Source organism: Equus asinus, chromosome 5, assembly GCF_041296235.1.
Source record: "Equus asinus isolate D_3611 breed Donkey chromosome 5, EquAss-T2T_v2, whole genome shotgun sequence".
Taxonomy (NCBI): Eukaryota; Metazoa; Chordata; class Mammalia; order Perissodactyla; family Equidae; genus Equus; species Equus asinus.
In genome coordinates this window covers 97,288,977-97,432,730 of record NC_091794.1, presented here as the reverse complement: position 1 = coordinate 97,432,730, position 143,754 = coordinate 97,288,977, and the positions used below count along the sequence as shown (strand labels likewise).

Below are 143,754 nucleotides of genomic sequence, written 5' to 3'. Positions count from 1 at the left end.
TCAGTTCAGCTGAGACCATACAGCCAAGCTGAGCGTGGAAGGCCGGGTGGGCAGCAGCTTCCGTGAGAGCGGGGGGACCGAGGTGTCTTAGCTTTCATCAGGAGCGCTGTGCTCTGTCCGGCCAGGGGGGCAGGAGACAAGCCGCTCAAACCACTTCCCTGGCTGGGCCGCAGCCACCGGGCCCCTGTCCTGACAGTCCTCTGGCTGGAGGGAAGTGGAACTTCTCCATGGGGTTGGGGTGGGCGGCCCATCCCAAGGCACCAAATTAAGAGTGATAAAAGGCCCAAGTCTGGAAAAAAAAAACCTAGAGCACGCCTGGCTCTGCCGGCTGATCAGCATCCAGCGGTCCAGGGGCGGGCTGGCTGTCTTGGGATTCATCACACGTGGGCCTGTCACGGAAACGCAGATCCCAGCAGAGAAGGCCCATAGCTCCCTCTCCACTCCAGTTATCAGTCATTCTCAACTCTTCCTCTCACCCCTCCCCGGCGTGTGAGCCCTCAGCAACCCCGTCCGCTCTACCTTCCAAACATACCTGGGACCTGACCACTTCTCATCATCTGTGCCACTACCTCCCTGGTCCAAGCCACTGTCATCTCTCACCTCCATTGTCCCACAGCCCCTCCCCGGGCTCCCCACTGGCACTCTTGCCTCCCTGTGGTCCGTTGTCCATGTCGCAGCCAGGCAGATCCTCGAAAATGGAATCAGATCTCTTTCCTGCCCTGCTTAAACACTCCAATGGAACCCTCCCCCAGTCCTCACCGTGGCCTACAGGCCCTACGCGATTTGGCCACCGCCTGTCACTCTAACCTCACCTCCTGGGGCTCTCCCCCTCACTCATTTCACACCAGCCTCTTTGCTGCTCCTCACATGTGCCTAACACACTTCTGCCTCAGGGCCTTTGCACTTGCTCTTCCCTCAGATATTCCCACTCTCTCAATTCAGAACACTTTAAAATATCTCCTCGTCAGAGACTATCCCACCTGAAATAGCACTCCTCACCCTGCCACCCTCTGCCCCTGTCCCTGCCGTATTTTTCTTTCCTGCACTAATTGCTTCCTGTATTTTGTATAATCTGTTTATGTGCCTGTGTCCCCTCTAGAATATACGTTCTACAAGGATGGAGGCTCTGTCTTGTTTCATCTCTGTGTCCCCAGTACAGTGCCTGGTGCGCAGCCGGGGCTCAGCAAATATTTGTGGAAGGAACGAATATTCTGTTTTGCACAGCTCTGCTTGTACACATAGCAACGCTTCCCTCCTAACGATGTTTGTGTTGAGGGGAGGTATCGTGAACCCCAAAGGCGATTCCCAAAGCGGGGTCTAACTGTCTGGAACAGTGGCGGCTTTGTCGGCATGAGTCGGGGATGGTGAGTAACAGCGTCCTCGCTTCGACTCTGCCCTCCACTCCCGCGACGGGCTTCAGTCACAGACCGTGGTTTACCAGGCTTTCCCCAAATAAGGGGTGTGACATCTTGGACAGGTGATGTCATGGACTGCATGCTTGTGTCCCCCCCAAATTCATGTGTTGAAACCCCAGCCCCCAGGGAGATGGGATCGGGAGGTGCGACCCTTGGGAGGTAGTTAGGTTTAGATGAAGTCACGAGGGTGGAGCCCCACGAGCGGATTCGTGCCTTTATAGGAAGAGAAGAGGTTAGACCTCTCTGCCAGGTGAGGATACAAGAAGGCAGCCGTCCGCAAAAGGAAGAGGCCCCACCCAACAGCCACTCTGTCGGCACCTTGATCTTGGGCTTCCAGCCTCCCCTATGGTGAGAAATAAACGTCTGTGGTTTGAGACACCCCGTCTACGGCAGCGCAAATCGACTAAGACGCTGAGGTGCTGCTGGGCAGCCCTGAGCCCGGAAAGCACCCTGGCCGTGGAAACCTGCATCTTTTCTCTGACGTGCCTCACAGCTGGGAGAGACGGCAAACGCGCAGACGACAGGAGGCCCAGAGCAGCGGGGCTCCCCAGACGTAATTCACAAAACGACATTCAAGCTAGGCCAATGATGTCCCTCATTGAAGTTCCTGAAAACCAAGCATTGCGATTTATCCTAAGAAAATAATACGGAATGTGGTAGAGATTTATGTCTGAAACGGTTTATCATGACCTTATTCATATTAGTGAAAAACCAGAAACGACTCCATTTCCAACAAGACGGGGTGGGAAGGTCAAGTCTCGCAGATCCGCTTGACAGTCCGCCAGGCAGCTGGGCCCCCAGCCTCGAGTGATGGACACTTTGGGCTGGGTAATTTGTTGTGGCGCCTGCCCTGTGCATCGTAGCGTGTTTAGCAGCCCGTAGCAACGTCCCCGACTCCCACCAGCTGTGACAACCGAATGCCCCCAGGGGGCAAAATCACCCTTGGTTGGGAACCACTGCCGTACATTCAAGAAAAATACTATTTCTTAACACCATGGGAAATGCACTTGCTATTATGCTGGGTGAAAAAGAAAAAGACGCAAAATGTGTTTTTACCTATAATTATACATAAAATAGAGAAAAGTTTGGAAGGAAACATACCAAGACGTTAACAATAATCTCTGGTTGGTGGAATAATGAAAGATCTTCTTTTACTGCTTTATTTTTGCTTTTAAACATTCATTCATTCATGCATTCATTCATTCAATTGATAGCCCTACCACAAGCGAGGCCTCGTTTCAGGCCCCAGGGACAGGCTGTGCACAGGACAGACCCAGGCTTTATACAGAGCTCTGCATTCACAGGGGTAAGTTCCATGGGGGGACAGACACTGGACCCAGAACCGGTCAAGAACAATCTCAGTGGGGCCAGCCCGGTGGTGCAGCAGTTAAGTCTGCACATTCCACTTCTCAGCGGTCTGGGGTTCACTGGTTCAGATCCCAGGTGCAGACATTGCACCACTTGGCAAGCCATGCTGTGGTAGGCATCCCACATATAAAGGAGAGGAAGACGGGCACGGATGTTAGCTCAGGGCCAGTCTTCCTCAGCAAAAAAAAAAAACATAGGAGGATTGACAGCAGATGTTAGCTCAGGGCTAATCTTCCTCAAAAAAAAAAAAACTAAAAAACAAAAAACAATCTCAGTGATGGGAGCTACAAGGAGCATGAAGCAAGGAGGAGGAGAGAGGACCTGCCTGGCACTGAGGACCCACTCAGTGAGTTCTTCTTGAATGAGCGAAGAAGGCTCAGAGGATTTTAAGTTAGAGCAGCTATCTGACTCCCATTTAAAAATAATTATTACCAACAAAAATTATTTTTGAAAAGATAATACATGTTTGTTCTTATAAAAATTCAAACAGCATCAAGGAAAAAAATATAAGGGAGCATCTGAAAATCACGTGGCAGGCAGCCACAGGGAGAACAGCCGCTCCACACACTTGAGCGAACGTCCATCCTTGTCTCTCACTCTCGCTCTCTATTCCTGTCTGTCTCTGCCTCTCTTTATAAATACATAAAACATTTTATGCCAGTGGCTTCAAACCATTCATGCTGATTTGTAAGCGGCTCTTTTCCTGCCTTTGTAATTTTACGCTCATTGTAAACTTTCCACAGTGGGCATATATTACTTTTATAATCCGGAACATGAAAAAAAGCAAAAGACCACAAAAAATAAAGTGAAACCCACAAATACAGGATGAGGGATCGCTGGCTGAGCAATGAGGCTGTGGAGAAAGGCTCTGGGGTTTAGCTGACCGCAAACTCAGCGTGAGCTGACGGCACAATGGGGTTTCCAATTTCAGGTCGGTTCACGTTATCAGACAATTCTCCAGCTCTCAGGATGGGAAGCGAAGGGCAAGAGGAGCAGGCTTCTTTGGGCTCAGCTCAAGGGAACCCAGTTCTGCTCAATTCCCTGCAGTATAGCTTTAAAATCACCACTACTACGTGGGAAACCAGCATGGTAATAACAGCTGATGTTTAATGAGCACCTACTCTGTTCCAGGCACTGTTCTAAGAACTTTACATATATTAACTCGTTTAATCCTTCCAACAACCCCATGACATGGGTACCATTATTATTCTCATTTTACATATGAAGAAACCAAAGCCCAGAGAGTTTGCGTAACTTGCCTGAGGTCACACAGCTTAGTCAAGCATCACGAGAAATAGCAAGAGGAGCAAGCTATGAGTCTGCCTTCAAGGAGCTGACAGTCAAAAAGGCAAATAGAACAAGTTCACATTAATTCATTCAACATTCATTGTGCGAGGGGTCCCATGGATACATTCTCTGAGCCCAACCGAGGCAGATGTTCATTATTCAGTCATCTAACAAATTTTTATTGAGCACCAACTATGTACCAGGCACGGGGCTAGGCACTGAGGAAACAGTGGTGAACAAGACAGAGTCCCCACAGTTCAGCTTACAATCGAGCGGGAGAAAGAGACACTAAACAAGCAAATGAGTACACGATCTAATTTAAGGCGGAAGTCAGTCCTCTGAAGGAGAGTAAAGCAGGCAGGGGCCGGAGGAGACGGTGTGCGGTCTGAGCAGGAGAGCCAACGTTGGTCACCTACAGGAGCCTGTCAGGGAAGGCCTCTCAGACAAGCCAGCTTTGGAAAAGCGATCTGAACAAAGGCAGGGAGAAGTCTTGGGAAGATGTGGGCAGTGCACTCCGGGAGTGAAGAATGGCAGGTGCAAACGCCCTGAGGCACAAACAATTTAGAAAGGCCAAGAGCACCAAGGAGGCTGAGGTGTCTGCTCAGAGTGAGTCTAGATCAGAAGGAGGGAGGCAGGGTGGTGGGAGACACGGCTGAGAGGCAGGCAGGGGTCAACCACACAGTAGGGACTTGTCAGCAAAGCGGGACTGTCTGACATCGTGGCTGGGAAGCATTTGAGAGCTTTAAGCAGGGGAGTGGCAAAATCTGATGTCTGCTTTTGAAAGCTCACTGGACCAGAGGCAGCAGGGAGAGGGGAAGCAAGGAGACAGAACGAGGCTAGCCCAGCAACAGGGCCACAAGCTGCTGGGGCAAGACCAGCGTGGCTGTGGGGTGCCCATGGGAGTTAAGATTCTTTATTAAACCAGCCCTCAGCAGACCTGTGGGTGGACTGGAGGCAGGATGTGAGGAAAAGAGAGGAGGCGGGTGCCTCCCGGGGTTTGGGCCGGAGCAACCTGTGGTGCCTTTTACCTGGAAGCAGAAGACGGAAGGAAGAGCAGGTTTCAGGAACTCAGTCTGGTTTGAGACGCGGCGGCACTTCTCCCAGCGGGAAGCTGGGGTAAGAGTCTGAAGCTCCAGGGAGAGAGGTCTGGCCTGGAGATGGACACTGGGAAACGTCAGCGTGGAGAGAGACCGAATCTACAACCCCGGCCCGGAGTTGACTAGGGAGTGGGCGAGAAGAGCCGTGGGGGCCTCCCACGTTTATTGAGTTGGAAGAGGAGACAAATTCCAGAAAGGAGCCTGAGAAGCTGTGGCCAGGGAAGAAGAAGGAAAATCAAAAAAGAGCAGCGGCCTGGAAGCCAGTGCTGAAGGCAGGAGGGAGAAAGCTTTGGCAAAGGCTGCTGGGAGGGTGAGGAGGACGAGGCCGGAGATGGCCCCTCGAACAGCTGGGGGCCGCTGTACGTGAGGCATCTTCTCTTCCCAATTCCCAGCTCCCCCAGCAGATCCACCAGCAGCCCAGGGACCTCACCTCTGCTCACAAGGTGTCCGGCACAGGGTCCTGAGTAAACATCAGCAGACGTCCTGGCACAGCCTTCGCAGACTCCACCAGGCAGAGACCACCCCGCCAGGACGAGCTGACACACACACGCAGCAGTTCCCCAGAAGCCCGGCCCTGCCACGTCTTCCCCCCTGCAGCCCGCCCAACCCGGATGCCCCAGGCGACAGCACTAGACGTGGAGTGAGAGCACCCCTGCAAAGACGGCTGTGGCGACTAAAGACCCAGAGAGGGATCCTTGTCCGCTCAATGCACCCAGTGACGTAGGCTCTCATCACACTCATCAGAAACGAACTTTTTCCTCCAGCTGCCTCCCCCAGACCCAACTGGCCAGCCCCTCGGCCCCTGCCACACCTCACTCAGCCCGGCTCTTTGCTCAGGAGTCTCCATGGCCTTGCAATTCCCAGTTCCTCCCAGTCTGCTCAGCCTCCCTCCCTCTCTCCTTGTCACATTCTCTCCCGCCCTCTGCTGAGGACAAAGCAGAGAGAGAACAAGAGAAGTCAGAGGAGTTGACGATGAAGAAGATGAGGAGGAGGACGGACACTGATACCCCTCGCTGAGCGCTTCTCCCCACCCCACATGGTGAGTCTGCTCATCCCTTCTTCCCTAAGCCATCGAGGGCGGTGCTCTCCAAGCGGTAGTGGCCGTCCCTGACGTCAGCAGGATAATGACAACGCCTACTATTTATTAAGCACTTACTGTATGCCCGGTTTGGGATAAGCACCTTCTACTCACTCTCCCCTTTCAGCCTAACATCAGTGGTAGGAGATAAATTCTATTATTCCATCCATTTTGCAGCTGAGAAAAGGTTGAGTCAAGTGAGGGAATAAACGTGGGTCAGAATTCAAAACTGGACCAGGCAAAAAAAAAAAAAAAGAGGCAGAGAGACCCCAGAAACGCCTGCTAACCATTGTGGCGCCCTGAGTTCCCAGAGAAATAGCTGCAGGTGTCGGGGTGCGCTGTGCGCTGGGCGGGGGACGCAGGGAAAACACAGCCCCGCCCCCCTGCGAGTCCCGCCCTGCGGAGAGGTCCGGGGGTCCGGGGGCCCCGCGGCTGGTGGCACTCGGGGTGCCGCTGCGGAGTCAGCAGGGGCGTTGCAGATTTGAGTGTCTCCCAGTGGGACTGTGGTGGCCTTTTCCTTTTTTGTGGCATGAGGTGGAAATTTGAAATAAAGCAAGGGAGGAAAGAGACAAAAACAAGAAAGAAAGAAAGAAAAACCAAGGAAACAATAAAATGTTACCATCTTGCAGGCGCCAGGCCCAGCGGTGAAACCGCTAATGAGCCCGACGTTCCGCTGAGCCCGGCGCCTAATTCAAACCAGACAGACAACAGCCCCGCAACGCCCGCTCCCAGCGCCGAGAATGGCCCTCGAAGCTAGGCCGGGGCGGGGGGTCCCCCCACCCTGCTGCCCACCCATCCAGCAGCCCCGCTGGGTCCAGCCGGGGAGGAGGGGAGGGGCGTGGGCGCCGGAAGCGGCGGGAACACTCAGGCCTGGTCCATGGAGATGTCCCGCCGCTTCCTCTCCGGGAAGTGATGCGGGGCGTCACCTGAGGCCAGCGTACCCACAGCCCCACCCGCTCCCCATTTCAATCAGCGTTTCAAGTTGGGGGATATAGACCCTGCTAAACTTCTAGGGAGCTTCCCCCCTATTTTGCTTACTTTTGAGCATTTGAAGGATTTTTATTTTAGTTCATCTTTTCTTTTTTCTGTGTGTGTGTGAGGAAGATTGGCCCTGAGCTAACATCTGTGCAAATCTTCCTCTATTTTATGTGGGATGCCACCTCAGCATGACTTGATGGGCGGTGCTAGGTCCACACCGGGGATCCAAACCTGCGAACCCTGGGGACGCCAAAGTGAAGCGTGTAAATTTAACCATTACGCCACCCGGCCGGCCCCCAGCTCATCTTCTCCAAAAGCACTTGCTCATTTGAATAATCAACTATAATGGTATTTTGATCACTATACTGTGAGTTTACTCCTTTCCAAGTATTCTGACTTCCTTTTAGGTATCTTAGAAGCAGGCTAGTGTAGGGATGCTGGAGTTAGGAGACCTGGGCTTCAATCCCAGCTCCACCAGTTCTAGCTGTGTGATTTTGGGCAAAGAATTAACCTCTCTGTTCCTCAGTCGCCATCTTTAAAATGGAGATAATGATAGTCTCCACCTCCTAAGGCTGTTTTCAGAATTAAATGAGATGATACATGTAAAATACTCGGCAGTGTGTGAGCACTCGATGAACTGAGCTGTTTTGTCTACTGTGACGCATTTTATTTGTTTACTCAAGTATTAATTGAGCATTTCCTGGAGTCAGGTGCTGGCCTGGGAACTAGGGAGACAATGACAAATGCGACAGACAAGTCCCTGCCTTTGTGGTGCTCCGGGTCCAGCAAGGAAAGCAGATCAGCAAAGAGGTGATTACAGCAGAGCGAGCTGGGGGCGAGGGGCAGGCATCCATGGGAGAACATAACAAAGGCACCCAGCCGGTCATAAGCAATCAGAGAAGGTTTCCTGGAGGAGGTGACATCCCAGTTAAGGCTTGAAGGACAAGTAAGCGTTAGGCAGTATAGAGGGACTGGGTACCCCAGGTAGAGGGAACAGAGTTTGCAAAGGCTCAGAGGCATAAAATGCCAGGATGTTCTCGGAGAACTGCCAACAGGGCTGGAAAGTTGGGTGTGAGGGGGACAAAGCAGCTGATGAGGCTGTGGAGGGAGGTGGGGCCCGGCCACCAGGGGCCTCCTCAGCCTCCAGTGCTGGGCTAAGGAGCCTGCACGCTGTTCTGAGGTTGGTCTGAGTTTTATTTCTGAGCTTCTACTTCCTCATTTACAAGACGGGGTGTCTCAGAGAGCCGCTGGATGAGATGACACAAGGCGAGTACTGTGCCTGCCCAGGGTCTGCCGCGTCGCAGAAGCCACATGCACGCTGGCTCTGAGGACTCTTACTGTTCTGGTCCAGCAGAGTCATCGGGAGACTAAATCAGGTCATGCAGGCCCCGTTCAGCGCACAGAAGAGCGTGGGTATTAGGAATTTGAGCTCCGGAGCCGGACTGCTTGGAGTCACACCCAAGAGTGGGCAAGTCACCTCCTGGTGCCGAGCCTCACTTTCCCTGTCTGTAACGTGGGGGCGGTAACCCCATGATGTCGTGAGGCTGAAGGTTGCACGTAAAGGCCGAACAGCTCTCAGCAGGTGGTAAGTGCTCCATAAAATGAACATGTGGCAATTGTCAGTGCTCGTTCAAGACAGCCGGTATCCTTACAAACTCCACCTTCACGTCCGATTTCAACTCAATTACACGCAAGACTGTTGGATGAACCGTTGGTCAGCTGCCAGCTTTTTTCTTCAAGATGGGGGAATAAATCAAATTCAAATTTCACTGCTTTTTCAAATTGGGTGAGAACCCCAAGCCCCTTCAAGCTATTGTGGATTCGTAGGTGAAGGGAGAGACCTCTGCTGAATGCTGGGGCCGCCACGGTTCACCCAACATGGTCCTTATTATTAATAACGACCACCTGCCTGCCGTACACTTAACAAAGGCTTTCACATCCACCACCCTTGGAGCGGGGCTGCATCCCCACTTGGCACTAAGCGGGTGGAGACTTGGGGAGAACCCTTGGCAACCAGCACTCGAACCCCAAGCCTGTGCCTGAGTCGGGCCGTGTCCTCTCGTTGGGCCAGTTTCCTGAGCTGACGCCAGCGTCTTGTGTAGGAGTTGGCAGGGTCTCATCTTCCTCACCAGCCCACCCCTCCCTCCTGAGTCCTCTCTTCACGGGGAAGTTCCTCGTCCTCTGGGCTTCGAGGAGCAGCACCCTCCCCTCTAAGTTGTCCCCACAGCCTCCTTTGCTGTGGACCGGGCATTGATCCTGCCCGTCTTCCTGCAGGAAGCGCAGGGACCTGCAGATCGTGGAGCTGAGAACAAAACCTCGGCCACTCCGCAGCTTCGGAGGCCCCCGTGCCTGCCAGAATAACGGTAAGTGTTCCCCCCAGGGTGTGAGGTGGGAGCTGTGGCCCACAGCGGAGTGCAGGGGGCAAAGGAGAGCCCTGGACTCGGGGTTGCCTCCTGACCCACCGTGAGAGGCCCCTGCTCCGCTCTGAGCATCAGCTTCCCCATGTGGGAAATGGGGGCATGCCCCACCTTCCTCACAGGATAGGGTGAGATTTGCGACTTATTATAACGTCAAGGAACAACGTGCTGAAGGTCACCCAGCCTCTAAGCCCCTGGAGGTGTGCTTAAAACAGACAATAAGGGTATCTGCTTTGTGGGGACGAAATCATAAGAATTTCTTCAGCACAGAGGGCTAAAATTCCTCACCCTTCCTAAGCTGCCATGGATCCGACGCTCCAGTCCCATTGCGTTCTTTCGGTTGTAAGTGACAGACAATGAGAATTGAAAGGAAGAGAGACAGACAGAGACAGACAAACAGAGGAAAGAAGAACGCTGTGGAGAAAATGACAAGACAAAAGGGAGATGGAGGAACAGAGATGAGCCTAAGACAACTAGAGGGACAGGAAAAATAAAGCATGCAAGAGTGAAAGACGCCAGGAGAGAAAGCAAGGACGTGAGAAGCTAAAGCTGGACAAGGCGAGGCAGAAGACTGGGGAAGCCCACCCGGACCGGACCTTGGGGGCTCCGAGACACGGTCCTCAGTGACGGGGGGAGTCAGAGGGCGAGTGGCCAGGGGCCGGGCTGCATGACTCCTTCAACCACGTGGCTCTGGGTTTGGGTTGCGGAGAGAGCCTGTGCTCTGCAGACCCCACCAGAGACAAGACCATCTGCTTGGTTCCTGATGCCAGAACCTCCTGCCTACCACGGGAGTCCAGTCCAGAAATCCAGCATCTGTCTACCACTCCGATATTGACCTTCGTGCATAGATTGGTGACTTCTAGAAGGTCACAAGCAGGTGGAACCTCAGAGTCCAGGTTGTTCAACCCTCCCTCTCTCACTGTCCACTAGGAAGCTCTTTCAAGGCCCAGAGGGAGGAGACCTGCCCAGGTCACAAAGGGAGATAGTGGCTGTCCAGGGAGCACAGCCCGAGCCTCCTAGCTCTGGAGGAGGAGGGCAGAGAACAGATGGAGGTGGAGGGTGAGCAGAGGCCGCAGAGGGGAGGCTAGGGGGAGGAGGGAGGCAGGGGGGAAGGATGGCATATGAGGAGGGAGTGTGGATCTGGGGAGGGGGAGGCTGGGACTGGAAGGATGGAGGCTGGGGGAGGAGGGACACTCTTCCCTCTGCACAAGGCAACGTTCATATTCACAGATGTGTCCCCAGCACAGAGAAGGAGGCCTGGCACACAGGAGATATTTAGTAAATGTTTGGGTCAGACCCTGAGGCAAAGGAAAGCCATCTGGTGACCCCTCTGCCCTTGACCAGAGCACAGCACTGGGCAGCCTTGGGGCGGGGCTGAGGCTGGCACCAGGGCTGGGAGCAGGACTCATGCTGGGGTGGGGGCGTTTTTGGGCTGGGCGGCGGCTGTGATGGGTCTGGGGTCCGATGAGCTTGAGTCAAGCTTGGGGCAGAGCTGATGTCTGGTGGAAGTGTAGACGGGGCTGGGGCCAGGGCTGCTGTGGCTGGTGTTTAGAGCTGGGCCGGTGCCGAGGCCTGGCCGGGATGAGGGCTGAAGGCACTTTGAGGTGGGCGCTGATGTCCAGCCTGACTTGAAGCCAGTTTGCGAATGGGCTTGGGATCTGGGCTACAGCTGGTTCTGGGACTCTTGGAGGAGCGGGGTGTAGAGGCCGCCTTCCTTCCGTCGCCCTGGCCCCAGGCCTCTCTCCACCGTGCCCGCCCAATGGGTCCTTCCCGGAGTCCCACCCACAGCCCACTGGAGCCCAAGCAAAGCCGCCTGCGACGCAGAGACAGGGAGCTGCCCCGGGGTGACGGTCTGGGCCCCAGCTCCAGCTGGGACAGAGCCCCCTCGCAGCTCTGCTGGGTGGGCCAAAAGGCATGGGCCCTGCCACTTACTGCTGTTTCACAAAGAAAATATACCAAGTGAGACTTTTTTTAGAGGCAACAGTCAATATTTACCAGTGTTGTGGCTTCCTCGGCCCTTGATTTATAGGGGACCTGGGCTGGGGGGCAGGATTCCTCCCGGGGGGCCCCCCAGCCCCTGAGCTCGTGCATTAGTGGGTTGACTCTGGTTTCTGCCCCTCAGGGCTTGGCAGGGAGGTGCTGATGGAGCCAAGAGCTGGGAAGAGGGGACATCCACACAGAGACTCAGCTCGCGCCCCTGCGTAAGAGGACAGGATTGTGATCAGCTCTGGGACCTGTAAATCAGGTACCTCATCTCCCTGAGCCTCAGTTTCCATTTCTCTAAAATAGGGACCGTCTCCCCCTCATAGAGCTGTTGAGAGCATATGCCCAGCTCAGTGTCTGGCTTATGGGAAAGATTTCCGGTCCCTTCTTTCTTGTTGAGGTTGAGCGATTGGGCTGTGGACTCCGACAGACCTGGGTTTAAATCTTGGCTTTGCCACTCATTCTCTCGGGGGCCCTGAGCAAGTCACTTTACCTTTCGGAGCCTCAGTTTCCTCATCTGTAAAATGGGCAAAATAAGAGTATTGCTCTCATGGGGAGACATCGGTCAGAGTGAACGGTTGCAAGCAGCAGAACCTGACCCCGTCTCTCCTGAGCGCAAAAGGGCATTTACTGGGAGGATATTGGGAGCCCGCAGAATCGACAAGAAGCTGCAAGACCAGATCTAGAAAGTGGGCAGAAAAAAGTGGGGGCAGGGCAGAGGGAACAGAGCAAGCAGGAGCAGCCCAGGGGCAGGCTGCTGCAGCCCCAGTGATGGCCAAGACTCCAGCGGTCCCTGAGCAGCCACATCACCTGCTCAGTGTTCACGGCCCTATATGCCAGTCCCCTGCCCATTTCTTTGGCTTCCATAGTTCGGGCAGTGTGACCTCCCACCAGTCTGTGTTCACTGAGGACTCCCCAGAAATTCTCAGGGTGCTCATGAGAAGGGGTTTGGAGCCAACAACAAAGGTCCAGGACAGGAGTCTTTGAGAAGGAAATCAGACAACACGCATCGATCCCTTGTGCCTGGCACCAAGTCATGCTGTGGAGTGGCATCTATTAGCTATTGTGGCAGCCTCTTCTAGCACAGTCCCTGCCTGCAGAGACCCCTGACCTAAAGGTGGCAAATATGACATTGCTGGGGGATTGGCTCATGAAGCACCTTCTACTTGTCAGGCAGCCTGATGCATAGGAAAGAGCACTTGACCAGGAGTCTAACTCTGCTTCTCGGCCACCCTCTGCCCCTAATTAGCAATGCAGTCTTGACAAGTCCTTCACCCTCTCTGAGCTCCCCATGTCTCACCTGAAAACAGCATCAAGGCTACCTGCCCTGGCTATGTCAGCAGAAGTTGGGAAGAACACATGCAATAACACGTGGGAATATCGTTTTAAAACTTTTAATGTTTTCTAAGAAATTTACACATACCATGAAATTCACCCTAGTAAAGTATACAATCCAATGATTTTTATTATATTCACAAGGCTGTACAATCATCACTGCCATCTAACTCCAGAACCTTTCATCATCCCAAAAGAAACGCTGTGCTCATTAGCAGTCGCCCCTTCTTCTCCTCAGCCCCGGGCAACTACTAACATACTTTCTGTCTCTACGAATTTGCCTTTTCTGGATGTTTCATACAAATGCAATCATGTGATACGTGGTCTTTTTGTGCCTGGCTTCTTTCACTTACCACAGTGTTTTCAAGTGTCCTCCATGTTGTAGCAGGTGTCAATATTTCATTTCTTTTTTGTGGCTGAATAATATTCCATTGAATGGACATAACACATTTTGTTTCCCCTTCCACACAGGATTATTTTTAGTTCACACACATGCAGGGCTGGGGCCTCGAGTGTGCTCAGAGGGAGGAAGACCAGAGCAGAGCCAAGAGGAGGGGCCATGTCTGGATGGGGAGGTGTGTGCAGCCTGAGCAGATCAGTCTGTGGCCATTCCCACCCTGGAAGTGCCCGAAAGTATTCCAGAAATTCCCTGGATTTCGAGCCTGGAGAATTATTGCTGCCTAGACTCTGGGCTTTCCATCACCTCTGCCTCAAACCCCAGGTTGGTGTGGGCACTAATGGGGACTTCCTGGGGCAGAAAGGTAGTGGACACAGTCCTGGACCAGGCACAGGGTAGGAGCTCGACAAATACGTGGATGGATAAATGGATGGATAGAGATATATAGATGGTGGGATGAAGGGATGCAGAGGGAGGTGAATGGATGGAAAGATGGACGTATGGACAGGTGGACGGATGGAAGGTTGGACTAATGAATGGGTTGGTGGCTGAAGCCGGCTCTACATTCTTGCCAAGAACTACTTTATGCAGGGGAGAGAGATAAACTTTTTACCTAAAGAGAAATCCTAGCCCAAGGCATCCTTGAAGGAAAGGACCGATCATTTATGCACTAACTCCTATTTAGGAGTAGGAAGGATTGAATCTCAAATCTTTGGAATTCCAAATCAAAATGATCTAGCCATGCTTGGCTCATAGTAGGTGTTTAATATGGTGAGTGAGTGGGTGAATGAACGAATGGCTTAACTTATTAATGAGCAAACTTATTTCCCACGATTTTATGAATTAGGAAAGTGACTCTCACTTATAAATGAGGAAAGTGACACCTAAGGTCACCCAGGAGACCAGGGGCAGAGTGTGGTGTGGAGTCTAGGCCAAATGGAAGTCCAACATTCTTCTCCCCTCACCACGCTCCTTCCTGGTTCCTGACTCGGTGGGGCATCTTCCGTAAACCGGACAGGTCATTTCCAAGCCTTGCATTTTGTGTTCTCCTACCTGCGACAAGGAGGTCACCAAACTGAGCATGTGTCTGTTTGATGTCTCTCTGAGAGCGGAGGGGAGTGTGTGCACACATACTCAAGAACAGAAAGGCAAATATGTCAGGTCAGCAGCTTCCACCTTCCCGCTGTCCAGCTGTAGCATGTCAGGTGTACGGGGCCCTCAAGATAAGCTGGTTTTGACACACTGCAGATGCCTTCCTTCCTCCTAGGAGGTTGCGACGGCCCCATGTGAAAGGGACAATGACATTCAACATCTGGGTAGCAGCTTATATGAGCTAATGACTCTGCCTGGCACATGGTAAGTGTTCAACGAACGGTGGCTGCTTTCACAAATAGTAACAATCTCCGTGGCCCAGGTATTCTTATCCGGCTTTGTACTTTCCAGCACCGTCGGTCTGGAAATCAGGAGGTCTGGTTCTAATCCCAGCTCTGCCACGCACTCTCTGGGCGACTGTGGATGTCTGACCTTCCTGGGCCTCAGTCTTCTCATCTGCAGAATGAAGATAGTCATACCCTCCTTGCAGGGCTGCTGTAGACTAGGCAAGTGGCAACAAACCACCACAGCCGAATCTGGCCCACCACTTGTGTTTGTAAATAAAGCTTTATTGGAACACAACCATGCTCGTTCATGTGTGTATTGGCTGTGGCTTCTTTCATGCTGCAATAGCAGAGTTGAATAGTTGCGACAGAGACTAAGACCTGCAAAGTCTAAGATGTTTACTATCTATCCATTTACAGAACAAGTTGGCCAACTCCTGCAGTTGAGCAATTATTCCCAGGTCTCAGCGGCAAAGACCCCCACTTCCCTGGGAGCTTGTTAAAAGTACCATTCCCAGGCCCACCCCAAGGTTCTGATTCAGTAGGTCTGGGATGAAGCCTGGCTATCTCCTTTTTGACATGTGTCCTTGATGATTCTGATAAAGGGAGGTCCCTGGCACAATTTTGAAACACAGTAGGGTAGACAGACCTGGGATCAAATCTCTGCTCCCCTACTTCCTATCTGTGTGACTGCAGGCAAGTTACTTAACCTTTCTGTGCCTCAGTGTGCTCGTCTACAAAATGGGAACAACAATGCCTGTCCATTAGGGCTCCTGGGAAGATTAAATGAGAATCTCCATAAAGTGCTCCGTCGGGCGTGGGTACTCAGCAATTGAAAGTTTTCTCTCCCTCCTGTATCCTGGGCAGCTTGCATCTCCCCTGTCCTCTCAGCGCCCTCCTAGCTGCCCCACCCCCAGCCCACTGCGGCTTCTCGGGGGCCCGTGCCCCGTCTTTGCTGACACGTCCTGCTTCCCGATCATTTGGTAGGAGGCAGCCCCAGGTGCTGGTCTGGTAGAGCCTGGAGTCCTCGGCCCATTTCTGACACTGAAACCACCACCAGCTCTGTGTTTACACATTTACTCTCATAATATTTTCATCCATGGCCATTATTCGCGCAGGGGCTGACGTCAGATGAAGACAATCAACTCGCCACTCGAGTTTTCAGAGAGCAAGGCCAGCCCCTCCTGTTCCCTCCACTGTCCCATCCCCGCTCTCCTCGTCCGAGTTTTCTAAACTAACCCCGCTCCAGGTGGCCAAGTGACATAGCAAAATGTGTTGGCGTGAGACCAGGAGAGCAGGCGGATTCTGGTCCCGTTCTGTCACTGCCCTTGGGCAGGTCTGGTCCTCTCGCTGGCCTCTGTCACCTCGTCTCTGCCCCGAGAGGTCTGGGTCATCCCATCTCAGCTCCTCCCAGCACCACGATTCCACGACTCTGGGACTCCAAGAACCCCCCAGGTTGGAAGATTCCAGAGTTCACCCGGCTGTCCCCTCCATCCTTCTCAAGCTGAGGGAAGGATAGGGAGAGGGAGAATGGAAATCGTGAAAACTAAGCCACAGTTCTGTTTATCTACAACCATGGAAATAGCTCAATCTTTTTCTCAAATGAGATGTTAAAATCACTGTTTTAGACCCTCTAGCCTTCAAAACACTTACGAAATCATGAGATAATCAAGATAGGAAATAAAAGTGGAGAGAAACTACAAGCCCTTCCATTGGACCGTCTCATGGAGGCGTGTTCCTCCACCACAGCAAGTACCTGCACCCCAAACATCTTGGGGAGCCTGTGGGTGGACCCTAAGTCGAGCGTCTTCCACCCACCTGTCACTCACTCATCCTGACAGCTCGTCACATTGCAGGTGAAGCCATCTGCCTCCCAGGGAGGAGGACGAATCACACACAAGTCCAAGGGAAGAGGAAATTGTAAACTCGACCCAGGGCCCCCTTGAAACGCGCTTCCACATCAAGGACATGTTGGTCCGTGGGAGGAGATCCCACGTCTCTGAAGGACTAAATAAAGGACGTTCGTCTGAAACCTCAGCCGGAGAGACGAGGAAGAGGCGCCAAAACCCTCCCGCCTTGGCGCAAGGCAGTGTGGGGCCGTCTCGTGGTCGAGGGCATCTGTGGAGCCAGACAGACCCAGGTGAATTCCACTAAGGCCGCTCCGTAGCTGGATGACCCTGGGCAAGCCGTGTAACCTCTCTGGGCCTGGGCTTTGCCAACTGTGAAATGGAGATGACAGTGGCTCGTACCTCATCGGGCCGCTGGGAGAATCTGGTGGAGGTGGACTGGGGAAAGTGCCCGAGCCCGTTCCAAACTCATGGTAGGCCCTCAGCCGGGGCCATTCTCCTCCCTTGACAAGTGTCCTTGAATGACCTTCCAAGGGTAATAACAATAGATACTTGCTCTGGCCTGGAGAGCATCGTGTTCTTGGAAGCACTCACACGTGCTCCCTATTTATAGCATGTCTTGCAACAGGCCCATGAGGCAGACATCACTGTCCCCATTTCACAGCTGCTGAAACTGAAGCTTAAAGAGGCAAAGCAAGTTGCTTAAAGAGGCAAAGCAAGTTGCTCAAAGCTCGCCCTGAGTCAGCAGCAGACGGAGGCCCAGGCTTCAGCTCCTGGGCAACGTTTTGCACATGCTGTCGCAGGCTCAGATCCTACTGGCCCCACATGGCCTGAGTGGGCCCGGCGGTATCCACAGGCCTCCCAGCGACTGGCCCCAGGCCTCCCAAACTCTCTCCAGCCTCAAGTGGACACGCTGGGCCATTGGAAGGAAGCTCAGCCCGAACTGTGAGCACACAGCGCCCTCCAGTGTCTTCTGCTCAGCAGCGAAGGAGCAGAGCCGGGGGGAGCCAGTCTCAAAGGGCTGCAGCAGGTCAGGAGCGCGGGCCCGCTCCCACCCTCACCAGTCCGGCTGAGTGCCAGGGTCACCGGCTCCTTGACACTCCAATATTCCCTCTGTCCGGGCTGTTAGAATTACATCATTTTAACCCGGGAAGAAACTTAAACGCCACCTAAATGAACACTGCCTTTGCACAGAGGCAATTATTGAACCCAGAGTGGAGAAAGCACACCAAGGTCACATGGGGAGTCGGGGCAGAGTGGAGACCAGAGCCCGGATCACCCACCTCCCCATCCGGACCCAGCAGGAAGTTGAGAGGTTGGATGCACCAACCCTGCCCCCGCCCCATCTCCATTTTCCCCCGCTGCCCCCGGGGCTGCCAGACACACAGGGTAGAGTGGGACAGGTTGAAGAGGAAGAGTGTCAGTGATGGGCACTCAAACTCTTGATGGCTGTGTGACCTTATGCAGGGTACTTAACTTCTCTGTGCCCCAATTTCCTCCCCTGCGAAATGAGGAAAATAATAGTGACAAATAAAAATGGCAAGCAATAGGATATATTGGAGTATATGAGGAAGCCATTTGGTATAAACCTAATTCGGCCTGACTTTGTTTTTCCAAAAGGGCCTGACTGTGGCCATTGAGCATGCATTGTATATCTGTTTAGCCATTTTGAGATAAAGGTGCAACTTCCCTCCCCCTCCCAACGTTGGCATCTCCTTAAAGATTAAGCATCTTTCTTTAGGCTGGGAACTGATTGTGGCGCTCACCTGTGACCACCCAGCTCGAGGCAACAGACCTGCCACCCCGCGGCGTTCGCTGAGACAGCAGACCTATCTGCTGTTTCCATCAATCGCTGTGCTGACAGAGCAGCCTCGTGACCATTGTAAAAGGGACGTTTCAATCACATGTGAAACATCCTCTTTGAGGGGCTATAACCACCCTGTGTACCCCCACTTCTTTGGAGTGCTCTGTTCCTTTGTGGAAAGACTCTCCCGGGTTATAATCCTCAGATTTAAGCTCAGAATAAACTCACCCAAATTTTCATTTATAGATCGGTTATGGATTATTTTCATCGACAATAGTATCTATGTCATAGGGTTGCTTTGAGGACTAAATAAGGGGCAAAGCAGGAAAGGCTAGTAGCACAAAGCCCAGTAGGCAGAAACCAGCCGCAAGCCCTGCCACAATGTTTATTACGTGTTTGGTGTCTCTGATTCACGGGCTCACTTCTGAGGGGCTACGAGCTCTCCCCAACACAGCTCCTCCCCTCTCTCATTCCATTTCTTCTCACCAAACTAATCCTGGACCCCCTGCCCCTCCCTTGAGATGCTGCAAGAGGAGCTGGCCGGGTCGGGGACTGGAGAGCGGGCACCAGGGACACTGCCCCCTCGCGGGTCCTCAGGATGCTCTGGCCCAAAGTGAGCTTGGCCACAGCTGCGTCTTGGAGAAGGGCTAAAACCCCAGAGGGCTTCTCTGGGGCCAAGAGGAGAACAGGTTGAGGGGCATGGTCAATACCCTCCTGGGCTTCTGGAATGATCCTCAGGTCCAGCTCTAACAATTGGACACCACCAGGCTCGAGTTTCATGATGGGAGCCTTGAAAATCCCTCCTCGCTTTTCCCTTCCCACCAGGCTTGGAGCCAGGCAGATGTGGGTTCAAATCCTGGCCGCTCCACTCACGAGCTGTGTGATCTTGGGAAGAGATTTGACATCTCTGAACCTCAGTTTCCTCGTCTGTACGGTGAGGATGATGACAGGATTGTATGGAGCTGTTGGATTCAGAATGAAGCGCACGGTGCAGGATGTGGAATGTGGCACTTTGATTTGCTTATTAAACAGCAACCCAAAAATTCACCATCTTTTCCCCCAAATTCTGCTCTTTCTCTTGGATTCCCTGTGCTGGTAGGTGGCAGCGTTCACCCAGCCATCCAGTGAGGAGTGGCCACATTCTTCCACCTTGTGTGGACTCCGCCAGCGAGGAGGTCATCCCGTCACATCTTCCTTGCGCGGCGAGTTCTCTCCGCCCTCCTGTTCCAGGACTGGGTTACCGCAAATTTCCCCTCGTGGATTTCCTCCTTGTGCCCCATGCTGCCACCACAGTGGGTACATGAGCTCCTCTCCCTTCGCACACCTCGCTCTGAAACCCACACACTCCACTACGGTCCGGAGTCCAAACGGCCCAGCAGAGCCGGGACTCAGAGGCCCTCCGTGATCTGAGCCCCTTCTCCACCCCCACCCCAGTAGCATCGACTCCCACCCACTCCCTCGCTCCAACCCTCCCAAAGCACTCAGGAACCCTGAAGGGGCCTTGCTACTTTGTGCCTCCAAGTGTCTGCCCACTGCCCCGATCCCCTGGGGCATCTCTCTCTTAAGCCTCTGCAAACCCTGCTCCTGCTCCCCCTCCCCAGCCTCCCGTCCTGGAGTTGAGCACTCCGTCCTCTGGGCCTCCAGGGTGGCCCTTCCACATGCACTTGGCGTGCTGACCTGACCAGCCGATCCCAGAAGACAGGAGACAGTGCTGGTTGAGACAAGGCCTCTGGCCCCTGTCACTCGGCTTGGGCTTCAGTCCTGGGTCCTTGCAGGGATTTACTGAGAGGACGTGTGTAAGCCCCACATAGTCTGCGGCACAGCAGGTGCTCAATAAATGGAAGCGAGTCTTTTTATTACTCCTTGCTCACAAGACTGCAAATTCCTGGAGGGCAAGACTCGTGCCTTATTTCTCTTTGCATCCCCAGCAACCAGCACGGCATCTGGCCCATAGTCGAAGTGTAATAGATGCCTTTTAGTGGATGTGGCTGAAAGAGGAGGAAGAAATATGTAAGAGCGGCCATTTATCTGGCAATTAGGTGGTGACAGAAACATGCAGAGCACTTTACAAAGTGACGACATTGAATCCTCATCCAACCGTGGAGATAGAGCCTATTTCTATTCCTATTTCAGGGCAGAGAAAACTGGCTCAGGGAGTGAGGACACCTGCCAGAGTCCCATAGTGACGATGTTGGTGACAGAGCTGATATTCAAAGTCACTTCCCCCTGGCTACAAATCCCACACAATTTCCATTTCTCTGCACTGCTTCCTAAAAGGGGGCAGTCAGAATGACAGCCAGCAGCTGAAGGAAACAATAACCAGCGTTTATTTAGAGTCTGCTAGAGTTGTCAATTATTAGCTCATTTCATCCTCACAGGAAGGGAGGCTGCTGGCTGTCATCCCCGTTAGACGGAGGGAGAGACTGAGGCACGGGGAGTTTGGGTACCTGCCGGCAGACGCAGGGCTCTTTACTGCCGCATGAGCCATTCCGCCTCCCAGATGCTGGTGGTTCCTAACACAGCACGAAAGGGTGAACCTGAGGGGAGCATCCTGGGTCCGAAAGTGGGAGGCAAGCAGGCATAGATGTGTCCAGGCGTTCAGAGCTGGGGGGTAAGGGGGCCAGGGACATGTTGCTGTTATTACTGTTGTTGATAACATACTCTATTTATAGACGCTATGGAACAATATACTAGAAAATTACTTACACTGCATGGCAACTTACCATTTTCTGAGCTCTTTTGCATGAACAACGCGTTTTTCCTTGCCAAAGTCCTTCAAGATAAGCAAGGCAGGGATTATTATCACAACCTCACGGAGCAAAGAGCTTCCGAGAAGTTATAGGAACCCCTGCCAAGGTCATGTAGCTGGTAAGTGGTTTCCCTGGGCCCCAGCCTAAGTTTTTCTGACTCCTGATCCGTGCTGATGCTCACGCACCTGCAGCCTCTCTGAGACCCTCTACGGTGCGGTAAAGGGGTTTAGCAGGTTGATGCATTGCAGGAGAGAGAGAGACAGCAGAGATGGACTGGAAAAGAGAAAGCAGGACGATTAGGGACCTGAGTAGAGGGCTGTGCTGGGGCGGTGAACAGCACTACAATCCAGGCCCCTTGGAACCCCTCCTCGCATCCCAGCCTCTGCTCAGAGCCACACACCAGGCTGGCAACCCAGATGCTGGCACAAGATGGCGCCCTCGGATAGGGAACCAACCGGAGCGAGCCTGGCCTGGCTGCGGCCTGACTGTGGGGACTGCTGACCAGGCGGCCTGTGGTTTGCACGCTCCCTCTGGGGAGGAGGGTGTCTCCGCACAGGCTCGTCTTTCACAAAGGCGCCCTCAAGACTCCTGAAATCCCAGGTCAGTCCACTGCAGTCCACAGACAGTCCAGCCACATGGTTACTCAGGGGTTTGCCGTTATTACCAGTCAGGTGGATCCAAACAGGAGTGAATGCAGATTTCAACCACAGTCCGGGCCTCCTAGCTGCGTCCCCAGGAAATGCAGAGTGGTGGGTGTCTGCAGAGACCTCTCTAAAGTTTATTGAGCCCTTCCGATGGGACAGACACTACGCCGAATGCTTCCCCATCACATAAGGCTATCAAGTAAAACACAGGACACCCAGGCAAAGTTGAATTCCAGATAAACAAGGAATAAACTGTTAGCATAAGTATGTCCCAAATAGTACAGGAGACATACTTATACTAAAAAAAAAAGGATTCTTTGCTTACCTGGGATTCAAATTAACTGAGCACTCTGGATTTCTATTTACTAAATCTGGCAACCCTATCTGTATTATTTCACCCTTACAGCCACGGAGGAGGAAGACTCTGGAACCACCTCCACTTTAACGGGCATGGTGACCGAGGTTCCATGAGGCGAAGGGACTTGCCCACGTTGCGCAGCAGGTGAGCGGTGGGGCCGCAGCTCCAGTCCAGGTCTGCCCAGCTCCCGAGTCTGCCCCCTCAGTCCCCTCTCTAGTCAGCACAAAGGGCAGAGAAAGAAGGCTGAATTCCTCTCTTCTCTTGGGGAAGTGACCAGTTAAAAATGGGTTCTCGGGCTGGACCTGTGGCGTAGTGGTTAAGTTCAGTGCACTCCACTTCAGCGGCCCAGGTTCACAGGTTAGGATCCCAGGCACAGACATACACCACTCATCAGCCACGCTGTGGCAGTGACCCACATATAAAGTGGAGGAAGATTGGCACAGATGTTAGCTCAGGGCTAATCTTCCTCAGCAAAAAAAGAAAAAAGAAAGGCTCTGAGGGCACCAAATTCAGATATTCTCAATATGAGAATAATTGAGGTTCTATTGTAAAATAGGAATGGGTCTTCTAAATTATCCGGCTGAGAGGCAGTTCAGCTTTGGGGAGAAGAAGTGGGCTCCAGAGACAGATTGTTGGATAAAAGCCCCAGCTCCATCTGTTACTCGTTGTGAGACTTTGGGCAAGTTATTTAACCTTTCTGTGCCTCAGTTTCCCCATTAACAATATGAGGGAAATACTACCCATCTCGTAGGGTCATTGTAAGGATTAAATGAGGTAATACATGGACGGCACTTAGTGCCTGGCACTTGTAGGAACCCAAAACTGTACATATTAGCTGTGTGTATGTAGTCCAACCACTTTACTTCACGAAGGAGAACACTGAAGCCCAGAGAGGGTGCTGCCTCGCTCAGGGCCACACAGCAGATGAGCGGCTGAGCAGTCTCAACCCCAGGTCTCTGAGAGGAAGTTTGTGAGACAGCCTCAAAAGAAGAAGAGAGAAATCAGCATCCCAGGGCAGGTGAAAGCCTGGTCCTGAGCCTCCGTCCTGACTCCTTCCCTGCCAGCTGGTACAAAGGAAGCCTGCTGCTTCTGGCGTCTTTTATGGAATTTAAATCTTCCGGGTCTTCTTTAGCAATATAGCTAGAGCGTCGTAAATTTATTTCATTCCCTCCACAGGCAGTTGCTGGGGGCCTGCCACATGCCAGACACTGTGTGAGGCACCCAGGATGGGAAAGCAAGGTGATACCAAGAGACACCAGAGAGATGAGCAGCGGGAGCGGGGCGCCCGGGGCCTGTGGGAGCCAGAGGAGGGACACCTGGTGAGCAGGTGGGAGTGAGAGAGAAGCAAGTGATAGTCGATCTGAGCCCTTCAGGAAAAGATGGTTTGCCAAGTAACAAGGGAGAGGAATGGCCTTCTAGGCTGAAGGAACAGCCTAGAGGCCAGGAAAAAAACACGCCATCCACCGCAGGGCCCAAGACAAGGAGCTGGGTATTATATCCGGATGAACCAAATGCTCCCCAAAACCCGCTGAGCTGTGTGGATAGCAAGTCCCCTCTGGCGGGACGGCTGCCTCCGTGGGGAAGACGCAGTCAAGCCAAAGAAGTTCTCCTGTCATAAAGAAACCACTGCTCACCCCAACCGCCAAGGACCAGAGTCGACGGCACTTAAGGAGAGACTCTGTCTTGGAGGCTGGCTTGGGTTTGACCTTTGTGCTGCTGTTCCTATGAATTCACCCACCAGCAGGTAGCTGAACCTGGAACGGAGGCCAGGTGTCCTGTCGCATCCTGAGAGTTCCCAGAAGGAAAGCCGGAGCGCCGGGGAAGGCAGATCCTGGCAGATGTCCACCTGTTTCATCTTGACGCGCTCAAGGCAGAAGAAGAATTCTAATTGCTGCCAGGCCGGAGAGGCGAGGCGCCGCGCACTTTGAAGTCGGTGTGGCGGCAGCCCCAGGGTTGGCGAGTTTCTTTCAGCTGGCTTTGTGCTCACTTGGATCTTCCTCTGAAGGTCATTATCACCAAGGTCACTGGCAGCACTGCATCTCTGGGAGACCAGGAGTATTTGCTGGTTGTCGGATGATATTTCTTCCGGGGTCCTAGGGGAGCCTTGATTGTGCAAATGCCAGGAAGTCTGAAATGCCAGCATTGCCGGACTCACTGACATCATCTACGCCCGGCAGCCCCCTCCACCACGGGTGCTCTCCCCTCTTTTGCTGGGAGCCATCTCCCCCACCTCCACGCCCTGGGAGAAGATGGAAGTGGATCTGAAGGGGGCGTGAGTCTCTAGTCAGTGTCCTCTGGAGTCACCGGGCAACCCCAACTTCACACTCATAGGCCTGAGGCATCACCTCTGGCTGCAAGCAGCTTACAGCCACAAGCTCGAGATGGCACCACCACCAGCCAGTCGTCCAAGTCAAAACTATGGAGACCATCTTTGACTCCTGCCTGTCCTCAGGCCCCCTGGTCATCAAGTCCTGGAGCTATTCCCCTCCCAAACCTCTCTGTCCATCTCCACCAGCCCTCACTGGCACCCTGGTCAAAGCCACCATCATGTCAAGGCTGGGCAGCCTATTAGCCACCCAGCAGCCTGCCCAACAGCTTACAGTCTTATCCTGCTGGGATCTGTGTGCAATTCTACAACCGGAGTGATTGTTCTAGAATTAGAATACCATCTCCCTGCTTAAAACCCGTCCGGTCAGCCAGTCAGTCAGTTGTTCACTTTTTCAATAAATAACGTTTGGCCTACCATGCACCAAACATTTACTGTATCATTAGGAAAACATCAAGACAGACAAAGCCCCTGTGCTCACGGCAGTCACCGTCTAGTGCACATGCATCAAGAAATATCCAACTGCATGCGTGATAAATGTCAGGGAGTGCTAAGTGCCTGGAAGAAAAATAAAGCAGAGAAGGAGATAGAGGGTGACGGAGAGATGGCCACTCTTTGTAGGGTGTCCAGGGAAGGCCTCTCTGAGGGATGTTTAGGTAGAGAGCTGAATGAAATTGGGCCCAGCCACACAAAGATGTGGAATCTTGGAGAACAAGTGCAAACACTTGCTCTGCTGTACATCAAGACTTGGTATAAAGCTCCAGAAACGAGGAGTGAAGTGCAGGCACAAGATAGACAAAGAGGAAGACAGGAGAGAACAGAGAGCCCAGAAACAGACCCCCACCTAGACAGAGATGAGCTGGATACTAAGGGGTGGACAATGGCCTTTCTAATAAATGGTTTTGGGAAAATTGAATATCTATATAGAAAAAATTTATCTCCTACCATCCCCCCCCCCACGCACACAATCCAAGTGGACTGTAGATATTAACGTGAGAGGCAAAACAATAAAACTTCTAGAAGATAGTATAGGAAAATATTCTCATGTCTTAATGGTAGGAAAAGACTTCGAATTGCACCCCCTCTGTTTACCAGCTGTGTGAACTTGGGGACATTTCATACCTTCTCTGAGCCTTGGATTCCTCCTCTGTAAAATGGGGGCAATATTACCCAACTCTGGTTGTTGTGAAGTTTAAACAATATCAAATACCAGGATGGCCCAGTGGCGTAGTGGTTAAGTTAGCACGCTCTGCTTCAGCGGCCCAGTGTTCGTGGGTTCGCATCCCAGGCACAGACCTAACACTGCTCATCAGGCCATGCTGTGTTGGCGTCTCACGTAAAATGGAGGAAGATTGGAACAGATGTTAGCTCAGGGCCAATCTTCCTCACACACACACACAAATCAAATATGGTGTTTAGCACAAAGCTCGATGCAGAGCTGGATAACATTGCCCACCTTGGTCCCTGTTACTCTTGCTCCAGCTTTCATACCTACACCACCCCCCCCCCACACACACACACAAAAGGCTCCCCTGGGGCAGGGAAGCCAGGCAGCAGGATTTCATCATTAGAACCATCCAACCTCCATACTCCCTCTTGTATGAAAAGTGCACACACACACACACGCACACCCCCCAGAGACCTGATTCAGATCAGAGATGATCTGCAGCTTCCCAGGTGACCCCAAGGGGAGGTTCCCAGACCAGATTTTGAAAAGCACTGTTCTAGAGCCTGGAGAAGGCATGAACACTCAGGCAGAGCTCAAGCTGGACAGACCAGGAGAAATCAGAGCTCTCTAAGATGTGTCCTGGGCAAAGTCTGGTTAGAAAGTGCAACAACTGGAGTGCAAAATCTCATGGATAATGAAAAACAGTGTCCCATAGGAAACAGTATAATGCTTTCTGAGTGTATAAAACTTAGCCAAAGAGAGTAGATTGGTCATCCTTACAAAAAGCTAGGAGATGTCTAGAGAAGCATTTCTTAGCTATCTGAACTTCAGCAACTGACCTAACCACTCCGTTGTTCGTCTGTTCTCTCAGTTGTAAAATGGAGATTCGACCATTAGCACCTACTCAGCAGGTGGTTGGATGAAATGATTTAACACATATAAAGTGCTCCAGCGTGGCTCCTGGTGCATGTCAGCTAGGACTGGTATCACCATATCCTCATCATCTTCACTTTTTAGTGGACCACAGACCTCTTTGAGACTGATGAAAGATGTGCTCATGCACGGACACGATTCAAGACACAATTTTGGAGGTTCACAGGTTCCCTTAAGCCCACCCATGACTCTCCGCAGTGGTGAGAGAGGAGCACGTGGGCAGAGCTCTGAGCCCCCAAGTCCAGATTCAACTAGAGGAGCTCCGTGTTTGTCCGGTCTGCGTATTTACATACTGTATTTCTACATGTGACTTCATTTGAAGAAAGGGCTATTTTTTTTTAAATACGAAAAATGCTCATCTTTCTCCTCTCATTTTGCAGATGAGGAAACTGAAGGTCGCAGAGGGGAAGACACACAGCCCAAGGTCACACTGTAAATTAGAGGCAGAGCAGGGACCAGAATCCAGATCTCCCACCTCCTGAGTCAGTGACCCCACCCTCGGAGAGAACTGTGAAAGGGAAGCTGGCAGAGGCCTCCACGGGTGAGAACGGTCCCACTGGAGCGGTCACCGTTCAGTGGATGACAGCCTGGCTGTGGGAGACAGGCCTGGGCATGAATCCTGAGTGCGCCACTTATTCACCTTGAGTAAGTTTCTTAATCTCTCCGACTGTCAATGTCCTTGTCTCTAAAGTGGTGTAAAAATACTAAGGTGTCTCACAAGGCCTTTCTCAGGAAGGGGCAGTGCTGAGTGTGGAATGGAAAAGACGATTATATGTAAACATGTTTGGCATCACGTTCAAATATGTCTTAAAGCCCTTGCGACCGTATATATCTGCGTTTCTTCTGGATAAAAGACTTGAGTGATAGACAGTTGCTAAACGAATCTGTGAAGTTGAAGACAAAGGTGTGCGTGATGCGAAACAAACATCAAGCGCCCCTGGGGAGCAGGTGGGGGGAGTGAGGGGTCTTTGCAGGGGCTCTGCACCTGTTTCACCTAGTTGTGCCCTGCATGCCGCTTTCTGGAAGCCTCTATGTGGCTTTGACAAATCATAGGCTGAATTTTATGAGATCATTCCGTTGTTCTATTTATTGCCCATAAACTGCATGCTTATACGAAAGAAATTTCAAGACCCTCTAATGTCAACTTCATGTGATGGTTGTGAGGTTTGGAAAAGATAATGGATATAATGAGATTCACTCAGTGCTTGGTGTGGAGTAAACTTTCAATAAGTGGATGACAGTTTTAGAAACATGAGGTCATTGTCGTTGTTGAAAGCAGAAACAAAATTTCTGAGGCATGGCCTGCCTTATTTTCCCCAGGATCCCTGAGCACCAAGCACGGTGCCTGGCACACAGTAGGAGCCCAGTAAATATTGAATAAATAACTATATAGACAGGGTGAAAAGAGTACCAGCAAGAGGGAGAAATGCTTATAGAGTTAATTCTAAGAGATATGCTAAACTGAACAGGAGTATAATGGAGAGGTTTTTACAAAACCCCTCAGAAAATGCCTCATTCATGCAGTCGATGCATATTTAGTGAGTGCCCACTCTGTTCCAGCACTTTTTCTGATGTGGGAATAGAGCCATGAACAAAGGAGAGAAAATCTCTGTTCTCAAGGAGCTCACATTCTAGTGTGGGGAGACAGACAATAAACGAATAAACTCATAATATGATATAATAGCAAGTGCCGAGAAGAAAAATATGGCAGAATCAAGGAGCTAGGGAGCAATGGAGATGCTGTTATAAATAGTGAAGCCCTCTCCAGACAGATGACATTTGAGCAGACACACGAGTGAAGCCATGTGGCTATCTGAGGGAAGAGATTTCCACACTTGGAAGCGGCTAAAAGAGAACAAACGCATTTCATCCAGTACCTAGGCCTTGTGTTCAATCGACTGAAACAAAATAAAGACTGTTTGTGGCGCATTGCCTGAAAGTTGAAGGAAATATACTCCACATGAAAGGCAAACCTTTAGTTAATCTGTTTTTGTTGTTATTGAAATCTGAAGCACCTCCTTTGTCGCAGATGGCTCAAAACCTGCAGGGAAAGAGTGGCTGTAGAAACACAATTCCAAATGAAAAACAAAAAACCCAGCCACGATAATGGCCTCACAAGAAATAACTGGAAATTGTGCGCGCACTGCTTGATGCGATTAAACAGTTGGAGGCAAATGATGCCAGCCCCAAAGAGGAAGATATTCATATGAATCATTACACAGATCCCACGTCGTAGCACCTCAGACTCAGCGATTTTCTGTTTGGGGAATAGTCATCCATCCGTTCGAGAAACATTATGGAGTACCCGATTATTTGTAAAACTGGGTGTCTTGTGGGTGGAAAGATGAATCAAGCCCAGATCTACACTTAAGGAGTTTCAATCTTGCCTCAGGCTGTCACATATTTATAATTTACTTTTATTCATTATTATTTTATTTTTTCCTTGTATTCTGTTCATCTTCTATCTCCTGGCCATTCCCCTTTCCCCATAGGCATTGCCCTCAAGTTCTCTTTCCATTTTACTTATACTTATAGATGCATTTACATTTTAAATGCATATACATGCATTTATGTAAACAACATATGGTATCGTTACATGTGTGTATTTAATATCCATAAATGATACATTGCTGTATGTCTCATTCTGCTTCTCTGAGATCTGTTCACGCTGATTAATGTAGATCTAGTCCTCTATTGACTGTTGCATTATATTCCATCACTTACAGATTTTGTACTTTTTTAATAATTCCTTGTTGAAGGATATTTAAGTTATTTCCAACTCTGTTATTATAAACAATGCTGCAATAAACATCCTTGAACATATCTCTTTGTGTGCTTAGGAAGAATTTCTCTGGGGTTTATACACAAGACGGGATTTGCAGTATAAGTGATATGCATTTTGTCCATGTCACTAAATACCTCCAAACTGCTCTCCAAAATAACTGCACCAATTTTCACTTCCCGAGGCAGTGCGTAAGAGTCGCATTTTCCCTACATCTTTGGCAATTTGATATTATCCCATATTTTATCTTTGGATGTTACGTTATATCCTTTTTTCGTTTTATTTTGCATTTCTCTGATTATTAATAAGGTTAAACATCTCTCTATCTGTTTGTTACCAATCAAGGGTCCACTGCCCAATGCACATAGAAGCCAATACTCTGGCACCAGCTTTTGAGAAAAGAAAGAGCTTTATTGCATGACCAACTAGCAAGGAAACAGGAGGCAAAGTTCAAACCTGTCTCTGAGCTGAAGCAGGGACAGACGCTTAAGGAGTTGGGAGTGGGAGTGGTTATGCAAAACAGTGGCTTGGTGGAATCTGATTGGACGGTAGGAGTGTAAGGGTCTTATAAGCCCCGTGTGCTACAAACGAAGGGACCCTTTGCTTCTTCTTAGGTTCCCTGTGCCACTTTCTCATCATATGGAGTTCTGTATTTAGGGAACTTTTGGTTCCTAGGCGGCTCAGGGTCATCTGAGGACAAGGTTTCCATCTTCTGCACGTGCTTCAGCTACATGACCTGCAGTTTTTGCTCATTGCCTCTGCAAGATAACTTTGACACTTTGTTATTGATAAATAGGGCCAGTACAAATTGGTCTATGATGGTTACATATTTATTAGCCATTCTGATTTCTGGTTTTCCTCTTCTGTGAATTGCTTGCCCATAACTTTCTTTACCCACATTTTTGTATTGAATTCTCCCTCTCTCTCTCTCTCTTTTTTTTTTTTTTGCTGATTTCCAGTACATTTCAGATATTAATATCAGTCATATATATTGAAAATATATCCTCCCAGTCTGTTAATTGCTGGTTACATCTGTCTAGGGTGTTTTTTTGTTGTTTCACTACTAACTATCCTCCTCCAACTACTCTCTTTCTCTTTCTTAAGACAAACAAACAAACTCTGGTTTTTAACTGGACATAAGGCTTCCTGGCATAGAGACTACATTTCCCAGCATACCTTGCAGCTGTGGCCATATGATTAAGTTCTGGCCAGTACGACATGAAAGAAAGTATGGGAAATTTACAGGAAATATTCTTAAAGAGAAAGAGCTCCCTTCTTTCCTCTTTTCTCCTCATTGGTCGGAGTATTGGATCATGAGTTGGGAGCTACGTGTTAAGGATGAGGAAACCACAAGGGAAGGACTGAGTCCCTGATGCCAGTCCTGGACAGCTTACTTCTAGACTGCTCACCTCTCTCAGAGCTAAACCTAAATTGAACTGATATAAGCAAAAGTCTTTCATTTTGAAGTAGTCAAATCCATCTGTTTTCCTCTCTAAGAAATTCTTACTGATCCTGAAGTCACAACCATATTTGCCTACATTTTTCTTCTAAAGGTTTTATAGCTGTGCTTTTTCACTTTAGGTCTTTACTCCACCTGGAGGCATTCTGACTTGTTTTGTTTTGTTAGAGTGTATGATATGAAGCTACTTTCACTTTCTCCACATTATGAGCCAATTCTCCCACCACCATTTATTACATAGTTCATTCTGTCCTCACTGAGCTGTGGCGCCACAACCCAACGGCAAGTCAGCAAGTTGAGTAATCGCAACAGAAATTGTATGGCCTGCAAAGCTGAAAATATTTACTGTCTGGCCCTTTACAAAAAGAAAGGTTTGCTGGTCTCTGTTCTATATCTTGCTTTTTTAATTTAGCAATATGTACTGGAGTTCTTTCCCTATACGGATGTTAGAGCCCCCTCATTCTTTTTTTAAGCTGCATAATATTCCATTGAATGGACACATCACAAAATACTTAAGCTAGTCCTTTGGTTTAAATTCCATTTTTTTCCTATTTCGAGAATTATTTCAGTGAATAACCTTGTATATGAATCATTTTGTACACATGCAGGTATATTTATAAAATAAATACCCAGAAGTGAAATTATTGGGTCAAAGGGAAAAAGCATTTTTAAATTGTGATAGATATTGTTATTCTACATAGGAATTGTACTAATTTATATTCCAACAAGCGATGTATGAGAGTACCTGTTTGCCATCACATTGTCAAATTTCCAGAATTTTTCCCAATTGATAGGTAAAAAGAGATATTCCAGGATAGTTTTAATTTGCACTGTTCATGTTATGAATGGATTTAGCATCTTTTTGTGTGCCATATTCACATCTTTGTGTGTGTGTATATGAACTGCCTCTTCATGTCTTTGCCCATTTTTTAATATTTTCGAAAGATCTTTTGGTCTTGCTCTTATGAATTTTGAGAAGCTCATGATGTATTAGGGAAATTAATCCTCGTCTGTAATATGAGTTGCAAATATATTTTCTCAGGTCGTCATTTGTATTTAGACTCTTTATGGTTTTTTCAAATGTGGTTAAATTGATCCATCTTTTCTTTTTTGGTTTTGGATTTTGAGTCAGTTAGAAAGGCCTTCACCACCTCAAGGCTATAAAGAAATTTGCCTGTTTTTTCTAGCACTTTAAGATCTACAGATTTTAAGCTTTAAATTTTTTAAAACTATTTTTAGTTTATCCTAGCATAAGATGTGAGGGATAGATTTAGAGGTATAGATAAAAAGGAGTTAAAAAAATACTTTTTCAAATAATTACCCAGTTATCCTCAAATCATTAATTATAAAGCCCACTCTCACACCTTTAGCATATACTAAATTTCTGTATGTATTTGCTCTACTCATGGGCTTTCTGTTTTGTTCCATTGGTTTGTTTATTTATGAGCTAATTACCCACTATTTCAATTGTTGAGGCTTTAGAATATAGTTTAATATCTGGTAGGGAGGGTTCTCCATTTTCTTTGTTGTTTATTTTTCCATCTAAACTTTGTAATCAGCTTCCTAGTTACAGAAAAAACCTCTTGGTGTGTTTCCTGAGAACTAACATTTTTATGATATTTAGTTTTCTTGATATTTAAGAAATGGTATGTCTTTCCACTCAAGTTTTCTGTTGCATCCTTCACCAATATTTTAAGTTTATACATTGGCATTTTATTTTTTGTTGCTATTGTAAATACAGCCCTTTCTTCTATTATCTTTTTTTTTTTTTTTTAAAGATTTTATTTTTTCCTTTTTCTCCCCAAAGCCCCCCGGTACATAGTTGTGTATTCTTCGTTGTGGGTTCTTCCAGCTGTGGCACGTGGGACGCTGCCTCAGCGTGGTCTGACGAGCAGTGCCATGTCCGCGCCCAGGATTCGAACTAACGAAACACTGGGCCGCCTGCAGCGGAGCGCGCAAACTTAACCACTCGGCCACGGGGCCAGCCCCACTTCTATTATCTTTTTTAACTGGTTTCTGCATAAAGTTTATACACACTAGGTTAGTCAGGGCTCCCCAGAGAAACAAAACCAATAGGATATATATAGATATGTAAGAGATTTATTATGAGAATTGGCTCTTGCAATTACAGAGGCTGAGATATGCCATGATATGCCATCTGTAAGCTGTGGAACAAGGAAAGCCAGCGGTATAATTTAGTCCAAGTCTGCAGGCCTGAAAACTGGGGGAGCTGATGGTGGAGCTCAGTCCAAGGCAGAGGGCTTTCTCTTCTAACTGGGTTCTGTATATTTATTTAATTCCTCCCTCCCCACCTTACTTTACCACCTCTTCTCCACACCCCCCATCTTTCTTTCTCTTCTCTCTCATTCTTTCTCTCAATAATAGGTTATTCAGTTGATTCTTTAGGGTTTTCCAGGTATATAGTCCTATTATCTCTCTTTTATCTGATTTTGTTGAGTGAGGTCCAATTTAATGTCAAAAAAACAACCCTTGGGTTGTTCCTAACTTTTAGAAGGAATGCACTGGAGTTTCCCCATTAAGCAGATGCACTGCGTTTATAGTTTTCCTCTTAAAAGAAAAAAATCAATAAATTGTATTTCATCAAAATTTAAAACCTCTGCCCTTTGAAAGACACCATCAAAAAAATGAAAAGGCAAGCCACAGACTGAAACATTCATAATACATATATCTGATAAAGGACTTGTATCCAAAATATATAAAGAATTTTTATAACTCAATGAGAAGAGAACAAACCCACCCAAAAACAATGGTCAAATATTTGGACTCTCCCCCCTCCCCCAAAGTATTAGTGGTCTATAAGCTTGGGAAAGGAAACGCAATTGAAAACCAAAATAAGATACCACTTTATATCCATTAAAATGACTACATTTAAAATAACCAACAATACCAAATGTCGATGAGGACGTGGAGTAGCTAGAACTCTCATACACTGATGTGGGGAGTGTAAATGGCACAAGCACTTTGGAGAACTGTTTGGTAGTTTCTTATAAAGGTAAATAAATAGCTACCATATGATCCAGCCATTCCATTCCTAGGACTTTACCCAAGAGAGATGAAAACACATGTCCACACAAAGACTTGCAAACAAATGTTCATAGCAGCATTATCCATAATACCCTAAGGCTGGAAACACCCAAATCAACAGGTGAATGAACACACAAATTGTAGTATATCCAAACCAATGGGCCAAGCAATAAAAAGGAATAAAGGACTGATAAATGCAACAACATGGATAAAACTCAACTACAATATACCAAGTGAAAGAAGCCAGGCACCAAATACTACATATTACATGATTTCGATACATGAAGTTCTGTAACAGACAAAAGTCATCTGTACTGACAGAAAGTAGATCAGTGGTCGCTGGAGGACCAGGAGAGGGAGGAGAGGAGCGGAAATGGGAAGAGCACATGGGGACCTTTCAGGTGATGAAGATGTTCTAGGACCTCTGCTTTCTAGTCCGGCATGTAACAAGCTTGGAAGTCACCACTCCGTCCTAACAACAAGTGAAAAGCTGAAAAATCAACAAGTCTTAGATCCATCAGAGAAGTGAGGTCACAGGGCAAACTGCTGCCCCCAAAATTGGAGAGACAGACAGGTGCGTACAGAGAATCACAACTTGCCTGAGGAGAAACCCACAGACAGAAATCTCCGTGGGAACCAGCGCCTGGATAGGGAAACCTGAGCTGTAATTGATGAATTGCTGGAGGCTCAGTGTGGACAAGTCTGAGAGTTAAAAACTCCAGAGGGACCCAATCGTGGTTGGGGGAATTTTGTGACTTTTGCCTCCTGGAGCTTTACCAGGTTTTCACACTGAATATAAGAGAAAAATCTCCTGGGGCTTCTGGCAGGGGAGGGAGAAAGGAACCATTCTGAAATACACCAGAGCATTCTATTCTTCCGAATAAAGTCTGCCCTCATAGGAACCATAGAACCAGAGTTTAACCTGCTGGGCTTTATCAGAGCCTAACCCTGGGGGAAGGGAAATACCCAACTCCAGCCGGCTCTGGCCATCCTGTCCCTAAGGGGGTTGGGTGATGAAAAGCACTGGTGATGTTCACAGTCCAGAGCCACAACCTCACTAAAAGCTGAGACCTCATCATAGGACCATAAAACACTTCCCCTCCCCTACACCTTTCCCTGCCACCACTAAAGCCCTATTCTCAGCAGTTCCTTTACCTAGCACCTCACGTCCGCCTTTCAACAAAAATTACAAGGCATACTAAAAGGCAAGAAACACAGTTCAAAAAGACAAGCAAGCATCAGAAACAAACTTAGCTACGGCAGAGATGTTGGAATTATTAGACTGAGGATTTGAAACAACTAGGACTAATATGCTAAAGGCTCTATGGGATAAAGTAGGCAGCATACAAGAACAGATGGGCAATGTAAACAGAGAGATGGAAATTATAAGAAAGAACCAAAAGAAATGCTAGAGATCAAAAAACACTGTATCAGAAGTGAAGAATGCCTTTGATGGGTGTATTAGGAGACTGGACATGGCTGAGGAAAGAATTTCTAAGCCAGAGGATATCTCAATAGGAACTTCCAAAACTGAAAAGCAAAGAGAAAAAAGATTGAAAAAAATAAAAAACAGAACAGAATATCTAAGAACTGTGGGACAACTACAAAAGGAGTAACATATGCATAATGGAAATAGCAGAAGAAGAAGAAAGAGAGTAGCAAAAGCAATATTTGAAGCTATAATGACAGAATTTCCCCTAAAAATAATAGACACCAAACCACAGATCTAGGAAGCTCAAAGGACAGGAGGCAGGATAAATTCCAAAAATACTATACCTAGGCATATCATATTCAAACTTCAGAAAGGCAAAGATAAAGAAAAAATCTTGGGGCCGGCCCCGTGGCCGAGTGGTTAAGTTCATGCCCTCTGCTGCAGTGGCCCAGGGTTCGGATCCTGTGCGCGGACATGGCACCACTTGTCAGGCCACGTTGAGGCAGCGTCCCATATGCCACAACTAGAAGGACCTGCAACTAAGATATACAACTATGTACCAGGGGGGATTTGGGGAGAAAAAGCAGGAAAAAAAAAAAAAGATTGGCCACAGTTGTTAGCTCAGGTGCCAATCTTTAAAAAAAAAAAAGAAAAGAAAAAATCTTGAAAGAAGTAAAAGGAAAAAAACACCTGACTTGCAGAGAAACAAAGATAAGAATTACATCTGACTTCTCCTCAGAAACCATGCAAGCAAGAAGAAAGTGGAGTGAAATATTTAAAGTGTTGACAGAAAAATCCACAAGCTAGAATTGTGTACCCTGCAAAATTATCCTTTGGGAGTGAAGGACAAATAAAAACTTTCTCAGACAAGCAAAAATTTAAGGATTGGTTGCCAGTAGACCTGCTTTGCAAGAAATGTTAAAAATTCTTTAGAGAGGAGGAAAATTATGTAGGTCAGAAAATCAGATGTACATAACTAAAGGAAGAGCATCAGAGAAGAAATTAGTGAAGGTAAAATAAAAACTTTTCTTTTTCTTATTTGTAATTGATCTAACAGATAACAGTTTGTTTAAAATAATAATAGCAACAATGTATTTGACTATGTATGCATATATATATGCACTTATATATGCTTATGTATAAATGAAATGAAGAAGAGCAATGATACAAGCAATAGGAGAAAAGAATTAGGATCTTTTTGTTATTATAAGGTACTCAACACTACCTGTGAAGTGGTATAGTGTTATTTGAAAATGGACTTGTATTAGTTTTAAATGTATATTGCAAACTCTAAGGCAACTACTAATAAAAGTAAAATAAGAAGTATAACTGATATGCGAAGAAAGGAGAGAAAATGGAATAATATAAGATGCTCAGTTAAAACCACAAAAGGGGGCTGGCCCTGAGGCCTAGTGGTTAATTTTGGTGTGCTCTGCTTCGGTGGCCTGGATTCATAGGTTTGGATCCTGGGCATGGACCTACACCATTCATCAGCCATGCTGTGGCAGCATCCTACATACAAAATAGAGGAAGATTGGCACAGATGTTACCTCAGGGTGAATCTTCCTCAGCAAAGAAAAACAAACCCACAAAAGAACGAGAAGTGTGGAAGACAAAATTAGGAACAAAGAAAAAGGACAACAAATAGAAAATAGTAACAAGTATGAAAGATATTAATCCAACTATATGAATAACCATTTTGAATAACAATGGTCTAAGTGTACCAATTAAGAGAGGTTATCACAACATACAAAAATCAGTTGCATTTCTAAACACTAACAACAAACTATCTGAAAAGGAAATTAAGAAAACAATCCCATTTGCAATAGCATCAAAAAGAATAAAATACTTAGGAATAAACTTAACCAAGTGGGTGAAAGACTTATATACTGAAAAGTGTAAAACATTCATAAAATAAAATAAAGCAGACACAAATAAATGGAAAGACGTCTCACGTTCATGGATTGGAAGAATTAATATTGTTAAAATGTCCATACTACTCAAAGGGATCTACAGATTCAATGCAATCCCTATCAAAATTCCAAGGGCAATTTGTTTTCAGAAATAGGAAAACAATCCTAAAATTCATATGGAACCACAAAAGTCCCCAAAAAGCCAAAGCAATTTTGAGCAAGAAGAACAAATTTGGAGGCATCACACTTCCTGATTTCAAAATATATTACAAAGCTACAGTAAGCAAACAGTGTGGTCCTGACATGTAAACAGATATATAGACAAATGAAACAGAACTGAGAGCCCAGAAATGGTAGTCTCTTCAATTAACGTTTTTGGACAAATTAAATATTCACATTCAAAAGAATAAAATTAAATCCCATCTTAAATTATACACAAAAACCAACTCAAAATGAATTAAAGACTTAAATGTAAGACTTGAAACCGTAAAACTCCTAGAGAAAAACACAGGAAGAAATCTTCTTGACATTGGCCTTAGCAACAATTTCTTGGCTATGACACCAACATCACAGGCAACAAAAGTGAAAATACTCATGTGGGATTGAATCAAACGAAACAGCTTCTGCACAGCAGGGGAAACAATCAACAGAGTGAAAGGCAACCTCCAGAATGGGAAAAAATATTTGCAAATATTTGATAAGGGTTAAAATTATATATATCTGATAAGGGTTAAAATTTAAAATATATAAGGAACTCCTACAATTCAATAGCAAAAATAAATATATAACTTGATTTAAAAATGGGCAAAGGAACTGAATAGACATTTCTCCAAAGAAGATATAAAGATGGCCAACAGATCAATGAAAAGGTGCTCAACATCACTAATCATCAGGGAAATGCAAATGAAAACCACAGTGAGATATCAGCTCACACCTGTTAAAATGGGTATTATCAAAAAGACAAGAGATAACAAGTGTTGGTGAGGATGTGGAGAAAATGGAACCCTTGTGTTCTCTTGGGGGGGACTCTAAATTGGTGTAGCCACTATGGAAAACAGTAAGGAGGTTCCTGAAAAAATTAAAATAGAACTACCATATGCTCCAGCAACCCCACTTCTGGGTATATACCCAAAGGAATTGAAATCAGGATCCCCAAGAGATATCTACACTCGCATGTTCATTATATCATTATTCACAATAGCCAAGACATGCAAGCGAACTAAATGTCCATCAACAGATAAATGTTTGTATCAGACATTTAGTTTGATACAAAATGTAGTATATGCATACAATGGAATATTATTCAGCCTTAAAAAAGAAGGAAATCTTGCCTTTTGAAACAACATGGATGAACCTAGAGGACACTATGCTGAGTGAAATAAATCACACACAGAAAGGCAAATGCTACATGATCCCATTTATATGAGGAATCTAAATAGTCAAACTCATAGAAGCAGAGAGCAGAGTGGTGGTTCCCAGGGGCTGGGGGAAAAGGGAATAGAAGTATTGGTCAAAGGGGACAAAGTTTCAGTTATGCAAGATTAATAAGACTTAGACATCTACTGTACAGCATAGTTCCTATAGTTAACAATACTGTATTGTATAATTTAAAATTTGCTAAGAGGATAGATCTTTTGTTAAGTGTTCTTATCACACAATAATAATAATAATAATAATAAAGAGGGTAGGAAACAACTTTTGGAAGTGATAGATGTGTGTATGGCACTGATTGTAGTGATAGTTTCACAGCTGTATACTTATCTCCAAACTCATCAGTTGTATACATTAAATATACATTAAATATATATTAAATATACATTAAATATTTGTGTCAATCATACCTCAATAAAGCGGTTTAAAAAAAACAGATTCTCAGAGTGGATCAAAAGACAAGACATAACTATATGTTGTTTGCAAAAAAATCCCACTTTAAATATAGACACATACAAATTAAAGTAAATGGATGGAGAAAGATATACCATGCTAACACTAGGCACAAGAAAGCAAGGGTAGCTATATTAACATCAGACAGAGCAGACTTCAAAGTAAGGAAAGTTATCAGGGATAAAGAGGGGCATTACACAAGGATAAAGGGGTCAATACTCCAAGAAGATACAATCATCTTTAATGTGTATGCACCTAACAACAGAGCATCAAAATATGTAAGGCAAACTGAAAGAAAGGCAAAGAGAAATAGAGGAATTCACTCTTATAGATGGAGACTTTAAACATCCCTCCATGAGAAATGGGCCGATCCAGCAGGCAGAAGATCAGTAAGGACATAGTTGAGTCAACAGCACAGTCAATCAACTGGATATGGATATAATGGACATCTATAGACTACTTCATCCAACAACAGCAGATTACACGTTCTTCTCAAGATCACATGGAACATTCACCAAGATAGACCACATGCTGAGCCATAAAACACACCTTAACAAATAGAAAAGAATAGAAATCATCCCATCTCTGTTCTCAGACCACAATGGAATTAAACTAGAAATCAGTAACAGAAAGATAGGTGGAAAATCCTCAAATACTTGGAGATTAAACAAGATACTTCTAAATAATACATGGGTCAAGGATGAAATATCAAGAAAAACGTAAAGATATTTTAAACTAAATGAAAATGTAAATACAATTTATCAAAATTTGTGGAGTGCAGTAAAAGCAGTGCTTAGAGGGAAATTTATAGCATTGAATGCATATATTAGAAAAGAAGAAAGATCTAAAACCAATAATTTAAGCTTCTACCTTAGGAAACTAGGAAAAGAACAAATGAATTCCAAAGTAAGCAGAAGAAAAGAAATAATAAAAATTAGAGCAGAAATAAATGAAATTGAAAAGAGGAGCTCAAGCTACCTCTGACAGCCTAGGGGTTAAACTTCTGCCATAAAACTCTGCTTCAGTGGCCCTGGTTTGCTTCCTGGTCGTAGAACCACACCACTTGTCTGTCAGTTGCCATGCCGTGGTGGTGGTTCACATAGAAGTAGAACAACCTACAATTGGAATATACAACTATGTACTAGGGCTTTGGGGAGCAAAAAAAAAAAACCAGAGGAAAATTAGCAACAGATGTTAGCTCAGGCTGAATCTTTCTCTTCAAAAAAAAAAAGAGGAACTCAGTGGAGAACATCAATGAAACAAAAGCTGGTTCCTTGAAAAAAGATCAATAAAATTATTAAGCCTCTAGCCAGACTAAGAAAAACAGAGAGAGAACACAGATTACTAATATCAGAAATGAAAGAGGGGATGTAACTACAGATCCCATGGACAATAAAGGAATATTATGAACAACTCTATTACCACAAATTTGATAACTTAGATGAAATCAATCAATTCCTTGAAAGACACAATCTGCCAAACTCACACAAGAAGAAACAGACAATCCAAGTAGCTCTATATCTATTGAAGAAATTGAATTAATAGTTAATAACCTTCCCAAACAGAAAGCAGCAGGCCCAGATGGTTCCACTGATAAATTCTACCAAACGTTTAAGGAAGAATTATACCAAGTATCTATAATCTCTTCCAAAGATAGAAACAAAGGGAATACTTCCTAACCTTTTGAGGCTAGCATTACATTAATAACAAAAACAGAGACATTACAAGAAAAGAAAACTATAGACCAATATCTATCATGGACATAGATGCAAAAATCCTTAACAAAATATTAGCAAATGAAATCCAACAATGTATAAAAAGAATGATGCACCATGACCAAGAGGGATTTATCCCAGGTATGCAGGGCTGGTTCAATATTTAAAAATCAATAAATGTAACCTGTCATATCAGCAGGCTAAGGAAGAAAAATCACACGATCATATCAATAGATGCAGAAAAAGCATTTAACAAAATCCAACACCCATTCATGATAAAAACTCTCAGCAAACTAGGAACAGAGGGGAAGTTTCTCAACTTGATAAAGAACATCTACAGCCAACACTATACATAAAAGCAAGAAACTTGCAGTTTTCCCAAAAATTATATTGTGAATTTTGACAAATCTATGCTAAAATTTATATGGAGGGGCAGAAGACCCAGACATAGCCAACACAATATTGAAGGAGAAGAACAAAGTTGGACGATGGGTACTACTCAACTTCAAGACTTGCTGTAAAGCTCCAGTCATCAAGACTGGTAGTGGCAAAAGAATAGATCAATAGAACAGACTAGAGAGCCCAGAAATAAACCCACATAAATGAAGTCAACTGATACTGAACAAAAGGAGCAAAAACAATACAATGGACCAAAGACAGCTTCAACAAATAGTGCTGCCACAACTGACATTCACATGCAAATAAGTGAATCTAGGCACAGACCTTACTCTTCACAAAATTAACTCAAAATGGATCACAGACCTAAATGTAAAATGCAAAACTGTAAAACTGCTAGAAAATGACATAGGAGGAAATCTAGATGACCTTAGATATGGCAATGACTTTTTATATACAAAACCAAAGGCACAGTTCATGAAAGAAAGAATTGATAAGCTGGGTTCATTACAATTAAACTTTTCTGAGGCTGGCCTCGTTGTGTAGTAGTTAGGTTTGGCACGCTCTGCTTTGGTGGCCTGGGTTCATGGGTTTGGATCCAGGGCACGGACCTACACCACTTGTCAGCCTTGCTATGGTGGTGACCCACATACAAAATAGAAGACTAGCACAGACGTTAGCTCAGGGCAAATCTTCCTCAAGCAAAAAAAGAAGAAGATTGGCAACAGATGTTAGCTCAGGGCAAATCTTTCTGGGCTTACAAAAAAAGAGAGAGAGAAACAAATTAAACTTTTCTGCTCTGCAGAATGCACTGGGAAGAGAATGAGACGATAAGCCACAGGCTGGCAGAAAATATTTGCAAAAGACATACCTGATAAGGGACTATTATCCAAAATATACAAGGAACTCTTAAAACTCAACAATCGGAAAACAAACAACCTGATTAAAAATGGGCCAAAGATCTTAACAGACGCCTCACCGAAGAAGATACATAGATGGCAAGTAAACATATGAAGAGATGCTCCACATCATATGTCATCAGGGAAATGCAAATTAAAATAACAATGAGCTACCACTATATACCTATTAGAAGGGCCAAAATCCAGAACACTGACGACACCGCATGCTGGTGAGGATGTGGAGCAAGAGGAACTCTCGTTCACTGCTGGTGGGAGTGCAAAATGGTACAGCCGCTTTGACAGTTTAGCAGTTTCCTACAAAACTAAACATACTCTTCCCATACAATCCAACAGTTGTGCTCCGTGGTATTTACCCAAATGAACGGAAAACCTACGTCCACACAAAAGCCTGCACGCAGATGTTGACAGCAGCTCTAGTCATAACTGCCAAAACTTGGAAGCAATCACGATGTCCTTCAGTAGGTGAAGGGGTAAATAAACTATGGAACATCCAGACGTGGAATATTACGCAGCGCTAAATAGAAGAGAGCTATCAAGCCACGAAAAGACAAGGAGGAAATTTAAATGCATATCACTAAGTGAAAGAAGTCAATCTCAAAAGACTACATACTGTATGACTCCAGCTATATGACGTTCTGGAAAAGGCAAAACTATGGAGTCAAAAGGTCGGTAGGTGTCAGGGGTTTGGGGGAGGGAGGGATGAAAAGGTGGAGCACAGAGGGTTTTTAGGGCAGTGAAACTACTCTATATGATACTATAATGGTGGATACATGTCATTATACACTTAACCAGACCCATAGAGTGTACAACACCAAGAGTGAACCCTAATGTAAACTGTGGATTTGGGGTGATAATGATCTAGGCACATCAATTGTAGCAAAGGTACCACTCTGGCAGGGGATGTTGATGGTAGGGGAGGCCATGCATGTGTGGGGGCAGGGAGAGCATGGGAAATCTATGTACCTTCCTTTCAGTTTTGCTGTGAACCTAAAACTGCTCTAAAAAATATAAATGTTCTATATCTTGATATGGTAGTGGTTACACGGGTGTATATATCTGCCAAAATTATACTTTAAATGAGTACATTTTCTTGTATGTAAATTATACTTAATAAAGTGGATTCTAAATGAAATGAAGGACTACGCTGACTTGCTGTCTGCAGAACAAAGCAAAGGATATCAAAAGAGGCTGTAGGAGGAGGATATACAGTAGGTGAGAGGTAGAGGTCATTTGGACTTTGGCCGTGGAAATGGAGAGAGTATATTTAGAGGTAAAATCAACAAGACTTGGTGACTGGTTGAGGGTGAGTGACAGAAGTGTCAAGAACACTCACAGGGGTCTGACCTGAGCAATCGGGCAGAGAATGGTGGGTGGGCAGTCTTCTCTGAGCTAGGGAACCCGAGGGGAGAAGCAGTCTTGGCTGGAAAATCAGAGTTTCTGTTCTGGATTAGATGAACATGAGGGGGCTGTGAGCTATCTCCGTGGATATGTTGATTCTGCATTCTGAATTTGAGAGAGCCTTTTGTCTCGGGGGGAACCTGAGTCAAGGGATTCATTCACAATATACAATATTGGTAGGGCCAGACCCGCAGAAGTGCTCCAGACTCTCATCGGCTGGACAGCCCCATCGGAGCCAGGCAGTCTCTCCCTCCTCCTGGTCTTTTGTCATCTTCCATGGATGAGCAGGCGGCTGACCTTTCTGAGTCATTTGGCAAATTCCAACAGCATCCTCATCTGAGACTCTCTGGTCTCCACCGGGCAAGATCTGAAGACCAAGCTTCATTTGGATTGGAGAAAAGGGTAGTGAAATTCTAACACTTAGAAAGCCAGGAAAAGGAATGCCAAGGCCCAGATACCTACTCTAACAAATAAAAAGCGTGTCGAGCCCCTAGCAAACTTCACTTCTACAAATAACACCATCGCCTTGGGGAGCAGCAGAGACATTTGACGGGGCCGCAGCTGTGCAGAGCGTGCTATTTAAAGACTCAGCTTTTGCAGCCCAAGGATTCTGGGCTCCGGATTTGATTGGAAGGTGGAGAGAATACAGCAAAGATGGAGGAAAGAACCAGATTTGGGGGAAAACATCTCCAGGTGGTTGGCTGCTGATGTGAACCCTGAATATGTTAAATGAGCTCACTTTAATAAAATTATGTCTATCCATCTCTCTCTGAGTAAATTAGATGTGTTGATTCGTGGAAAGCCCTTGGAATAGTGTCCAGCACATAGCGCTTACTGGGGGGAAACTGTCATTATTATCATTCTCTCTCCAGCTACCTACCTATATATATATATATATGTATATGCATATATATGCTCAGGGATGCAGAAATGCTCGTCTATAATGATATGTTACTGCTAAGTGGTAGGATTTATTGTGATTCCATTTTTAACTCTCTTCTTCGTATTTTTCTGTAATCCTCGAATTCTTTAAAATGAACATATATATTTTGTAAAAAAAAAAAAACACAGGTCATTTTTCTGGGGAAAAAAGTAAAGGCTCTGAATCAGACTTCTTAGGTTTCAATCTCAACTCCACTGCTTGGTAGCTGTGTGGCCTTGAGCAAATTATTTACCTTCTCTGAGTCTGTTTTCTCCTGTGTAAAAGGGGGTAAGGATGTTGCCTACCTCACTGAGTGGCTATCAGAATTAAATGAGATGGCCTAGGTAAGGAGCTTGGCGTGGTACTGGGCAGAGAGTAAGAGCGAGCTGAATGATGAGTGCTGATACTAGCAGGAGAAGGGGTGGCGGCTGTGTTATTTCCTACCTGGGCAAGGACCATGTTCTGTTCACCCCAGCGCTCTTGGTATGTAGTAGTGACTCTGGAAAGAGTTGGCAATTTAGCTGGAGCCACCTCAGGCATCGGCCTGGGAGCATGTTCTGTCAAGGAACAAAAAGGATGAAAAGTAACCAAGGACATTCCCCCTCAAGGTCAAGGACTGGGTCCTTGTGGCGACTGGAAAGCACAAGTTATTTCTCCAAAACTATTGGGGGTCTCCAGAGAGATAAGGTCCCTAAAGGGTCCAGCCATTGTTTTCTTATTCTCTCATGTGATGGCCAGCCAGAAGCAGGGGCCATTGCTCTCCACGACCCACGCTGTTTTTCATGAACTGTAGGCAAGGCGGTTCCATGAGAATTTCTAAGAATGCAAAATCTCAAGTAAACAGTTATGGAGAAACTGTGGCCATTGACCCATTGACTGTGTGTGGGGGTGTGGGGGTGTACTGGGGTATGGCATTCTTTGTTATATCTAAAACAATCCTTCAGAAGGAAAGAGTCCTTCCTATATTTTCTAAATGCCCTACAACAAACAGGTTTTTGTTTTAAAACATGAAATAAAAACTTAAACAAGTAACAATAAAAACCTTAAAAAAATCATATTCTTTGTAACCATGGTCCCAGGAATTTGGTGTATGCATGGTAGATGCATTCTCTTGCTTTCTCCTTCTATCCCCATAGGACGCAGAGTTTTGTTAAATGGAACAGGGAGAATAGATTGTGCCTACAAACTATTCCTATTGTTTGAGTCTGATGAGCCTCAAGTTATCCACATTCACATACAGAACGTTGACAATAACACTGTTTTATTAAATCCATTAATTCGACAAATATTTCTTGAGTACCTATGTACCAAGCACCATTCTAGGTGTTTGTTCGCTGACTCTGGCCACCCTCTGTTGGGGGGCTCCCACTAAAGGAGAATGAAGGAGATACTGGAAATGAGTGATGAGGAGACACAGCAGCTGTGGTGTGGCTCTGGTGACTACAAAAGTGACAATGTCAGCTACAGTAAGTCTGACCCTGAAAGTGACAGTGATTTGCGAGTATAATAGTGAAAGTGACTAATTGGGCAGTAACAAGGACAGCTGTGTACCCAGTAGGGGTCTGCTAAATATTGGCTTGACTATGTGGCGGTGAAAGTAGCTAAGTGACAACGACAGTGAAAACAACCTGAAAGGGTGACAGCTGGGAACACAGTCCAAGTGCTATATTGTACAGAACTGTTTGAAGTTTATTGTCATTGACAGGGGTCGCACGTTGGTCAGCGACAGTCAAAAATGATGGACCAGATGACAGCAACAATGTGAGTAACAGTTCTGCCCAGTAGATTGAATTTTTGATTAAAAACGGTGACAGAGTGGGGTCAGTCTGACAATGACAGCTCTCAGAAGGAGTGAATATTGACACTGTGGAGTAACAGCTGTAACCACAGAGGGAACTCGGCATTGTACTGAGACAACTGGATCTGGGCGGCACGACTGGCAGTGACAGAAAAATTGGCTGCATGTCAGCGACAGAATGACAACGTGAGGTTCAGTGGGCCAGCGCTGATGTGACTTAACTTGTCTGATACTGTCTGGGTCTGACTTCATCTGTTTGGCTGTATGAGGGTGACAAGAGGAGCTCCAACGTGGAACGCACACTGTGCAACAAGCTGTGAGAGAGGGAAACTGAGCAAAAGAAAACGTGTATTTCCCCCAAAACTCCTAAATCTAAGATTGGGAGGGAGGGGCGGGATGCACACGCCTTAAATGCCCACGATTGGTCGACACGTGGTCTGTTAGCCCCTCCCGTGCGAGCGGCGCCAAGCCAGTCCACCAACGAGGAGCCTGGGGACGCGGCTCAGGTCACGTCTCCGCCTTGCACGTGAACGTGTTTTGAAAAATATAAAGAAACCTTTTGTCTCTGCTTAAAGGAAGATCCTAACCCTAATGCTGCCCCCGCGAGGGCCCGCGGAACCCCATTAGAACTTTACTAAGGGAGCGTGGGGACGCGAAGGAGTGGTCAAGGGTCAGAGGTCAGAGAAGAGGTCAGCAACCGGCTGGCCCCAGGGTCCTAGCATGGATGGAGCGCGCGCGCGCGAGACGCAGGCCCCGCCCCCAGCACGTGACTGCGGCGCGCGGGGCAGGCCGGGCCGCCCCTGCCCGCTCGTACCCCTTCCGCGCCGGCCTCAAAATGGCCGCCTTCTGGCGTCTCTGGCGCTGTTGAATGGAGAAAGCTTTATTGTTCCCTTCGGGCAGGAGTGTTCGTGTCCTCTATGGCGCTGTCAATAAAGACCGGCAGTTTGAATCGGTGCTGAACAGGTAACCATAGAAACGGAGCCGGGACTCAGCGCGGAGACCCCTTTTGCAGCTGAGGGCCGAGAGGCGCCCCGAGTGAGGGGCGCGCAGAGACCCTTCCGCGTGGCCAACCCCGCCGGGCTCTGCCGAGTCCCAGCCTCCGCCTCGCCTGTCCCCGGGACGGGGACCCCAGGGCGGCCCGCATCCCTAGCACCGACATGGATTATCGTTAGGAGTCTCCGGCGGGGGCCGCGGGGCCCGGCCTGGGGGCTCGGTCCGGCCCGGTCCCCCCCTGGGCCCGCCGCCCGGCGCGATCGGAGGCGTCCCCCTCGCCGCCGTGCTCGCAGGCTCGTCCCCTCCCGCCAGGCCCCCGTCCCGGCGCCGGCGAGTCAGGGCCCTGGGCCAGGCCGCCCCCCACCCCTCCCGCTCTCGTCTGCCCGGAACCGAGAATGGTGTTTACTTTTCTAAACGGCCGGGGGAAAAGTAGACTATTTCACTTAATTCCCGACAGTCACATGAACCCAAATCCCGGTGTCCTGAAATGAAGTTTGTTTGGAGCACGGCCGTGTGCGTGTTTGACGCGGTGTCTGTGGCTGCCGTCCTGCTCCGGAGCCGAGCGGAGCCTCCGGTCGCGGCAGCCATCGCCGGGCTCCGATGGCCGGGCCCGCAGCGCGAGAATGCTTTTGTGGGCCTTTCGCAGAGAAAGTCTGCGATCCCTGCCCCAGACACAAGTAGACAACGCAAGGTCGGTGCTGTCCTTCAGCGTCGCCTCTGCTGCTTCTCACCCGCTGGGAAACTCGGCGACAACTGAGCCCGCACCTGGACCTCTTTATAATTTTTTTTTTTTTTGCCCTGGGAAAGATTTGCCCTGAGCTAACATCTGTCCCCGATCTTCCTCTTTTTGTCCTCCCTGAAGCCCCAGGACACAGCTGTATGTTTTGGTTGTAGGTCCTCCTAGTTCTTCTCTGTGAACCGCCGCCACAGCGTAGCTGCTGACAGTCGAGGGGTGGGGTTGGGTGCTGGGAACCAAAGTGAACTTTAAGCACCAGGCCATCAGGGCTGGCTCTGGAGCTCTTTAGTTGACCAGACACTCTGGCTGCCGTGACCTCTTCTGGTCTTATTGATTTATTACTCCTAGTGGGAATTGTTTCGCCTACTTTGAGTAACAATAATACCATCCACTCAGCGCCTACGAGATGCCAGATGCTTTATATTCATCCACACAGCCTTGTAACGCTTTGTGAGTAAGCGCGCCTGTGTCCGTTGTTGCGTTAAGAGGAGGAAGCTCAGATTCTGAGAGGGTTATAAGCTACTTAAAGGGGTACTAGGTTCATCCCTGGGAGCCCCCCTGCCTGGCCACCCGCCTGCTACTGCTGGGACCTTATTCTTTCAGATTTCTCAATCTGGGACTATTGGTTCTTTGGATCGAATCCAAATCTTTGTATGGTTTATGGAGATTTAATTACAACCTCAAAATGAAAACTCTCTCTATGTGGCTAATCATCAAACTTCTGCCACACCCCGCTTTCTAGTTTAGACGTCTGTCTTCTATGGCGGTCTTTCCCAAACCTAGCTGTTCGTCACCAGTTTAAGTAACAAATGGTTTCCAAACACTGCGTGCTTGCATGCATGCGTTCATTAATCATTCAGCGCTTGTTGAGCACTTACTGTACACCAGGGATGATTCAAATCCCTGGAAATATAGTAGTGAACAAGGTCAACATGATCTCTGCCCTTCCATGGAATCTGAATTCTGTTGGGGCTGAGACAGGTGCTATACTGGTAAACAAAGATAATTTCAGATATAGCTGGATGGTATAAATACAGCTGTCAGAGTGTCATAATAATAAAATTAGTAGTTACTGTTTATTGAGTGATTCTCGTGTGCCGAGGACTGCACTACGTGCTTTGTTTACATGGATTATCATTTAATCCTCACACCAACACCATGAGATAGGTAGTATAAATATTTTCATTTTTAGAGATGAGGAAACTGACTCAGGAGAGGTGTCCAAGGTGACGTAGCTAATGCATAAGGGAGCTGGGATCTGAACCCAAACTGCTCACACTCACCACCCTGTAGTAGTCCATCTGTTAACGTGTTATCTGTCCTGCTGGTTTGGGAGGTCCTCGAGGGCAGGGATCACACCTCACCTGCTCTTGTGTCAGCTGCTAGCCAGTGCCCGCAATCTGGCATTTGGTCAATATTAAATAAACAAATCCAGGCCATTCACTGAGCAAATATTTGAGTGTCTGCTGTGTACCAGGCACCACTGTGCTAGGCCTTATGGTTACCGGGGTGAGCAAGATGGACCTGAAACCTAGTGCCTGAGACAGTGAAGAAATAAAGTTATTCCAAATTGTGGCAGCTGCTGTACAGAAAACAAAGCAGTGCTGACCTGGGAGACCACCTTTCACCAGAACAGGCCCAGAACGTCCTTTGAGAAAGGTAGTGTAAGCTGAAACTTGTTGAGTGACAAGGATCCAGTCCAGCAAGAAGGGGAAAGAGAGAAGGTGGAAGGAAGAATCTTTCAGCAAGTTCAGAGACTGTGAGGTGGCACGAACTCGGAGTGTTGCAGAACTGGAAGAGGCGAGTGAGTGAGTGTGGCTCCCAGTGCTGCGCTCCGAGTCCTGACCCTGAGCCCAGGGCTTACTGCCAGCAGAGCTGCGTGCTCTGGACCAGTTACAGGTTAATTGTCTAGTCTGTCAGATGTAGGTAATGGTACCTTCTCAAAGGGCCGTTGTGTGTTTTCTTCTTGTTATACATATTGTTGAATTCCAATTAGAGAAAAGTAACCAAATTTGGCCCCAAATGGAAACTTATTTAAAGTGGTAAATAATAACAAAAATCCAGAAGCATGTTACAGATGGGGCGGGGGAGGGAAAGAGGGAGGGAGTTTCTATCTGTGAGGGGAAGGCAACAGATCTAATTTTTTTCTTAATGTTTCTATTAAGAGAGGAACTTTTCCAAATGGGACTTAGTTTTTTTAAACCAAATTATCCAACTTGTCTATGCAGAGCATTTCTCATCATTTTAGTGTTCTAAGCTTGAGACCATTTGTGTTCCTCTGTGGCAGACGTGCATTTTCTTAAGGCGTTCTAAGAAAATGATAGGCTTCTTCTAGTTGGTGGTAATTTTAAAATTTGTTTACAAATAATTTGGGTTTCCTCTCAAAGTTTTCAAAATAACATTGCATACTTTCAGCAGAGTGTTGAGTGCTTTAAAGCAAGTAGCAGACTTTCTGAATAGGTAAAATTAAGGTGATGTTTGGGCTCAAGAACTTGAAGAATTACAGAGGCGGTAATAAATCGAGCGCACTGTGTAAGAAGATCAGCAATGTCAAGTTTTGCTTTAAACTGTCTCCAGTAACCATATTGCACATGTCATCAGAAGATGGAATCCAGCCTAGCAAACGGAGCAAGGAGCTGGACAGAGAGTGGCATGTTAATGCAATGTTAAACAACAAGCCTTGAATTACATTGCTATTTTCGGGTTGGGTGGGACCCTCACATTTAAACTATTGCAGTTTTACTCTGTGATTTGAGTCCGTTGGGTTCCAGTAAAGAGTAGGTGGCAACACTAGCTTTGAAGGATGATGTGAAACTGCAGGAAGAGCCAGGGCATACCAATTTGTTTTTCATTCTATTTTATTTCAGTTCAAAGCATCATTGCAGACAGGCAGCGCAGGAAAACAAGCCACACTTTGACAATACTCAACTGCTTTTGGAGATTGAGGAAGACTGAGCATAACCAAAGTGTGGCTTGTTTTCTGGACTGTGTCTGTAAAGATGCTTTGAACTGAAATAAAATAGATTGAAAAACAAATTGGTATGCCCTGTTGCCTCATACTGAGTATTTGCATTACCCTTCTGGAGCACTGCCTACCAGCACCCTGGGGGAAGGCAGTGACCCCTCAGCCTCTTTCAGCTCTTCAAGAGAGTGAGCTCTTTGATTTTCACAAGGAAATTGAATTGGGGTGTATGGTTTTCTGGATCTCCAGTAGCCTGCCATCTAAAGCCGTCATCTTGATGGTGTGAAGAAAGCAAGCTGTAACCACAAAGAGGAAAGAATTAAATATTAAGGGCCTTTAAATTCAAAGATGAGATTGTCAATTTCTTTAAGTCGTGCGGTATTTCATTTGCAGAAAGCATGCGATTTTAAGACTGCAGCCCTCGAGGGAGAGAAGGGTAAGGAAAGAAAGTTACCTTTCCTTACATTTCCCTAATGTTATTTAACTCCATATCTTCAAAATCATGACATCAAGTATTTCATTTCCTTAGATAAAGTAAATACTACGTGATAGCTGATCCACACAAGGCAGGGATTGTTAATCTGGGGTAAATGGTCGAGTTGCAAGGGACCCACGAATCCTTTGAATTTGCCTGCACGTTTGTATGAATGTCATTTTTGGGGGAAAGAGAGCCCGTTACTTTAATCAGATCTCAGAGGGATCCTTGACCCCTCAAAAGGTGCAGAGCCAAGAATGAAACGCCACGTCTAAGACCACTGGACGAAGGCAGTGATGAGAATCCCCCTGAAGCCAGCGCTCCCTACTGCTCTGTGGCCTTGACCTCAAAGATTTGAAAGTGTCTGTTCAGCCTTTGTTTCCTGTCTAAAGTGGCCAAGCATAGTTGAATATGGTGTATGATACAGATATGCACCCAGTGAGGCGCTTCAGAAATGCCTTCGAGATGGTCATCTGTCATTATTTTACATGAGACTGGCGAAATGGGACATATTGTCTCGGGAACCTCCTTAGCAGATGCCGTGGTTGTTTCTTCTGGCAGGTGAGAGGAAGAGTGGTAGAAGCCTAATTCTTTGGCTCTAGGCGCGAACTTCTTGCGGATGGAGTCAGCTCCTGAGAAGAAGGAAGGTAGGGTTAAAAGGGAGAGAGGGATGGAGTCAAGGAAGCAGAGACAGAGCAGTAAAGGAGGAGAGGACGCTTCCCCTGCATTTGTCCTGGAGTCGATCTGTGACCGAAAAGAGCTGCTATTGTGAAACCAAACTTATCTCAGCACTTAGCTAATACTAGGACCTCTGAAAAAGTCAATGTATAGATGTAATTTCAGGTTTTATTATACCTGAGGGGAAAAAAAGGGAAGGAAATATCTTTTAAATGTGTATCTTAAGATATTTTGTAAAAATGGGACCTCAGTAGAAAACTGCTGTAGGCCACAGCTTGGCCCACAATTAGTTGCTTACGTTTAAACATCAGAGAGTTTAAATATCTGACCCCTGGAGGTGTTTTCATGGGTGACCCCGGTATAGGCCCTAGGGTCTGGTTGTGGGACAAACAACAGAGGATATTTTATGAAGAAAAGGGCCCACGAAAGTTGAGGGAGATGAGAAACAAAGGGTTACAAGTGTAAATAATTGCCTTTGAGGCTGCAAATATTGGTTACTTGCAGGTTTTTAAAAAAAATATTTAAAAAAAAGCGAACAGTAATGTGATTCTTTTTCTGACTTTGAGAAAGTTTTAGGAGGGGTAATCTACCTCTGTCTCATCTGTTTCTCAGCCTTCTAGGACTGGCCTGACTGTTGGGTCTTCCTCCTTGACGCCTTTAGCTCCTTGTCCGAACCTGCTCTCAAAGACCGTGTCAGGGGCTCTGGCCGCAGCGAGCCTGCCATTTCTCTTCCATCTGGTACTTCTCTTGGGTTCCTGGTCTCAGTGGATGGCTCCACAGAGTCGCCAAAGGCAGAATCCTGGGAGTCATCCCCTGTTCTTCCCCTTCTGTCAAGCCACCACCCACCTTCCACCTTCCCCCCACCAATGGCACATGTTTATTTAGGCTGCAAGCTGTTGATGTCCCCTCTTCTTGGTTAAAGCTGGTATAACCTCTTGTCCTGGATTACTGCAATAGCCTTCTAGCTCGCCAGCGGGGCTTCCAGTTTGGCTCGTCTCCAGTCTGTTTTGTACACTGTTGCCATATCTTTATAAAGCACAGCATGTGCCTCCACACTTAAAACTGCAGGCTGCTTGCTTGCCCGCGCGATGGGGCAGTTCCTTGGCTTGGCATGTGCTGCTCTCAGGCTCTGGCTGTGCCTGTCTCCAGCCTCATCTCTTAGCACCCTCTCCGCTTCCCTCTCACCCTTCTACTTGAGCGCCAGTCATTAACGCTCACTGGGCCACGGGAACGTCATCCTTCCCAGATAAGTGGGCACACTGGGGCTTTCAGGCTGCTCCCTCTCCTTAGATTTCTCTGGCCATGCTATTAGCATGGAGCAACGCTGTTATCTACGCTGACCATTGGATTACTGAATGCTTTAGTTTTCTTTGTGGTTCCTTTTGTCCTTAGAATATATGCTACCTGAGATGTATAGTCAAATACTGCCCTAAAGTCACTTGATGTAATTATTTTCTCTGTGTGATTATGTCACCAACTTGATAAACTTGATAAACAGTTAGGCTCATTTGTTTTAAACTTTAAGAATTACTTTTAAAGCTCTAACTTTGGAGCCAGCCCTGATGGCCTAGTGGTTAAAGTTCGGCATGCGCTACTTTGGCAGCCAGGTTGGTTCCTGGGCACAGAACCACACCACTCATCTGTCAGTTGCCATGCTGTGGTGGCGGCTCACACAGAAGAATTAGAAGGACTTACAACTAGAGTGTACAACTATGCACTGGGGCTCTGGGGAGGGGGAAGAGAGGAAGATTGGCAACAGACGTTAGCTCAAGCTGAATATTTCTGTGCAAAAAAAAAAAAATCTGATTTTTTTCCTACTTTTTCTCCCCAAATCCTCCCCTGTATATAGTTGTGTATTTTTTTAGTTGTGTGTCCTTCTAGTTGTGGCATGTGGGACACCGCCTCAACATGGCCTGATGAGCAGTGCCGTGTCTGCACCCAGGATCCAAACCAGTGAAACCCTGGGCCGCTGAAGTGGAGTGTGTGAACTTAACCACTTGGCCACAGGGCTGGCCCCTAATCTTGTTTTTTAACTATGAAAACTATTTACATGGTTTCAAAATCAAAACTATCCATCAAAGTACATTCACAGAAGTTTTTATTTCATACCTGACCCCTCTTCTCTATTTCTCTTGAATTTTGGGGTTTTGTCAATTTGTTAGGTAAGAAATAATATTTCAGTATGGTTTAAATTTGTTTTCTCCTTTTATGAGATACAGGATATCTGCCCAATGTCTGTGGTATTTTAAGTTGCAAAAGTATTTTTTCCAATTTGTCATATGCCTGACTTTACATGTGTTGTTTTATTGCTGTACAAAAGTTTTACATCTTTATGTAGTCCTATTTATCAGTCTTATAGTATATTGCTTTAGATTTTAAGTCAAAGTTAAGAAGTTGGCCCCATTCTTAATTTATGAGGAATTAATGTTTTCTTCTAGAATCATATATGATTTCACTATTTTTTTTAAACCTCTAATACTCTGATCCATTTGGAATTTATCTTGGCATTTGGTTTGAGGAAGAATCCAATTTTATCTTTTTCCCATTGGCCAGCCAGGTGTCCCAACACTACTTATTAAAAGCTATTATCTTTTCTCCACTGATGTGAGATGCTGTCTTTATTGGTTACTAAACTCTTCTGTTGATTTGGGTTTCTTATTGGATTTTCTGTTTTGTTCCATTGGTTTGATTGTCAGTTCATATGCCGTTACAAAACCATCTTAATTTTAGATGTTTTATAATTTGTTTTAATATCTGGAAGCGCCAGTTTTTCCATATTGCTCTTTTTTCAGGGTTTTCCTGCCAGTTTTTCCTTGTTTATTCTGCCATATGAACTTTGTAATCAGTTTGTGTAATCTCAAGATGAAACAACTTGATGGTATTTTTATTGAGATTATGTTAAATTTATAAATTAGTTTAGGGAGAAATGATGTCTTTATGATTTTGAGTCTTCCTATCCAAGATGATGGTTTGTCTTTCCATTTGTGCAAGGCTACTTTTGTGATTTTTCAGGAGAGTTTTATGCTTTTCCTTATATAAATTTTGTATCCTTCTGTTCTGCTTATTAGATTTCATTCTTATCTTTGTTTTTCCTTTGTTTTTATGCTTGAGGAAGATTAGCCCTAAGCTGACATCTCTGCCAGTCTTCCTGTATTTTGTATGTGGGTCGCCAGCGCAACATGGCTGCCGATGAGTGGTGTAGGTCTGCACCCGGGAACTGAACCCAGGCCGCCAAAGTGGAGGGCACCAAACTGAACCACTAGGCCATGGAGTTGGCCCCATTCTTAACTTTTTAAAAAAATAAATAATTTCTTTTAGAATCCCTCTAAAACTTCTCAGAGAAGTTGTATACATCCTTCTTTATATAGTCTGTATACTCAAAACTTTTTGCATATCATTTTGGATGGTTCATATATACCCTCCTCCAAAAGCCCGTCCTGTTATATTGTCCCCTCAAAACCCTGTTATATTTCCCATTCTCAGTACCTACACACGGTGGGCTGTCAGCACGCATTTGTCAAATGGAATGAATAAAGCAGTAAGGGGAAAACAAAGTGGATGAAAGAGTGAGAACCCCTTAAGACCTGTGTTTGGAAAGGTTGTCCTTGTCCAGACGCCCAGATGTTCCTAAGTCTGCGGTCTGCAGCCGTTAATTCACTGGCTCATGATGTTTTGTTCTCCTCCTTACTCCCATCCCAGAACTGTAAAAAACACCATGTTGATAATGATAGTTACCATTTATTGAACACCTACAAGGTGCCAAGCACTCTACTAAGCATTTTCTTTGGGTGTAATCCTCACAGCAACTAAAGTAATAGGTACTGTTAGCCCCCTTTAAAAAATTATTGTGGAAATTTCAAACATATAAAAGTAGGCATAACATTATGAGCTCCTATATACATGTTAACTCCATTTCACACTTGAGAAAACAGGTTTTGAAAGGTTATGTAACTCAGGGTTGCAAAGCTAATCTAACGTTTAGAACGCAGCTCTTTTTAGCTCTTTGTTAAGGTTATTTTTCAAATTTTAAACTCCAAGTGACCAGAGAAAAGCAGAAGCAGGAGATGGTCAAGAGTCACTCTTCTAAACTCCAGCTGGTGGTATGTTGGTCTTCCCTTCTAAGTCCATCACAAATATTTCTCTCAGTTCTACTGTTGGCAACCCCTAAGCCCTCCATTCTCTCCCTCTTTACTGCTTATAGGCTCTACTCACGCCTTCCCTTCTCTTTGCCTAGTTTTATTAGAGCAATCTGATATTAGTTGATTTTTAAAGACCTGCCACTGTTTTGAGTACCTAGTTCCTAGCATGACTTCAGGAACAGAGTAGGAACTGATAAGTTTAAATGACAGCGAAACTTGCAGCTCGTACACATTTAGCCCAGAGTTTGGTGTGGTACTATAACTTCTGAATGATGTGCTGAAGCCCTGGCAGTGATTAAATTTGACCACCTTAGACACAAGCTGCTCTTATAGCTAGCACTCCGCTGTCAGCTGCCCTCAGTTCCAGTCAGATTCAGACCAGAGGGAGACTGTCTAAGGTCAAGGTCCAAGACAGCAGAATAATTGGCCCCTAGAGTTCTGGATTTTTTTCCTGGGCAGCAAAAAGTTGAGGATGAAATTTTCCATGTCTTCTTTGAACATTTTTGAGCAAATACTCTGGAGTCCCGTAGGCTCTTTCCTAAAGTTAGAGGCAATAGAGAAGTTAGCCTCTTTTGCATTTTTTTTGTTAGCTCCTTAAGTTAACCTCTTGTCATACTGCCTGTTGATGGATGAGAGAAAGATGGAGAGGAAGATATTTCCCGCTTCCTCAAAGACAAAAGAAAAAGCTTACGGCACTAGGAGGAGAGGAGAACGGAGTTCATCCATGACCAGCACACAGAGGTGTGCTCACGGCTGGACGATCTGCGTAATACTGCAGGGAGTTGGGGGTCCATAGTCTCTTCAGTGCTTCTGCTACTTAACTGCAAAGGGATAAGAAAAGAAGGATTTTTAAGCTGAAAGTGGCCTCTTCCCAGCTGTGCCGTAAGCTCCTTGAGAGGAGGGTTTTGCTGAATTTCTTCTCTCTGTAGTACCAGACCTCAGTTAAGGGCATTTGGCTGAGTTCAGCAAAAATCTGCTGGATGGACAAGCATAAACTGTCCACTGACGAGGCTGGAAAACGGGGACCTGGAGCCCTGTCCCCCAGCGGCACTATTACCGGCTGTAGGGCCTTAGACAAGTGGGGGCCAGAGTAATTTGTGTGTGGTACCTTACATAGCAGAAAGTCAGTGGGCTCTAAATAAATGTCATCTGCTCTTACTTAAAAACCACTTTATTTGCTGTGTATCTTAGCAGTGCCTCTGAACAGAGAAGTTACCAAAAAAGTAGGAGAAAGCCTCAGGGATCAAGAGCTTCAGTGCTTTTCAAATCCCCAAGCTTGGGCAGTGTCCGGTGGCATAGGTTCTGGCTCTGGAGTCAGACAGCCTGGGCTCATTTACTGACTCTGCCCCTCACTGGCTTTGTGACTGGGGCAAGTCATTTAATCTCTCTAGGTCTCCACTTTCTCAGTTGAAAGCGGAGTTAATAATAGGAACCACCTCACAGGTTTTGCAAAAATTATATAAGGCCACCCATGCAAAGAGCTTGACACAGTGCCTGGGATACGATGAATCTCCATCAGTGTCGGCTTTTGTTGTTAGGTCGCTACCATAACCCTTCCAAACCCTTCTTTCTTTTTCCCCTTTCGAAAATGTCTTCCTCGTTGCCTTCCACTTAAGGTATAAATCTAAGACGTAGGTAACAGGAAGACTCTGATTTCTGTCGTTAGTGAACTGGAAGATTTTAAACCACTTCTCAAGGCCTCAGTTTCTTCGCCTACAACCGAGGAAATTGGACCGTGTGACTTCGGAGGTTCTTTGTACCTCCTCTTAATTTTTAGTGAGTTTAAGGCTTTGTGTGACGTCTCTCAGATTACGGCCGCGCACTCTGTTATGAGAGGCCTCACCCTCCCCATGTTCTCTCCATTTCCCGGCTGACTCCCATCCCAGACCAGCTGTAGGAAACTAGCAATGTGGTTGTCTGTAAGTTTTTTTCTTTTTAAAAGAATTATACAATATTTGACATATATAGGAGATACATATATAACTTATATAAGTGATGAGGCAGCGTGATTAAAAAAAAGTACATCTGTGAACTGATCAGCAAACCTAAGAACTGTAAAAACAAGTATTTTGGCAGGTATATTTTATGCTTTCTTTCAACATTTAATGAGTGTTTACAGTGTTACAGGAAATGTCCTTATGTGTATTGACTCATTTACAGATAGTGGCTTATTAATACTTACAACTACCCCATGAGATTCAGCACTAACATTAGCCCCATTTTACGTGTTTACGTGCGAGGAAACAGGTCCAGAGAGTGCAGCAACTTGCCAAAGTCATCCAGCTGGGAGGGGCAGAGCTGCGATTCCCCCCCCGGGGCTGGTTGTCTCTAGAACCTGTGCCCCAAAGCTTGACTCTTGAGCACACAGCCTCTGGGGTCACAGGCCTGGTCTGATGTTCTTTAGTTGCCTGAGCCCTTTAAATTTTACTTTAGGCGGTTATCTTCGAATTTGGAATTTGGTGCTGTGTTACTGTGTGGTCCATATTTATTCCCTGCTGAAGAAAAGTGTATTCTCGTGATCAAGCTGGTGAAAACCTGGAGCTCATCTGTGTTGTCAGGTCAGAGCAAAATGCCTGTCAGTGCCAGTGACAAAGCCAAGGGGCTTTTTTAGCGCCGGAGAGGTGGATGTGAAAGCACTGAAGTGCTGATTGCTCCTGGAGACTCTTGACTGCCCATTGAAGAGTCGGCGTTAGGTGTAACGCAGGCACCATCCCCGCTCATTGGACGAGTGGGTTGCTCAGGAGATTGGGGTCTGGCCTGTGGAGAGTCATCTTGGAGGAGCCGCTGGATCAGGCAGATAAGTCTCTCAGAGCCTCCTTCCGTTACCATAGCCTTGAAAAGTCGCTCATTTCTGTGAATTAGGCAGAAGATAAGAGGACACAAGCAGTTCGTTATGCCGAACATTTTGATGTTTTGCCTCATTGTATTTTGTAGATCGCCTCAAAAGAAGTTTCATTAGAAGTTCAGAAATCTGGAAAAAGAAATTAGTTGAATGTAATGGTTCTTACAGGAATCCGATGCTAGCTGCCACTTTTGAGATGTGGAAAACAACCTTTCTAGTGGTCCTTGACCTGCTGTGTCTGCCTCCGTGAGAATCTGGTGGCGAGGTGGTGGTAGTGATGATGATGGTGATAACGATAGCGGCTGGCAGGTGATTAATTTATTGAGCACTTTCTGTCTCCAGCATGGAGAGCTGGTGCTTTAGGTGTGTTACTCATTTAATCCTCCAACAACCCAGCGAGAGAGGTACTATTATTGCCCCTGTTCTGTAGATGAGGGAGCTGCACCCCGTGCAGGTTAGGGGATTTTCCCAAGGTCACGCAGTTAGTAACTGGACGTTCCAGCTTCACACCCAGGTAGTCTGGCTCCACCTCCAGCCTTTAGCCATTAAGTTACGCTGCTGCTCATGACAGCTGTGGGCCCTCTCCCCTGGCAGTGTGCAGTTGGGCGACACTGCATGTAATTTAAAGAGCACATGGACTCCTCTTCCGCTTCCCAGGCCATGACTCAGGTTCAGACCCACCCGAGACTTACGTGAATTCCTGTGGGCAGAGATTCTATCTTATTTAACTCTGCTTGGTGCATAGTAGGAGCTAAATAAATGTTTAATGAGTGAATAGTATATTGGAAATGACACTAGCTTTGAAGCCAGATAGACCTACCTGGGTTTCTATTTTTAAATTTCCTGATTATAAAAATAATGAATGTTTACTAGAGAAAATTTTGAAAGGTATGAAGTAGAAAATAAGTCCTCCATAATGACACTACCTAGGGATAACCACTTTTAGCATTTTGATGTATTTTGTCTTTTTTTTAAATAAAGATTTTTATTTTTTTTCCTTTTTCTCCCCAAAGCCCCCCAGTACATAGTTGTATATTCTTCATTGTGGGTCCTTCTAGTTGTGGCATGTGGGATGCTGCCTCAGCATGGTTTGATGAGCAGTGCCATGTCCGCGCCCAGGATTCATACCAACAAAACACTGGGCCGCCTGCAGTGGAGTGCGTGAACTTAACCACTCAGCCACAGGGCCAGCCCCATATTTTGTCTTTTTTAATGCAAATGTGTATATGCATGTACTTATATTTCTAAACCCAATTGGAATTATATATATGATTGCGTGCTGGTTTTTTCCCTTTTAGTACATTGAGAGCATTTCCCCATGTTATTAAAAATCTTTAAGAGCCTAATTAAAAAAATTTATTTAGGCCAGCCCGGTGGCACAGTGGTTAAGTTTGCACATTCAGCTTTGGCGGCCTGGGGTTCGCCAGTTCAGATCCTGGGTGCAGACATGCGCACCGCTTGGCAAGCCATGCTGTGGCAGGGGTCCCACATATAAAGTAGAGGAACATGGGCACGGATGTTAGCTCAGGGCCAGTCTTCCTCAGGAAAGAAAAAGTAGAGGATTCGTGGCAGATGTTACCTCAGGGCTAGTCTTCCTCAAAAAAAAAGTTTATTTAGATATAATTCACATACCATACAATTTACTGTTTTAAAGTGTACAATTCAAAAGTCTGTGTAACTATCACCACTATCTAATTCTAGAACATTTTCATCACTCCAAAAAAACCCCCCATATCCAGTAGCATTCACTCCCCAATCCCCCCTCCTCCCAGCTTCTGGTAACCACTAATCTACTTTCTGTCTCCATGGATTTGCCTATTTTGGACATTTCATATAAATGGAATCATACACTACATGGCCTTTTGTGTCTGGCTTCTTTCACTTAGCATAATGCTTTCAACGTTTACCCATGTTATATCACGTATCTGTAGTCTTTTTTTTTTTTTTTTTTTTGAGGAAGATTAGCCCTGAGCTAACATCTGCCACCAATCCTCTTTTTTTGCTGAGGAAGACTGGCCCTGAGCTAACATCCATCCCCATCCTCCTCTACTTTATATGTGGGATGCCTGCCACAGCATGGCTCGACAGGTGGTGTGTAGGTCTGTGGCTGGGATCTGAACCAGTAAACTCCGGGCTGCCGAAGCGGAATGTGTGAACTTAACTGCTGTGCCACTGGGCTGGCCCATGTAGTCTGTTTCTTTTTTATAGCTGAATAGTATTCCATTGTGCGGATATACAACATTTTGTTTGTCCCTTGAGTTGGTGGACATTTGGGTTGTTTCTATTTTTTGGCTGTTACGTATAATGCTCCAGTGAATATTAGTGTGCAAGTTTTTGTGTGAACATGTGTTTTCATTTCTCTTAGGTATATACCTAGGAGTGGAATTGCTGGGTCATATGGTATCTTTATGTCTATCTTTTTGAGGAACCACCAAACTCTTTTCTTCAGTGGCTGCACCATTTTACATCTCCACGGGCAATGTATGAGGGTTCCAATTTCTCTACATCCTTAGCAACACTTGTTTTTTCTGTGTTTGTTTGTTTTATTATAGCATCCCTAGTGGGTGTGGAGTGGTATCTCATCATGTTTTTTTTTGTTGTTTTCTTTTTTTGCTGAGGAAGATTTGCTGAGCTAACATCTGGGCCGGTCTTCCTCCACTGTGTATGTGGGTCACCACAACAGCATGGCTGCCAACAAGTGGTGTAGGTCCACACCCGGGAACTGAACCCAGGCTAGCAGAGTGGAGCATGCTGAACTTAACCACTAGGCCACGGGGCCGGCCCCAATATCATTGTGGTTTTGACCTGCATTTACCTAATGACTACTGATGTTGAACATCCTTTCATGTGCTTATTTGCCATTTTGTGTATCTTTTTTGGAGAAACATCTATTCAGATCCTTTGTCCATTTTTTAATTGGCTTATTTGTCCTTCTACTGTTGAGTTGTAAAGAGTTCTGGATACAATATTCTGATATACTGTATTTATATATTATGGATACTAGACCCTTATCAGATATATGATTTGAGAATGTTCCCATTCTGTGGGTGGTCTTTTTACTTTTATGATAGTGCCCTTTGATACACAAAAGTTTTTAAATTTGATGAAGTCCAGTTTATTTTTTCTTTGATTACTTGTGCTATAGGTATCATAAAGAGAGCCTAATTTTTAATGGCTGCATAATATAGCTACATACCATATTTACCTAAAAATCTCATATTGTACATCTCAATTGCCAGTTTTTTACCATTAATGTTATTGCTCTGAATACGGTGTACATAAATATTTCATTATATCTCTAATTATTTCTGTATAGATAGATTCCTAGAAGTGGTTCTAAAGGTATAAGCATTTAAAAAAATTGTTTTTCCTCTATAATAGGCTTCTCGTTCTTTTTTATTAATTTGTAACTATACAACTGACATGTAAACATATTCTGGTAAAACATTTGAACAGTGCACGTAAAGTACAGCCCCTGCCGCAGAATTCTCATGTCTCTCCAAGGACATTTGTTACAGTTCTGGGTGAGCAGATTACTTACTCTCTTACTTCCCTGAGAGATGTCACCAGTTCATACTTCCATAGGCGCTGAGTGGGCCCCTGTCTCACTGCTCTCTTCCCTGCATTATTAATGCGAGTAATACTTTTATAATAATAGCAGCTATCACTTACTGAGCGTTTACTGTTGACAGGCACTTTGCTCAAACAGTTCAGATGCATGATCTCATTTCATCTTCACATCAAAACTGTAAAGACGTTAAGACTCACAGCGATTAAAGTGACTTGTGTCAGGTCACTGAGTAAGCGTTCCAGTTAGGCTTCAAACCGAAGTCGGCCGAGTCAGGGGCCATGGTCTGAAACCACTGCTTTCCAGTTACATATGATCATCGCAAAACTTTTCCAGTTTGATTGCCTCCAAATAGTACTTATGTGTAAATTTGTGTTTCTTTATTTATTCATGAGAGTGAACTTGTTTTAATCAGTTTATTGACTTATTTCTTTTGCAAATTATGTTTCTTTTTGTTCATTTAAAGAAATTTAAATGTTAATATTTTCCTTATTGATTTGTATGATGTTTCTATTCTAATATTAACTACTTATTTTTCTCTTCATATGACATTTTCGCTGGTTTATCATTTATCTTTTTATTGATGGTTTTTTTGGGAAGTTTATGTTTTTATGTAGTCAAATCTGTTGATCATTTGGGATTTTCTTCTGTTTCCATCATGCAGAGAAAGGCCTTCTTCATCCTCAGCTCAGCTAAGTATCCATTAATGTATTACTTTTTTTTTTAAAGATTTGCTCTGAGCTAACATCTGTTGCCAATCTACCTCTCTCTCTTTTTTTCCCCGTCCCCAAAGCCCCAGGACGCAGTTGTATATTTTAGTTGTAGGTCCTTCTAGTTCTTCTGTGTGGGGTGCCGCCACAGCATGGCAACTGACAGACGAGTGGTGTGGTTCCATGACCAGGAAATGAACCTGGGCACCCAAAGCAAAGTGCACTGAACTTTAACCACTAGTCCATCAGGGCTGGCTGTCATTAATGTATTATCTTTTAAATATCATAGTCACTTAAAGAAAGTTTTGTTTTGTATTTTTTGAAATCATAAATCCACCTTACAGTTGTCCCTATGACAATGGATTGGGAAATTTGCAATTTTGTATTCCCTGAGATATGTTTGGGCAGTTTTATGGCTTGAGGATAATGATTTTCTCATTGAAAGAGCTACCAATGGTTGATATTAAAGTAACATTCGAAGAAAAAAACAGTGAATGTGCTGTGTAACACATCTGGTGCTACTGGCTCCCAGTCTATGAGACGTATAGGAAGCCGCCGCCACTGGGGGCCTGTTGTGTATACTTAGGAGTTTGGTTTTTTGGTTCAGATACTAGCTTAAAAGCCCAGAAATCTGGGTCCTGGATCTGGCCCTACTATTACCTAGATGCATGACTTGGCGGGTCACTTAATTTCTATCAATTTCTTCATTTGTAAAATGATAGGGCTGAATTACACAGTCTCTAAGGATAATTCTAGTTGCAGAATTCTCTGACTGTTATTATCCTTCTGATCAAGAATCATTTCACGGGGCCAGCCCGGTAGCCTAGTGGTTAAGTTCGGCACGCTCTGCTTCAGCAGCCCGGGCTCAGTTCCTGGTGTGGACCTACACTGCTTGTCAGCCATGCGGTGGAGGCGAGTCACATGCAAAAAGGGGAACGTTGGCAACAGATGTTAGCTCAGGGCAAATCTTCCTCAACAACAAAAAAATCATTTAATGTGTGTTTGGTATTGGTAAATAATTTTTTAAAGTTTTAGTTAGTGATTTGTGGCAGAGTGTCCTGAAGGAAGGCAGAGTGACAGGTGAAAGCAGGACATGGGAGGAAGGAGAGAGCGAGGGAACAGAAGGAAAGGGGGTGAGGACTGGATTGGGTGTAGCCAGTGTTGGGTAGATGGCCCAGATGGAAGTTAGAAGGTGGGTAAGTTTGAAGTGGGATGAGACCTTCACTAGGCTTAGGCTCCTTGAAGGAGGAGTGGTTCTGATCTGCTGTAGATAGATGTTTGGAGCACCGAAAGGAAAGCTTGTGGGCGGGGGCAACAGGAGGGCGCACCTTGTATTCTGAGAGTGACTAAAAAATTAGCACACAGTCAGTGCTATTAGATACCCGCACAAGGTTACCTCAAAGACAAAGCTGAGTGCAACTATGTCAAAAGAGAGACCGAGCCAGAGAAGAGTCCAGGAACTCGGCGAAGGATGGGACAAGATGATTGTTGGTTGGCAGTGCCCGTGCAGTGTACATTGACCCTCAGACTCTACCTGCCCCCATTCCGGGGCCAGGCATTTCCTTCCATGGCAGAGACAGATGCACAGTCTTCCACTGAATGTTGGTAGCACACAGTGTCTTCTGATTCCTAAAAGCCTTTCTGATGATACTCGATCTTGCCACTTGAATTTTTTCACAGATAACTGCAAAGAGTAGGCATATTTCACTAATGAGTGAACTAATAAATTGACTTTCTGACTTATATTTCTTCTCTTTTGAGTTTAGACAGTGTTATCCAACCTCCCTAAGTCAAATTAACTGCGGGACTTTTACAGGACAGAGTGTTTGTATCTGCAAGGTTGACAACCAGACTCGACCTTTGGTAAATTAAGTTCAAGCCATCAAGGGAAGTCTCTTGGCAGCCAGCCCGTCGGCGGGCCTGTTCCAACAGTGCTCTTTCCCAGATGTGCATCTCCATCCATTGTTCAGCAGAGACCAGCAGGAGAAACAAGGCCCCACAAATGCAGGTGCACCTGTCAGGCCATCCAGCAGCACATCTGTGTCTGTGAGAGAGGTTGAGGAATGATAGCACTGAGCTCAGAAATCCTGTCAAGACTAAGGTAGTCATTAAGAACAGGGAGCCAGGCAGATCTGCTTTTGAGCTCTGCTCAAGCTTAGGAGCTGTGGTCTGGGGCACGTAGCATAACCTTGTTGGACATTAGTTTCCTCATCTGTGTTAGGGACAGTAATAGTATCTACCTCATTGGGGTGTTAGGGGAATTAAACAGGAAAGGGTATGGACACTGCTTAGCACAGTGCTGGATGTGATTACATCATCGAGCAGTCGATCACTTTGCCAAAGGCTCTAAAGAGATTCAAGGATATGAAAAAGAGCTGAGACCAGTGGAATGGGCCAAAAAGATGTTTTAATCACCTCCTCTTCACTCCATTGATGAGGGAGGGATTCCGAGCCTAGGGTTATGGGATGGCTGCACACACAACGTTGGACACTGGCAGATGAGATTGACAGCAGGTTATTAGGCACATGCACTCACAGCTCCAGAAGACACAGCCAGGCACACAGGGTTGCACTCTGGAGCCGAGTGAAAAAATAGGAGCTGTGGGAGGCTGGCTTTGTAGTATCAAGAGGGTGGGGTGCCTCTTGGTTTCTGCCGGAGGATGTGATTGGCTTGTTTGAATAATTCTGGGGGCTGGCAGGGAACTGCAGCCCACTGCTCAAGGATAAGCAGGAACTATACCCGGTCCCTTTGATGAGGAGGATTGTTTGGCTAGGGGACCTTGTTCACGGGGGCCGAGTGGGTGTGGAGTATGTGGTTAGGCCATTTGAGGCCCTCCTGATTTTACCAGATATCAAGGCAGCACATAATACTGAGCCTTAATTTTAGACTTTACACCATGCAAGAGAATACAGTCCTTGAAATGATATTTAATACGGCTTTCAGAGGGTCTGGGTAGAAGGCTATGGAAGATTGTAGAGTTGTCTGATTCTGTGGGGGAAGACAGATGGTGTAGTGGCTGGAAAGGAAATGTCACAGTAGGTCGTATATAGTGTCACTGTATTCAGTTCAGCGTACATCTATTGATTGGCTGTACCGTCCTGGGCCCTTCCGAGGCTTCCCCAGTTTCAGTGACCACTTCACTCTGGATGAGGAGCGGTTTGACCCCTAGTTACTTTGACGGCAGCGAGGGAAGCAAGGCTGGGTCTGGAAGCCCAGGTTGCTGACGTGCATGCTAAAGGAGTTTGGATTGGTGCCAGGCCACAGAGCGATTCACCTAAAGGCCTGGTCATTGGAATCCTCCACATTTTGTAGGTTTTATTCCCACATCTATTCTGGAGTTTGTTTTTGACTGGAGCAAGGGCAGGTGCAAGAGAGAAGGATTTGAGGATGACCTGTCACTTTTTAGAGATGAAGGCTTGCTTAAAACATATTTGATAGCAATTAGGTGTGAAAAAATGTGATTTAAGAACAAACAATGTCATATTGTGCTTAGCTATTCAGAGGGTTCCTTGGACCAAAAGCATCCGTATCACCTGGAGCTTATTAGAAATGCAAAATTCGTTCCCCACCCACTCCTCCTAGATCAGAATGTTTTCTCTGACAAGCTGCCCAGGTGATTCTTATGCACGTTAAAGTCTGAGAAACTGTTCCAGTGGATAGAAGGGCAGACGCCTTAGGCTCAGGCAGACTCGCTTAAAATCTGTTTCTCTCCTGATTTGCTCCATGATCTTGGGCCTCTTCCTTAACCTCTTCACTATCAGGACTTATTTTTAGATTGGGTTTAACTATCCTGCTGGGTTGTTAGTATTAAAGGAGGTAACATGTAAAAAGTGCTTAGAAACATAGTAAGGTACTTAATTATTAGCAGCTCTTATTAGTGGTTATTTGATAAATAATACCTTTGTGTAATTTGATAGAATATGAAAAGAGAGAGCAGGATATCATTAGAGCTAGTTCTGTCACGAGATGCAAATTGATAATTGAGAGAAGTGTGGTCTCCTGAGCCAGCGGGGCAGTGGATGTGGTTGGCTCGCTAACCAGTTCCCTCAGGGTGAGACTCTAAGTGTATTTGTTAAGTAACCAAGAGTTGACACTTATACTTCTTAGTGGCCGCTGAGCTCTTGGAAGGGAGAATTATCTGCAGAAGTGGTAGCTAAGTCTTGGCATCCAGTGAGGCCTTTGCATTATAGAGGAAAGAACCATGGCCTGAGAATTGAGACCTGGGCTCAGTTCTGCCCCTTGTTAGCTGTGTGGCCCTTAACAAGGCATTTAACGTCTCTGAGCCTTATTCTTCATCTGTAAAACAAGGATAAATGGGATGCTGAGGTGTGAATCCCAGTACATAAACAAGGAATTATCATCTCAGCATTGTTCCACTTGGTATGTACCGAAGAGCTCACGAGACAGCCTCCCAGATCCCCAAAGGTGAATTTTATGCCTGATTTGGCTGCTTTCAAATCTTTAGTCCTGGAGTTCTTCAGATCTGTTCTGGCTACCTGGATTTCTCAAAGACCAGAGTGTACCTTAGGAATGTACCTTAGGAAATGTACCTTAAGAATGTACCTTAGGAAAGCACAGGATGTTTGGGTATCTTTAACAAATCTCAAGGATTGGAACAGTAGGAAACCAGCATTTGGGATGAAATGGTGATGTTAGTGATAACATTAGAAACAACAATGACGATACGTCTGAAAAGATACTACCATGAACCCAGGAGTGTCAAATACAAAAATCTCCATCCCTTACACTATGCATTGCTGCCTTTTACACCCTCAGTGTAAGAGAGAGACCAAATGACAGCTGCTTTTGAACTTGAGAAATCTGGGCCCGCTAAAAGCTACAGTCACCCTTTTCTAACCTCACCAATCCTCCTTGCGTTCTCAGAAATAATTGCTGGTGGTTCTCTTTTAACTGAGCTGATTCCTTAGATACCTTACATTTTAAATCATCTTTTTGTGTGTAGCAAATGCCCCATTTCTTGTCTCTGAATGTGTGATCTTTGCTCTAATTATGTTGAGAGTGCCTCTTATTTCACCTGACTCTGGTTGTTTGCGAGATACTAAATAGCCGCAGGGTTAAAGCTGACTCAGATCAAAGAGCAGCTCAGCCTCTCAGGACCTCAGTTTCCTCCCTTAAAAAGGGAAGAGATTGGACTAAGGTCATTTGGTCATGCGACAAGAGTACGTGATAGATAAAGTAATGAACTTCTGTTTGCTGAAAGCAATGAATAGAGCTCTCCAAGGTCCCTTCCAGCTCTCTGGTTCCAGCAGAGCCTAGGCATCAAGACAGAAGTAAAGATTTTATTCAGGAGATAGAGATTATCACTAGCAACAGGAAAAAAAAAATACTTTAAGTAGTTAAGAGCCAGACCATAAGAGAGATGTCTCAGACCCTGAGATAGACGTGCCCAAATGGGAGTGCAGAATTGTGAGGCCAACCAGAGTAGAGGACGCTTAATCAAGTGTTAGAATGTCTTCCCCCTTGGATATTGGAATACAGAAATCCAGGCAGAGGGGCGTCCAACTTCTGGTCCATGGAACTCCAATTATTTACTGGTAGACAATGTATATAGGATGCCTGTTCTTCCTTCCTGTTGCTAGTCACTTTTCGCTCTTAGTCCATCCCACCCATCACTGGCAAAGCTCTGCTTTAATTGTGCTGTTTCTATTTCGGAAGCTCCTCCCTCAAAGCAGGTGTAAGTTCCTCTGCTCATTTTCTGTCCTCCCTAACCTAAGCAGCCTTGTGCTCCACACTTGCGTTTACATGGGTGTTTTTGGAGACCCACCATAGCCAGCCCAGTGATGATGGCACCTACTTATTGGATGCCTTTCCAATGCCAGGTGCAGTGCCAGTTGCCTGTGCACATACATAATTTCTAGCATACATGCCAAATATGCCTCTTCTGGAACTGGGTTCTCCCTCCCTCTTCACCTGGCCTCTTGAAATTGTACCTAACTTGCATTTACCAGCTCCAGCCCTTTCCCTTTTCTTTCCACTCGCTGAGATCAATCTGTTTTTTTCCCTTCTCTCCTCTTTTTCCTTTCCCTCTGCTTGTCTCTTGTGGATTGAGTCCTTTTAAGAGTTCTGTTTTCCATCATTCCAGTTTGGGTCAACTTTATTACAAACTCCCTGTGGACAAGGGTCTTGTTTTATATTTCACTTGGCTCCCACACAGCACCTAGCCATGTGCTGAGTAAACAGTAGGCAGTTGACCCATACATAAATAGTTATTGGCTGACACATGTGTATTGCTGGCTGAGGACGTATGAGAAAATAAGTACAGTAAATTGGGGAATGGCAGGTCCAGAACCTGAGGCACAGAAGAGAACTTCTTACCCTGCAATAGTGGCAGCAGAGGCCCCTGAGTGAGTGCCTTCCTAAGGACATTGCCAGCAGCTGTGGCATTCACAACGTCCGCTTTATTTAGTGAAGCCGTGTGTGTCGAGACTGCGAGTCTGCACTGTTACAGCCCTCTGCTCGTGACAGGGATTCCATCTCTCCTACTATGACTTAGTTTTCACACTTGCGTTTTCCAGCTTTTCTCCTATGTGCGACTGTTGTCTCTTTGTAACTTAAAGAATCCTCAAACTTGCAAATCCTTTTTGGAAGTAGACGGAATACAAATTTAAATAAATAAATAAATAAATATTCTTTGTGCTCCTTTTAGAAAGCTGGCCTAGTTTCCACTTTGTGTTGAATTCCCATTGGTGTTTTGGGTCATTATGCAGCACTTGGTTCAGCCAATTAAGTTTTTTCTTTCTAAGTATCTTTATTCTATATCAGTATAGGCTTTTCTTGAGGCTTTCATATTGTTCCTTTGAGGAACATCTCTCTTTCTGGTGCTTTTTTGTTGCTTAAATGTTCTTCCCTTGGGACTTTTGACAATTTTCCCGAGCCTAGCAATTTCGGTAAGTGTTTGATAACATAATTTACGTTGCCTTTCTACGGGAGTCGACAGCACTTCACCTAGAGATTCCAAGATGCAGTGTGCCGCTGGAGTTTCTTAACTCTGAAAAGCACACTTTCACGACGTTCTATCTAGTGCTGTATTCTCTCTCCTGCATTTAACTTCCTTGCAGAGGCGGTTAGGAGGAAACACAGTAAAACATATTAGAGGCTTTTACATTTTAGTGGTGAGATCGGGAAAGTAGAGTTTAACTTTCCTCTGTAGTACATTTCAGTAGCCCCCAAATCACTAGTGTATCCCTCATGATTATATATTAGATTTACTTAATAACTGTATTCTGTACATGAGAGTGATCTACAAAGATTGTGTAATTTGTTTCTTTACAGATACTTCAGCTGTCATGCCGGATGCCTAGTTCCAAAACTATTTAATGAGGCTGATTCACAGTCTCTCTTGGTTGTCATAACAACAGCTAACACAGGTAGTATTTACTACATGCTCGTCCACTTAAAACAGGGTATAAACATACCCACACATTCTCTTATTAGCAACGTATAGCTGGTTTTTGAAAAATCTAATCAGAGAATCTCTCTGCCTTTAACAAGAGAGTTTAATCTACTTTATTGTGATTACTGATACATTTGGACTTATTGCTACCATCTGGTTTTCTATTTACTACACTTTCTTTGCCTTCCTCTTTCCCTATTCCCCCTTGCTATTGGATTAATCACAGTTTCTTTATTCCCTTTTATACCTCTTGTTTGCAAATATTTATTTCGCTTCCATTTCCTTATATCCTTACCTGCTATCATACATACTTCACTTAGACACTAAAGGCTAAAGTTAATCATTATTTTTGTCATCCTCTTGACTCTTAGAATACCCTAACTCTGGTTTCCCTTCTCTCACCTTCCATGTTATTGTTGATTTTTTATTTCAGAGAGGCAGTGGATTTTTGAGAATACAGGCCTCAGAGCCAGACTGCCTGAGTTTGAACCCAGCTCTTGCACACACTAGTTGTGTGACCCCAAGTAAGTTATGTAACCTCTCTGTGCCACAGTTTTCTTATCTGTAGAATGGAGATGCTAAGAGTACCTACTTCATACGGTTGCTGAAGGGATTAAATGGGTTACTATAGGCAAAGCATTTAGAACAGTGCCTGGCACATGGTAAGCATTCGATAAGTGGTAGCTGCTGTCAACTGAAAAAGCAAATTCACCAGTTATTTTACCCTCGAGACGAGTTTATTTTGGAATAGCCAAAAGAATTGCAATTCCGGATGTGCTTGCTATGGCAAACCGTAGGCATATCCTGAGAACAAAGGAAGGGGCTCGCTTTTTTTTAAAGCGAAAGGGGGAGCAGGGACGGGCTGTTCTAAAGCAAAGTCCACTGGGGGACAGTAACAGTGCAAGGTGGCAGCGTCTTGCCATTGTCGGAGCTGCAGTGTTTCTCACTGGGTGGACTCTTGCCAGGTGAGGGAGAAATCACCCTTCTCTAGGAAAGTAATTGTGCTTCTCTTGAGGTGCAAGCGTCTGTGTCCTCCTGTTTGGAGTGACTGAGGTGTGTGAGAGGGTGCGAGGACTCCTCCTACAGGCCTTCCTGACTCTGGTTTAGCTGCATTTTCTCTTACTCGTTTCACACTACTATGCCTGTCATGATTCTACTTTGTTTTTAACCCCCACTTCCCATACTCATTTTTAAACAGTCAGTACATTTTAGGTATACCAACCCATTTCTTAATTTCTTTTTTATTGAGATATAATTAACATTGAGTTTAAGTTATAATTAACAGTTTAAGTGTTCTATTCGAAGAGTTTTGACAAAAAGCTACTCTTTAACCACCACCCAAAATAAGATGTGGAACATTTCCATTCCCCCAGAAAGCTCCCTTGGGTCTCTTCCCAGTGTTCCCTTCCCCACACCACCCCCCACAGCCTCCACAACCATTATCTGATTTTTATCACTGTAATTCGTTTTGCCCGCACAGATCTTCCTCAAGTTATGGTGCTGTTAGGTCGATAAACCCATCACGAGTTGAAAATATTCTAAGTTGAAAGTGCATTTAATACTGTACGCCTAACCCACTGAACGTCACAGCATAGCCTAGCCTACCTTATCTGTGCTCAGAACAGTTACATTAGCCTACAGTTGGGCAAAGTCATCTAACACAAAGCCTATTTTATAATAAAGTGTTGAATATCTCATGGAAGTTATTGAATACTTTACTGAAAGTGAAAACCAGAATGGTTGTGGGAGTACAGAATGGCTGTAAGTGTACCAGTTGTTTACCCTTGTGATCGTGTGGCTCACTGGGAGCTGCGGCTCGCTGCCGATGCCCAGCATCACAAGAGAGGGTCCTACTGCTTATCGCTAGCCCAGGAAATGATCAAAATTCAACATACAGTTTCTGTTGAACGTGTATTGCTTTTACTCCATCATAAAGTTGAAAAATCGTAAGTTGACACATTTAAGTCAGGGACCATCCGTATTTCTATTTCCTATAAATTGAGTCATCTATGTGTACTCTTTTGTGCCTGGCTTCTTTGACTTAACATAATATTTTTAAGGTTTATCCATTGTTGTTGCGTGCATCAGCGGTTCGTTCTTTATTGTAGGGAACCTCCACACAGTTCTCCCAAGTAGTTGTACCATTTACACTTCCACCAGCAATGTGTGAGGTTCTAGTCACTCCACATCATCACCAACATTTACACTTCCACCAGCAATGTGTGAGGTTCTAGTCACTCCACATCATCACCAACATTTACACTTCCACCAGCAATGTGTGAGGTTCTAGTCACTCCACTTCATCACCAACATTTACACTTCCACCAGCAATGTGTGAGGTTCTAGTCACTCCACTTCATCACCAACATTTACACTTCCACCAGCAATGTGTGAGGTTCTAGTCACTCCACTTCATCACCAACATTTACACTTCCACCAGCAATGTGTGAGGTTCTAGTCACTCCACATCATCACCAACATTTACACTTCCACCAGCAATGTGTGAGGTTCTAGTCACTCCATTTCATCACCAACATTTACACTTCCACCAGCAATGTGTGAGGTTCTAGTCACTCCACATCATCACCAACATTTACACTTCCACCAGCAATGTATGAGGGTTCTAGTCACGCCACATCATCACCAACATTTACACTTCCACCAGCAATGTATGAGGGTTCTAGTCACTCCACATCATCACCAACATTTGGTGTTATCAGTCTTTCTGATTTTAACTTTTCTAGTGGATAGGTTAGCAATTTCTTTGCATGCTACTTGCTATTTTTTCTCACATTCTATCCTTTCTTTCTGGTTCAGTTTTCTTCTTAAATTCTTTCAGTGACAGTCTGTGAGTTTCTTATCTTTGTTTTGAAGATGATTTTATTTCAACCTGGATATAGATACTTTGTTGATTCTTATTTTCCTTATTATTTGAAAACTGACTCCATTTCCTTCTGACATCTGTTGTTATTAATGAGAAGTCTGTATCATCTGGTGGTCATTCTCTTCTAAGTAATATCTTTTCTCTTGGTTTGCTGACAATTTCTTTTTCTCTGTGTCGTTGATATTTGAAGTTTTCATTCTGAAGACTTGTATCTGTCTTTAATTCTAGAAAATTCTCAGAAATTATATCTTCAAATTGCTTTTCCCACATGATCTCCATTGTCTCTATCTGGAACACCTATTAGATGCACATGCAACCTTCTCACTCTGTCTTCCATGTCCCTCAACCTCTTTTTCACATTTCTGGTTTTTTTAACTCTCTGCTACCGTCTGAGTAATTTTCTCAGACATCTCTTCCTAATCACAAATTTTCTCTTTAGCTGTATCTAATCTATTTAATTTATCAACAGATGAATTTCAGCGACTTAATTTTTTTTCCTAGAAGTTCTTTTGGTTTTCTTTCCCACATCTGCCTATTCTTTTTCTATGTTATCTTCTTCTTGAATTATGACTTCCTTTCGTTTTACCTGTTTATTAAAATGAAACAATTAATTAATAGAATTTTTCATAGTATTCTATAATTTTTACAGTTTTCAATTCTTGGGGATGCTATTTGTGTCATTCCTGCATCTAACGACTTTCCTTTGTGGTGATTCATTTCCTGTGACTTTTTATTTTTATTTTTTGTAATTTTGGGGTGGTGCAGGGAACCTCCTCATCTGTGATGCTCTAGCATTTGTCTTTCTGGGCAAGGCCCGTCTTGTTTGACTTTATTTTTCTCCCTCGCCTCCAACCCCTACTCCCGTTTCCCTTACCCCTCCAGGCACCTACTCTAATATGTTTGGTAAAATGTGTTTGGCTACCTATGTAGCTTTATCTAATATATAGAATTGTTGTGATTATGTGTTTTTAATTTACATAAATGGTATTATTCTCTAGATCTCATTCTGCTGCCTTTTTTTTTTTGCTCCACACTATTTAAGATCTATCCATGTTTCTGTCAGAATAGCTGGTTGTTGCTTCTTTCTAATGTACTATATTCCATAGTATACATCCTGCACATTTACATCCGTTCTTTTAGTGATGGACGTCTAGATTGCCTGTCATCTTCCTGCTACCAAAAATAATGCCCCAGTGAGCTTTATGGCCATGTTTCCTTATGGACCTATATGAAAATTTTTCTAAGATATGTACCCAGGAGTATAATTTCTGGGTCATAAAGCATATATGCACAGAAAATTCCGCTAAATATTACAAGAATGTTTTTCCAGAACAACTATATCAATTTATATACTCACCAGTGGTACCCGAGATTCAAATTCATATTCTACCACATATTACTTTGAGACCTTGGATAAATTACTTAACCTCTCTGGGCCTTAGTCTCCCTATTAGTAAACGGGGATAATTACAGTATCTGCTTCATCAAATTGTTGAGGATAAAATGAGTTAATGTGTATAAAGCATATTCCTGAATATAATAAGCACTTCCTGAATATAGTAGACATCAAATAAATGTTAGCTGCTATTACTGCTGTTATAACAACTGCTATTACTTGTTAGCCAATTAAGTAAGCCTCTCCTTCTATCTGAATTGCCTAGTTATATCATTTGCCCATTTTTTTCCCCTTGGATTTTAATTTTTTCCCCATGATTTGCAGGAATTTCTTAGATGTTCTAGATATTAATTTCTATTGCCTTTAAACTTTGCAACTGTTCTCTCTTGTTCTACCATTTGTCCATTGTCTCTTAATCAAGTCTGTAGAGCTTTTTGACAGAAATCTTTAATAGCAGTATACAGTCATGCATCCTTAGGCAGTGTCGTCGTTGTGCAGACTTGTAGAGTGCACTTACACACACCTAGATGGTACAGCCTACTACACACCTGGGCTATATGTTTACTGAACCTGTGGGACCACTGTCGTGTATGCAGTCCGTCGTTGACTGAAAGAAACATCGTTATGCGGTGCATGACTGTAGTCGAATTCATCTCTTTTTTTTTGGCTTTTGGGGCATTGTTTAAGAAGTTTCCCTGTCTGCTTGAAGACGCCCTGTCTCACTTCCTCCTGCTAGGGTTGAGAGATTCACCTTTCACGTTCAGCTCTTCCTCGTATGGTTTGCAATAGTGAGCTCTTTTCTGTGTTTTTCTTTTTCCCTTTGTGAGTCTCTGTGTCTTAGATTATGAAGTATTCCAGTTTTTTCTGTGCATGTCAAAGACCAGTTTTTTCGCTGATTTCTCAGCTCAGGATTCCTGGATGATACAGAGTACAGATTTGGATCCTATTCCTCTGGTATGGCATAGGCCTACATTTTAGATTTCTTGTGAGTGCCTTTTCCCCTACTCAAGGCCTAGATAATTAGCAACGTTGGTTGCTGTCCTGAGCCAGTGACAGGTTTTCAGACCGCCTATCAAGGAGGGATTGCTGTTTGAGGCTCTGGGCTTTGTGCAGTGGTCTCAGTTCCCACTCCCCCACCTTCTGCCTCCCTGAAGCTGTATTTCCAGGCTCCATGTGAGCATTAATGCTTTCTCTTCCAAGCCCAGGGCCTGTATTGGACTTTGAAACCCTTATGGACCGCCATGGTCTCAATTCCCACTCGCTGATCCAGCTTTGATTTTGGTTTCTCTTTCATTTCAGGTACCTGGGAATTTCCTTTTTTTTTTTTTTTTAGCTTGACTATATATTTTAAAAGCATTTTTGTTATGTTTTATCCAGCATTTCTGTGTCTGTGAAGTGGAAGAAAAGGTCCATTTACATCAACTCACTGTGTCATTTTGCCAAAAGTCTGGTCTTTAATTAGTATTCCTATTAATCTCAGTAAAATGTCAACTTTCAACATCGCTAACTTGCATTCATTAAGTAGCCCTTGATCACCGTTGAATGTTTGCTGCCTTAACTACCCGCATTGTCCTCTTATTGCTCAAGTTTGTAACCATGTTTTAGTATCTGTGTATGGGTAAGCCACGTAATTTAGTCCAGCTTCTGTTAACCTCGCTCAGTTGCTATTCCGCGACAGTTATTCTGTTATTCTCTTGTTTAGTTGTTAACAAAGGTGTGAAATAGCTCTGGCCACAAGGTCCTGTCGTTAATGCTCAAAGCACTTCCCTCTGGATCATTTGATACACCTTATTTTTTAACCTGATGAAAGATATGGATGCTCTACCTGGAAAAATGACCAAAAAACCACCTTTTAAGGAGGTTTTAAGTTTGTCTGAAAATATAATCCCAGTCACTTGTTTCTTATTAGTAAGAATGTTTAAAAAGATGTACTGTATGTCCAGATAAGCCTTTTACTGTAACCCATGAGGCTGTGACTTGTTTTAGGAAAAAAATCACATTCCATTGATATTATTTGTTGTTGAGAAAAAACCCATCAGTGCCTGTTTAGTGGTTTATGCTTTGTGTTTATTTGCCAATTGAATTCTTGTTCTGATTTTTGATATTAAAATAAGTTTTTTACAAATTTTCAGAATTATGTCCTTTTTTCTAAAGATAGCACCTACTTTGCCTGTCTTAAATCTTGCAGATTTTTTTCTGTTTTCTGGAAGTACCGGGAGATAAGGGTGTCAGTCCTGCCCCCGCTGCTGCTACTGTTACAGCAAGTCAGTCAGCTCCTGGCCGCAGTTTCTGCATCTGTTTGAAGAAAGTATGCACTTCTGTAATAGAGATACTGAGATGAACTGTACTCAAACAGTAGAGCTAGGTGTTCGCAGAGATCTTCTTTGAGTAAACTAAAAAAATTCTATGAGTTCCTGAATGCTCTATAATGTTAGATACCATGGTATAAATAGGGCTTGGGGTGAGTAGAACTGAAAAACTTACATCGATTTTGGGAAGCATTTTTTAAATAAATGAACTTTCATTTTAGAGCAGTTTTAGGTTCACAGCAAAATTGAGAGTAAAGTACAGAGTTCCCATATAACTCTGTCCCCACACATGCACAACCTCCCCCACTATCCTATCACATAATGATATACTTGTTAAAATCAGTGAACCTGCATTGATACGTCATTATCACCCCAAGTCCATAGTTTTCATTAGGGTACACTTTTGGTGTTAATCATTTTGTGGAATTTCTCAAATGTGTAATACATGAATCCACCATTGTAGTATCACACAGAATAGTTTCACTGCCTTAAAATTCCTTTGTCCTTCACCTGTTCATGTCCCCTTCCCCCAACTCCCGGCGACCACTGATCTTTGACTGTCTCCATAGCTTTGCCTTTTCCAGAATGTCATGTAACTGGAATCAAACAGTATGTAGCCTTTTGAAATTGGCTTCTTTCACTTAGTAATATGCATTTACGTTTCTTCCATGGCTTGATAGCTCATTTCTTTTTAGCACTGAATAATATTCCATTGTCTGGATGTACCAGTTTATCCATTTACCTGCTGAAAGACATTTTGATTGCTTCCAAGTTTTGGCACTTATGAATAAAGCTGCTATAGACATCTGTATGCAGGTTTGCATGGGCATAAGTTGTGTGTGGACATGAGTTTTCATTTCATTTTGATAAATACCAAGGAACACAATTGCTGAATTATGTGGAAAGGGTACGTTTAGGTTTTTAAGAAACGGCTAATCCAGCTAACAAAGTGGCTGTGCCATTTCTCACCTCAGCGAGCAGGAGTCCTGGTGCTGCGCATCCTCACCCGCGTTTGGTGGTGTCAGTGTTTTGGATTTTGGCCATTCTAGTGGGTTGCTTTAACTTGCAATTCCCTTATAGCATATGATGTGGAACATTTTTCATATGCTCACTTGCTATCTGTATCTCTTCTTTGGTGAGGTGTCTGTTAAGACCTTTGGTCCATTTTTTAATCTGATTGTTTGGTTTCTTATTGTTGAGTTTTAAGAGTTCCTTGTATGTTTTGGATAATAGTCCTTAACAGAGGTGTCTTTTGCAAATATTTTCTCTCTGTCTATGGCTTGTCTTCTCATTCTCCTGCCATTACCTTTCATAGAGCAGAAGTTTTTTAATTTTAATGAAGTCCAGCTTATCAGTTATTTCTTTCATGAATTGTGCCTTTGGTGTTGTGTCTAAGAAGTCATCACCATGCTCAAGTTCATCTAGGTTTTCTCCTGTATTATTTTCTATGAGTTTTATAGTTTTGCATTTTACATTGAGGTCTGTGATCCATTTTGACTTAAATTTGTGCAGGCTGTGAGGTCTGTGTCTAAATTTTTTTTTTTTTTTGAGGAAGATTAGCCGTGAGCTAACATCTGCTGCCAATCCTGCTCTTTTTGCTGAGGAAGATTGGCCCTGAGTTAACATCCGTGCCCATCTTCCTCTATTTTATATGTGGGATGCCTGCCACAGCATGGCTTTGTAAGCAGTGTGTAGGTCCACACCCGGAATCTGAACTGGTGAACCCCTGGCTGCCAAAGCAGAATGTGCAAACGTAAGTGCTGCACCACCGGCCTGGCCCCTAGATTCATTTTTTTACATGTGGATGTCCAGCTGTTCCAGCACCATTTCTTGAAATATTATCTTTGCTCCATTGTACTGTCTTTTGTCCTTTGTCAAAGATCAGTTGACTGTATTTTTGTGGGTCTGTTTCTCTATTCTTTCACTGTCTTGGTTCTGTAGTTTTGTAGAAACTCTTAAAGTTGAGTAGTGTCAGTCCTCCAGCTTTGTTCTTCTCCTTCAGTATTGAGGTGGCTTTCTGGGTCTTTTGCCTTGTATAAACTTAAGAATCAGTTTGTTAATATCCACAAAATAACTTGCTAAGATTTTGATTAGGATTATGTTGAATCTATAGATCAAGTTGAGAGGAACTGAAATCTTGACAATACTGAGTCTTCCTATCCATAAACATGGACTATCTCTCCATTTACTTAGTTCTTCTTTGATTTCTTTCATCATAGTTTGGGTTTTCCTCATATACATCATGTACATATTTTGTTAGACTTGTCCCTAGGTATTTCATTTTTTTAATTTCATTTTTTGTGGATTTGTATTCATTGTCGGATTTGATTTGCTAATATTTTGTTGAGGAATTTTGTATCTATGTTCATGAAAGATATGTTCTGTAGTTTTCTTGTAATATCTTTGTCTGGTTTTGGTATTAGTGTAATGCTACCTTCATAGAATAAGTTAGGAAGTATTCCCTCCGCTTCTGTCTTCTGGAAGAGATTGTCGATAGTTGGTATAATCTCTTCCTTAAATGTTTGGTAGAATTCGTCTGCAAACCCATCTGGGCCTGGAGCTTCCAGTGTTGGAAAGTTATTCATTATTGATTCAATATCTTTGATAGATATAGGCCTATTCAGATTGTCTGTTTCTTGTGTGAATTTTGGCAGATTATGTCTTTCAAGGAATTGATTCATGTCATTAAAATTAGCAAATTTGTGGGCATAGAGTTGTTCATAATATTCTTTTCTTATCCTTGTATTGTGCATTGGATCTGTAGTGAGAGACCCTTTTTCATTTCTGGTATTAGTAATTTGTGATTTCTCTCTTTTTTCTTAGTTAGCCTGGCTAGAGGCTTATAGATTTTATTGATCTTTTCAAAGAACCAGCTTTTAGTTTCATTGATATTTCTCTATTGATTTACTCTTCAATTTCGTTTGTTTCTCCTCTATTTTTTTCTACTACTTTGGATTTACTTTGTTCTTTTCTGGTTTCCTAAAGTGGAAGCTTAGATTATTGGTTTTAGATATTTCTTCTTTTCTAATATATGCATTCAATGCCATAAATTTCCCTCTGAGCACTGCTTTTGCTGCATTCCACAAATTGTGATAAGTTGTATTTACATTTTCATGTAGTTTAAAATATCTTTACACTTCTCTTGAGATTCTTCCTTGACCCATGTGTTATTTAGAAGTGTGTTGTGTAATCTCTAAGTATTTGGAGATTTTCTGGCTATCTTTCTAGTATTGATTTCTAGTTTAATTCCAGTGCAGTCTGAGAGCAGATTGTATGACTTCTGTTCTTTTCAGTTGGTTAAGGTGTGTTTTATGGCCCAGATGTGGTCTATCGTGGTGAATGTTCCATGTGATCTTGAGAAGAACGTGTAATCTGCTGTTGTTGGATGAAGTAGTCTATAGATGTCCATTATATCCAGTTGATTGATGGTGCTATTGACTTCAGCTTGTCCTTATTGATTTTCTGCCTGCTGGGGGATTGGTCCATTTCTGATAGAGGGATGTTTAAAGTCTCCAACTATAATAGTGAATTCCTGTATTTCTCTTTGCCTTTCTTTCACTTTGCCTTACATATTATGATGCTCTGTTGTTAGGTGTGTATAAGTGAAGGATTATTGTGTCTTCTTGCAGTATTGACCCATTTTTCATTATGTGACGCCCCTCTTTTTCCCTGATAACTTTCCTTACTTTGAAGTCTGCTCTGTCTGAAGTTAATATAGCTACCACTGCTTTCTTCAGACTAGTGTTACCATGGTATATCTTCCTCAATGCATTTACTTTTAATCTGTATGTGTCTTTATATTTAAAGTGGATTTCTTGTAGACAGCATAGAATTGGGTCCTGTTTTTGATCACCTCTGACGATCTGTCTTTTAATTGGTGTATTTAGACCATTGATGTTTAAAGTGATTATTGGTATAGCTACCATATTTGTTAATGTTGCCTATATATTGCCCTTGTTCTTTGTTCCTATTTTTGTCTTCCATTCTTTTGGTTTTACTTGAGCATTTGACGTGATCCCATTTTTTCTCCTTTCTTAGCATATCAGTTATACTTCTTTTTTTAACTTTTTCAGTGGTTGCCCTATAGTTTGTAATATACATTTACAACTGATCCAAGTCTGCTTTCAAATGACACTATACCACTTCACAGGTACTGCAAGTACCTTATAAGAATAAAATAATCCTGATTCTTCCCTCCCATCCCTTGTATCATTGCTGTCATTCATTTCACTTATACATAAGCATATATAAACATAAGCATACATAATCTAATACATTGTTGCTGTCATTATTTTGAACAAACTGTTATGTTAATTAAGAATTAAAAAATGTTTTTATTTTATCTTCACCTATTCATTCTCCACAGCTGTTCATTTCTTTACATAGATCCAGATTTCTGTTCTTTCTAATTTTCCTTCTCTCTGAAGAACTTGCAAGGCGGGTCTGCTGGCAACCAAGTCTCTCAATTTCACTATTCTGAGAAAGTCTATTTCTCCTTGACTTTTGAAGGATAATTTTGCAGTGTATAGAATTCTAGGTTTGTTTTTTCTCTCAATACTTTAAATATTTCACTCCTTCTTTCTTGCTTGCATGGTTTCTGAGGAGAAATCAGATGTAATTCTTATCTTTGTTTCTCTGTAGATAAGAGTTTTTTCCTCTGGCTTTTTTCAAGATTTTTTTTAACTTTGATTTTCTGTAGTTTTTAATGTAGTTATTTTGGCATTTATCCTGCTTGGTGTTCTCTGAGTTTCCTAGACCTGTGGTTTGGTATCTGATGTTAATTTGGGGAAATTCTCAGTAATTACTGCTTCAAATATTGCTTCTGTTTCTTTATCTCTTTCTTCCCCTTCGGAAATTCCCATCGCACGTATGTTTTACCTTTGTAATCATCTCAGAGTTCTTGGATATTCTATCCTGTTTTTTTCAGTCTTTTTTCACTTTGCTTTTCAATTTCGGAAGTTTCTGTTGTCATATCCTTAAGCTCAGAGATCATCTCTGCCACATCCAGTCTACTGATGAGCACATGAAGGGCATTTTTCATATGTTAGTGTTTTTGACTTCCAGCATTTCTTTTTCATTCTTTCTTAGAATTTCCATCTCTCTGCTTACATTGTCCATCTCTTCTTACATGTTGTCTACTTTTTCCCTTAAAGCCCTTGGCATAGTAATCATGGTTTTTTAAAATTCCTGGTCTGATACAGGCATACCTCGGAGATCGTAGGTTTGGTTCCAGACCACCACAATAAAGCACGTACCACAATAAAGTGAGTCACACAAATTTTTTGGTTTCCCAGTGCATGTAAAATTTATATTTACATTATACTATAGTCTATTAAGTGTGCAATAGCATTAGGTCTAAAAAAATCAATGTATATAACCTAATTAAAAAATACTTTATTGTTGAAAAATTTCAACCATCATCTGAGCCTTCAGCAAGTCCTAATCTTTTGCTGGTGGAAGGTCTTGTGAAAAACACAGTATCTGCAAAACTCAATAAAGCGAAGCACAATAATATGAGGCATATCTGTAATTCCTGACGTATCTGACTGTGGTTCTGATGCTTGGTCTGTCTCTTCAAACTGTGTTTTTTGCCTTTTAGTATACCTTGTAATTTTTTCTTGAAAGGTAGACATGAAGTCCTGGGTAAAGGGAACTGTGGTAAATAGGCCTCTAGTGATGGAGTGATAAGGTGTGCGGGGAGGAAGTCTGTTATAGACCTGTGTTCAGGTCCCGGTCTGTTGGTGAGCCTATGTCCATGGACTGTGGACTTCACCGGTGATTTTCAGTGTTTTTCCCCTTAAGTGGTAACACGATGGCTAGAGTGGGCTGAAGCGGGGTGTTTCCCTTCTCCCAGTTAGGTTAGACTCTGGTGAAGTAGTTTCTCCTGCGGCTCGGCCGTGTTAAGAAGAACAGAATGCTCTGGCATATTTCTAAATAGCTGCCTTCCCCTTCCCCCTGCCAGAAGCTGAAGGGAATTTTTCTCTGATATTCACTGGGAGAATCCAGTAGAGCTCCTGGAGGTAAAACTCACAAAATTATGACCCTGTCTCTCTGGAGTTTTTAACTCTCAAATTTGTCCACCCTGAGCCTCCAGCAATCTGTCAGTATCAATTTACTTTCCCTATTCTGGGCCTGGTTCCCACGGAGGCTTCTGTTGGTGGGTTTCTGCTCCGGGAAGTTGTGATTCTCTGTACCCACCTGTCTGTCTCTCCAATTTTAGGGGCAGTTTGCCCTGTGACCTCGCTTCTCTGATGGATCTAAGAAGAGTTGTTGGTTTTTCCATTTGTTCAGGTTTTTATTTGTCAGGGTGGAGTGGTGACTTCTAAACTCCTTACATGCTGTACCAGAAACCGGAACTCAGAAATATTTTTATTTTTCTTCTTACCTGTCAGTTTCAAATGTGGGAAGATAAGGAAATAGTGGTGGCATGGAAAGGGGATCATTGATAATCCTGCTAACAAAGCCAGCCAGTGTTATTTTGACATATGTCTTTCCACCCTTTTCTTAGTGTATTTTTTTCCTTAGACAAGTGAGATTATACAGTTTTCCTGTTGTTGTAAGTTCCGCAAACCCAAAACTGAACTAGATGTCTCCTTCCCTAAGCTGTCTTTTTCTTGTATCATCTGGATCATTTCATCGTCTGTCCCCACTCACCAAACTAGGAACCTGGGAGTTGTCTTTCTCTTCCCTCACAGCCATTCATACCCTAAATCATGACAGTTACACTTTCTAAATATTTTTGGCTGTGTCTTCCTGTCTCTTCTATTACTACTTCTCCTGAGTGCAGCCCTCATTGATTTTTTCCTGAACTACTGCAAAAATAGAGCCTGTCTCTAGCATCCTCCCCCTCAAATTCTGTACCAATGTCACTTAGATGATACATTTAAAATGCATGTCTAGCCATGAGACTTTCCTGCTTAAAGCCCTTTACACCCTTCAGAGGCTCCTCATTGCCTCTGGGATAAATCTGAGCTCCTAAGCACAGCCCGTGTGTGTCTGTGTGGCCAGAACCCCGCCTGCCTCTCCAGATTCGTCTGCCGACGCTCCCTCTCCTCTACTGTGTGCAGTCCCACCTCCGAATTCTCCTCCCCACCACTACGGGATGCTTTGTTATCTGTGTGCCTCCTGCAGCCTTCCCTGCTTGGAATGCCTCTTTTCTGCCACTCTCTTCACCTCATCAGTGCCTGCTCATTTATTAAGACAGGTCAGCTCTTAGCTCCTCCTCAAAACCTTACTCTAACTCCTGGACACCCCTCTTCCCTAAACTGGGTTTCTAGGAGCAAATCTCTATCATTACATTTCCTTCCATTCATTTACTCATTCAACCAACTAAACAACAGTATCTGTGTCAGTCAGAAATTTAAGCACTAGGATACAACAGATGATAGAAAAGTCTCCTCCCTAGTGGAGCTTATGTTCTAGTGAAGGGAGATACGTAATAAACAAGGAAAAATACATGTCAGTAGATGATAATGCTGCGATGAAGAGTAAGAGGGATGGAATCTTCTGAGGTTGGAGAGAACGTTGCTATTTACAGAACATGGTCAGGGAAGGCCTCACTGATAATCTGGCCTTCGAGCAGAGATCTGATGGGAGTGGGGGAGTGTGCTGTGCACATATGCAAAGAAACCTTGTAGTGAGTGTGCTTGGTGGGTGCCAGGATCAGCAGGAAGGCAGCGTGCTTACAGCAGAATGGGTGAGGGGGAGTGGGAGAAGATGAGCTTAGAGAGCTCGTGGCAGCCAGGTCACGAAGGGATTGTAGGCCATTATAAGAATTCTGGCTTTTGGGTTTACTCTGAGACCAGAAACCAGGGAGGTTTTTGTGCAAAGAAATGACAAGCTCTGGCTGTGTGCTGAAAAGATCGCTTGGACTACTCGGTTGAAGCTAGGATAGGGTAGAGGTGATGCGGGCAAGGGGTGGAGGCCGGGAGACCAGTTAGGGGGTTGTTGCAATAATTCAGATAAAAGGCGATGGTGGCTTGGACTGACCAGAGGAGAGCCTGTGGAGGTGGCTATAAGTGATTGGATTTGGGATATATTTTGAAGGTAGAGCCAACAGAATTTAGAAAGGGTTGGATACAGGGTATAAGAAAAAAATAGGAGTCAAGGATGACTTCTAGGTTTTTGGTCTGAACAACTAGAAAGACAGAATTGCTGTGAAGTGGGCAAGACAGCAGGAGAGTTTTGGATATAAGTTTAAGAAACCTATCAGGCCTGCAATTGGAGATATTGAGTAGGTAGTCAGAGGTGTGCATCTGGAGTTCAGAGGAGAGTTGTGAGCTGGAGGTAGAAATCTGAAAGCCGTCAGCATTAGTTGATATTTCAAAGGTATGGAGGAGATGAGAGAAGATAAGAGGTGAGATGACTGAGTGCTGGAGCATTCCAAACCTTAGAGGCAAAAGTGATGCAGAGGACCCAGCAAAGGAAACTGAGAAGGCATGGCTAGTGAGGTAGTCCGAGAACCAGAGAGAGCAAGAGCAAGTGAAAAATGCATTTCGAGAGGGAGGGAATGATGACCCGTGTCCAGTGTTGCAGAAAGGTCGAATAAGCTGAGGACCTTGTATTGTAAGTCTCTGTTTATGTATTTCTCTCCTTCAGTTGGCTGAAAACTCGTTGGGAGCAAGAACGCATACAGCAGTGTAGTTACTTACAGCCTTGAAATCAGTGAGATAAAATGGGCATGTCATTTAATGGCTCTTTTTGCTTAGGCTCGTTCTCTCAGTCCTTCTGAGCTTCAGTCTCACCTGTGAAATGGGGAGGATCTCGTATCTTCCATGAGCCATTGTGAGGATCAAATGAGATCATCCAGATGTAACACTAAGCACAGTCCCATTCATGTACAGTCATGCATCGCTTAATGATGGGGAGACAGTCTGAGAAATGTATTGTTAGGTGATTCATCGTTGTGGAAACATCATAGAGTGTACTTACACAAACCTACACGGTGTAGCCTACTACGCACCCAGGCTCTATGGTACTAATCTTATGGGACCACTATCGTATATGCCATCTGTTGTTGACTGAAACGTTGTTATGCGGCACGTGACTGTGGTTAAACACGTGACAGTTATCATGACTGTTAATTTAGTATACCTGGCACTGTGCCCCTCCCTACTGACCAGCAGTTGTTGAATGAATGAGTGAATTGCTTTTTTATTTGTTTGTTTGTTTTAATATTCAAGGCGTTTCCCTATGTGCTTGTGAAGTGTTAACATGACATTTTTCGGATTTCTCTAGAATCTAGTACTGATCATCACAAAGTGGATTCTGGAAGAAGAGAGGGAGAGAAGCCCTTGGGCCGAGCTGCTGCGATGGAGCTCCCCAACTATAGCCAGCAGCTGCTGCAGCAGCTCTACACTCTGTGCAAGGAGCAGCAGTTCTGTGACTGCACCATTTCCATTGGTACCATTTACTTCAAGGCCCACAAACTGGTCCTGGCTGCTGCCAGCCTCCTCTTCAAAACCCTGCTGGACAACACAGACACCATCTCCATCGATGCATCTGTGGTGAGCCCTGAGGAGTTTGCCCTCTTGTTAGAAATGATGTACACTGGCAAACTACCTGTGGGCAAGTACAACTTCTCCAAAATCATCTCTTTAGCCGACAGCCTACAGATGTTTGATGTGGCTGTTAGTTGTAAAAATCTTCTGAGCAGCCTTGTAAACTGCTCTGTTCAGGGGCAGGTGGTAAGTGATGTCTCAGTACCAGCCTCAGAGTCCTTCAGGAAGGAATTGGAGAAGCCAGAAGTAGAAATCCTTTCCTCTGAGGGTGCTGGAGAGCCTCATTCCTCCTTGGAGGTTTCTACCCCTCCAGGGGGCCCTGTGAAGGCCGAGACTGAGGAGACTGAGGAAGCAGTCCATACGGTTGCCCAAGAGATGAGTGTGGGTCCTTCCACTGCCCAGGAGCTTCAGGGGACTGCAGACACCCCAGTGGAGACTCTGCATGCAGCTCGAGTTTGTTCCCCCTGCCCTGTTGTACAAACCTTTAGTGAGGCAAAGGAGACAAGCCCAGAACCAGGTAACATTCGTTTAGTGGTTGTTTTGTAATCTGTCCTTCTGTTGTCAGTGACTGGATTCAGTGATCTTTATGAATGTTTTGTTTCATTGATAAATTTACCAAAGACCGCTGTTAGATAGGAAACCAGAATCTAATGCCATACTCCTACTGGGGCATCTTCTGTTGAAAGTGTCTGTGTTGTTGAGTGTTTGGAGTCTGAAGGTGAACTACAGAGCAAGAAAGCAGTATTGAAGTAACGATGTACCGTTTTGATACTTACCCATTACTGTAACCAGGATGAGAGTGGCACAAAGGGGGAGAGAGCTGTTAGAGATGCTGTTTTCCATTACTCATAACCGCTGTGCTAGACACCAGTTAGGAATGCAGTATGTGACTTAAAGTTTCTCAGCTTAAACTTTTAAAACCATTTCAAGGAATGAATCACTGATTGTCTTTTTGTTTTTGTTTTACATTCAGAGTATGAGAAGAAACACTACCAGTTGAATTTCCTTCTAGAAAATGAAAACATCTTCTCAGACGCACTCTTGATTACCCATGATGTCTTAGAAAGACTAGAAGAATGTTCAGAAATTAAAGGTGCACAGAAGGAGGTAGGAACCGTGAGCTTTATTTGTTTGCTAGTTTAATGTTCTAGGTAGCTGATCAGCTTCCCATACGGGGCAGAAATATGAAAATGCAGAATACCCCAGGGTCTCAATTTTTTCAAACTTTAATATTTTCTTTGACATGTATTCCCTAAAAGACAGTCTTGCAAAAGTACTAGACACGAAACTTTCAAAACGAAGTTATATTTTGATCACTAGGTGAATCCCAGCTTGCAGCCAGTTTTGATCCAGGATATTTAACTGATCATACCATTCTCTCCTGATTCTTCAAGGGTAAAACGAGGCAGAAAGTAGTAAGGGATAACCTCAAATCAGAGATTAATAAAAACAAAAACAAAACAACAACAAATACTCAAAATGTGGCACAAAAAGGATTTAATATAAACTTTCATAGTAAATTACATCCAGTGTTTAAGAATACAGTGGCCATTTTCAGATATAAAAACAGTAATAGTGAGCATTTATTGAGTACTTACTGTGCTACGCTTGGTAGATCTATCTCATGTGGTCTTCACAGAAATCACTGAGGTGGATACTATTTTACTATTTTTAGCCCTATTTTATGGGTGAGAAGATGCCTCAAAGAGGTGATATAACTTGGCAAGGGTCACAGAGCTCAAAGACTCTGAGCGAGAATTCAAACCTGAACATTCTGACCTTAGAGCTGTTCTTTTACACATTTGAGTTTTGCTGCCTCCCGACAGGGTAAAAATGATACGTGTATGCTGCGTGTATACATGTTTAGGACTTGCCTGACAGAAAGCTGCTGAATGGTTCTCATGCTCTATTTCTTAGCTGACTTTTTCTTTTTTTCAATATCTCAGTGAAACACATCCCCCACTGTGGGCTCTCTCACCGCCTGATTCCTCACAGTTGACCCGGCAGGACGGACTCCACAGCCACCCTGGAACTCCCCTGTGTCCCCTTTCTCCCAGCCCTGCCTCCCGCTCTGAGGCGAGAGGGCACGGGCTCCGCAGGCCTGCTCCTCCACCGGGTTGGGTGGTGTGGGGAGGTCTCCTGTGTTGCTGTAGGCAATTTAGTGTCCGGTAGTTATTGTGAATCCAAGCAATAAATGCCTTCTACTATTTAAATGTTTCCCTGATTCATAGCGAGTTACTTTTTTAAAAACAAATTCAAGGTCAAGTATTTATTTTACCGTGGTTAATCGACAGTTGGTTATAAATTGTTTTCTTGAGAGATAAGCTATTTACAAGACTGGCTTAACCCTGATGACTCTTAGGGAAGTTTCAAGTTGTAAATCCTTGGTACTCTTTGTACGAAGTATGCTGAAGGACATTATGGTTTTATATTTTTGCACTTGGATGTTCTCTTAACTGTTCAATCCATCATTTTTGTCACTAGTGTTACCTTCATAGCTTGTAGACACACCCCTTTATTTTCTCTCTTAACACTTCCTCTCCACTTAACTGTGGTTACAGAGGAGCAACATCACTCCTTAGATCAGCGATTCTCAAATTACTAGTGTCACCTCTGTGCTCACTTGAACTGTATCTGATGCGCTTTTTTTCTATCACAGGTACCTAAAACTGTCTGGCACATAACAGGTGCTCCAGAAATGTTTGCTGTACATGGATTCATTCAGCATTTATTGCCCCCCCCATTCTTGTTCTAATCTTTTGATGACAATAAACATTAATAGTACTGTGAAAGAATATTGGTTCACTGTTGGTGACCATTAGAGGCTTATGTTGTTTCTTCCTCAGTTTTAGAGGTCAGAGTGAGAGCTCTGTAAATCTCTTGGTGGCTGTATTTAAAATGATTCTGTTATAGTCCATAATAAGTCTTTCAGCTCCTGAAAGAAAAAGGGAAAAGATCCTTTAAGAACATAAGATTAAATTAAATTAAATGTAGAGTTGGGGAGGTACTACTTTGTCCTTAGGCTCTGTGCTTCTCTCTCTTTCTTACTTTCTTTTAGATGTGTTATTGAGGTATGGTTGACATACAGTAAACCGTACATATTTAAAGCGTACAGTTTGATAAGTTCTGAAACCATCACCACAATCAAGATAGTGAACATATCTGTCACCTCTGAAAGTTTCTTCACATCCCTTTGTAATCCCTCTGTCCTCCCCTTTCCACTCACCCATACCCTGGTGACACTGAGCTGCTTCCATCTCTGTAGGTTAATTTGCATTTTCTAGAGTATTATGTGAATGGAGTCATATAGTCTGAGTTCTTTTTGGTCTGGCTTCTTTCATTCGGCATAATTATTCTGAGGTTCATCCGTGTTGTTGCGTGTTCATTCCTTTTTATTGCTGAGCAGTGTTCCATCGTATGGATATACAGTTTATTTATCCTCTCTACCATTTACTGGTGTTGTGACCGTGGCAGCTTAGTCTCTGTAAGCCATAGTTTCCTAATCTGTAGAATTTGAGGATGTTATCACCTATGTGATAGGATCATTGTGAAATTAAGATTATTTATGTAAAACTCATGCTAAAATGCCAGGCACACAGAAGGAGCTCAGAGGTGACGACTGCTATTTGTTTATACATTAACTCAGTATTTTTAGACTTGGTTGACCTTGAAACCCGTTTTTCACTTAATATCTTAGTGCCATGGTCGTTTACTCTGACATGTGAGATGGTTTGCTGTTACTTTAAGCTTAATTTGCAAGTCGTGCTTTCAAATAGGTATATTATCCACTTGGAAATAGCTTCTCTTTTTTTTATTGTGGTCATAATGGCTGATACCGTAGTGAGATTTCATTTGTACATTATTGTTTGTCATATACCATATAAGTATGCCCCTTCACGCCTTGTGCCCACCCTCCAACCCCCTTCCCCCAGTAACCACTAATTTGTTCTCTGTCCATAAGTTTGTTTGTATTCTACATATGAGATCATATGGTGTCTATCTTTCTCTGTCTGGGTTATTTCACTTAACATGATGCCCTCAGGGTCCATCCATGTGGTTGTGAATGGGACGATTTTATCTTTTTTATGGCTGAGTAGTATTCCATTGTATATATATATATACACCACATCTTCTTTATCCAGTCATCAGTTAGTGGGCATTTGGGTTGCTTCCACATCTCGACTATTGTGAATAATGCTGCAGTGAACATAGAAGTGCATAAATCTCTTTGAATTGTTGATTTTAAGTTCTTTGGGTAAGTACCCAGTAATGAGATAGCTGGGTCAAATAGTATTTCTAGTTTTAATTTTTTGAGAAATCTCCATACTGTTTTCCACAGTGGCTGTCCCAGTTTGCATTCCCACCAGCAGTGGATGAAGGTTCCGTTTTTTTTCCACAACCTCTCCAACATTTATTATTGTTTGTCTTGGTGATTATAGCCATTCTAATGGGCGTAAGATGATATCTAAGTGTAGTTTTGATTTGCATTTCCCTGATGATTAGTGGTGTTGAGCATCTTTTCATGTGCCTATTGGCCATCTGTGTATCTTCTTTGGAAAAATGTCTGGTCATATCTTCTGCCCACTTTTTGATAGGGTTGTTTGTTTCTTTGTAGTTCATTTGTGTGAACTCTTCATGTATTATGGAGATTAACCCCTTATCGGATATATGATTTGCAAATATTTTCTCCCAGTTGTTTGTTTTTTCATTTTTATCTTGGTTTCTTTTGCCTTCCAGAAGCTTTTGAGTCTGATGGAGTCTCACTTGTTTATTTTTTCTTTTGTTTCCCTTGTCTGAGAAGACATGGTATTCAAAAAGATCCTTTTAAGTCTGATGTCAAAGAGTGTACTGCCTATATTCTCTTCCAGAAGTTTTATGGTTTCAGGTCTTACCTTCAAGTCTTTGGTCCATTTTGAGTCTATTTTTGTGTATGGGGAAAGATAATGGTCTACTTTCATTCTTTTGTGTGTGGCTGTCCAGTTTCTCCAGCACCATTTATTAAAGAGGCTTTCCTTTCTCCATTGTATGTTCTTGGCTTCTTTGGCAAAGATTAGCTGTCCACAGATGGGAAATAGTTTCTTGAACTGCAGGTGTAGTGTCTTGTACAAAGGCATCAGGTTCTAGAACAATGGTTCAGTATATATAAAAGTCATCTGGCGCACTTGTTAAAATGTATGCCTCCAGACCACATTTCCAGAAAGTCTGATTCTTAGGCTATGATAGAGCTTGGGAATCTCCATCTTTAACAAATTCCCCATGGACTACTGTTTTGGGATCTCGAGACCCATTTTGAGAAGCACTGGTGAGGAAGTTGATGGCTCACAAAATGCTTAATGTGTGATGGCAGATGCCACAGTGTCTGTGCTGAGAACTCTCAATGTTTTGAGGGGCCACTGAATACCCATTTTTCCCAAGTGTTACTCTTTGCTTTCCCCTGGATTCACAAATATTTACTGAGCAACAGGTATGTGCTAGGCATTGAGCTGTCTGCTAGGAAAATAAACATAAGTTAGACTAGATCCCTATCCTTACAGAATGTCATGACAGCAAAGAAACCCTGGCACATGTGTAATTCTGGGGGAGGCGTGCACAGGAGTCACCAAACTACAGGAGTCACCAAAGACCTCAGTGTGGAGAGCATTTAGGAACTGTTCGTTTGGAATGTCAGTCTGCATTTCAGCTCCAATCAGAAAGTTTGTATCGAGTTTTTTGTTTGTTTGTTGTTGTCTTTCTGTTTATACATTTTTTAGCTCCCAGAGAGCTTTGAATGTTTTTTGTTGTTGTTATTATTTGGTTAATCATCATAACGTAACTTGAGAAAGCTTCACATTAAAAATAATGTACCCTTAGATATGTAATTTTGAGGCTCTCTAAGGCTTGTGAGTGATGTGCTGGTTGAGAGGGACCAGCCTCTCCCTTTTCTGAAAAGGAGTGTGCAACTGGACTGGATTGAATTTAGGGAGGACACCGTGAACCAGTGTCCTGATTATTTTATTTTCTGAGATAAATGATGAAAGGTGGCAAAGCCATTCCCTGAACAGTGATTGCAGCAACATGGGAAGAGGCTGGGCTGCTTGAATTGTGTGAAACCCAAGCCAAAACTGATTAAAGAGAAGTCTCCTGGGTGCTGGCATGGGAAAGTGTCTTCTGCCTGTCCCTCTCAGCGTGATATCCCATTAGAAAAAGCAGATACTGACCGAAGAGGCTTTCTGGCTGAGCTGAGTAAAACCTGTATTTAAAGGCAAACTCATACTTTTTTCAGCTTTTATGCTAGAACTTTTAATTGTCTTCTTTCTTTATTCCTGGCCATGTCTCTGCTTTTAATTAATTGTGTATATAGCAAAGTGAGTCTTTGACTAGAATAAGCAGATAACTTTTTCCACTATTGATTTCTTTGCTGTTTGATCTACTTTTCACCTAAAGTTCTAGGAAGACTCCCAAAGATGAAGACCTAGTAGCATTTTTTTCCCCTTCAACTTTGTTTCAAAGGCAAACAAGTCCCTTCTCTTATGTGAGTCTGATGTTTCCAACCGTGTCACTCCTTAGGAGCTTTGTGGAGAAGCACAGGTCTGTGTTTACTGCCAGTGGAGGATAACCCTCTTGAGGGGAGAGTTAGCAGGATTCATTTTACAGGTCTATGAGAGATGAAAATAAGTTGTTTTTCCACATCTCCTCTCTGCTAATTATTAAGTCTAAGATACGCAGCCATAGATAGAAGGGCTAGTGGTTTTATGGGAAGGGAATTTCATTCAGTTAAACAAACATTTATTAAGGACCTACTGTGTACCAGACTCTATACTAATCATTAACACCAAGAAGAATGCTACAGATTGTCTAGATACTACCCAGTATTCAAAGTGATCTTGATTCTAGTAAGTCCAGTAGAATCCAGTGTAAATGGATTTGGTTACACTCAAAATCTGGGTGATGGAACTGGGTGAAAGGGGTGCCAGGCCAGTGGAATGGCTCAGTGTTTCATCCAGGGTGCTCTGCTTACTAGCCATGCAAGCTTGGGCAACTTACCTCACCTCTGTCACTCTCATTTTTTACTTTATTTTATTTTTAAATTTTTTTAAATTTTTTTGAGGAAGAGTAGCCCAGAGCTAACGTCTGCTGCCAATCCTCCTCTTTTTGCTGAGGAAGACTGGCCCTGAGCTAACATCCGTGCCCATCTTCCTCTACTTTATCCGTGGGACGCCTAGCACAGCATGGCTTGACAAGCGGTGCCATGTCCACACCCAGGATCCGAACTGGCGAACCCTGGGCCACCAAAGCGGAACGTGCACACTTAACCGCTGCGTCACCGGGCCGGCCCCTGTAACTCTCATTTAAGGAGTCGTAGAAATGCCTCCGAGGACTGATGTGAGGCATGAAGTGGATGCGCAGCGTCTGGGATGGTGTTGAGCTGTCATGGTTTGTATCATTACTGCCTTTGGCCTTTGGCGTTCAGGGGAGCCACGAGCGAACAAAAATACAGTGTAACTTAAGCATATCCGAAGGCAGTAGGCAAACAGTTGGGAAAATGAGTAAATTCAGTTCAAAGACCTGAGTGTAAGGGAGAGATTAAATGACTTTTCACACATAATAGAGGGAAACGAAACTGTCCCATCTTTAAATGTATTGACCTATATTTCACTCGGATAAAAGTACTTTGATTACACGTGTGACCGTGAATTGCTATGAATTTATTGAAGTACCTTTAAGTCTGAGAATCACAGGAGTTCCAGATGTGTGGTTAAAGAACACAACTCTGTTTTGGTTCATCTCTTGGAGTTCTCTTACATAGTAGCAATCAATGAACCCCAGCCTGTAGCAATATGCGACACCCTTCTGTTCAGGCAGATACACTATTTCAGAAAAGGGCTCACTCCTCTGTGGAGCCCCAGGCAGTTTAGGAGGCTGATGGATTAGCAGTTACAAGACTGGCTCTGGTGCAGGTCCCCAGTAGGTTCTGGAAGAAAGAGCAGAGAGCAGGGCTGTCCAGGCAGCTGACTGCTCCCTCCTGGCCCTGTCATCAGCCCACCCCTGCTTCTCTTCCCAGATGGTCACCCTAGCGTCACTGCTGAGCAATGAAGTTAACAAATGTTTTAATTTCACTGCTGAGCAGTTCTGCAGAGGAGGAGACAGCAGAGAGGATAATGAGAAGCGCATCAGATGCCACCATTGATGAGAGCTTCTCTTCCCCACTGGCTCAAATGATAATACCAGACAAATTGGATACGGAGAGAGGTAGATTTGGGGTATTCAGAGAGCTTCAGGTGAAAAAACACTGGCCTAGGATAGAATGAGATAGCTATATGCTGTATCAGTTAAGATGCATAAGAAAGAAAAGATGGAAGGAAAGGGAAAATAAAGAGGAAGAAACATGTTTATTAAGGGCATTAGCAATGAGTAGGGCTGTATTAGTTATCTATTGCTCTGTAACAAGTTACTCTAAAATTTCACAGGTTAAAAGAGCAGACATTTATTACCTCCTGGTTGCTGTGGATCAGGAGTCTAGATATACTTAACTGAGTCCCTGGCTCAGGACTCACAGGGCTGCCGTCAGGGAATCAGCCAGGGCTGCAGACATCTCAAAGCTCAGCAGCGGGGAGTGCCTCTTTCTGAGCTCACTCACGTGGCTGTTGGCTGGAGATGTCAGCTCCTTGCCACGTGGGCCTCTCTGTAGGGCAGCTCACAACGTGGCAGCTTGCATCCAGAGCAAAGACAGAGGGAGGGAGTGTCTGTATAGGTAAGGTGGAAGTCACAGTAACCTAGCCTCAGAAGTAGCATCCCATTACTTTTGCTATATGCTCTTCCTTAGAAGTGCAGGGCACAGGTTCAGCCCTAGGGCATGGATGCCTGGAGGCAGGGGTATTGGGAACCATTTCAGATGCTGCCTACCTCAGGTCCCCACTGCTGTCAGGGAAAAGGCCTTCTAAAGGAATTTCAGGCCAACTAACAAAAGCATGAAATGTTGGATAGATGGGGCCAAAAGGGATTAAGCATCAACTGATGTCTATCTCATTTGTTTATTATTTTTAAAATAGAAACGAGAAGAGTTAGTTTAGGTTCATGGAAGTTACTTATTCCAGTATACTCTTAATGTGGATTACTAAGCTGTGTTTCATCTAAGTTTACTTCTGTAGATGACCATAAAACATAGGACCCCTTTTTTTATTTTAATTTAGCTTTATAGAGCCATTCTGTGATCAGGAAACAAGCTAAAGCAAAGCCAAGAAACACCGAGTCTAACTCACTTATAATTCCTGTTTATTTGGGAGGAGGGGAGAGAGACAAAATATCTCTAAACAGAGATTTTAAATATATAATCACTACCAGAATTTATAATTGTCTGACTGAACTTTGCAAGTGTAGATATTCATGAAATCCTTCCATGTCATGTGTGTGTATAGAAAACCCTAACTTTTTGCTCTCTAAGGACTTTTGTGAGAAAACCCTGTTTTCTTTTATGGTATCAGCACTACAGAGCATCAAAGGTAGGTGCTAGTTTTGCTAAATAGAAACATAAAGATTATACATGTGAAATGAAGTTTTGGTTCCAGATTTTTTTCAAATAAATTCATTATTGCTAAAATAGAAATATTAATCCTGCCTTCCAATTGGCCCTCCTCCCATTTGTGTGAAAGATGTTAATTTTGTTTATTTCACCCCTGGAGTTGATATTTTAGTACTCTAGGTTTGGAAGAGTCGAGATGGCAAGCTCTGTTTTAGATGTGTGGTGTCGAGACCTCGGGAGGGTCAGGCAGATCTAGCAGAAACTATGGTTCTAGATTTAAATGGAAAGCTTAGGATTAGAGAGCTGGCTTTCAGGGTTATCTGCGTAAAGGTGACAGTTAAAGCTATACATGGGAGAGCTTTTCAAAGGGAGAGATTAAAGTGAGAAAAAAAAAGAGTTGAGACCAGTCTTAGGTACGGCTTATGGTTATGGATTTGGAAGAAGAACCAGTAAGGAAGGCTGGAAAAGAGTGGCCAGAATGATGAGTGTTTATCCAGAATGCTTCAGTGTTGTGAAGTCCGAGGGTTGTGATGCAGAGGCAATAGTAAGGCCAGATGCCACAGAAAAGGTCCAGTACGTGGGGATCCAACTGTTGAGGGCCTTCCTTGCCAAATCCAAGGAGCGTGGGGTTCTTGTGGCTGGCTAATCTCTTTTTCTGGGTACTTGTGTTCCACAGACCATAATGGGATGTCTTGAGGGTGAAGAAGGACATGCAGCATTCCAGAGAATCCTGGATAAAGTAAGAGATGAGAGCCTGGATGTTCAGACTGTCGTGTCCCTGTTGAGGCTGTACCAAGATTCTAACCCTGCAGTAAAGACAGCGCTGTTAGACAGCAAGCCGGAGGATGTAGAAGCAGTGCGGCCAAAAGGTAGGAGGAAGCCTGTCCCCCCGAGTCACTGAGCTTTGTTCTGGGAAGATGCTGTAAGGTTGGCTCCAGCCATACATGTCTTCAGTGGCTTGGTTATTGTTAAGTGATTTTCGCATAAATTCTACATGTAATGCCAGAAGCTGCGTGTTAAATACATACAAACTAAATTTGAATCTCCATTTCTATCCCCTAGTTAACTAGTCTGACATCTTGCAGTTGGAATCAATGTTCTCCTGCCCTTCAAAAAGCCACCCATCCAAATCGATGTTCTGAGTGCCCAGGGTGAGCTGGTTCGCCGACAGCACTTAAAGGCTGAAGTTTCTCTCATTTGGGTTAGGTACAAAGCAGTGGCCTTGCCAACCAGAAGTTAACCTCTGGCTGGCTCTGCAGCTTTGTGTTTCGACAGATAAATGAAACATTTTTCCTTTCATAGAGTTTAAACAGAATAATAAAGTATTTTTCTCTCCAAAAAGAGATTCTGCATTCGGGTGCTCAGCATAGGCTGAGAATCACTTTACTATTCTGTTAGATCTCTCCTGACAAACCATGCTGTCATTTTCTTCAAGTTGACTCGCTGCTCTTGTGCGTCTCTAGCTCTTCCTCCCCCAGGGAGCACGGAGGAGGGAAAGACCTTGTCTGTTCTGTTGCTGGAACACAAAGAGGACCTGATCCAGTGTGTAACACAGCTGAGACCTATTGTGGAGTTCCTGGAAACAGCCAAGGAGGAATTCCTGCCTGGCCCTGAGAAAAGGGTAACTGTGTGGAGTATCTTCCTCCCCTCTGAATTCAGATAGCCCTTTCTTAAACCTCTTCTGTGGCACACAGCACTTTTTACCTTGCGGTATTTTTGTGTGTACTACATAGTAAGCCCCTTGAAGTTCAGATCTGGATGCACGCCTCTTTGTATCCCTTGTGGCAGCTCACTGCGGCCTTGCACATTGCAGCTGCACCCTGGTGTTTAGATGCATGGATGGATGGATATTCCCACTCCGACTCGATGAGTTTTTAGTATAAAACGGTTCCCCAAGAATTAAAGTGTTTGGCCACATTTGTAATTATTATGACACTTTTCCTCTTTACAGAAATGATAACACTGTTCATCTGTAGAAAATTGGGAAAACAAACAGAAAAAAAATTCAAATCTCTCATCATCTCCCCACTCAGAGATGATCACTGCTGACATTTTAGAGCGTGTGCTCCCAGTCTTTCTGATTGGAATCATCCAGAGATGGGGTTATCATCCAGTTTTGTAACTTTGTTTTTTTTATTTAATATATTGTGAATACAGTTCCATACCTACAGTATGCATTTTGGTAGCTGTATTGTATTCTGTCTAATGGATGTGCCCTAATTCATTAATTCTTTATTTTGGGGTATTTGTTTCCAATATTTTGCTTTTCCAATATTTTGCTATTGTAAGTGATGTTGCAGAGAACATCCTTGCACTGAAATCTTTGCATACTTCTCAAATTATTTCCTTAGAATAATTTCTAGGAAGAGGAGTTTGGGAATCGAGAGTGTAAAAATTCTCAAGTGGTTGGTATACACTGCCAAAGTGCCCTTCAGGAAGGTTGTACCAATTTACTCTCCCACCAGCCAGCTACTAAAATCCTCGTAAAACTGCTGGCATGACTTCTCAAGTCAACTAGATAACTGTGTTTGTAGCTGTTATTGATTTCAACTTTGTGCTAAAAATATTTTTATATCTGGAAGGGAGGAGTAGGGACAGATAGAACTTTTGTGGCATCAGTTCTTAAAACTGTGAGAAGTGGCTTAAATGTTCAAGAGAGAAATTGTTTAGAAACAACTGGTGCAATGGCTGTGCACTGGGTCCCGAGTGATGACTGGATCCTGGATTTCTCTTTCTCAGCGATCATATACTGCTATTTTTTCGTATAAAATGGGAACAATCTTTAATCGCAGAATTATATTTTGCAAGTTATGTTTTTAAAATTTTAACTCCTTTGAACTTCTTAGAGAAAGATAATGTACAAAATAAGATTACACCCTTGTTTTCTCCTTAGACTTCAGATTAAGGGTAATTTCAGGCACTCGGTTAAAGTAAGTTGCCGTAGATCTAGAAGTACCTGACTCCCTGTTAGTGATTTCATTCGGTTACTCATTCGAACCTCTCCTTTTTTTTTTTTAAACCTCTTCTTTATTAGCTAGATTGAACATGTCCTTTGAACTGTTTCATTATCTTGGTAAAACAGCATTTATGGGTAGAACCCAAATTCAGCCTCATTTTCTGCAGCAAGACAGACCCACTGTCATTTTCTTCTGTCACTTTCAGTTTACTTGACAGAAAGGGCTGAAGCAGAAGAACTTAAGTTAGTTATAAATCACAAAAGCACTCCTTAGGATTGGGGTTCCACCAGAGCTTCATTAAGCTGCTCCTTCTCACGCAAATTGAAGCAAAGTAATAAAGCGGGAGTGTCGAGGTGAATGTTGATTGACTAGTCACAGCGCCTTGACAGCATGTGGAGCATGCACTCAGAACTTTTAGAACTGTGCCATCATCTGGAATGATGCTAGTCGGGGTGCATGGCCCTTGTGTATACACACCTTTGGTTCTGTAAGAAGTGGAAAATAGCAATGTCCTTACTTCAGGATTAGAAACAGGTACAAAAGTAGCACTTAGTACAGCTGCCGTTTATTTATCACTTGCTGTGTGCCAAGCAGTGTGCCGAGGGCCGTTTAAACATCGCTAAATGCTACCCTCGTGGCAAGTTTATTAAGTCATGGATAGTACCCTGACTTTACAGATGAGGAAGCAGATGCTTGAGAAGGTTACGCAACTCACCCAAAGACACAGCTGCTTGGGGCCAAACTGGAAGCCAGACTTCTAAACAAAGTATGTTCTCGTAATGTGAGTACGGTAACCACTGTGCATACTGCTTCCTGATAATATCAAGAACCACTGCCATTTAAAGATCACGTATGTCCTAGGAGTTATGTTACTCTACAAAAAACAACCTCATTTTATAGAATCCTCATAACAACTACACAAGAGTTGATATTGTTATCTTCTTTTGCACATGAGGAAAATAAGGTTCAAAGAATTAATAACTTGCCTAAGGTCACACAGGCAATAAATTTAGAACTTGTGTTCTAACTAGCCCTGTGTGTCTTTGAAGCCCATACCCACTCTTTATAGTATCTGGCTGCCTCATTATGTATCAGATTATTGCGTAGGAACCAAGAGGTAGCAGTGAAATCAGTATGGTTTTTAGATAAAAGCTCTTAAATTTTAAATTGTGATTCATTTAGTAGAAATCTAATATATATTAGACCTTAAACAGAGAATGACTATGTTCTGTACTGACAAGGAATATGACAACTTGATTTATAATATATACATTCCTTTCATATATGTAAAACCAATTTGGTTTTCTAGCTAAGTTCATTATTTTAAAATGAGAGTTAATTTGATAATGCCATCCTCTGGCATGCTACCGTGACTTATCTGCTTGACTGTTTTTCCTGAGAGCTGGCATTTTCCCAAAGGAAAGCTCAAAATTCAGTTACTATGAATCTGTAGATTACGTGTATTAAAATAATTCCCCATATTATCAGCTTCATGAGAACTGAGTTAGCATATTGAGTCGTAATCCATTAGGAACAGTTCTATTGTAATAGGAAAATATCTGTAAAATAGCTGTCACATGTTTTATTTTTCAACCTTTTGCTGAAGCCCTGTGCCCTCTTGACTCAGAACATCCCCTAGCACACAAAGGAAGAAGAAGGGAGTGGAATTGTAGGATGATGGCTGGAGCTGATGTATGTGGCTGTTGAGAATGAGAAGGGTAGATAATAAAGAATCCACAAGAAAAGTAATCCAGAAATGCACATCTAAGCTATTATTTTGGAGGCCACAGACTAATGTATAAATTATCTGGGTATTCAGGTTGCTATGCAAATTACAAAAGGAAGGAAAATAATAGAATTGCTCTGAAATTACAGTCTGTATGACTGTCGTGTACTTTACTGAACAGAGATTGAAGAACACTGTAAGTGTATTAGTTGCCAGTCTGTTTCTCAATCTTGGTGTCTGAACGAACTAAATCTAAGGAATCAGGTTAGACGTAAGCCACTTGCTCTGTCCTATGGGCCTAGTGTAAGAATATCTTCACAAAATGCAAACTGTTGAAGGCAAAGAATGTACTCAGACCTGCAATTGAGAAAGAAAGATTTTCATAGAGCTGTTTTTCTGGAGAATGTTTTGGATTTTATTGAAATAGAATAAGGAAGAGACTATGAAAATAGTGCTAGAGACCAGCAGAGGAGGACCTGGAGACAGGGCATCATGTAATGCCATCTTGCTAGGTTTTCCAGTGATGTGTCAGGTACATTTAGAGTTGCCAGTAACTGGTGTCTGGTTGATTGCTTGCCACTGCAGGTGATTCTGGATTGCTGTGAGGGCAGAACACCCAAGGAGACAATAGAAAATTTGTTGCACAGGATGTCTGAAGAGAAGACCCTTGCTGCTGAGAGTTTGGTAAAACTCCTTCAGGCTGTGAAGATGACATTCCCAAACCTGGGCCTTCTGCTGGAGAATTTGCAGAAATTAGCCGCTTTGCCGAGCACCACAGGTATTAGTTAATTGTGGACTCTCTGGACTGGAAACCCTCCTACGGAAAATTATAGCTTCACACACCCTTTTGGTTCCATGCTGGGCGTGTAAGACAATGTTAAGAAATGCCATTGCAAAACAGAAACTGGCTGCAACAAACCAGTGATTCTCAATATTTCTGGAGCTCAGATCTGAAATCTGAGTTACTCATGTCCATGAAGCTCCCTCATGATGTTCCTGTGGTTCAGGGTTTGTTTAAGAGTGGCTTTCCCAGGGCTGTCACTTGTCAACTGCGAGCACCTAAGGAGCAGACAGGCTCACACAGCACGTGATTTTGACGAGCCGTGTTGACAAACGTGAGCAGCAGACACTCAGATCTTGATTTCCCCGTTCCCACTGGAGTGCTGTTTGGTTCCAGCAGTCCCCAAAGCTACCTCTCGGTCCATTCAGTTTGGGGAAATGAGTGCACATCCTGTGCCTTAGGAAAACAGCCCAACTCTAGCCAGTTCTCACCCATCCCGGAGCATGGGAGGCTGAGATGGTTTTCAGAAAAAGGATGTTTGGGAAATCAGAGAACTTTTTTTCTAGCTTATAAAAGTAATATATATTTATACAAACTTGAACAATTTAAAAATTAAAGAAGAAAATAACCTAAAATCCTACCGCTCAATTATATCAATATTAACACACTGACATATTTTATCACATTATTTTTCAATGTTGAGATACCCTACCGTATTTTATAACTTTACAATTTCCCCCATTTAACAGTATCACATAAACGTTCTCCTCCACGTTTCAAAAATCTCCCTATAATCCTATTTTTTGAAGGCTGTGTAGTTTTCCATCATAAGGATGTGTATGTATAAGGATTCATGCCGTTGTTTGGGGCACATGTGGCATAATGGTGAAGACTGTCAACACTGTCTGGGTTTGCATCCTGACTCTTTCTGTAGCTGTGTGACCTGAGCAAGTGGCTTAACTTTTCTGAACCTCATTCTCTCCTCTGTGAGATGAGGATAAGAGTGGTACCTGTCACGTTCGTTTTTGCGTCTATGAGATAATACACGTGAAACGTTTAGCACAGTGCCTAGCACATAATAGGCACTCAGTAAATATTAGTTATCTTCATCATCATCATCAAAAATTATGCTATGACAGATATCTTTGTACATAGATTTTTTTGCCTTCAGATAATTTCTTAAGTTAAATTCCCAGAAGTGGAGTTACTGGGCCAAAGAGAATAAATTTTTAAATATCTGCAAAGCTAAAGGAAGTGGCTGATAGTTTTGATTTTTCTTTACTTTCAAATAATATGATCTCTTAAAAGAGTACCTGACAGATCGGCTCTGAGGGCATGTACACAGCAGAATGGTGGGTCAGCTCCACTCCACAGTCCCGACTCACGCCTGCGTGTGTGTTGGAGCGCCACATGGATCCTTGACCTCAGGCTTGCCGACTCACACCCCTTGAATCTGTGCGTCTGCATCTCTTACAAGTGCAGCCTTCTAATTACCCCCCTGTTGAGCCATCGCTAGCTTCTACCACTGGGCGCTAACTTTCAAAGTGTTAGTGGTTTTGTGACCCTGAAGCACCAGTGATTAAGTGTAGACCACAGGAGAGCTGAACACGTGTACGAGGCCCCAAGCCAGGAGCTGAGCTTGCTCCGCGGATGAGATGGAGCTCTTGCTGCTCTCTCTGCCTCTCTCATCTGTAAGCCCTCGTCTTCTGTAGGAGAAGCCCTAAGGCGGCTTCAAATGTTATTGTTTTGCTAATATCCTTACAGTCCAAGCAAGTGCGGATGATTATGGGACTGAGCTGTTGAGACGATATCAAGAAAACCTTTCTGAGATTTTCACTGACAACCAGATGTTACTAAAAATGATCCCACGTGTGAAGAGTTTAGCCTCTGGAGACAGAGAGGTAAGGGAGACGGAGGGAGGGAGGGTAAAATGAGAGAATAGCAAAAAAAAAAAAGAATACATATATATATATTTTTATGTATATGTATATATATCTTTTTCTCCCCAAAGCCCCAGTACATAGTTGTATATCATAGTTGCAAGTCCTTCTAGTTCTTCTGTGTGGGACACCACTAAGCATGGCTTGATGAGTGGTGCTAGGTCTGCGCCAGGATGCGAACTGGCAACCCCAGGCTGCCCAAGCAGAGATGCGAACTTAGCCACTCGGCCACGGAGCCAGCCCCCTAAATATATTCATATCTTGTATAAATATACACACACAGCCATGTTGAGAAATGCTAAAGGGTCAGTAGAGAAGGAGAAATAGAAGGTAACTCAATTTCTAAGGCAGAGTGACAAGTAGGATAGTTGTAATTTCTGCAGTAATAAGGAAAGGCATTGACGAGGAAGAATGAAGAACCTTGTCATGTATAAAAACCTCTCAGGTTGAGAGAGGTGAAGGATGTTGAAGAACTTCTCCCCAGAAGTACGTTCACTGTAACCCAGGACTCAGACTTAGAACTCTGCAGCCAGGCCAGTGGCTGCAAAGTCCCTCACGTGTGTGTTTGTGCTGCATCTTGAAGGTCATGGAGAAGCTTGTGCAGCGTGACTCTGGTTCGGGCGGTTTCAGTTCCCTGGTGTCAGCAGTTCTAGAGAAGCAGACTCTCTCTGCGGCAGCCGTTTGGCAACTGCTGCTGGAGGCTCAGGAGGCAAAGAGCTGCCCACTGAACCTGCTCGTGGAGGAAATACGAAGGGAGCCTGGGGCCGATGCTTTCTTCCGAGCAGGTAGGTCACTGACCTCTGTCATGGCTTTGCCCCTGCTAGAGATTACTGTCAGTCTTGCCAGAAAACAGACATGCTCTCCTATGGTAGTCTTCCACATCCCTACCATCAGAAGTAAGGACTGACCGTTTTGTTCAAGCACATGGGAGTGTGTAAAGCTTTTTAAATAAAATATGCAGTAAGTATTCTAAGCTTACGTTAATAATTATCCTCTGATTACAGTGCCATTTGCCATTTTCCTCACTTCCAACCCCAGCCCTCACTCCCAAGAGAAGATAGGTGAAGTGTTTTCTTATTATGAAGAGTTGAGTTGAGAAAAGGTGAAGTGAAATGCTCATCGTTTCATTAATGAGTCTCCAATCCCTCTTTCTTTCAGTGACCACCCCACAAAGTGCTGCCTTAGAAGCCGTCCTGAGACATCACAAACTGATCCTGGAGGCCATCCAGCAAAGGACTGAACTCAAGGGCTTTCCCTCAGAGGACGAGAGCCTGGTGGACACTGTGAAAGAGGTGTGGTGGGGAACTCTTTGTTTCAGAGAGTTTTACGGAGTCCACGCCCGGGACTGTCTCGCTCCTGAGGGAGGAACCGATTCTCTGGAGCTCCTGCTGTGCACCGGGCCTGCTGAGCTAACAGTCGATAACTCTTTTGCTCTTGCAGCCCTCCCAGCTCTAAGTGGCTGGCGATGTCATCCACACTTTTACAGATAAGGGAACTCGGGCTCAAGGGCTTCAGTGACATGTCTGGGATGCTCCATCTGGTCAGAGATGAAGCCAAGATTTGAACCCCGGTTCGTGTGCCTCAAACCTAGATGTACTCCATTTGGCTGAACCTGGGTAAACTCAGAGGGAACCATGATGCTGCTCTCTAACGCGTTCTAAGAGGCAGCTTCTTTCAGAGAAAGGAAAGTAAAACTGCTCTTATTACATGCACTAGTCTGGCTTCTAGAAAGAGCCAAGATAAACATAGATAGAACAAAGCTTTTGCCCATATGGGGTAGCAAATAGTGCCAACTCATTTTCTGTAATGCTTCTCACAGTGTGGCCAGCATCCCAGAAAAACCAGGTGGGCACTGGGGGGGCATTCATGGATGTCCAGTCCAGGATCATGTGTGTCTTGAGTGGGGAAGAATTATAAAGGAACATAGAGTTAAAGTACACGCTTACCTGTAGCTCCTTTTGATCCAGGTAAGGCACAGAAGATGTGCAGAAGGGCTGGTTTCTAACTGTCTGCACAGGTGACAGTGCCCTTAGTCTGACTCTGAGATGGGAAGAAGATGGCACACACTTCTGTGTGGCTTCAGAGGAGAGATTGTTCTGCTGGACTCTCCACTGTGCCCCGTACTTCAGAGACGGGGCTTCTGCAGTGGATCAGCCTTAGCCTCACTAATTAGTCTCGTGCGCCTCCAGAGACGTCAGGTTTATTTAGACAGACGTAAAAAGAGCAGAAGTAAACTATCTTCGAAAGCGGAAATCCCGTTAGGCCCTCTCTGGACGGTGTAGCCTTATTTGCTCATGTACTGACTCTTTCGGCTGATAGCTCTAATGTTCTGAAAGAGGACGGCTTTGAAATAATATTCTTGGCCTCTTTAAAGCCCCTGTTTGAACCTTTAAAGAGCTGTTTCTTTATGAAAGAAAATGATGTTTAAAAGGGTACATCTAAGTATCTAAAAATGTGAAGCCACTGATCATGCAGAATTACTCCAGACATTGATATATCGTGAAAAATTATCTTGATCTTCAGGATAGAAATGGCAACAACCAAATCCTATAGTTTTCTTAGCTTTTATTATTAAGATCTAGAAAAGTTCTTTGGGTGACTCGTGGTTTCTGAGCAGCTGTTCCTCATAGAAAATACTTAATGCTTCCTTGCTTACACCTTCTCTACATTTGCGCATTTGTCTTGACACGTGCCCTTTTTTGTGTTGTTAGTTTCCTTGTTTTTTGGAAAAGAGGGCTCTCTACCACATTTATCACAAGAAATATAAACTTGTTATAGATGGAGCAATGCCTTCCTGAAATTAGCTTTTTTTTAAAAATTTGAAAACCATGGAGAAAATCTGCTGATACTAACCACAAGCCTTTGTCTCATGGTATTCATTTAGATTCTGAGCGTTTCCTCTGAGACAGCCAGCCCCGAAGCCTCTCTGAGAGCAGTGCTGAGCAGAGCCATGGAGAAATCCGTCTCGGCCATTGAAATATGTCACCTCCTGTGCAGCATCCACGGATCTTTCCCCAGCCTGCAGCCTGTCATGCGGGAGTTAGCACACGCTGGTAAGACCAGGGGTAGGGTCCTGGCAGGCCCCCAGGTTGTTTCCTTGTTGACGAGAAGAGGCAGCACTTCATCCATCACCACCTTATTTATTTATTTTATATGCTCTCAATACTTAGAAAAGTCATAGACATAGATGTAAAATGATGCTATTTGTGTTTACAAGAAAGTAAAGATGATGATATTGCTTGAGAGTTTTATGAAGGTTCCAAGTAGTCTTCATTCTCCTCTAAGAAGAAAAGTTAGAAAGCAAAGGAGAAACAGAGAGAATTCCCAGAGCCATGAGATATCTCTTCTCCGCAGGTTTCCTTACTCAGGAAAATGGAGAGGAAGGGTGGAAGGTGAGTAATACATTTCACCTTGAAGCCAATGACAAAGCAGATGAAAAGGCGGCTGAGCCAGCTGAAGAAGACCGCCAGTCTGGGAAGCAGAACGAGCAAGGAGAGGCTGGCTCCTTGCCAGAACAAGAGAACGACACGTCTGCCTCCCCAGACTCTGCCAAGAAGAGCTTCATCTGTAAGGCCTGTGACAAAAGCTTCCATTTCTACTGCCGCCTCAAGGTGCACATGAAGCGCTGCCGGGCAGCCAAGAGCAGACAGGTGCAGTGTAAAGAGTGTAACGAGACCAAGGATTCTAAGAAAGAGCTGGAGAAACATCAGCTGGAAGCCCATGGTGCAGGTGGAGAGACTGACGTCCCCAAGAAGAAGAAGAAGAGGCTCCCGGTGACGTGTGACCTCTGCGGAAGAGAATTTGCTCACGCCTCAGGTACCTTCGAGAAGGCGAAGTACTAGGGAATGGTAACGCTGAGTACTGAGTCTGGATTCCAGGCCTTGCCTCTGGTTGTTTGCAGTAGGGCTGTGGATGTGCTTAGAAAATAGAGCAGCTTCCGGCAGAGGCAGGCGAATGTTTAGAGAAGAGCGTGAGCTTTGGAATCGGCTCCCTGAGCTTTAATTTCCCCGTCTGTTAAAAAGGCACCCTGAGACCACCTACCGTTTTGGATTGTTATAAAGATTTAAGATAATGTAGCTCAACACCTAGTACGGTGCCTACACTAGAGTTAGTACTCAGAAACTTGTGGCAATTATTACTCATAATAATAACCAGCTGTTGAACACCTGACTCTTTGGTTTCCACGTAGCACTTGTTTCTTGACAATAGACAAGAATTACGGAAACCACGGGATGTATGGTTGGACTTATTTTCCCTTGCCCCGATGTTGGATAAACCTAATGAAACATAAAAGTGAGTTTTGTTTCACTCTTTCTGGGTGTCTGGGTCCTCTTTAAGAGAGAGAGAGCGTAGGACAGGTAAACCCACAACACCTCATGCCTGGTCCAACCAGGAGTGGGACTGAGGTGACTTTCAGAGTGCCGGGTGGTGGGCAGATGGGCAGCGCAGCTCTCTGAGGTCAGAGTGCGCACGGCCCAGTGTCCTGTGGTCCGTGCTGTGCTTCCTCTTGAGACCTGGCCTGAGACAGTGCTGTTGTGTCTCCTTATGCTGCACTCAGCGGTGCTTACTGCTGTCTCTCTGGTCCCTGGCCCGGCTTCCCTAGGCATGCAGTACCACAAGCTGACAGAGCACTTTGACGAGAAGCCTTTCTCCTGTGAAGAGTGTGGGGCAAAGTTTGCAGCCAATTCTACCCTGAAGAACCACCTTCGCCTCCACACTGGGGACCGCCCATTCATGTGCAAGCACTGCCTCATGACCTTCACTCAGGCCTCTGCCCTGGCCTACCACACCAAGAAGAAGCACTCAGAAGGTAAGGCGTGGAGACTTTCTTCATCTCTGCTGCATACTTTACCTATTTGAGCTGCTTGAAAGCCTGTTTGGAATTAGGCATGATATATATCTCAAGGAGATTAAAACAAAACAGAACACAAAACTTCTAGGTACACACCAGGACTGCTTATGTGCACAGGCACTTAAGATGCTGATGGTGAGAGGCCCTGAAGAGAGGCTGGCTAACACGGGTTGATGGCATTATAGCTAGAGAATTTACATAACGCCAGGAATTCTGTGGGCTTTGAGGTGGCGTTCAAGCATGAGAAATCCTTGGTTGAGCCCCTGCTGTGGATGGGGCAGTGGCAATGCTGAGTGACTAAGCTGGAGTCCCTCTGCGCACAGAGCTGGGGGTCTAGAGTGTCTAGTACAGAGATAGTTGCGGGGCAGAGCCATTGGGGAGGAACATGAAATGCTACCAGGGAGACACAGAAGAAGGAAGTAGGGGTTTCTAGTCCAGTCAGAGAGGAGGGGTGCATCGTCAGGTAAGGCTTCTCAGAGAATTCTCTGTATTGTTTGGAGCATGCATATGTAAGTCCTAGTGCCACCATCGTCTCACCTGGATTGGTGTAGCCCCCTCACTGGTCTCCTGGCTCTCACTACGTCCCTGGACAGTGAGCTCAGTACACAGGCCCAAGGGGGCCTTTTGAAACTAAGCCGTATCCTGTTGCTTCTGTGCTCAAAACCCTACGAAGGCTTTTTGCCTCGCTCAGTGTGAAATCTGAAGGCTTCACAACAGCCTGCTGGGCCCCAAGTGAGCAAATCCCCTGGCGCCTCTGACCTCAGTTCTTACTGCTGTCCCCCCACCGCCCTGTTCTCCCGCTGCAGCCTCCACGTGAGGCCCCACACCTGCAGGGCCCCTGCTGCAGGGCCCATGTTCCCGCCGTGCCCTCTTCTTGGAGGGCTTTCTCTTCAGACACCTCCGTGCTTCTCTCCTCACCCCCTTCCAGTCGTTACTCACACTTCCCTTCGCCCTGAGTCCTTTTCCTGCCCACCCTCTATAGAATCTCGGTGACTCAGCCCCAGGTTCCCTGCATGGTGCTTAACATCTGAGTTATCTACTTTAGTAATTTACTTTGTTTAGAGTCAGTCTCCCTCATTAGAATGTAAGCTCCATGAGGGTAGAGCTGGTGGTCTTTTTTTGTTGCACTGCTGTATCTGTCGCCCTCAGAATAGTACTCAGCAATAGCCAGCCCTCAGTGAACACATTACTGAGTGAATGAGTCTCTGCAGCTCTATTCTAGGCACTGGGGATGGTGAGACTAGGTGCACCCTGCTCTCCTGGAGCTTACGTTCCACTGGGTAGAACAGAGCTTCAGCAAATAAATTCAGGTAGTAGTAATTGCTATCAAGAAACTAAAGCAGGGTAAGCGGCAAGAGGACAGGGTTGGGTGGGGCCCTATTTCTATCATCAGAAAAGGCCCCTGAGAGATGAGAGCTGAGCAGAAACCCAAATGAAGTGAGAGATGGAAGCAGTGGAAGATCTAGAAGAGCATCACAGTGCAGAGCCCCCTCCACGGAAAGGGGCCTTCCCGGTGTGAGAGGCCAAAGAAAACTAGAGGGGCCAAAGCAGAGTCAGCGAGGGAAGAGTGTTGAGAGGTGAGCTCAGAGGGTCACCAAAGCCAGATCTCGGAGGGTCTTACAAGCCAGGGTGAGGACTTTGGTTTTTACACGAAGTGTTTTAGTTTCTATTGCTGCTCTAAAACATTACCATGAATAGTGACAATTCAGTGTATTATCTTACCCTTTGGAGGTTAAAAGTCCAAAATGAGTCTTATGAAGCTAAAATCAAAGTTTTGGCAGAGTGTGTTCCTTTTGGAAGCTCCAGGGGAGGATTTATTCCTTGCCTTCCCAGCTTCTGGAGGCTGCCTGCTTTCCTTGGCTCGTGGCTGCATCACTGTAGCCTCTACTCTGTCACAGGCCTCCTCTGACTCCTTCCTCCCCGTACAAGGACCCTCGTGATTGCAGTGGGCCTGCTTGTGCAGTCCACGATAAGTTTCCCACCTCAAGGGCCTTAGCTTAATATCATCCACACAGTGCCTTTTGCCACGTAAGGTGACAACATTTACTAGTTTCTGGGATTGGGGTATGGACATCTTTGGGGCCGTTATTCTGGCCACCACAGGAAGCCACGGGAGGGTTTTGAGCAGAGGAGTGATAGGATCTGATTTACATTTGTCAGAGTTAATTCTGGCCACTCTGGACATTCAGCTGTAATAGGGCAAGAGCATAATGTAAACAGGGAGACAGGAGTGTTGCAGTAGTCCAGTGTAGAGGTGAGGGTTTTCAGCTAGAGCTGTGCTGGGGTCGGGCCGGGGGCAGGGAATGTGTGAAAACGTTCAGTTTGCAGGATATGTTGTTGAAAGTGGAAGTGAAGGCACTGATGATGGATCGTGACGGGGGTGAGGGAAAGAGGAGTTCAGGATGCTTTGGGGTTTTTGGCATGAGCAGCTGAGTAAATGATGCTGCTGTTTACTGAAGCGGGGGAAATTGGAGTGTGTGTTGTGTGCGTGTGTTTTGGGGTGGTGGGGACAGAGAATCAGGAGCCCTGTTTTGGATATGATAAATTTGAGATACCTATTAGACCTCCAGGTGGAGAAATAGAGTGACAGGCAGTTGGATATATGAGTCTGGAGTTCTGGGGAAAGCTGGGAGCTAGAGATATAAATGGGGAGTTGTCAGTGTACTGATGGGATGTAAGGCTCTGAGATAAAACCATCCAGAAAATGAAGTCAGAGAAGGCGGCCAAGGACTGACTACTCGGCTTCTCTATAATTTCAACTCTTGATTCAAGAAATACTTTTTTTCCTAAGAAAATCTGCTTTCAAAGCCCAATATATAAAAAATGAGGTCAATTGCTCTAGTTGAAGTGGGCCACAGGATTTGTGGGGGTCTGGCCCTCACCTCATTGATTTCCCCACTTCTCTATTGGCCCATAAGGGAGCTTGGAGGAACTCTTGATCTAGCGTTTATTACAAATGCCAGTTTTCCAGACTTGCTCTTTACCTGTATTTTCTAATAGTTTTTGGCAGTCTGGTCATTATATTCTCATTATGTGCTTGAGAAAATAGAGAAGCCAAGTGGTTTGTAATAACTTTACAGCAAGTCACTGGGGGACAGCTTTCACTCTTCTCTGACTCCATGTCTCTCACCTGTGTGTGCAATTGCGATTCCACACTGTATATGTCACAAGGGATCCAGATTCACATATTTCTGGGCACAAGGGTATATCTGCTTCCTGGGAGTGGAATGAGCTCCTGCATACTTGTGTGGGCTGGTGAACAGATGGGGAATCTTGTGTCCTTATTCCTCAGGGTGAGGAGACCACACTGAGGCCCTCTCTGTGATCACCTGTGTTTGAGGTGCCATCTGATAGGATGGCTCAGCCCTCTCACTCGGTATTTACAAATTGCCTGAGGTTTTAATGTCATCTCCCAGGTTATATTTGCCTGACACCTGCCTCAGAATGTGATTTGGTTTTAGGAATGCCATAAATGTGTAGTGCTGGCTCTAATAAACTCATGTATATTTCCAGGAAAAATGTACGCATGCCAATACTGTGATGCTGTGTTTGCCCAGTCCATTGAGCTATCCCGCCACGTGAGGACCCACACTGGCGACAAGCCGTACGTCTGCCGGGACTGTGGCAAGGGCTTTCGGCAAGCCAATGGCCTCTCCATCCACCTGCACACCTTTCACAGTATGTACTGAGATTGTGCATGTAAGGCATCCAGCACCAGGCCTGGCCCTGAGAAGGCATGTAAAAATCATAACAGAAGTTGTCACTTCACCAGAGTTGGGCCCCATTAGTGCCTTCCCCTCCCCTGTTCTCCTGCAAAACCCAGAGTTCCTCATTCCTTTTTCAAGAAAAATCTCATTTTAACATGCCATTGTGTGACGCCTATTTCTCTGTCCAGGCTGTTTCCTTGTCTTCTTTTTAGCCCACCTGGCTCTGTTCGGCTGACAGAAGCAAATTCTGTTTGAAGGAAAGAACCTCTGTAACAGAAGGCTAGCAGAGCACCAGAATATTCCCATTAATAGAAGTCCACTGGGCTGCTATTTTCTACCCTGACCCTCCTTCCCCAACTCTCATCTTATAGTCATACCTGCCTCTCCCCGTAGAAGCAACCCAGACACTGTCTGAGTTAACATATGCCAGTGTAAGTGGTCCCTGGTCACGTGCCCTTAAAAGCCTCTGCCCAGTGTTGTCTTCAAATGCCATTGTAGTCACTCAATTAGTAGGGTCTGCCCCCATCTTTCTCCCCTTCTTCTAGAACTGATAGAAAAAACACACGCTGGAAGGAAAAAGAAATTCTGTGATTCCTCATTAGATCATCGGGAACTCACCAGTACGGCGCTTGGCTGCTCACGTCCCGTCATCTTCAGCCGCTCCTGTTCCCACAGGAGTAATGAGCACAGCGCATCAGGGAGGCTAAGTGCTTGGGCTCTGAAACCACAGGCCTGGCCTTGAATCTTGACCTTCCGTTTACTCCCTTGAGGCCTTAAACGAGTTTCTTTACCTTTCTAAGCCTTCTATGCCCCTTCTGTAAACCAGAGAAAACACTGCTGCCACCTTGGACTGTTGTGAGAGTTAGTTAGATACCACCTGTAAAGCAGGACGCTCCGTGCCTGATATGTAGAAAGTGCTCAGCAAATGCCAGAGACTCTTACTGTTGGCAAAGCCACTCTCTCAGGTGTCATCATCAAAGCGAGTCTTTTTTGCATGCCATGCACCTTGCACCCCTTCCTGCCTCCTCCCCTCCCCACCCCTGTTCCCCACACCCCAGTTTCTAGCTGTTAGCAAATACAGTGCCTCACAGACATGTGCCTCTGTCAACACATTCAAGTCTGTTGTCAGCCTGCCAACAAACGGCTTTGCCACAGCTTTCCAGTGTGCTCTGCATGTGGCTGCTGGACACTGGGCAAAGCAGGAGGAGTATAAAGTGCCAGCCCTTCCCCCAAGGAGTATACAAGGCTGTCCAAAAACATCCAGTTGCAGTGGACTTCCAGATGAGTGAGATTTGGCTTGGACCCAGCGCCACAATTTTGATGTCCTCTCAACCTCTTTAAGTGACGTTCTGCTTTAGTCTCCTTTTCCCAGTAGCATTACATGGGAGTCAGGAAAGAGGAAGACAGCAATTTTCAGAATGTAAAGGACCCACAGTGCTTTGCCATGCCTTAGAGTATGTCCTCGGCAGCCAGCCCAGCTCCAGGCCCTCTCTCACTGACTGCTCCTCGCCTCTTTCCACAGGACCACATCATGGCTTGTGGAGAAATGCTTCAAAGTCTCTTAAAAGACATGTAAAACTGAGATTTCAAGAGCTCATGTCTACAGGGAAACTAGTTAATGATAGCAAAGGCTGCTGCCTATCAGAATTCCTGAAGTAATCAGTGCACACATGAGCTTGGCTCGTGGTTTGGGCCTTTCTTCCGGGCAAAGGATTTTATTACTAAAACATGTCACTTTCTGTTGCTTTCAGAAAAAGACAAGTTTCCTGCCATAGGGACGGCAAATACGTTCATCAGTGTTAGTTCTTTTTGAGGTCCCACTGAAGTGTCAGCACGTCCAGTTAAGCATGTAGCTGAGCATAGCCCTGGGAGTGAAAGCTGGGATTGTCACCCAGTTCAGCCACCTCCTACTCGTGCCGCTGGGCACTCTCTAAGCCTTGATTTCCCTAATTGGTAAATAGGACTGATAATAGAACCTACTCATAGCGTTATTGGAAGGATTAAGTGAGTTAGTATATGTAAGGTGCTATAAACATGCCTGTCATACAGCACTCCTTAAACTTTAGCTATGAAAATGTTTCATTGTTGAATCTAAAGTGGGGAGCATGGGGAGCATTCCTCCCCTCAGTCTACTGCTGACAATAGAGGGAAGGGTGATGCTCTGGGGAGTGTGTTGGAAATCTCCAAAGAGAATTAGAAAACTCAGAAAAGCCCACTGCAGACAGAGGAAGAGCAAGGGCAGTGCTCCCTGGAAAGCAGTAAAATAGAATTTAACTTGTAAGATGTAAAATGAAGAATGGAGGCGGACTATTTGATGCTACAGAGGTGGTTAATCCAGAGGCCTTGCAGGAACCCCTCCTCCTGGATGAAGGTGGGGTAGTCGGGCGATCGATGCACTGACTTCCGGCCCTTGGAGTCGCTGACCCCGCGTGCCTCTGAACAGGGTCTTACATCTGGGCTGTGAACAGCACCCCCATCTCGCTGACGGCTGCCTCTGGTGTTTCTCCCCCCCACTTTTGTGGATGCCCCCGTGGGACCAGACGTGGAGGATCCCTATGACTGCAAGAAGTGCAGGCTGAGCTTCCCCACCCTGCAGGACCACCGCAGGCACATCCACGAGGTGCACTCCAAGGAGTACCACCCCTGCCCCACGTGCGGGAAGATCTTCAGCGCCCCTTCCATGCTCGAGCGGCACATGGTGACCCACGTCGGAGGGAAGCCCTTCAGCTGTGGCATCTGCAACAAGGCCTACCAGGTGACCCCAGGCTCTGCTGGGAGCTCTTCCTCCGTGCCTCACCTACCCTCCCTGTGGTCTTCCTTGATTTCCGTGTTCGTGGTTTATGGAGCACGTCCTGTCTCCAGGGTTTGGCTGGTTCTCATGAGGAATGTGGCTTGTAATTACTCAGGTTCTCTAAGGTGACCTGGGCAGAGTAAGGCAGTGGGGGAGCTTTACCTGGAGCAGAGAGTTCTGAGACCTCTTCTCTTAGGTTTCAGCCTTGTCATGAACTGAGTGCTGCTTTTCCCCTTGGGTCTCACATTCTAGAGAACCTATTGACCCCATGTGTTGAGGAATGTGAGAATGACAATGGGGTGTGTAACACTGCCTGGAATTATCTTGTTTAGCACAATTATTGGGTTGTTTTTTTTAACTCCTGGGGAAGGACTCTGCTTTTTTTTACCTTAGAATTTGGTATGTAACTAAAGTGAAACCCCAGGTGAAACTAAAAGGAAACCACATCTATGAGAAACTCTAAAACTACAGAGCAAAGAATGGTCCTTAAAAAGAAGAAGGTTGGCAGTGGATGTTAGCTCAGGGTAGATCTTCCTCAGCAAAGAAAAAAAGAATGAACCTTGCTGGCATCTATAAGATTTGTATAAAGAGAGAAGCACAGTAGCTAATTTCAGCTCAACAAAAATTGAGAGCTAACTTTGTGCCAAGCCTTGTAAGTAAGACCTGGGCTTGGTCTCTAGGAAACCATGGAGTTGTAGGGAGATGGTCCCAAGGCTGCTCTGGAACCCAGGAAGGAGGGGGCACTTGCATATGGAGCAGGGACAGCACATGCCCCTTGCTCCAGCAGGCCTCTCTGCTGCACCTGGGCCTCTGACACAGTGAGATATAGCCCCAGAGGTCAAGAACAGATTCTCCAGTCGGAAGGCTGGGGTTTGAATCCTTTCCCACTGTTTACCTATTGTGTGACCTTGGGCAGGTCATTTAACCCCCTGTACCTCAGCATCCGCCTCACTGGACGGACTCTGACACCTCCCTCATAGGCTTGTTGTGCGGAGTGAGACTTTCTGAAGGACTTGGCTGAGCCGCCCTGTAGTGGCCTCGATGAATACACAGGTGCTTGTTCCCTTAAACACCAGCCTCTCCTCTTGTGTCAGCGTTCAGTGTGAGAGGTAAGAGCGTGATTCCAGGTCCATAAGCTTACCTGAGGACGCTTTTCTCTCTCTCACGAGGGCCTTGTGAACTCTCCAGCTTGCTGGAACGTTCTAAGACCTAACATTAGCCCAATTTCTTGGCAGCAATTGTCTGGTCTGTGGTACCACAATCGGACCCACCACCCTGACGTGTTTGCTGCTCAGAACCATCGATCTTCCAAGTTCTCGTCACTCCAGTGCAGCTCCTGTGACAGAACCTTTCCCAACACCGTTGAGCACAAGAAGCACATCAAAGCGGAGCACGCAGGTGAACTGGGTGCCGTGGATGGGGGATGTGAGCTGATGGGGGGGTCTTGGTAACGTAGCCATGGGTTCTATTCCCAAGTCCCGCCTTCCAGAGTTAGGGTGTGTTGTGCTGTGGTCATTACCTTTGTTCTGCCCCAGCGCACCTGAAGGATGCCACAGTAGTCCATCGGTAACAGTAGCTTGAGTGGCAGCGGTTCTCACACCCCGAGCCCTAGAGCAGTGTGCGCTCCTGCCCACCCCTGAGTGGTGATCGGTCAGCACATGGGAAGGGGGGTCACTTTGGTGGCAGGTGGGCCTGGCTATAAAGCTTAACTCCAGTGCTCCTCATCTCCATGACCTTGGCAAATGACTTCTCTTTTCTGGGCCTGTTTCCTTCTCTTTGGAAAGTCAGGTAAATTTGGGGATATCCACAACAGCTTGCAGTTATGGAGCATTTCCTGTGTGCGGGACACTGTGCTAAGCACTCTGTGTGTGTGTTCTCATTTAATTCTCACGACAACCCTCTCTGCATCCAGACTGTCTGGATTCAGAACTGGAGCTCTTTCCCGCTAGATTGCTCTCATACATCATCGGCATAAGGATGCTGGCACTTATAGATGCATGCCAAGTGTTAGCCATCACCGCCAGCCCTGTTACTGTCCAGCCTCAGAGAGCCATCCTTCTGCTCTTTCCCACCACTTCTTTCCTCGTGTGCTTCGCAGATATGAAGTTCCACGAATGTGAGCAGTGTAAGGAGCTCTTCCCCACGCCAGCTCTGCTGCAGGTTCACATCAAGTGCCAGCATTCAGGTCAGTGCCCCTCCCGAGACGCCGCGGGGCTGGAGCCCTGGGCCCAGGGAGGATTCTCACCTCCATCATGCAGAGCTGGGCAAGCCGGGCTCAGTAGCTTAACTACCTCGTGCCTTGGTTTCCTCATCTATAAAACGGGGACAAGTGGAGTGCCTACCTCACAGGGTAGCTGTGAGGACTGAGTGTGGTATAGTACAGAGCTAATAGAATGTGTACTGTAGTGCGTGTTGGAGTGGCAGCGGAGTTATGGTGTGTCACAGTGTGAGCTGCAGTGCACGCGAGGCCTGGCGCCTGTACACATCCCTTAAGTGCTACCTGTGATTATCGTTGTTACTGCCCTATCTTAAATCTAAAATTCCAGCTATAGGATGCACCATTTTTGATGAACCATTAAGAAAGGAAAACTTGTCAATTAAACCGTGCTTTCTTATTACTTAGAATTTGCAGGTTATTCTGAGTGCTGTTTTGGACTTAATTTGACATAGATTTTATGCCCTCTTGTAAGCACACATAAAAAGGGAAGAGTAAGAAATAAGTAGATTAAGGTAAGAATCCAGCTTCTGAGAGTAGCTTTCAGGTCAGATTGTCGATGTGCGTGTTATTCCATGTGGTCCTGCGCTCTGCCATCGAGGGCATGGTGACGGGGCACGTACTGAGGCCCTTGGTCTTGGTCTCTTGAGCAGTGTGTAAACCAGTCTTCCTTTGATTGCTGCATTGGGAATGTAGCTGCACATCCACCCTCGCCTCCTCCCTCTAAGCCATTTGAGTCCTCTGAGTTAAAAATGTGCACCCCTCCTGTCTTAGGGATTCTTCCAAGCCATGGACATGCATTCTGCAAGTCTTAATGCTGCCCCTTGGGACATGCACAGTCGTTGACAGTTACACCCACCTGCCGCCTAGCCCATAGCGGTCGTAAGATGCCATGGATCCCATTTCAGAGATGTTGTTGGAGTTGATGGAGTACAGTATTGTCAGCATCTTCATCTACAGTTGAGTGAATAGTGGGCTTCAGCAGAGGCAAATTTAGCCTGAATCTACCCTAATGAAGCTATGGCTTCAGAGCCCCTCCCTGCACGGGACCTTTCCAAAGCTCTGTCTCTATTTCCCTGTCTATAATTTTGTATTATTTTTCCTCAAGAGGGCTCCCCAAATTGTACAAGCTTCAGGTCCCCCAGAACCTGGAGATCTGCCTTCAGACCTGCCTCGGCACTTGGATCCTCGTTGCTCCTCCCCCGCCCCGCTCTTTTTCTCTGAGTCCTCCTGCCCACAGCCCGTCCGTCTGTGCCCCCTCCTCCAGGCTTGCAGCCCTTCAGGTGCTTGTACTGCGCGGCTACGTTCCGCTTCCCCGGGGCCCTGCAGCACCACGTGACCACGGAGCACTTCAGGCAGTCGGAGAGCACCTTCCCTTGTGAGCTCTGTGGGGAGCTCTTCACCTCCCAGGCCCAGCTGGACGGCCACTTGGAATCTGAGCACCCAAAGGTGACAAGCACTGAAACCCAAGCAGCAGCCTCGCAGATGGTGCAGGTGATTCTGGGGCCCGTGGATGTGAGGGCACTAACATGGGGTTCCTGAGGTTCTCTGAGGCAGCTTGTCACAACGCCCAGCCTCTCTCCCTGGGGCTCTCACAGGGTCCCGAAAGTAGTACATTCATGACAAAGAGGAGCTTGGACAAGAGTCTCTCTGGACCTCTTACCAAACAGAACAGAAAACTGTAGTCTCCTGGTGGCCACAGTTGAAATGACCCCTGGGTAGAGGGAACCTGGAACAAGAATTTCCAAAAGCAGAATGACCTTGGCTTCTCCTCCCAATTCACACTTCCCACCTTCTGCGAAACACTGTGAGATGTGAAAGTTGCAGGAAACCTTGGAGGAGGGTGGGTGAGCTCTTTGTTGGACCCACTTCAGGTGAAACACTCTGCTCGCTCCTCTGGGCTGTGCACATGTGGACATGTCTGGGTTTCTCGCTTTTACCTGGGTGAAAAGCCCACCTTTCTGATGTCTCAACGCTAAGCTTGCCCCAGCCCCTCTTTGTGACTCTGGTCCTCTTACTGCTCTTCGCGTCTTGTCCAGAGAGGGCAGGCAGAAAAGGAAAAGAAACTCAGTTACTGTAAACTGATGGGACTGTCCACCTGCCCGGTCCCATGGAGCAGTCCTTTGTAAACCGTGTGCTTACGGGCCTCTGTGGGGAGCAGAGGGCAAGTCAGGGGGCAGGCCTCTGAGTGACACTCCTGGTGCCATAGCAGCCAGAGTGGCTCTGCTTTTATCTTTTTTAAATATTAGGATTCTTGGTAAGATGCCCTTTGAGGGGAAGGGGGGGCAGGATTCCATTGCTAAAAGAAAAACAGTTTGAAAACTACTGTCCTAGATGCTTTTTGATTGAATCATGATTGATCTCCTCATTCCCGTAGCACAGAGACATGGCTGAGCTTGGCAGCCCTGTTTCTGTGCATTCAGGTCTAGTGCAGGGCGCTCTCTGCTCCTGGCTAGTTGTCAGGAGTTGTGGTGGCTGTGCCCTCAGTGGGCACTCTGGATGGAAGATATCAGGGTGCGGCATGAAGCTGGCCTCAGCTGCACGGTCAGAAGCATCACCATGGAGGTTCGGGCAGGCGCTGGGTGTACTCACCCACAGACTAGTTCTCCCGGAGATGGGAGCGTCATCTTTAGCAGGTGATGCAGATTTGGAAGGGGATGTGCGGCCTGGTGAGCCAAATGAGTGAGTTGATAGAAGTCACCTTTGTCCACCCGTTCTTCCTCCCGTAGCTGTTAGCTCTATAGCCACGTAGCCCCCAAGGAAGGCTGTTAGCCTGGTCGAGGTCCAGGGACACCCCCTTTGGCCAGCCGAGGCCTCTGGTGAACCATTCCTGCTTCCGCGATTGAAGCATAAGGCTAACCGCTTCAGGAGCATTGCCTTCACGTGGCACTTACCTCCGCATGTAGTCCTCGAGACAGGGAAACCACCCCAGTGAGAAACTGAGCCAGCGGTCACCGGTGTGTAATCACAGAGCCCGGGCACCTCAGATGGCGCGCTGAGCTAAATTACAGCAATTTAGCACACAGCGTTATTTAAATAGTTTGCCAGGCTTCTCTTTTGCATCACTGGTGTGTTAGACTTGCCTCTTCCCATTAGGCACGTGTAATTGCTCTCCTCAGATGAAAACATAAATATCATCATTACAGCGTGAGATGAAACCATGTAAATTCTGCCGAGCTACCTGTGGATATTGCCCAGAGCAGCCTCACAGTCTCTCCCTTTCAGGTGATCCAAACCCCAGAGCCAGCGGCCCCAACAGAGCAGGTGATCACTTTGGAGGAGACCCAGCTTGCTGGCTCGCAGGTGTTTGTGACGTTGCCAGATTCGCAGACATCTCAGACCAGCTCTGAACTCGTGGCTGTGACCGTGGAGGATTTGCTGGATGGTACCGTGACCCTGATCTGTGGTGAGGCCAAGTGAGCTGCTGCCCCTCCAGTGGAGGGCCCTGCGTTTGCTGCAGAGAGAGCACCCCGCAGCTTGCCCTTTGCTCTCCACCCCTGCTATCCTGAGGGGGCATCTTAGCCTGGCACCAGCCTAAATGGTCTCACTTGGAAAACAGACAAGCATCATTGTTTCCATAGAACCAGCAAGGTCCCAGTCATCAACGTCAACACCACCACCCTCCGTAGCAGGCAGGCCTGTTTGCCCCCACGTCTCCTGCTGTGGCCTCTGTGACGCTGTCCATCCCAGTGGAGTGTAGCTTCTGAAAGAGCAGTGGGATAGGAGCCCTCAAGGCAGCCAGAGGGGTGATGTGCCAGCAGCCCTCCGTGTGCAGAACAGCAGGTGGATGTGGGCCGTGGCCCACAGAGTGGGGCTGCATATGCTGCCAGTGCCTTCTGACCATTTAAACTGAGAAACAAGCACCAGCAGACCGTCCAGGGACTCCCAGCCTTGAGCACACTTGCCCCGCCCTCACTTGTATCACCCTCCCAGCTGCTTGGGTCACCAGCCCCATTGTGGTGGCCCTAGGGCAGGTGGCAGCGTGTTAAGGAAGGCTTCATTCCCGCGTTATCAGTACAGTCAGCCCTTCCCCAGACAAAGCCTTTGGAGTGTTCCTGCTGGAATTCTTCCCTAGAGGCCGTCCAGTTGCAAAGACCGTCTCTGCCTTTCCAGGATGGTCTCCATGCTGTTCTGTACCTGAAGGCTGGTTCCTGCGGCTTTTCCATGTCATCCTCATCCCCTTTCCCTAATCAAAGCCTAAAACTCTCCTGACCTGGAGGCCTTGCGCCTGCTCTGGATCACGTCCTGTAGCTAAGGAACCAGCGCCAGGTGGAGCAGCGCCCGTGACTGCCCCTGGCTCTTCCTCCTGCCACGGTCTTTCATGCGCCGTGAGTGGCCTGCTGTCTGAGCTCTTCCGGGCTGCCACTGTTAGTGCAGGTCAGTGATCCCTTGGAGTCTGAATTTCACAAAGCTTTTTTATCTTCAGTTCCTAAAATATAATCTGATAATTAATGGTTTGTGGGATCCATTCTGAAGTGCAATTAGATGGATGTAGGCTCCCGCCGTTCGGAGGGAATTACTGGCGTTTATCTTCCTTTCCTCGATGCCAGAAGGTTGAAGTCTGCTAGTGCAGTGTCTACACATCAGGCAGGGCCCCCTGCCACATTGTGTGGCCTGATCCCTTGCGGAGGGCAGGGCCCAATTATATCACTCACCCTCAAGCTACAGGCTGGCAGAACACAAGCCACCCCTTTTTTCTAAGCACATGTCACATTACCAAGTACAAGCAGGGGTAGGGGGTCAATTTGTGTCATGGTCGGGACTTGTATTGCCATCACACATTGCTGGGGAGACCGAAGGTGGAACCTTAACAGTGACCAGTGTGTTCGTGTCTGGCCATCCTGCTTTGTGCAGGCAGCTGGGCCACGTACCCCAGGCATCTGCTCCTGCCCCGAGTGGGTCCTCATTTCGATATGCAAATCACTTGAGCTGGTCTGCTCAGGGATCTTCCCATTCCGAAGTAAATGAAGTTTTCAAAGGCATGTTGGCCTCAAAAGCCGAAAACTGACCAGAAGATGGTGCTCAAACCTTTAAGACTTCGCCTCCATGGAAGGCCCTCAGTGCTTCTGCCGAGACTGTCTCTATCTTAAGGTTTTTCAGTCCAGTGAGCTGTCAGAGCAGGAGAGCTCTTGATCTGCAGGGGTGCAATGGCTCTGAATCTCTCCTGGCACCAGAGAAAACCCACTGACAGAGAGTGGAGTGGCCCGTGCCACAGGGCCTGAGCCAGGCCCAGCGGACGTGCTCCTCACAAGCTGTGGGCAGGACTCCTTCCAGCCAGAAAACAAAAGAAAGTCAAAAATTAATTGCTGAGGGCCTGTAGGGGAAAGTGATTTTTATTTTTAGAAAGTCTTCTGAATAATGAAAACTATATGTTTTAAATCCAAGTTTCAGATCCTTTTGGGTACTGAGAGGCCCTTTCTCGGGTTTCTGACAGAGACCCAGATGGTGGCAGGACACTCAGTTTCTTCCGGATCACCAGACTTGCAGTTGCTCTGCCAGGAGCAATCGAGAGCCGGCCTCCCTGCGGGCTGCACTTCCCTGCGGCACACTCGGCAGGAGGCACGGCCCCTGCTGGTCCTCAGCGAGACGGAGGGGTCCGTCCTGAGTCCAGCCTGCTCTGAGCGCACCTCCGCAGGACGCCGCACTGCCAAGGAGTTCAGTGTTGCTCCCTGGAGACGCCCGCGCTTGGATTTTATTGTAGGAAGAGTTTTTCTAGCCATTTTATTACTTTCTCGACTTCTGCCCAAGAGCCCTTCTGAGTTGCCGCCGCAGAGGACATTGTCACCTGTCTCTTTAGTCCACACCACTGGTCTCACATGGCAGTGGGGTTCTCTTTGCCTCGGTGCTATGGGTGCTGCCCTGTGGCCTCCGGGCTGACCCCTGGGGCATTGGCAGGGGTGTGGAGGAGTCTGGGCTTCTTGGGACACTTGGATTTGTTTGGGGGACCCCAAACCTCCCTGCTCCCAGAGAGCATAAGGCAGCTGGTGGGGAGGGACGGGCAGGCAGACTCTAAGCTGGAGCCTAATTCTGTGGGAATGATGGGGATCCCTCATGGAACAGGATTTGCCCATCCCGGGTAAGTGAGAGAGCAAATAGATGAGTCAAGAGCAAGGATTGCTGTAGAATGCTGGGACTGGCCAGGTACGTGAGCAGAGCCGGGGACCAGAGGGGCAGCGACACAGGGCTGTACTCGTTTACTGTAAAAAGCCTCTCTCTTCTGTCCCAGAAGCTCTGTGGTTGGAAAGCTGAGCCCAGTGAGTATCATGGTTACAGTGTACAGGCTGGGTTCCTCTGTTGATTCAGGCCCTCAGGAAGCATTCTGACTCTCCCTCCCACAGACCACAGAACGCACGTCAGCCTCCTCCCCCAGGGGAGGGCTCTGATGGTCTGGGGGTGAGGGATGAAATGAGGTCCAGCCCGATGGGGGTGAATGGGGAGACAAGGTCCCTGTTCTCTGCTCACGGTCTAAAGCAGGAATACTCTCAGAGTCGAGGAGAAAGATGAGAGGGACCCAAAGAGTCTCTCACCCCAGGTGATATTGCAGTCACCACAGGCCGATGACATGGTAATGGGGTGGCTGTGCCTTTAAATCTCATGTGCCTGAGGTTTGTAGATTGACTAAGGGATGGAAGAAACTGCTAACCTTACAGAGAATGGGTCTAGGGGATAAGCAGTATTTCTAGTAAATGGACTAGACAGTTGGACTGTGGTGGAGAGAATACTGAGAGGCTGCAAGCAGGCCTCCCAAGGGAAGAATTCAGCAGCCCAGCCCCGCTCCACTTGGCCCAGTGTATCCCTGGGAGAAAATGGGAGTAAAAGAAAGATCCGGGGTTGAAGGGAGTGTCGAAGGCAAGGTGATAATTGTTTTGTTGCCATGGAAAACCTGGAGCTGGTAGGACTTGGGCCAAAAGCTCAGAAGAACAGCCAGAACCCAGAAGCTTGCCACACCTACGACGCGGCCTGTAAGGGAGAAAGGAGCTGTCTGTGCTTTGGGGACTACGTTGTCGGGGGGCGGGAAATCATCCCTGGGCTAATTTAGATCACTTCCAAATCGTGGAAGTGTTTATTGTTTCCTTTACAGAGGCCAGCCCCACCTGCCACCACCCATGGCCAGGACGGCTAGCCAGCACGTGATGCTGTATAAATTGGATTAGAAACCATTATTCATGTTCAACTTGCACTACTCTATATAAATAAAATATGTACTTTGAAAAAAACCGTGCTGCCTGCGTTTCAAATGGACTGTGATGATATAGAGCTGTTTTCTCTGGTTCTAGGCAGCTGTCAGATGGGAAGGCTTGATAGGCCTGGTTTCCTAGGAGCTTCAGGCCATGGTGGCATGGCCTGGGGGTCAGGGAGGAAGCTCTCCTGCCATGTGGAGTCTCATTTCCTAAACCCTCTCCCAGGGAGCAAGTGTGGTACAGTGTCTCAGAGGCAGGCTTTGAGTCCAACCTGGGTACATCCCAGCTATGCCACTTCTTGGCTGTGTGACCGTGGGTGAAATGTTACCCTCTCTGAGCTCCCTCCTCCCTGCTCCCATCTATAAATGAGGGAGATTACTGTACTTACCCCACAGAATTGTAGTACGAATGAAAAGCCTGGATTTAATGAATTTAGTGTTGGAAAGTTTAGTCGTTATTAATAAAGTCCTTCACAGACGAGTCAGCCGTTCCCTGCAGTTTCCAGCGCTGAGGAGAGTGTTCATGCCCGCACCTGTACGGGTCTCTCCTCTTCCTCTGTCTCTGAGTCCTTAGGGATCCTTGTAACACCCACCGTGTCATTTATCTTTGACTCTCAACTGCCCCCAGAGCACCAAGTGCTGAGCACATGACTGTAAAATGAGCAGAAACCTTTCGTGGTGAACAGGTGAAAATGCCACATCGCCGACAGCCAACAAGGAAGCGAGAAGCCGACTCACAGGGTGTGCAGAGTCTCTGCAGTGGGAACCCAGCATGGCAGGCAAGGGGAGGCGTGTCACATGCTGCAGCCTCTGGCTCAGGTCGTCCTCGAGGCCGGGAAGGCAGGGGTCCTGTGCTGACTTCTCCTGGGACAGCGCCGGGGTAGCACGCGTCAAGCCTTGTCCAGAGCCCACAGGCCCGAGGAGAGAATGCCCCTCCTCCCAAGCTGTGTCTTCGGAGAGAGGCTGGAGCCATCTGTTGTGTGTGGAGCAATAATCCTAAGTGTCCAGGCAGCTGCAGGGGTCATTGTGACCTGCCTCGGCTCCAGCCATGAAGGTGAGCGTGCAGAGGTGGAGAGCAGAGGGAGGACACGGGCCCAGTGCCTCCCTGGTGATCTCTTGTCTCAGGCCAGGCCAGGGCTGGCTGTGAGGGGCTGAGCAGCACAGCGGAAGGGTGTGGACCCCAGCTCCCAGCCCACCTCTGCACGCCCAGATGCCCTTGGGCTAGTGTCCCTCACAGTGGTGGTGAGGAGGAACCTAGCCATCCTAAAAGGCCTGGCGTAGTGCTCATGCTTCGTAAGTGGTGTCTGTGAATGTCTCTAAGATACGTTAAAGGAGCCTGGGGAAAAGGGCAGGGAAGGGCGGGAGGGGGCTGCCTGCGGTGTCCTCTACAGGTAGAGGCCTGCAGTGGAGTGCGGGGGTGTCCGGGACCACCGTGTGGTCTAGCCCTGTGGGCTGCACTACAGTAAACCCAGAGCCTCTGTCCCAGACCAGAGCGAGTGGTGAGAGAGGGGCACAGCGCCGCCCCAGGCCCCACAGCTGGGGGTCACATCGGAGTAAAGCACAGGTGGGAACTCGCGTAATGAGGGCAAGGGAAATGGGAATGCTGGAGAGTGATTTCCGGCCTTCCCACTTTGCTGCATGAGCTTGCTCGGGGTTTTTGTGTGCTGCTTCTCCCAAAGCCCCCCAGTACCTAGTTGTGTATTTTTAGTTGTGGGTCCTTCTAGTTGTGGCATGTGAGACAGTGCCTCAGCATGGCTTGATGAGCGGTGCCATGTCCGTGCCCAGGATCCAAACCAGCGAAACCCTGGGCTGCCGAAGCACAGCGAGCAAACTTAACCACTCAGCCACGAGGCCAGCCTCTGCGTGAGCTTTCTTAGTCACCGTTTATCTTACCCTCTGTGAGCTTGGACTCAGGGGCATGTTTGGGTGAAAAAATGGCTGCATGCGGACTTGTCCTAGACCAAGGGTCTTCACCCTTCCTTGGGAAATACCCTAGGACTCAAGGTTTCACCGAGAACCAAGTTCATTTACTTCTCGTGAGTGTTCTCCAGGCTTGTGCTTGTGCATCTCTCCTGTCTTCTGCCCTGCCGCCCAGTGCTCCCAGAGCGTATGTCCCCTGTCCCCTGAGACACCTGTATCTCTTCCACGTACTTGGCGTCACTGAGCTCAGGGTGCTCGGCCAGGACCAAGCAGTGCTTCTCTCACTTGCCCTCAAGGCTGCTGAGGAAGAACCCGGCTTCCACATCTCACCCCTGCCAGCAAGGTGCTCCCCAAGTTACCTGTCGGCTGGGGTATCAGAACATCCTCCTTTCTTTGTCCTCCGAGGAGAGATTAGCAGAAGGCTGAGAGCAGCTCGCCAGCCAGGGCTCCCCGGCCGCTCTGATCAAACACCACTCTGCCGCCTCTTCTTGACTGGTTCCCCCAGCGCAGGCCAGAAACAGCTGATCAAACACATCAGGACAAGGTCAGTCCAGGGACCCACAGTCCCCTCCAGGGGAGATTTCATAGACCTGCCATCAGGAGGGTCTGATAAAAATGGGTAGGGGGCGGGGAAGAGGGCCCATGGGGCTGGCACAGGACTGAGCAGCTTTTCATTCCATTTAAGGTTGAAACCTCTGTGCTCCACACAGGGTCCAGACCAAAGCCAGCATTTGCAGAGAGGCCAGGGCTGCTGCTGCCTGTGAGGCCAGGGAAATGAAGCGAAATGTGCATGCACGCATGACTGTGTGGGGGTGAGAGAGATGTCAGGTAGGAGCGAGTGTGGGTTTGGGAGCATGGGATTATTAGATTGTCACAGAATGACTTAAGATCCTCCCTCACTAAACTGTGACCCCTTCAAGGGCAAGAACTGTGCATTATCCTTTTTGTTAACACACACACACACACATGCGGTTAGCCAGGCACATCAGGTGTCTTTTAGACCTGAGGTTCTGGAGTCTCTGCAGTCCTGTTATGTGCTTAGTCCCCTGCCAGATGCTGTAGAGGTTGGGGCCGGATCAGGCTAAAATGATGCGTGGTGCCCGCTCCTAGGGGACTGATGACCTGGTTGGCCAGGCAAGGATAACATAGGTGTGAGAAACAAGGACCCAAAACACCCATGCCAGTCCAGACTCAGGCCTAAAGTACCCATAAATGCTGCGTTTCTCTCTTTTTCGTCTTTTTCATGGAGGAGGGGGTGTTAATATTTTTTAGAAATCTTCTCATAATTAATACTTACTGTTATTAAGTGCTCACCACGTGTTGGACACTGGATGAAGAGCTTTATGTAATTCTTACGTCACCAACACCCTGATGTGTAGGTGTGGCATGGTGAGAAGCTCCCTGATGAGTTACGTGGCTAGTGAGCAGCACAGCTGGGCTCGAACCCTGGCTGACTGACTCCAGAGCTTGCTCTTAAACACCATGCCACATTCAGGCATTTCTTGCCTAATCCCCGGTCAGCCATACTTCCAGTTCTTAAGCAGCCCGGTGTGTCACACCTGGACTGTTGCCATAGGCCTGCCACGTCTCCCCACCTGCCCTCTCCTTTCTCTTCCCTTCTGTCCTTCCTGCCCGAGACAGCCAGCCAGGCCTAAAACTCTGCTTCTGTCAGCTGGAAACTTGGAGTCCCAGCAGCAACAGGAGTCATGTCCTTTGCCTTGTTTGGGGACTAGATTGTTGGTGGCATAGGGCCTGTCACTTTTTTGGGCCCCTGCCGCTCTCACAGTTTCACCAGCCCTTGGTCGACCCTTGATGACGCAGTTGGTGCTCTTCTGGGAGGGCAGAAGGACAGCTGCAGGTCCTGCCTGAGCCCCCGCGGGGGCAGCTGAGCCCGCACGGTGCCTGACAAATGTGCAAGGGCCGTTCCCCGACCCAGGCCACTCTGGGAAACATCTTGTCTTCTCTGACTTCCCCATCTCCCCCTAATCCTGGGCTCCTAAAGGAAAAATGTTTTCAGAACAACAGCCATTTTACTGGAGAGTATTGAATCAGAAAACTTTATAAAATGCCATGGTTCAGAGCCCCGCTTGAGAGAGATTCAGCTCTGAGTTCAGATCCCCGCTCTGGCCCTTGTTAGATGTGTGACTTTGAGTATGTTCATTTTTCTTGTCTGTAAAATGCAGGTAATACAAACCCTTGGGGTAAGTCTGGAGATTAGAAGTGGTGCATATAAGACTCCGGTACAGGTCATGGCATGTAGCTAGTGCTCAATAAAAACGATACCACTCATGCTGTCAGGACCCAAAGTTGCGGGGTGGTCCCTGCCCCAGAGCAGAGACCCACTGGGTGCTTCTGAGGCTCAGGAAGGTGGGCTTCTGTGGGGAGTGCAAGGTGGGAAAGAGGGCAGGCTAGACAGAGTCCTTGGAGGTCGGGCCTGGTCTAAGCTGTCCCTCTATCCCCCATTTCCCTGGGGTCCGGCACATGTCTGGTGCCAGGGAACACCTGTTGTACGACTAGGTGAGTGGCAAAACCAGGCGAAGGGCCAGGCTCCTCCTGCTGCTCCCAGCTACGCCAGGACCACCCAGAGCAAGATCCTACAGCCCAAGGGTGTCACAAATGCAGGCGTACTTCCTGGATCTGGCTATACCCCAGGTCCTGGCCATGTGGCCCCCGTGGAGTTGATGTCTTGTTCTGGCATCAGCAGCACAGGTTGTTTTGACCCATTTGGTGCCCCCGTTTCTGTCCCAGCATGGTCTATTGGCCTGGAGTGAGAGAGGCCTCACCAGGTGGGAGTCAGGCTCTCAGCAGGCGGGGCACAGGAAGGAGAGGGAGTGGCAAATGCTTGGACCAGCTTGGCCTCCCTCATTTTTGTATGGGTATCAGTAGTCCCATAATGCCTTGCTCGAGTAGCACTGCTGTTTTTAGATCACTTTCATACACATTATTGATCCTTGCAGCACCATGAAAGTATAGAGTAAGTATCCTTATTGTTACCCCTTTCACAGTGAAGGAATTCAGATGCAGCCTCCTCTGTGGACTTAAGAGTCCTCAGCTAGTGGGAGGTGGAATGGCAGCCCAGTTTTCTGACACCAGATGTAGGCTTGTCCCACCTCACCTTGCTGTCCCTTGTGTCTCTGTGGTCCCCGTATTCAGAGCACTTTTCCATCATTTACTTTCGTGACCCTGGCAGCAATGCTCTGAGACTGGAGGGGCACGAATTATTTGGCAAATGAAGAACTCGAGGTTCCAGGAGGCCACGTTGCTCCATCTCAAAGTAAGTCAGTAGCGGAACTGCCATTGGAGCAGCTAGACCCCATTACACCCACTGTGCAAGGAAAGGCACAACTTCGGCCAGGGCTCAGCCAGAGTCCTCGCGGCAGGGGTGGGCTGAGTGCTCCCATTTGTCACCCTCTGCCCTGGCCAGGCCGTGTGCACATCATCCCCAACGTAGACACCACATCTGTGTTCAGGTCACCAGAGGAGCACTGTCCCATGGGCTTCTCTGTGATGAGGGAAATGGTTTATTCTGCACTGTCCCACATGAATCCACTAGTCAGATGTGGCTTTGAGCACTTGAAATGTGGCTAGTGTGACTGAGAGACCACATTTTAAACTTTAATTTAAATAGTCGTGTGTAGCTAGTGGCTAATGTATTGAATGGCATAGAACTAGGTGGAGACTCAGGGATGAGAGTCAGACAGGAAGTGGCTGAGCCCAAATTCAAAGCCAAGTCTGTCAGACTCCCAAGCCCATGACATTTCCACTGGAGCCCAGTGTCAGGAGGGAAATGCACTCGGGCGTAAATATTGGCTGCAAGGGTCAGAATACTTCTGTTTCATTCATTAAGGCTGTCCCCTGCTTTATGCTCGTACTGTTAGCACCATCGCGGCTCTGTGCCCTCGTCCGTCTGCATCCTCATCGTTGTGGATTCCGTTTATTGTTCCAGGAGCTCCACCTCCATCGTGACTGATCCTGATAATTATGACGATCCTGTTATCCTGTTTACATATGAGTACACTGAAGCTCAAAAGGGTTGAGAAACTTGTCCAAGCTAGGTGGGCTTTTGCTGGAGGAGTCACGGTGGTGTAAATACAAAATGCCCCGTTCTTGCTCCTGTTCCTCTCCAGCTCCAGAGCAGAGCTAACCTGAAATTAGCAGGTACCACAGGGCAGCCGGCACGCCCTCTCCCTCCCGGCTTTTGAGAAGACACCATCACAGGAAGCATGCTGCCTGGGCTCCAGTGGCTGTCTGCGTGGAGGGCTGGCCAGCTGGCATGTTCTTGGGGCAGGCTCACCTTTGGATATTTGTGGCTTTCTGACATTGCAGGAGAAGGCACTTACCTCAATTAAACACATTTTTAAAAAAGCCTACTATAATCTTAAATTCGAGTTTTGTTTATCTTGGAACTAACAAGATTTGTGGCAGCATGCCAGCACATTTATAATAGAAGTCGTGGGGAAACTAAATTCACTGTCACTCACAAGCTGCATGACCTCGGACAAATCTCAGCTCCACCCCAGCGAGTGGATTAGATAACCTCCAAGGGCCCTTCTCCAATAGTCTTTGATTCCTTATGTAGCGTGGATCATAGGGAAATTGGGATTCTGGGGCTGACTCTGCCAGCTTCATGTTGTGCAACTTACCTCTGAGACTCGGTCCCCTCGTCTGTGATGCTGCCACCTCCCGGCCTGGACCACCATCTAGCGAGTGTACAGTGAAGGCCCCGATGGGCTTTTGTGCTGCATGCGCAGTGCCCAGCAGTACTCACTGCCCTGCTCGGGGGAGGAGACGTTGGAGGAACTCCCTGTCCTCAGTGGGAGGGCAAACATGTCCTCTGGGGGCCAAGGTCCGGCCACAGGTGCTGAGAGCTATGTGAGGAGAGCCTCCCATAGCAGCTCCGTCAGGTACAGCCCTGCCTCCCCCTCTCCTTCCTGGGGGCTGGGCCTGGCCCACCGCAGGCACAGCTGGGAGGAGCTGGCAGGGAGGGTGGGGCGAAAAAGCATCTAGGCCTGGAAGAGGGAAGCTTCCCAGAGCTAGTGGAGAGGGGTTACCCCATGAGGAGAGTGGGGCATGGGGACAGTGGCTCTGCCGTCCCTGTGAGCCCTGGTCTGAAGCAAGCCTGGGGTGGCCCGAGGGCTGCGGAATCACGCGGTCTGGTATCAGCCTGCTACAGCCAGTGCTCTTGGCTTGGGCGAGCCCCTTAACCTCTCTGAGCCTTATTTTCCTTTTCTGAAATGGAGAGGATCACGGTACTTGCCTGCCTCTTAGGATTATAAAATAATACTCGTGAAGGCCCTTGTGTGGCCAGAGAACGGGCTCAGTAAATGACTTCTCTGGGCCTGACCCCAGAAAGGCCGGCTTGCAGGAGGGGCTGTGCTTTGTAGTCAGGACTGCAGAGCCACAGGGCAGCAGGAGGGGCAAGTCGTGCTCGGGGGTGGGGGGAGGTCCCCACGGCCTTGGTTAGGCTGCGGCCTCCGCTCCTGCAGGGAGAAGCAAGGCCTGAAGCCTGGTATTGTGTGTCCTGAGCCTTCTGGGTTAGGCCTCGCTGGCGGGGCAGTCAGGACCAGAACCCCAGGTTTATGAGGGGCTTCCTCAACCCAGCACTCAGGAGGCCTGAGGAGACGGAGCCCCTGGACCGCACGGGCTGCTCCCTGTCTCCTGGCCGGAAGCTTCCCCACAAGCCTTCCTGGGGGGTGCACACGCAGCCTACCAGGGGGAATGGGGAGGTGGCAGGGACTCAAGGCTCCCAGCGTGGGGCCCTCTGTACCCTAGCCAGGCACGCATACTCAAGGTCAAACTTATCTCCAGGCCTTGTCCCCAGCCATCCTGTCCCCAACCCATGCCCTCCGCTGCCCTTTTCCCACCAGCTTCTCCCAGCCCTCAAGGCCCAGCCCAGATGTCTCCCACCCCAGAAAGGTGCCTCAGGTCAGCCCAGCCAAAAGGGTCTTCCCCTGGCCCCCCGATACCTCGTGTGACCCACATCGTTGAGCGTGCGCTAATTAGTGTTCACGTCTTTCTGTTTGTTTTGACTTTTTTGTGTGGTAAAATATATATAACATAATTTATCATTGTAGCCATTTTTAAATGTAGAGTTCCGTGACGTTAACATCATTCGCATTGTTGTGCAACCGTCACTGCCATCCATCTCCAGAACTTTCTCATCATTTCACACTGAAACTCTGTACCCATTAAACATTTCCATCACCCCTGAAAGAAGCCCGTATGTGTTAGCATCCCTTTCCTCGGCCCCCCCCCGCCCCGGCCCTGGAGACCACCCACCCCCTGGCGCTCTGAATTGGACTAGTGTAAGTTTCTCATGGAAGTGGAATGACACAGTGTTTGTGTTCATGTCGTGACCCTCCACAGAGCCTGGTGCCTCTACTGAGTGACCGGGTAAAAGGGGCAAAGAGCAAGGATGACGCCGGGCCCAAGGCTTCCCGAGACAGACCCGGTCCCGCCACGCCCTCCCACCCAGCACTGGAACGCCGTCATTCCACAGGGCCTGCTGAGCACTTACTGCGGGCTAGGCCGTGGTCCAGTGCTGGAGACACCGCAGTGAGCGGAGCAGAGGAAAGGCCCGGCTCTCGTGGAGCTCGTATTTCAGTGGGAGAGCCGACAGTAAGTGCACAGCGTGCTGCGTCATGCTGAGCGTCAAAGAGAAAGTTGAATGGCGGGGGCGGGGTGCAGGCACGTGGAAGTCAGGCGCTGTTGCCGTTTTAGATGGGGTGGCCAGGAAGGCTCTCGCTTGTTCCATGACCCAAGCAAAGACCTGATGGCTTTGAGGAAGTGGCCACGTGTGTGTCTAGGGGGGAACATTCCCAGCCGTGGGAACAGCCAGTGCAAGGGACCTGAGGCAGGAGTGCAACGGCGTGTTTGAGGAGTACTAAGGAGGCCTGGGCAGCTGGAGCAGAGTGGGCAAGGGAGGGAGTAGTAGCGGATAAAGTCAGAGTAATCGGGGCCCAGATCATGTAGGACCGTCTAGGCCATTTTAAGGATTTGATCAGTGGGGGGTTTTGAGCTAGTGCCGTGACTGCTGTGTAGAGAATAAATTCAGGAGAAAGGGTGGAGGCTGGGAGATTACCTGGGGTGTTGCAGTGTCTCCTCACAGCAGAATTTGATAAAAATTAAAAACGAAAATGATGCTGCAACTAAAATCAGTTCCTGAGTGGCTCATTTATTAGCCAAACGAAAATAACGGTGGCTTGGGCCGGGGTGGTGGTGAGGAGTTCAGATGCTGAAAGTAGAACAAACAGGATTTGCCGATGCCTTAGATGTGGGGCCTGAGAAGGGAGAGGGCTCGAGGGTAACTCCGAGATTTTTGCTCTGGAAGTGGGAGCGTAGAAGTTGCCGTGTGCTGCGATGGGGAGAGCCGAGAGAAGGCAGGTCTTGGCGGAAAGACAAGTTCTCCCTGGGGCACGTTAGGTTGGAGACGTCAGCGGACACCCAGGTAGAGATGGAGAGCAGGCAGCTGATGTGTGACTCTAGAGTCAGGGATGTTGAGGTCACTCGGTCCAGCGTTCCTGTTTTGTTTTCTGAGGCCAAGCCAGCACCTGGCATCACCGGAGCTTTCCAGAGACCCAGGCTGCAGGTTGGACTCCACCCTCCCCAGTGTGGGGAAGAGACCAGGCCTTACAATCTGCTCTTCCTCTGCCCATCCATCCATCCATCCATCCATCCATCCATGCCCTGCACATCTCACCTGTGTCAGACACGGTGTCAGGCACTGGGGATACAGGAGTGAGTAAGATACAGCTTCCCCTCAACAGGCTCACAGTCTGGTTACAAACTCTCTACTCTCCCCCCGGCCACCCCCGCCACCTCATGCCTCCCGTGGCCTCAATCTCACCATTGGTAAAATGAATTTGGATCAGACAATCTTTAGGGGCACCGCCAACTCAGACCTCCCATGACCTCATGAGGCCAACTTGCCCTCCCCCTTCTCTGAGCTGGGGCGCCACGGCTTGGGCGGGGCTGGGAGAGGGATCCGTGTTGGCTTCCTGCTCCCATAACACCCATCTGACCAGCAAATGTGCCCTGACATCGATTTTGCCATCTTCATGTTCCATCAAGAAGTGATTAACTGTGGTGAAGCAGTTAAGTCAACCTAGCAAGTGTGGTCTGCAGTCCACAGGACTCACAAGTGACTTGGGTTAAGGCTTAGATTCTCAAGGGGGCAGTCATTGGCTATCAGAGGGTTAAAAAATCTTACTCTTTTTATGTATGAAGTGCAGATATGCGCACAGTACATACACAGGTATGCAGTACATCTGTAGTATTAAGATCTCACGGGGGTAGAGATTAGGGGAGGAAATGTCTTACAAGGCTCCTTGGGGAGCAATGCTGAAGGAAAGGGTGAGAAGCCAGGTTAGGAGGCGGAGGGGAGGGCCAGGGCTTGGAGCACACTCTCGGTTGGCCCCACAATAACAGAGGGCTCAGTCCTAGTGCTGGGCGCAGAGGTGACCGAGCTCAGAGACACTGCTCTTAAGCCACAATCTGGTGGGGGGTAGGCAAGAAAATAGGCAGTCATTCTACCCAATGGCAGGAGCCATGCTGGTGGCAGGGAGGCGGGGCCTCTAGCATCAGGAAGGCTCCAGAGACGGGCCAAGCAGGGCTGCGGCAGGTGAGCAGAGCTCTGGGGGAGGCCAACCTGCAGATCCCAGCTCCCTTCTAGCGGCGGGGTAAGCAGATGCCTACACAGAGTGGTTCCTTTGGTTGAGTGGGGTGCAGAGCGGGTTGGGAGAAGGCTGAGAATTTCCTTCTTTGATGTCCTAAGCTCGAAAATTACATCTCACCACTGTAAGGTGCCTGGAATCCTCCTATCCATCCCTCGACTTGAGATATCGCTCTGGATGGCAACCTGATACATAGGGAGAATTCCAGACCAGGTGCCAACCTACCTGAGTCCTGGTCCCAGCTGCGTCCCTGATGTACTGAGCGAGCATCCTTGGACAGGCCACCTCCCCTGCAGTCTCAGCTTCCCTCTCTCTTCCATGGGAGATGAGCACGATCCCTTCCCCCGTCTGCTTCCCAAGGGTCATGGATGCGGGGAGGCATGTGGAAGCCATCAGTCATGGCCTATGGAGAGTGCGCTCATGCACACACACACATACCCGTGATGAGATTCCTCCCCGTTTCACAGGTGAGGAGACTGAGGCACAGAGAATTCAGTCACTTGCCCAAGGCCACACAGGTAGTAAGTGGGGGAGCCAGGATTGGAACCCTCTGGCTGAAAGCAGGTCTGGGTGGGGTGAGAAGACCCAGGCAGCACTGGGTCTGGGGAGGCAGATGCTCCAGGCCCTTCAGGTCCTCTGTGCTCAGCTTTCCCACGGGTGGCCCTGGGCTGTCGGTCTGAGAGCCACGTTCTCCCACTCTCGTGGGCGCCATTTACAAGCAGAGCACGTGCTGAGGAGATGGGCACAGGGGCAGCTGGGGGCCCTGGAGACCCTAGAGCTGTCTTCACAGACCTTTCAACTGTCAGAGGGATCTGCTTAGGACATGGACTGGACCACGTGGTGCCCTGGCTCCAGCCCCCTGCGGCGCCCGCAGTGAAGTCCTGGCGGCTTAGTCGGCCAGACAGGGCCCTCCGAGGTCTGACCTCTGCCAGCCTCGTCACTCATTCCTGCCTCATACGTCACTCCCAGCTTATCGAGCTGCCAGTAGCCCCCCGCACGCTGTGCCTGGCCCCATTTCTGGGGCCAGAGGGAAGAGCGGCTCCCTGCTCCTGGAGCTAACAACTGTTGCCAATCGTTTTTTTTTTTTTCTGCTTTTTCTCCCCAAACCTCCCCAGTACATAGTTGTGTATTTTAGTTGTGGGTACTTCTAGTTGTGGTATGTGGGATGCCACCTCAACATGGCCTAATGAGTGGTGGCATGTCCACACCCAGGATCCGAACCAGTGAAACCCTGGGCCACCGAAGCAGAGCATGTGAATTTAACCACTCGGCCACGGGGCCGGCCCCTTAAATTTTCTAAGAGCCACATTAAAAGGGTCAAAAGAAGCAGGTGAAATTAATTTAACAATATATTTTATTTAACCTAATACATCCAAGTTATTTTCATTTTAGCACGTAATCCATATAAACATGCTAATGAGATATTTTACACTTTTTTTATACTAAGTCATCTCAATTCAGACTACCTACCTTTCAAGCACTCGGGAGCCACGTTGGCAGGTGGCCGCCGTGTTGGACCGTCTGATGCTAGAGTTCTCGTCGTGTCCTGCCCCAGCCTTTACTCTCGCCGTCCCTCCAGGAGGGCTGTGGCTCCTGCTGGGGCTGCGGGTGGCCCTCGGTCTCCTGGTCCCTCCCACCTGGCCGAGTGCCAGCCTGGTGGCAGTTAACGGGGCCCGGACACCCAGAGCTCTGCGCTGAGGCTAGTGGAGTCCTGCGTGGTCTTGAAGGCCCGGGCAGCCCCGCAAGGCTTCCCTCTCTGCCAGCCTGGGAAAGAAGACAGGGCAGAAGGGCACCAGCTCCCTCTTCCCCAGGAAGGGGGACGTCACGGGGAAAACAGACCTCAGAACCCGGGTTCCATTGTTTGGAATGTGTGTGCCTTCTGCTCAGATTAGTCTGCTGGGGTACGGGTCTAAACCCCCCCTGAGTCATCTGGTCTGCCTTCCCGGGAGCCCCAAGGGATGCTCGCTGTCTGCTCCTGGTTTTTGCAGAGGGGGAAACTGAGGCTCAGAGGGAGGAAGTGACTCTCTTCCTTACTCCTAGATCTCCTTTCATTCTGTCTCTCGCTTTCTTCTCTCCTTCCCGGTCCTGTGTGTGCATGTGCGTGCATGCGTCCGTGTGTGTGTGTGTGTGTGTGTGTGTGTGAGGGGGAGGGCTACACGAGAAATGAGCCCCCTCCCACACACAGCCTTGGGATTGGGCGTTAGAGTTCCTGCTCGCAAGCTGCCCTGCTGCTGGGGGAGGGGCTGGCGGGTGGAAGACAGGCTCAGAGCAGGGCGCTGGGGAGTGGGAGACAGGACTTTGCCCCCTCACCTCTGGAACAGCCATACCAGCCAAGGTGCCTGGGAGCGGAGCATCCTGAGCGCACCCCCCCCCCCTCCCGCCACACACACACCCCCTGGGGCTTGCCTGTCTCGTTCCCTGCTGGGCAGGTGCTTAGTCAACGTGGGTTGGCTGAATGAGCGCCTTTCTCGGGGTCTCCTTCTCACCTCTCTCCCGTCTTTCTCGTTTGTCCCTCTTCATCCTCCCCTCCCTGTCTTTTCTGGCCCTCTGCTGTCCTCCCTGTGTCTCTGTCCTCGGGCTCTTCCTGGCTCCCTCAGTCTGGAGTTTGGCCTGTCGGTCTCTGTCTCTCTGTCTTTCTCCCCCTCTCCCCCTTCTCTCTGCCTCTTTCCCTTGGGGTCTTCTCATCCTTTCCCTCCTGTCTCTGTGTCCTCTGTGGCTCTGCCTCTCCCCAGCGCCCCTAACCTCACCCTCATTCCCCGACTCTCTCCCGTCTCCTCCTCCTCCTCTCTCTGTCCCTCCATCTCTGCTCTTGGTTCCCCCCACAGCCCATCCCTCTCTCTCTGTCACTTGTTTATTCCTCTCCTCCCTGAGCTTCAGTGGAACCCCAGCTCCTCTCTCCTCCTCGGGCAGGCAGGCGGCAACGGCAGCCAGCGAGAGGCCCCCCTGGATGACAGCCGAGCCCGAGCGTCCCTTGGAGCTGTCACCGAGGAAATCACACACCAGCGCCTGAAATTCAAATTAGAGTTTTGCTGAAGCTGCTAAAACTCATCAAATGCTACCTTTGAAGTCCTCTAGCAAGCTGGTCACTGCTCTGAAATGAGTCCCTGTTGGGCATGAGATGGTGGGCCGAGGATCTGGGCAGGCCCATCCTCCCAGGGCCAGGGAGTGGGGTCCCTGCCCCTGCAGCAGGCCCAGCCACCGGTGGTCACCAGTGGCTTCCTCAGAGCATGCTCACGGGTCAGCTGCCAGCCTCACCAGGCCAAGATCCCACTGCCCCATGGGCTCCTCGCCTCTCTCCAGGGGATGGCCGAACCAATGACTTGTGTCATTGAAGCAGCAAGAAAGAGAGGAAGGAGCCCTGCGCGGAGAGCCGGAGCCCTGGGGCCGAGGTCTGAGTGTGGGCTCCCCACGGACGCTGGCCCCCAGCTCCTCCCTCTGCTGCTCCGGTGACCCAGGCCACTGACCTCACCCCTCTAGGCCTCCTCTGCACATCAGGTGAGGGTGTCACTGCGGGGTGCATGAAGATTGAATGAGGCCGCAGTGAGAGCAGCCGTGCTGCTGCTGCACAAATGGCCGGCATCACTAAAACCATAACAACAGCAAAAACGCACACAGGCGGTAATCAGCGTCGTTGTAGCAAACTTGCATCCGGTGTTGTTCTGAGCTGTGTCTGTGTTAACTCACTTCCTCCTCCAAACAGCCTACGGTGAAGCCATTATTATTATCCCCATTTTAGAGATGAGGGAACCGGGCCAGAGGAGTTAAGTAGCTTGCTCACGGTTCCTCCTCTGCTGGCACTCCCAGGGTCTGGGGTTCTGTCCTGAGCCTGCCCTTTGCCAACTGCCTGCTCTTAATGTCCCCCTGGCAGCCTTCCGCCTGCCTGCTGTCAGCCCTCTGACAGCGGGGACTTGCCGGAGGAGGGCCCGTCACACTCCCTCTGCCTGCCTGGAGTCACCATCCCTTCCGGCGGGCCTGCCTGCTTCTTCACCGCTACCTGTTCCCTCCCGCAAAGGCCCACTCTCACCTTTTCCACCGCAGATGATCGTTTGGGCTCTGGTCTTGTTACAGGCCACCACTGGGGGTCGAAAGGCAGTTTTCTGCGTAGGAAATTAAATAAACGTCCTTGGACCCTGCTTCCTCTTACCTATGACAGGTGACCCCTGGAAAGGGCACAGGTAACAGGCTCAGTTGGGAAGATTGAGCCCTAAGGCCCTTGGGAGCAGGAGAGAGGGGCCCGCTGAGTTTGGAAAGTGCCTGGGAGGGAATGGCTGGGATTTGTCTCACCAGCCCTGTGCCTGGCACTTTGGAAGCATGGGCCCCAGCTGAGCTTGTCTTTGGCACAATGGGTGGAGCCCACTGTGCAAGTGGCCGTGGGCTCTCCAGGACAGGCAGCCCAGTGGAGGGGTCTTGGCCCGAGAAACGGCCACATGTGGCAGCCCTCAGGTGCCTGCAGAGCCAGGTGGGCACTAAAATCATGAGGTGGGGACCAGCAGGAGCCACAGGAGAGTATGCTAAAAGCTGCCAGCCCTGAGCACTCAGCAGGTCCACGTCACTGCTCACCATTGCCGGGCCCAGCCTTGGGGAAGACACCATCCAAGCCCTCTCAAGCCCCCAGCCACCTGGAGAAGAGAGGCACAGCCCAGCGTGGACATGTCACAGTGATAAGTTCTGTGACGGTGGAAATTCAGGAGGCTGAGCAGCTTGAGGATGCACCCAGCCCAGACATGGGAAACCAAGGAAGGCTTTCTGGAGGCCTGAAGTTTTAGTCTGAAGTTGAGTTCACCAGGCAAAGGGATGGGGCAAGGGGAAGAAGAATGTGCCAGCCAAGGGACTGGCAGCAGGGAGCCAGAGAGACCACAGCAGACCAGCAACGCTGAAAGCTCACAGTGCTTATTGCATAGAGTAGGGAAGTATGAGTGGTGAGACCCATGGTTGGAGAGGTAAACAAGAGCCAAGACACAGAACTCCCTCAGTGGGGAATTGACACACAAGGAGAGACTCCTGAATGCTTCCTGAAAATTCACTCTTACAGGATTTGGTGGCTAGTTCAGACTAACCAACTTTCCCTGAGTGTCTACTATATGCCGTGTGCTTTGTGCTGTGTGAACAACAATGACTGGCCACAGAGGAAGCACCCCAAGGGCCCAGCAGGCTCTGCGCTCCCACAGCTGCTGGGCCACCTCCCTGGCCAGGCTGCAGGAGCCACAGGCTGACGGACACTCACCACGTGATTCAGACAACCACCACAGGATGCTCTGATGACCAGGCCAGGCAGGGACTTTTCAGATTCGGAAACTGATGCCAAAGAAGGGGAGGCCTTGGTCACACAGGACGCCAAGATCACACAGGAGTTAGTGGCATGGCCAGAACTCAGAGCCGTGGCTCCCCATCCAGGACTTTCAACTTGACCAGGTGGGTCTCAGACAAAACACGAGGTTCCCGGTTAGGAATTTCCCTTGATGGCTGATGCAGCTGATGTATTCAGTCAACACGCACCTCCCAGTGCCTGCAGTGTGCCAGGCACCGTGCTGCGTGTTGGAGGCTGCGCTGTGGGACCAGAGGAGGGGTGGGTATTCGATAGCATCTGACCCACATCAAAGCTGCTTAGGAAGGATGCAGGGGATGCGTGAGTGCTATGCAAATATAAAGTGCAGTCTGAAAGCGGGAAGGCCGCAAGGGATGCAGACTAGAAGGGTGGCTGGATCCCCTTCCCTGGAACCCAGTCTCTTCATCCTTCGGCCACGGGGACTGCTGGAACCATCTCCCGCGGTCCCCCATCCTTCCCTTCTGAGCTGCTCTCTGAGCCTCTGTATGTGTGCATGCGTTTGCACGTGTGTGCACGGCTCACATGTGCATGTGTGATGAGCAGGAGCTTCTGACAAGTGCCCCAGGTGTATTTCGGGGGCCGATAAAGCTCCGTGTTTAATGGCTGGAGCCACAGTGGTCACGGCTGTCATCGGGGATTTCACGGGCTCGTTTACATCTTTAGCTTCCTCCTTCCCAGACGGCTTCATCATCCCCAGCCCCCCAGCCCCTCGGCGGCGGTGGGGAGAGGGGGTGGGGCCAGAGCGTTGAGCTCCCACGTTGGGGTTCAAAGCTCTGGTAGGGGGCTAGGCTGACACAACAAGCCCAAGCCTGGACTGAGGGACAGTGTGGGGCCTCAGGCAGGGTCCAGGGCTGGAAACACGTCCCCAGCCACTGTACAGAGGCAGCAAGCTGAGACGGAGTGAGGCCAAGAGGCTGATCTGAAGTGCGAAGATGGGGATCCCAGGACAAACAAGAGGCGAGATCCAGAAGCCAGGAGGTCACAACTGGATGAGGTCAGGAATTCTAGGAGTTAGCCAAAGGGCTGCAGAAACGGGGCAGGGAGAGCCAGCGGAGAGGGCTGTGAATTCCTGGCTGCAATGGGAAGAGCAGCCCCTCCATGACCTGCCTGGGAAGCTGCTCGGACTGTCAGGGCCCAGAGGCCCAGGGCTGCTGGGGGTGCTGGTCCCGGCTGAACAGAGCTGGCATCCAGCCAGAACCTGGAACAGCCCCCAGAAGCTGAGACATCAAGGGTGGGATGTGGGATAGAGTTAGAGGGGACAGATCCGGCGTGTGGTCCTGAGCTAGAACAGGGCTGATGACTGGGAGACTCCTCGGGCTTCAGGAAAAGGCATCAGGGACTCTGCGCAGCCCCTGCCCACGAGGCCACTGTGAGCCTGGGGGTCGTGTCTCCAGCTGTGGGGCCTGTCTGCCTCCACCTCATCAGCACTCCCTCCACAGCCTGGGCCTGTCACCAGCAGCCCGGGGAAACATCCCCTCAGAGAGCCTCCTGATGGACCTGTCAGCACAGAGCCATCCCGCCCAGCCGGCCCCTCACCCGCAGCGCCGGCGCCGGGTAATCTGCTTTCACCAGGAACGTCGTCCTTCAGCCTCCCCCAGCTCCCAGCTCAGAGCAGGAGGGCGGGGCACCCAGGGCTGAGGAGCTGCTTTCTTCCCCGAACAAATGACCTTGGGCAGGGCCGGGAGCAGCTCGGCCGGAATTCAAACAGCCTGGGCCCCCAGCAGCCCTGGGCTCTCTCCCCAGCTTCCACTCAAATCCCAGGGAGTAAATCTGCATTTGGGACAACTCCAAATTAAACTGGACTCTCTGGAGGTCCTTCTAGGTGACCCTGAGCCACTGATGGGTCTCCAACTTCGGAGCTACACCCTGTGTCCTTCCCAGGAAACCCACCCCAGGGAGTTGTCTGGCCAAGGGGGACATACACAGGTTTGAGAGTCAGATATCCTTGGGTTCATATCTCGGTTCTGCTGCTTCCTGTCTGGGTGACCTTGGACAGCTTGCTCTCCCCCTCTGAGCCTTCAGGGAGCCAAACATAAGTGTTATGATACCCCTGCAGCCTTGGTGTGGGGTTACTGGAGAGGGGAATACCAAGACATCGAGCCCAGAGTGGGCACCTCATAAATGATGACCCCCTCTTCCAACTGCTCATTCCTCCCTGCCCTGCTAGGGCACAGACCACCGCCCCCCCCCCCCCCCCAAGGCTGACATGTGAAAAAACCCACAGCCCAGCCCCCTCTCCATGTTCTGGCTGCTCCGTGGTGAGGTGGCCTCAGGTAGGTGCTCTGACCCAGGACATTGGATTCTGTTCCTAGATTTGCTGTTGGCTGTGTGACCTCGGGGAAATCACCTCCCTTCTCTGGGCACATGACCAGTCCCCTCCTCCCACATGCACACCAGCACCACACTGTTTAGCTCTCCCTCCTTTGGGCCCTTCAGTAGCTTCTTGGTGTTCCCACCCCACTGCCATGAAATGATCTATTCTGGATCTGACTGCACCATCAGACTATCAGTTCCTAGAGGACAACGGATGCATCCCCCACACCTGGCACCCAGCAAAGCTCCCTGCCCTTTGCCCCCTGCCCCCTGCCCCAACACTGTCAGGCCTCAGGAAATGTGGGTGGATGGACTGGTTTGGAGGTGGCACAGGGCTGCTTCTTTGCCCATATGACAGAGCAGCAAAAGGGCCCTGGGGGTGGGAGTGTGGGGTCTGCCAGGTGGAGCACTGGGGGGGCATCCCTCGGTCTGCAGAAGAAGCTGAGGCTGCTCATATGACCAAGATGGCCTAACATAGGGCCAGGGCCTCCTCCGGGCTGTGGTGACTGGTGATGGCAGTGGTGGTGGCGGCTGGGAAGGTGGCAGCAGTGGTGTGGGTGTGGGTGGCCTCGGTGCTGGTCGTGACCCCAGCTCTGGCTCCTGTAATGAGACCTCCAGGCAGTGATGCAGCCACCGCCCCTCCCAGCACACCCCCTGCCTCTGCAGCTTTAATGAAAATCACACAGATTTTTGAGCTGCTTAGCATTTCAATACATTCAATATTGGGTATCACCAAGTCACCCTCCCAGAACTATTCCCCGCTCTGGAGAGGTGCCATCACCGCCCCCCCACCCACCCACCCACACAACCCCGCCCCCCCAAGTCCCTGTCACCCAGGCTCACACACGCCACGCTCCCTCCATCTCTGTGTGTCTCTCCCTCCCTCCCTTCCTCCCTTTCTCCCTCCCTCTCATTCTCTGTCTGTCTGTCTCTCTCCCACAAACACGGCAAACACAGAGCCGCTCCCATCTGTCAGAAGGCTGATGCAGGCTCGTCTCCTCCCGACGAGGCAGGAGGACGATAAGGTTATTTTTTAATATCGA

At 46.7% G+C, this 143,754-nt stretch overlaps 1 protein-coding gene across 2 annotated transcripts; it reads left to right on the top strand.

The window, feature by feature from the left end:
- The first annotated feature begins 47,041 nt into the window (after positions 1-47,041).
- On the top strand, positions 47,042-124,518 carry ZBTB40 (zinc finger and BTB domain containing 40). 2 transcript variants are annotated; one of them, XM_070510734.1, is made up of 20 exons: positions 47,042-47,188; positions 70,623-70,717; positions 71,177-71,267; positions 86,570-87,349; positions 87,806-87,939; positions 97,008-97,200; positions 97,795-97,952; positions 101,600-101,792; positions 103,560-103,696; positions 104,319-104,520; positions 104,894-105,027; positions 106,620-106,788; positions 107,090-107,551; positions 108,339-108,545; positions 112,101-112,265; positions 114,835-115,049; positions 116,321-116,483; positions 117,184-117,270; positions 118,568-118,794; positions 120,526-124,518. In XM_070510734.1, the coding sequence occupies exons 4-20, from the start codon at positions 86,644-86,646 to the stop codon at positions 120,718-120,720; spliced, it is 3,747 nt and encodes a 1,248-aa protein (XP_070366835.1). In that variant the 5' UTR covers positions 47,042-47,188; positions 70,623-70,717; positions 71,177-71,267; positions 86,570-86,643; the 3' UTR covers positions 120,721-124,518. The 2 variants fall into 2 exon arrangements, with proteins under 2 accessions (XP_070366835.1, XP_044625895.2); XM_044769960.2 differs by lacking the exons at positions 70,623-70,717; positions 71,177-71,267.
- The last annotated feature ends 19,236 nt before the right edge of the window (positions 124,519-143,754 follow it).

Bases quoted from the DNA above. Each gene is read 5' to 3' on its own strand.
- ZBTB40 (XM_044769960.2), top strand. From the start codon at position 86,644: ATGGAGCTCCCCAACTATAGCCAGCAGCTGCTGCAGCAGCTCTACACT. The intron at 87,940-97,007 runs GTAGGAACCGTG...TGTGTTCCACAG, and splicing joins TTAAAGGTGCACAGAAGGAG to ACCATAATGGGATGTCTTGA. The intron at 97,201-97,794 runs GTAGGAGGAAGC...GTGCGTCTCTAG, and splicing joins AGAAGCAGTGCGGCCAAAAG to CTCTTCCTCCCCCAGGGAGC.